Raw genomic sequence first — 144,179 nt, 5'->3', positions numbered from 1 at the left:
TTACACCAGATTTTACAGTTGCCCTTTGGAGGATTCATCCTGAGAATCATATCCTGCTCTAATTATAATTATCTGCGCTCACTATGTGCTCATTATGAGCTTATGAAGCCTCATGAGCGGCACAGGTACATCAGTCTGACAGAGTGTATTACCGTCATTAGCATTACATTGCTAGTAAGGGATGTTTAGAAATAAAGCTGACACTCTTACTGTCTTTTCATCATTCCCTCCATCTTCTCCCCTCGTTCTCCCCCCTCCGTCTCTCTTGTGTTCTCAAGCCAACACTGGCATGGACGAGGTGTGTAATTGGTAATTTCAGAGCATCGCTGGCACTCCCCTTAAATGACAACCTCATCTCTCCAGCAGCCGGGCCTGTCTTCAATGATCACCTACATTTGCATTTAGAGTGACTAGCAAAAGGTGGCAAGGGTACATGTACTGGACTGTGTGTGTGTGTGTGTGTGTGTGTGTGTGTGTGTGTGTGTGAGTGCAGGTGACAGCTATCTTGGGTGTAAGTGCACACAGGAAAACTTGACAATAACACACAAACTCCAACTGCTATATTTAAGGCGAGCAGTAGACAGGCAGCAAATTTAGATTTTTCAGATTTCTGCTGAACAGTGATAGTTCTCCCCTCTGGCAGGAAAAACTGGGAGATAACCACTTCTCACCCAGAGAGAAGCTGACAATGTCTGTACACAGGCAGACATCCCCCCCCCCGCCCACACACACACACACACACACACACTTTTGCACAGTTTGCCTTGGTGAAATCTCCTCGAGGGTGCGTCCTGCCAGGTGCCAGGTGCCGCAGGCCCCTGCAGGGAATCGATCAGCATTCCTCTGCTTTACGCCAGACCTGTCTGTCTACCTGTCTGTGGGCCAGGCTGTGAGTCACATGAAGGGCAAAAGAGCCGGAGGGTAAGACACTGCAGGGAACAAGACCTCTACCAGGCGGTTCAGGGCGGTCCCTTTGTGTGCGTGTTCAAATGTAAAGTGGTGGGCAGGAAAAATATTAAGCTCTAAAGCAAAAAGGGGAGCTTGTGTTCATCCTCTCTCCTCTTACCTTCTGATAAAATGGAAGGAAGCGTCTCTACAGTAGACTTTTCCTTGTCTACGGAATGAGATGAATCACAGGGGTGGAGTTGAATTAAGTCGTGAGGTCTGTGGGTCTTACATCACTTCACACTTTTTTTTTTTTTTTTTTTTGACATCAGTCTAGAAATGCTTCACACTTTTTCTCCTTTGGTGCTAGAAACAAACGGTCCAGTTGTCCTGAGTAGGTGACACAAACACCAAAAATGTGTTCCAAAAAGTAGTGTGTTCTTAAAGCTGGAAATGGATCTACTGGTTAGACACCTTAGTCCATGCCCTCCGAGTACAACCTGGTCATGGTAGTTTAGTTTGTACACTTTTTAATACCTTGAGGGATAAAATCTAATTTTATTTGATGAAGAGAGATCATAGATATTTGGAGTCCTGAAGCTATGCACCGCAGTTTGATGGAACCTCCCGCTGTCCAATTGGACAGAATTGGTCAGCTGTTGCTCCTTCTTAGTTATCTAACAGCTGCTTTTCCTTCTCTTCCATTTTTTGGCAAACACCAGGTGACCAACCAATGCGTCATAAACAGGATATGTCTCATGTTTTATCTGCGATTGCATGAAAAGTACATATTGAACTACGGAAAGGGAGTCAAAATCTATATGAGCGAAGGCGTTTCAGGATTGGATACTTAATCACTGTATTTGCAGTTTTACAATGAAATCGGTAAAAAGTAACTAAACACATCTACTGAAGACTGTACTGTCTGAATGCAGAACTTGTAACAGAGTACTGTATTTTATAGACTGGTATTTCTCTGTTTACTAATGTACAGAATGATACAACTACCACCACTGACAACCGGTAGAAGATCATCTGAACTAGGGAGAAAAACAGTACTTAAATGTAATTTCCCAGTACAGGTGCTTGATATATCAGTATCTTAGGATCCTTGTGATAGAACTGCATGAACTATAATACATAAAATATATATATTTTAATTAAGGGAAAAGAAGCGGACATAAGACGCCATACTTTGAGAAGAAAACAGACAGGCAGAGTGTATCATGACAAAAATACAAAGGTTTATTTAGAAAGGAGGAAAAAAAGCTCCCAAATAACACTGTTAATTCCTTAAATACAAGTGTAGTACAAACGTGATTTTGACATCTTTACTCCATTCAGCATCGCTGTGTTTCCCCGGATGTACTAGTTAGGTGGACAGTTTATTTCTAAGTAAGCGTCACACAGATAAGGCAGTAACACATATTAAGCACTAGTGTAAAATATAAAGTGGCAGAAAATGATGATTTATAAATCACCCTTTACTGTTGTGGTTTACTCTGTACTGTTAAATGCTTCGAGGTGTGAAACCCCCGTCTCATCATCCAGACACAAGTGAATAGAGAAATGTTTTTAAAATACAGTCAAACGCATTTTCTCTCTTTCCCCGCACTCTCTCAACAAACACAGACTTCCCACGAGTCAGCTCTTTTCAGACAGACTGCATAGCAAACTTCAACGGCTTGTGTCAGTAAGAAAAATAAAGAAGCACAAAAAAAAAAAGACAAACACAATATATATATATATAAATGTATAAATATATGCTGTTACATGTACCTAATCCAAAACCAAGCGCCAGCCCCAACCTCCTAGAAACCTGGACAAGAGACAACAGGAGAAGTAGTGTGACGCTGGTGTGCTCGTAGTTAAAGTTTATAGCATCGAGGAGGTGATAGAAAAGAAATCAGACCGTATACAGAATAAGGATGAGGAATTCTAATGCCCCGTGACCATGATTATAACCACTCTTACTGATGAATGCACTAAACTGCCCTTCAGAAATGATCAGTTCAGCCCTTTTCAAGACACGAGTTCTGCTACATCGCTGCATTTAGCTCCACATCTGTTAAATATCAAAAGGTCTCCGTGGAGTCATTATTCTGTAACGACTCTATTTAAACACAACAGGACTATTACACAGAGAGCTGCAGTGCTCACACTATGTAGAGCGATTGTTTATCGCTGAGGTGTCATTAATGAGCCACTCGCCTCTCATGACAAGTAAGACTCTAGAAACCAAAATGTAAATTATGGAGCGCATGTCTGAAAAAGGGGGCTTCATAATAAATTAAAAGCATATCAAAGATGGTTTTGTTCTCATTAGTTAAGTCTTAAGGCTGCATTACAACACAATAAGTGAGTTCTTATTATACACTAGACATATGGCAGATTAAATATAAGTGAAGATGTTCCTTTCATTGTAGTGTTGTATGTAAACAGCATCTAGTGAAGAGGCTGAGAGGTCCAATACACTGATAAAATAAAATAAAATAAAAAACAGGGAAGTATATGGAAAATACAGGCTTTGTATAAAAATGAAAGGATAAATATAAAATATTACACAGGAGGTATAAAACCCATTAAAAATACCATAAAGGAGAGTGTACACACACACACACACACACACACACACAAACAAAGGTTACAGACATTAAACTTTGGCACAAACTCACACTCGCGCACACACACTGCTGGTTTGTGTGTGTTTGTCTGGTTAGTGTGGGAGACTGGCCACAGAGGAATGGGAAGGATGTGGCCTCAGAGTCACTGGTCGTACTGGAGTGTTCTTGGGATCTGAGCGTCTTCACATGAAGCCAGAACTGTGAAGAGACAACAAGCGGGAGTTTACAAAAAGAAAATCTATATAACGACACACCCTCACACCATCATCTGTGAGCAACTTAAATGTGCACTTACACTACAAGTGGCGAGCTTTGCACCGTATGCACTAGTTTCCTAGAATCACTAATCAGTGGAAAAGTTTGGATCTAAACCCTCACTGTCTCCAGGTGTGTAAATCTATGGATCTTGACCATGAAACAGCAGCTCTCACTTCTTGCGGTCTTTGTCCTTCTTGCCGTTGGCGGTGAGGCTCTGGGCCTGCAGCAGCTGGGCGGCAGCTCTCCTCTTGCCGAAGGAACTCAGGTCATCGTCCAGGAGTCTCTTCTTCTCCTCCAGAGACGATTTCTCATCTGCGTGGAGGCGCTTCAGCTGCTCAAAGCGGCTTTGCAGCTGAAACGCGGAGAGAAAACAACAGAGTTGAGTCACAGAGACGCCTCATTTATCGATAGTATCGAGAAGAACAAGAAATGACTTTCCTCTGTCGCACTAAAACCAAAGTCGATGTGAAATTGTAAAAAGACTTTTGCTGGAAGACTTTGATTGTATCCAGTAAAAGAAGAAACATCATGAAACATTGATGATATTTGGTTTCCTCGTGATTCATAGGAGCGAAAAACTAAATGGGAAAAGATGTTGCTGTAATCACATTTATTTATTAAAAGAAGTACAGAGTACACAAATAATTAAGACTTACAAAGGAAATAATACGGCCAGTAACCAACAGTTTAGTATCTCAGGTCAGAACTGAACCTGAAAGCCTGTTGATTGTTATAGATGTTTAGAAAAGACTGTTCGCCATTGTGCTTATTTGCTACTATTCTAACACACAGTCTATTCTGCTGCTGATGAAGAGATGTATGTGAATGAGTTGGTGTTGGTGTCTACATACGTCTCTCTCAGCCTCCTTCAGCTCGGACTCCTTCTCCTTCACCCTCTGCACGAACATCTGTCTCATCTCGTCCTCCCTCTTCTGCAGCTCCACCAGGAACTCCTGACGCTTGGCCTCATAAGTCTGCTGCAAGCTGAACACACACACACACACACGCGCACACACACACAGGTCAGTTGTTAGTTATGTCAATTTATGCACCCTTCACTGTGTCCCTGCAGGAGTTCATGAGCTCACCTGACGGGTTTGCACTCGGGGTCGGTGTCTTTGAATCCCATCTCCTCCAGTTTGCAGCGTCTGTACAGCTCATAGTGGCGAGTGTGTGTCTGCTCTCTCAGGTCCTCCATGTTCACACAGATCAGCATCTCCCTCAGCTTCACGAAGTCACAGTGACTCTCGTTCTCCACTGACACACACACAGAGACACATAGAAGGGTTAGGCAACCAGCTGATACTAAATATTGAGAAATGTAGGTCTGATTTAATGGACAGTTGTGTAGAAGAACACAGAAACAAAGACGGATCCGTCTTACCTTGAACGACACCCCAGGGATACTGACGAGCCTTCACCATCTTATTGCCGACGGAGACTTCCTCTGTGCTGCCTACTACAGCGAACGGCAAATGACCCTACAAGAACAGGTTATTTTAAAATACATAAACTACTTGAGAATAGATATGCAAAATGTGTCACAACGCAACATGAGCCATGTACTAGTTCTTCTAGAAAGCGCTCCAGTAACAGGTGATGTAGTGGATGTGTGTTTCCTTACGTTCATAGTCGTGTTGACCTTAGCGACGGTCTCATCGTCCAGGGGGAACTGGTAGATCTGGACGCCGTTGCTCACCAGCTCGCTCATGATTTTGATCTTGAACTTGTGCAGCTCGCTCTTACTGATGGTGTCGGCTTTGGCGATCACTGGGATGATGTTCACCTACAGCGAGACGGGGAAACACGTTCACGTACGAAATAACAGATTCTTCTTCATTATCAAACATACATACTATTATCTGATGACCTCAGAGACAAATTTGACCTTTAATGCGATCTGTAAAAAGATATATATATATATATCTATATATATATAGATATATATATCTATATATATATATATATATATAGGCCTTATCAAAGCAATGAAAAAACATGGAGATACATTCAAATGGCCTCCATTGGTCCTGACTGCAAGTACGACCAAAACTAATTCACCAGTATTTGTTACTTTATCTAAAATACTTTAAAAACTGCTTTTAGATAAGTGTTACATTAACCAGGTCTATTTCTGACCCAGCAGCCCACTCTGCTGTCCAAGTCCTTCCACATTCCACTACTGTCTGTCTGTCTGTCTGTCTGTCTGCCTGCCTGTCTGTCTGCCTGTCTGTCTGTCTGTCTGCCTGTCTGCCTGTCGTACCAAAGAGAGGCTTGGAATGAGTTGCTGTCACTAGACAAGCGTCTGGGCCAGACCACACACACACACACACACACACATACAAGAGAAAACAAAACAATGCTTGGAGAGCTGTTCCAACAGCTGTCTGAGTGACTGACTGTCTGTCTGTGCTGCACATTCAACAAACGGCTCTTTCTGTGTGTGTCCGTACAGTGACACAAAAGGACAACTCGAGTGTGCATGCGTGAGGTGATTACAACATTCCGACGGCCTTTTCTCCTCCATTCACACGCAAATCCAGGGTTACTGACACTCAGAGCGGTGAACTCACACAAGAGCACAAAAAACACAAAGTCACTACACACAGGGAGCATGGGAAAGTTTGTGACCACTTCAAGAGGGAAGGGAGGGGCTTAGTCAGCGGGATAGAGAACCGCTCCCACCAGTCAGACATTAGAGGAAAGTCTAAAAACAACCACGGTACAGTAATTAGTGCGGTATTTCTGACTATCAGTTTGTATCTCCACTGTGATGCTTCTCCTACCTTGCTGTCTAGCTTCTTCATCGTGACCAGGTCCAGGGATTTGAGTGAATGACCCGAGGGGGAGATGAAGTAAAGGCAGGCGTGGACTCGCGAGTCGTGGTAGTTGTGAAGAGAGCGTTTGATTTTGAGCTCTTCCTGTAGATAACTCTCAAACTGCTTGTCGATGTAGTCCACCACTGGCTGATAGCTACAGGAGAGAGACACGTAGGGCTGATCAGAAATGTGGGTTTTTATGACTGCTTAACACACATCGGTTCATAATGGCCGTACGTTTCTTACAGTCTTAAATCACATTCACTCCTCCTCCCACCTCTCCTGTTTGTTCATCTGGTCTCCGAAGCCCACAGTGTTGACCACGGTGAGGCGTAGCCGGACGTTACTCTCCTGCAGGTCGTAGGTTTGAGCCCGCAGCTTCACTTGAGGCTCAAAGTGGGACGACTCGAAGTTCTCAAAGTTGGTGTTGAACAGCGTGTCCATCAGAGTAGACTTGCCAATGCCGGTTTCACCTGGAGACAGAAAAAGATGAGACACAATTTGAGTTATTGAACTTTATGGTTGGGATCCAATTTAGGAGTGGGAGCATCAGCATTAAATGAAGTATTAAATGAAGTATTCCTAAAACTTTAATTAGTTAGGGGAAGCATGACTCAACACCGAGCTTCAAGTCCACACTCCAGCTGCATTAGAGAAAATCAGTGCCTTGCTCAAGGACTCAGTGATGGCAGTTGGTGAGGAACAGGAGATATCACTCATTCACCCAACCACATAATTACCAGCTAGTGGAGCGATACAAACCAGCAGGATCCTTCACATCACAATGTGAAGGACCCCCCCCCCCCCCCCACTGTCTAACAACCTAATACTCATGTAATACTCAGTTAAAGGGAGTATGTGTGCGTGTGTCACAATATACCGATGCAGAGGATATTGAAGCAGAAGCCCTGGCAGATGGACTTGTTGACAAGCTGATCTGGGAGGCTGTCAAAGCCCACATGGCCCGCCAGACCCAGGGGTCGGACTCCTTTATTCTGGGGAGGAAATGGCACAGACAAGACAGATCAGTCTCAAGATGCAGAGGCCACTTTCTCCTCAAATAACAAATATGATGGAAATGTAAAAGTGAACTTTAAGGCATTTCAATTGTGTTATATGGATGCACAGTAATGAAGATTCTGGCAATATTTTTAACCAACCAATTCCAAATGATATATCATATCAACTGAGAAATATCCAATCAATATAAAAGACCTAAAAATATGTTCTAAAAGTTAAGTTTAGACTGACACGAGAAAATATATATTATATCATAAAATAGTATATTTATTTCAATGTGCAAGCTACAAAACAAACCCCTCTCACTTTAAATACAGTCTGTGGTTAATCGATCGTCCTCCTATGACCTGCAGAGGGCTAACACTGTCCTAGTTATGATGTGCTACACTTTTTAAATGCCGCATGATAAGATCTTCACCATTTGATTATTGTTAACCACGTTGTCTATTTGGGAAACACCAGTTTCGAGAACAAGTTCGGCGTTATCTTAGGCGAGATGTCCTGGTTGGAGTAAATAACTAACTACGTGATCACCGAACTTCATCCAAAAAAAATGTAAATTCCGTATTTGTTGGCGCTTCTCCAGCTGTACAGCAAACACAACTTACCAGTAAAACATGAGCTAATACTTGAGCTAGTGGTTCTAGCATAGGGATGTTTAACGGTGCAGCACCACAACTATTTTCAACTGTTGTTTCAACTTTTGCCTGTTGAATGGCTAGCTTAGTGTTAGCCACATAGCGCCCTCCGCAGTGTATTCTGGTGTAACACTGAATCCTTTTTGAGAGGTTTAGTTTAAAAGTCCCGCTAGATGTTCATGACGTACGTCTCCGTGAATGATGTGTTTTGACTATCAGTTACTTTAAACTTCCGTGGTTTCGATAACAGTAAGTAGGTATAGCTAGCGGTAGCTAACTTAATGATAGCCATGGACACTCCCTACTCAACTAGCAAGAACACTGTCACTTGTAAACCAGGAAAGATGAAAAAAATACTAACCGGCTGACGAGCAACATCAGAGGAAGCCATAGTGTTGGCCAGAAGATAACAAGTAAAATAAATTCAGAAATAATACAATAAAACTAACTAAAGACCACTTCTTTTTTTAGAACCTTCGTTAGGACTGCATCTATCGTCGACAACTGGGCAGGCTAGACCACTCAAAAGTAAGATAGGAATAAGGTTAGATCTTTAGTTTGTAAATTAACTTTAAAGCTATAATTATGTAAATGTGCCCAAAATGTGATGGGAAATGTAATCCAGTACTCTCATTTAAGAATCAAATACACGACAACTGTAAGAAAATGTAGCCAAACGATGTCAATTTACTGCAGTAATACACCCACCACCCCTTTGTTGTATAATGGTACAGCGCAACTTAATTTTCCCAGTCGCTTCCATGGCACATTGCGGACTGTCAGAAAAATCGTAAAGTCAATCTCAGCGCAACATCTTCTCCATTGTGATGTTGATGCCTAGTTTCAAATATGAGTTTTTACCAGAAAATCCATAAGAATAGTACATTGGTTAGCTTGATTAGTTAGTATTGAAGACCACGCTGTCATTCATTTGGGTTTTAGAGTAAAAGAGACATTTTTGTTGTCCCGTATGTATAGAGACCTAAAAAGACTACTAACTCTCAGTCAATCAATACAGTTTTGAATTATGTTTCCACTAGTCTCTCACGACATTACAGCTCAGTCAACACTAAAAACAAAACCGCATTCTCAAAAAAAAACGACTGCTTTTCCTTTGCTAGTAATGAGAAGGCTGCGTTTACGAGGATCACATGAACGCAGCATATTTGCAGCGATGAGCCGTTTGCATGGGTTGCTTCAGTTACCGACTTGCGCCCCCTATCGGCCACAGCTCGACACTCCCCCGTGGAGGAGAGGAAAAAAGAAGAGGAAGATGCTGTCACCCGTCGTCACTGACCTAAATGAATGACAGTGGCGTGAACATGGAGTCATTCTGAAACGTGTAACTTTATTCCGCTATCTTTGCGCTCTGTTTTGAGACGTTCAGCGTGACGATGGCGTCTCCGTGCACGGAACAAACCGTGCAGGAGTTCCTGATGGAGAGGGGAGGGAGGGTCCAACAGATGGAGCTGATCGATCATTTCCTATCGGGTTCGGGGGAAAAGGACCAGTCGAAGGAAGGGGTGGATCGCGAGGCGCTGACACGCATCGTGGACAACGTGGGCTTCGTGGAGGTGGAAAACGGCGTGAATTTTGTTTGTTTGAACACTGAAGGCAGCGCGGAGTCGGTGATGCGTGCAGACACAGGCGGCCGCGATCACGCGGAGTGCAATGGTAATATCCAGGAGACACTGGACAACAACAGCTATGTCAACGGCAACACCGGAGACCAAACAGGTGAGTCACACGCACACTGTTGTTGTTTATGATTATCTTTGTCCATGATTTATTTGTTCAAAATATCCTATACTGGAATGCCAAATCCCATATTTACTTCATTTAACCCGTATGTGCTATAATAATAATGCAAAAATGAGAACGCAGTGTTCACACATTTAAATATTTGCTTTAAGTGCATTGGCTCTCTGATTGTCACATTATCAAGTGTCATTGTTTTTGAAGGCCAAGAATACTACAACTACTGCTACTATGCTGACTTAGACTGGAGTTGTCTAAATCAAATGATCTGGACCTTTAGATTTTAGACCTAAATCACAAAAACTCTACAATAACTCAGGATAATGACAACGCAAAGACATAAAAAGTCTAGCTGTGTGCATACCCGTGAGAATATCAATGGAAATGTTATATTGGGACATAGACAACTCCTTCATTCAGTGTCAGAGCTGGATGACTATAACAAAATGCATATACAAATTGTTCCACAGGAGCAACCAGCTCGTTGGCTGCCAGCCTGGACAATGACAAACAGTCAAATGGCAATGGGCAACCTGCAGCCCCCTCCCAGAATAATAAGACCAACATGGATACGCCGACATCTGGTGGAGGTGTGGAGGTGAAGCTGAGGGAGAGGAGAAGGCGGGAGTCTGCGCCTGTGATTGGGGTTGTGGATGTGGACCATGCTCACCCTGCAGGGTCCCACAGCCAGCAGGTGAGAGGGGCCCGCAGGGTGTCCAGGGGTTCCCAGCGGGCCCTGCTGACCAGCTGCCTATCTGAAGACAGTGCCTGGGAAGGGCTGGACTTTGTTGGAGATATCAACACACCCAAGGGAAGCCGCAGGAACTTCATAGAGCTGATGATGAGCAGTTCCCCTCAGGTACGTACACTGTGATTCTCTGGCATGAAAAAGGTTTCGGTCAACTCACGGATAAAATGCTGCTGCACTGCTTTCCATTGTTTCAAACCCTTGGACCACGTTATAAATTTGGCCACAGCTAAAGCAGTAATGTCACATCAGGTGTGTTGTGTTTGTTTGCGCTCCATAAATGAAGTGATCCAGGTTCCCCTGCCTTTGCTGCTGTATAACCTGCAGCTTGATGGAAAACACCATTTGGGGTGTAACCAGAAATGTAATATTCATGAAGTGTGACTCCACAGCAGTAGTTTACTGTCTTATGTAACTGAGAGACACGGTGATGTCATCTTTTGACCTATGACCTCCATTTATTTATCATCATAAGGCAATAACCAACAGACATTGATTATTTAAAAAATGATTTGTTTACTGTCTACGGTGTCTTTGTACAAATAACATCAGTTTGATACTTTATTGTGATAAACAGTGGTGCTCAGTCTAATGGCCTACTTATGCATTTGGTTGTTTAAATGTGGATTTATTTACGGTGCCTGTAAAGTATGAGCCTCATTCATTCCAATACTTTTCCCTTTACAGGTTCGGAGGTCTCTGATCAACCGTGGTTCACGCCTCCGGGACTCGGTGAAGAGCGATGGAGATTCGGCGTCGCTCCTCTCCACAACCGCCGATGAGGACTGTGCGTCGGTGACCCTGGACCCGCTGGAACATGAGTGGATGCTGTGCGCCTCAGACGGACTGTGGGAGAGCCTGCAGCCCCTGCTCGCTGTGGAACCCAGCCTTGTGGCCAAGAGAGACTTTGTCACCGGCTTTACCTGCCTCCACTGGGCGGCCAAGCAGGGCAAAGCAGAGCTGCTCTCCCAGCTGCTGGCCTTCTCCAAGGACAACGCTATACCTGTGAATGTGAACGTGAGATCGAGTGCCGGATACACGCCGCTACACCTGGCAGCTATGCACGGACACACACAGGTGGGTGGTGTAGATGGTGGTGGCAGTGGGAGGGGTTTTGTGTCTACTGTATGCATTTTGTTCCAAAGAAGGAGGGGGGCATCTCCACAGAAACTGGGACATTTGCAGGCTGTGCTCTGGTCGCAGGAAAATATTAGATATGGCCAAAGAGGACATAACTTAAAAGTCTTTTGAACTGAGTGTATTTAATGAGCTGTGATTGACAGGTGGTGCGTGTGTTGCTGTCAGACTGGGAGGCGGACCCGGAGGCCCGAGACTACAGCGGGAGGCGAGCCATCCAGTACCTGTCCCCCCCGCTGGTGGCTGACCTGCAGGAGGAGGGAGTGGTCACCTCGCCGGGGGCCGAGTCAGACCACGAAACCACCACCAGAGGCAGTAGCAGCGGAGGGCGCGGCTGGCGGTTTCCCAGAGTTCTCCAGGGCAATCTGAACCCACTGCGGCTCCTGAACTCACCCGCCGGGCCAGCGGAGGAAGGAGTCGCGACTGGGAGGACCAAAGGGGGGATGCAGAGGAAGTCTTCTCTGAGCCGACTGAACGCCCGGCTGCACCGAGGACGCCATCGAGCCCAGATCATCCACAGCGCCTCCTTCAGGGACACGGGGGAGGTGGGAAGAGGAGAGGAGCTCCCCAGCAGCCCCGTCCGACCCCGACCACTATCCAACCTGTTTGGATAAAGTAATACAACTCTTGAGATAGAAACCGGTTTTAGGACCAGATTAACCAAACGCATCCTCATTGACAGTATGATTTCAAGCTGATTTGAAGGTTTATTATTATAGGACCACAGATTTATATTTCTCTGAAAATCTAACTTATTTTTGTTGCTATTGCTGTTTTTAGCCTTATGTTGATGGCTGAGGGCAGGTCACCGTTTATGTAGCATTTTATTTGCCACGAAATTCATTGAGTTTTTTAATTTTTGTAGGCTCTGTTACACTATTTTTTTAATTTAATATTTTACACTAGAACACACACAAAAGCAACAAGCGGGACTGTATCAGGTGTTCACCTTAGATTGGACTCACAGCGGTGAGGGATTTGAAAATTGCACTTGGGTTTGATACCACAGAGTAATCTAAAATCTAGTTTTTGTTTGCAGAGTAAAGTAATATATTCATAGAACTAATTTTCTATATTTCAACCTCCTTTGATTGGGTGGTGCTGTTTTTTTAAAATACATTTCTGTAACGTGAATTGTAATCACCAGATTTCAGTATTCAAACTGTTGTAACCACAGAATTATTGTATGTCCAAACAAGCATGTTTGCACTTGTCACTTTGAAGACGGTCTGTGATTATGGGAGGAAGCTGCTTAAACTAAACCCATGCCGGCTGTTATTGATCCCGTTTCATACTGATGAGGGGTGATCCAATTGTTACACCCATAGATTTATAATGCACTGTACTGTATCTATATATGAAAGTACAATGTCATTTTCCCCTTATGTATTTCTACCAAAATCGTGTCTTTGGTTATGTCTAAGTACTTTAATCACACAGTGGGACTGTTTCACAGGGTGGGGGCACAGGGGGAACTGGTGTGGTTTTTCTACTGTTAATAATTTACCTGAAGTCATCTGGGTCTGGTTCACTGATCGTTACATTGCTTCTTTATGTGGGAGTTTAAGCAGTGTGGGTCTCTAATAGTAGATTGCAATGTTTTGTGCAAATCTCTATATCGATTTTTACCATATAAATCTGAAAGAATCTTTCTAAACAATAGCACAGATTCTGTGTTTCACGCTATATTGGCTCATGTCAAGATCGAATCTAGTGAAAAGTTATTCAGGTCTTTCTATTGACAAACAGCATAGCACTGCTTACATTTCATATGAACCTTCTCACTCGGGACCAGATTTGATATTTAATGAATCAGCCTCCTGTATTGCTCTAACCTTGCATGTACACAATCATTGTTCATTAATCATCTGTGGATAGTGAAGAGCTTAGACCAGAGTATGCTGGATGTTTAGCGGATGAGCACATCGACTTTTTGACTGTTTTCCCAAATATGTGAACCGTGCTTATATCTGAATATCGGATCAATAACAAATCCTAGATTTCATGAATGTCCCCTTTGTTTTTTGTATCCTTTGTACTGAAATCATAGGGCTTCAAGTGACTTCATGGTTGACTTTCTTGACGTAGAAATGTATTGTACAAACCTATTTTCATGTCACCTTTTTAGATGCATGAATAGGGAAAATGTGAATTCTATCCGCTGTTCATTTTTATGTCTAAAAGTCATTGTTTCTGTCTTCTTTGTGAAACGTTATGTGATGTGAATACACTGTTACTGAGCCACTGTCATCTATGTCTTCCTGTCTTATCATTGACGATGAAATAAAGCAAAAACGGTTTGCATAAAAGTGAAGTCAGTGATTTGTGACAGTATGCTACTGACAAATATGAAGAATAATGTAGGAACACAGAATCAGTAATAAGGACTAAACATGATGGTCAGAGCTGTCATAATGTATGCAATCATGAATGCTAGAGTCAGATTCAACTAGAATGGACCAAAGCTCCAAATTAAGCAGGCTATTTTGTATGCCAGCCCTGCTGACACCCAAGTGATTGTCCCAGTCTGGCGGTGCTGAATAATTGATGATCTGATCACCCCTTGACCCGCCATTTACAGTAAATCCACAGCTTCCTATCCACAAGCTGCCCATGAAAAACTGCACCCAATATATTCACAGCCGGTCCTCATTCTGCACCTGTTTTGTGTGTGTGTGTGTGTGCATGTGTGTGTGTGTGTGTGTGTACTTCTATTGTTACAAAGAAAACATCCTCGCAAGATGAATGACATTTTTATCTGATCTGACCTCGAAGTCTAAACTGGTGTTATTTTATGCCTTTTTTTTAATTAAATACAAATTTATATTTAAAACAAACAACCATTTAAACTTTCTAAGTTTCATCAGTATATTACAGATATTAGAAGGGACAAAGGACAAGTAGTTTTTTTTAAATGTTGTGACTTCTACTTCATGTTTACCAGAGCACATCAGCCATATAAAAGCAGGATTACATGCAAGTCATCACAATGAACTGTGCTGCTTGTTTAAATGTAAATGCTCTGTCGGAGTCTGCTCTTTTGATGTATCTCTGAACTGTGTTATTGACGAGTCAAACAAGATTTACCGAAGTCACTGAAGGGATGAGCTTTTTCCCGGGCCGGTGGTTTCCTGCCTTAGGGCATCTGTTATAGATGACTGCCGATCGGGACAGAGCAGAGAGGCTAGCTGACTGCAGCTACTGACCTACATACAAAGTGAAGGGAGTAATGTCTATTATCTAAATTCCTCTGCCATCTTTTCAGGGAAACTGTGCCAACTTTTTTGCCCGGGGCCTCTGCTGTCGGACTAATCCTTGTTCAATCTATCCCCATCTCTCACTCTCACCACAAACAGTCGCCACACTGATTATGACATCCATAAGCTTAACTTGTGACTAACAGTTGCAAATGGTTATCAATTGAGTAACACATGTGCACTGTCTACCGGATGTTTTGCTGCTGTCTTGTGACATAGCCTACAGTGCCTATAAAATGTACTCATCCTATTTAGAGGTTTTTGTGTTTTTTTGTTTAACTGTACACTGAAGTAGATTTATTTGGGCTTTTTTATGCTAAACTTAAGAAAAGCCCTTTAATGTCAAAGTGAAAACTGATTTATATAAAGGGATCTAAATTAATTATAAATATAATATTTGCATTTTTGGTGAATTTCAAGTCAAGAGTGAAAACACTTTTAATTATTTAGTCCAATAACACAAATGACAAATTTGCCTCGAGGGGCTTTACAAATTGCACAACAGTCCTTCACATAGGGTGTCGTATTATTTGTACTTCAATCTATTGTTGCCCATTGACTACACACAGATGATCTCTATTTAACTTAATAGCATTGTATGACTCTAAAACCAAAAGGATGCACCAGAAAGACATTTGTTTCTGTCCCGTTCCTGTACACATCTACCACACGGTATCGCTGTTCTGAAATAACGCCGCTATGGTGCTGCTGCACGTTGTTTCTTTCTGAGGTCAGAGTTTACTGCATCCGGAAGACGCTCTATGGGTTGTTTTCTCTATGCTTTTTCCCCTGTAGTGTTTGGATCTCTATATATCAGTTACGTTGCAATACGTTTGCTGATTTTTTTTGCCAGGAGGCTAACTGATGCCAGGTAGGTGGCGGTGAAATCTGCTGTGATAACCGACGTTTGTAGCTAACGTTATATATAAATGCTCTCGGACGTTTTGTAAGAGGTAGCTTAGCTAGCTACACGGTTACAAACCACTTCAAGCTAACGTTAACTAGCCCGCAACTAAAACTCAATGTTAATGTTAACCACACAACTGTTGTCTGCTGTTATTAGCCAAAACAGTTTGCTATTAACGTTAGCTCGCTAACTAGCTTGATAGCTAACGCGCTGTTCATTATGGTCTCTGAATTGTTATCATTAGCTAGTGTTAGCTAACGTTAGTCATTTGTTTCACTAATCGGCCCTCAGGTTTGTCTAACGCGAACTAACGTTTATATATATATAGTTATGCGAGAACTGTTGCAGTTGGCTAACAGCGTTTGCACGTTAGCATACAACCAAAGTTTGGTAGCCCACCGTTTTAATTAGCTTGAAAATAGCTAATATAGCGGTGTTAGTAACTAGGTAGCTAACGTCTCGCTAGCTAATTATTTTTAGCTAGCCAGTGGTTTGAAGAGACCACGCGCCAAAGATAATCTCCATCAACACACCGTTTGTTAACCATTTTGTTTGATTGTTGTCCACACAATAGTGTACTTATTCAGTGCTAGTTCAAGAGCAGCCAACATGTGCTGACAGTCTTCATTGTCTCCTCAACCGTCCTGCAGCTTCCCGTCATGTCTGCTACAATGACCACCATTGTCCACGATACTACAGAGGCAGTGTGCTTCTCCTCTGAGTATAACCTCTACCTCAAGCCTATTGCCAAGATGACCATCAGTGTGGCTCTGCCGCAGCTCAAGCTGCCGGGCAAGAGCATCTCAAACTGGGAAGTAATGGAGAGAATCAAGGCCATGGTAGCTCCGGATCAGTTTTCAGCCCTGCGAATCTCCAAGAGCACGATGGACTTCATCCGCTTCGAGGGCGAGGTGGAGAACAAGACGGTGGTCAAGAGCCTGCTGTCTCGTTTGGATGGGAAGAGCATCAAACTCAGTGGATTCACTGATGTACTGAAGGTAAAGCTGACATTGGATGACAAATCCCATGGTGACACGTTGCTGACAGATGTTTCTAATATGTTGCCCAGCTCATTTATATCAATGAGAGTAATGCAATTAAATGGCACTACAACTTACAAAATGACCATTATGTTGAATCAACACCTCTCTAAAACAGTGTCATTAACAACTTTATTTAAATCTTTATATATTGTAGAGCTGTTTACATAACAAACTGGCAACTGAATGTATATACAACCCTTGTCTCCCTCTCCTTCCTTAGGTCCGTGCGATAGAGAACAAAGTGGACTTCCCTACACGTCACGACTGGGACTCCTTCTTCCGCGACGCCAAGGATATGAATGAGACTGTGCCGGGAGAGAGACCCGACACCATCCACCTAGAGGGACTTCCTTGCCGCTGGTTCAGCCAGAAGGACAGCCCGTACCCAGACCGGCCCTCTGAAGAGGTCTTGATTGCGGTCTTTCAGACATTTGGCCAGGTGGGACAAGTTTCCGTTTCTATTTTTAACAGGACAATAACACAGAAATCACATTGCATTACGTGTTAGTTTGAAAAAGGTAAGACATAACTAATACAATGTTGATTTTGTCAATGTGCCACCCTTTTTTGATCGTAGGTGCGGAATGTTGACATCCCCATGCTGGACCCGTACCGGGAGGAGATGCTGGACAAGAACTTCAACACTTTCAGTTTCGGGGGTCACCTGAACTTTGACGCTTATGTCCAGTACCAGGAGTATGGCGGCTTCACCAAGGCAATGGACACTCTGCGCAGCATGAAGCTGATGCTGAAAGGAGACGATGGAAAGGCGGTGGCCTGCAACATCAAGGTACTGCAGGCTCTCACTAGCCTTGTTAATGGCTATGGCAAGAACACATGATATCCCATTTCCAAAAAGTTTCCCGTTTCTGAGCTTCACGACCTGGTGTGTTCATAATTAAGTTGTTTGAATTCCTAAATATGTTCAATCCTAGAGAAATCGATCAGTCCGATCTAACAGGAAAAGTGTTTTTGGAAAACTTGAGTTTATCTCATGACTAAGGTGTATAAAGAGACTTCTTTTCACAATAAGGCCAGTAGTGAACATTGCAAGATAGTGCGTTGCCAATCACAGTAATAGGAGATTAGTTTGTAACATAAACAATGTATTTCTATGTTTTAAAATCATAACTCTAAAGCTCTTTTAACATATTGCTATTTATTTAGCTACGGGCATGTAAGAGATCTGCATACCTTTGTTTTACATTTGAGGCAACAAGTAAATTACAACTGCTGTAGTGACATTGCAATTAGATTATGTTGTTCAGAGAAACATAACAGCTTTAAGACCTTTTAGTGGAATGAGAAATAAATCTGCGTTATCTGCGTCAAGGTGATCACAGTAGGGGAGAGCCAGAGGTCTCGTAATCCACAGAATAAAGCTTCACTTTTAAATCTAAACTAGGGAAGAGGAAGCAAAGGAAAGAAGAAGACAATAAGATACTTAAAGTAGATTATGTCCTTTAGATTACATAAGTAAACAAAGAGAAGCTCCTGCCTGAACATCAAGGGCAACATCTAGCTTGTATATGTCACGTTGTTGAAGTGAACATGTTCTACCATCTGTTCCTCACTTAAAGGAATGACCTGCCGTGCTAGAATAGAGTAAACGCAGTTGTTTGAAATTGTTGGAGAGCTTGCTCCGTCTTACTCAAACTATTTTACTCTCTATTTTGACAAGAATGTTACGTCTTGTGTTACTGGACAGGCTGACATTACCACCACAGCACAAAAGATGAAACTCAAAAAAACATCACAAATGCTGAAGTACTTCTTCCAAGATAATTAAGATGCTGTTGTACTTGGTACCATCATGTATACTATGAAGTATCTTTTTGTAACCCGTGTATCGGTACGTGTGTGTGTTTTCCTTCAGGTGGCCTTTGACATCAGCAAGCACCTGAGTGAGTTGGCTCTGAAGAAGAGGAGCCTGGAGAGGCTGAAGTTACAGGAGCTGGAGAGGCAGAGAGAGGAGCAGAAGCGACGGGAGAAGGAGGAGGAGGAGCGACGGAAGGAGGAGGAGAGGTATGATGGGAGACAAGAGAGAAATGGAAAGCCGTTATCAAGAAGATAGACATTGTTATTTTAATTAGAGTTAAGAAGTTACCAGCAATAACATGATGATCACGTAGAACAATTTCCCCCTTTGTTCAGGAAGCAGAAGGAGCAGGAAGAGGAGGAGAAGGAGAGGAGGAAGGAAGAGAGGATACGAAAGCGAGAGCTGAAGCTGCGGGAGAGAGAGGAGAGGAGGAACCTGAAGAAGGTGAGGCGACAGCAGGAGGAGGATCAGAAGAAGCTGCAGATGAAGATCGCCATGGAGGAGAGGAGGCTGCTGCTGGCTCAGCGCAACCTGGAGTCCATCCGTCTCATTGCTGAGCTCCTGGCCCGCGCCAAGGTACACAAAGATACACAACACACCTCTGACTGGGTATACACGCACATCTGTCTGGAATGGAATTATACTGGCGGTTTTATTTTCTCAATTGTTTTACTTATCTGTACCTCCATTATTTTCCTCCTCCTCTCCAGGACCTGAAGCAGCAGCAGCAAGAGAAACAGAGGGCTGAGCGGGAGGAGCGGGAGAGGCAGGAGCAGGCTCGACAAAAGGAGGAACTGGCTCGTCTTCAGCAGCTGGAGGCCTGTCGACGTAAGCAGGAGGAGGAGCTCCGGAGGGTGGAGGTGGAGAAGGATCGAGCGCTGGAGCTCCAGCGGCGCGAGAAGGAGCTTAGGGAGAAACTGCTTGGCAACCTGGTAAAGAAGAGCAGCGGTAAAGCCACAAGACCTCCAGGCGCACAGGACCAGGCTGGTCCTGTGACGGGGGAGGAGGCCTCTGCTCCTGGTGTTAATGATGTGATGTTGGGGGTCCTGGGCCGGATGTACGGAGTGAAGGCAATTGAGGGCGAAGAGAAGCAGGTGTCCAAATCCAGTGTGCATTCACAAGGGTTGGGCAAAAAACGAACACCGGAGGAGAGGAGAGTGGAGGAGGACACGAAGAAGGACCGGGAGGGAAGGAGGGAGGAGGTGACGAGGAGTAGGCACGGTAGGGATCAAGCGAGGGGCCGCAACCACTCCCACAGAAAGAGGAGCTCCCACAGCCGAGGAAGGAGGCGGCGCTCTCACAGCTACGGCAGGAGGAGGAGGAGCTCCAGCCAACAGAGGAGGAGCTCCAGTCGTCGTAGGAGGAGCCACAGCCGGAGCACAAGCTCCAGCCGGGACAGGAGCCGGAGCAGCAGTGGGAGGAGCTACAGCGGCGAGAGGAGCAGCAGGCACAGTCACCGGAGATACATCAGAGGCAGCTCCAGGACCAGCAACAAGAGTAGAGACGGGAGGAGTCCCAGCCATCACAGGTACAAGAGACAGAGCAACAGTAGAGACAGGAGCCACTCCAGACGATGCTAATCATCAGTTTATTGATTTATGTATTCCCCATCGTTGGGCTTACACCTAAAGTTCAATAAGTTCCAGAAGAAGAATAGATGTTTTGTCCCTTTTAAGTAATTAATGTAACAGTGCACCGAATGGCTTTCTCCACAATAAGGCAGCACAAAACAAGAAATCCCATTTTAAAGCAGAATCAACTCCATAGAATCAGCTGAAGCTATATATGTAAGTGTACCCTGTATGTGAAAGGCATGTACATCACTGATGATTCGAGGGAGTTGCTTTTACCTTCTTTTTTTTTCACATTTCATACTGCTCAGTATCAGCTGCTGACTTCATTTGTCAAATCTTCAATGTGTTTACATTTAACAACTTCATGGCATAACGCACACAATTTACTATTTGTTTTTTGGATATTATACTTTGCCATGCGTGAAAGGCACTTTCATCCACATATGCACTGAAGTACACTAAAACTAACGTGAATAAACCTATTAGCGTATTCAAACGTATATGTTGAAGACATTAACTGTCTGATCATTAAAGGCGAATATGATCGGCTCATTATAATTGTAGATTGACACACCCGCCTGACCCTACTGTGAAGTGAACCCAACAGCCTGTTGATGTAAGCAAGTAGTCTTTGTGCATGATTAACAGTTGGTTTTAATAAGTGGAAAGTACAAATGGTGTTTTATTTTGATGTGGCACCAGCCTCTTCATCCACACTCGTAGCCTGACGACAGGAAATGCAACACAGCGTTGTGTACCGACATGCAAGTTTCACACACTATCAGACCTGATGGCTGCTATAGTCGTGGAAGAAGTTTGGACTGCAGGCTGCTGTTCTTTTACAAATGTGAAATGTCCACAGACCATAAGAAACGCGCCTCTATGTTTAGGCTGACCTGTCCTGCGTTAGCTGCCTGAAATACTTCTTTGTGTTGCTGATGAACAGCTCGTCGACCAAGCGGCACCATTTTTGACGATCACAAAGTTTTAACTTACAGCTCATTTATTTTAAGTTTTATTTGAATTTACAAATGTGAATAAGTTGAGTGAGTGACTTGCGTGAAGACTTGAAAGTAACAAAAGGCGTATTGGCCCGGACTCATCAAGCTGCGTTCTCCCTCTTTCTTTTTTTAATAATGAGCATGTCTTGAATTGAAGTGATGGCTTTGAGACCAGTCCAATTTCTTCAAGTCTTGGTTAAAGTTTAACTATCGTTTTATTGAAGAAAAAAAAAGCTTCTGGGGTTCCAGTCAGTCCAGCACCGTACCAAGTAGAAAGGAGATGTTAGGATTCTTTCATGTTCACAATGTAGCGCTGGATGCATTTCTATAGCTGTACAGACGGTTCTCCTTGTCGTATTTCAGCTTTGAGGAAGTCAATCAGGTCCAATGTTTTTTTTGGACACTGCTAAATTCGACATTTGTTGCTCATCATGGCAGTAACCACTTGTTCTGTGTACCTCATGGTCTCTGTCATGCATACACATTTTAATAAAAAGTCATGCTGAAAACGTTGATGTTCTGTCTCCTTCATTTTCTACTTTAACACCGTTCTCTAAACTCAAATCCTTGTGTGAAAGATCACGGCGACCGTTTGCACAACTCTAGCATTCCGTGTGCTGTTTAATGAACTGTGTGGATGAATAATTAATAGTCTGATTAGTGTCATCTCATAAAGGCTTGTGACACGGTCGTCTGTGTCATTAGGTCTGATGCCACCATTGGTCTCTCGGCATAAGTGCAATCAGGCCATGTGGAGACGAGCATCAATCAATCTGTGGGTTCATGAAAACACACCTGATGTGAGAATGCACTCAGTGAAAGTCTCCAGCAGAGTGTGTGTGTGTGTGTGTGTGTGTGTGTGTGTGTGTGTGTGTGTGTGTGTGTGTGTGTGTGAGTGAGAGTGATTACGAACAAGGCAGCAGTGTATTGCCACAGAGTTGTTTCTTTGTCCGATGCAGACTGAGCCTCTGCTCTAATCTGGGTTATCTGGCCGTAATCAGTTTAGCCCACTGCTTCTCACTTCTGCTGGGTGAGCACTTTCTGCAGCTTTAGCCTGACACACACATGTTGAAGTGCCTGAGGAGCAGAACAAACCATCGGGGAAGTTCACTTTGCATGTAGAAGAGCACGGAGGAGCACAACGTTCACGTTTTTTTTTCGGGGAGTTCTGTCCAAACTGTGGCCATGGCTGAGCGTCAAGAGACGGGTTCATCGGAAGGGACACCTGCTGCGGACGCTTACCCCAGAAAGATACTGGAGTATATGGAAGGATTCCTCATCTCAAAGGTAACGTGCACACTCACCCCCATGGGTCCCATACAGGGACGCAGACAAACATTTACTCAGTTTGAATTTATTGACAAAAGTTTTACGAATTTAATGTTCTAACTGGAGCCACAAACCAGCAGGAAACAAGGTTACAATCACAGGTGCTGTTTATTTAGCCAGGAAGTTATTTGAAGATGATTGCCATAGTTCTACACAAAGAAAGAAAGATTACAACATCTTGCTCATAAAGTCTGCCTTGAAATCATGCAAAAATATTTTCACATTAAAGTAACTTAAATAGGGTCTATAAAATATGATTATTAGCTTAAAATGTACTTCATGTACTAAAAAATGATCTGTTAATCATCTGAAATGCATCATAGTCCCAATAATGGAAATAAATTACAACTTTCTTTGAAAGTAATTAAAAAACACATGGAAAACAGCAACCAACACTAAACCAGGTGAAAGTGTTTGGAGACAAAGGAGGAAGTCCTCAGCTAGACCGCTATCAATAAGGTGGGAGGTTCTACCAGAAGTGTAGTGAACCACCACTCTTGTGGGGAGGACGGCAATAAGCCTGAAGTTTCTAACAAATAGTTTCCCCATCTTAACTTGAGAGTTGATAGCATTCCAACACATTAATGCTACAAAGACAGAGTTTTTAAAAAAAACTAAAACGATTAGGTGATTAAACAATTAGTCAATTATTAATTGTCAACGTTTTTGATACTTTATTCATTCTTACGTTTTTCATGCAAAAACACCAACATCCACCTTCTGAATTGTAGGATTTGCTGCGTAATATTCCTGGGTTTTAGACTGTTAGTTGGAGGATGCCACCGTGGGCTTTATAATATTGCCATTGACATCTTGTAGATCTAGTAATTGAGAAATATCCGAGATCAACTAAAATAGTCATTAATTGCAGCAAGAAAATACACAAGGTGCTAATTTGCTTCTGATATATTTGTGGCCATGTCAATTCATTACACTCTTGATGAACTATTATCTTCACTATACTGGATGATGAAGCTTTAATTGTATTATCCCAATAAACCAATCGTTGCAGGAGCAAATGGTAAAAAGAGACGGACAAGAAAATTAGGCTAGTAAATGAAAAGAATGAAATAATGTGCAGAATATTAGTGAAGACATTACTGATACGTCAATGAAATACTTCAGCTTCTTTCTATAAATCCAGCTATCTTGACAGTTTGATTGGCTCTTTACTGTTTAGTCTTTTTAATCCTTTACTGTGCATGATAGTGACCCACTCAGCTGAGTGTAAGGAAGCATGAAGCACCACACCAAATGACCTTCAATGGACACATTGATACAGCACGTCTTTCTGTTGAAATAACTTTGAAGCACCATAACAGTGCTGTCCGGATTAGTGCAAATAGCCTATATAGTGCTATACGTGACTATCACTTTATTAGAAGAGATTCTTTAATTCTGTGGATTGAGCACTGCAGTCTATTTTACTTTGGTACATGAATGAACTGTACTCTGTTCTACTCTGTCTCCCCTCTCTCTGTGTCTCTGACCCAGACGGTTTTCTCTGCCTGTGAGCTGGGGGTGTTTGATGTGTTGCTGGCTTCAGAGCACCCCCTGTCTGCAGAGGAGATCAGTCAGGCGGTCGGAGCCAGTCTGGATGGCACACAGAGACTGCTGGCTGCCTGCACCGGCCTGCAGCTCCTCAACACACACCAGGAAAATGGAGGAGGTCAGCACACACACACACACCCCTGAAAACTCTCACTCTCTACTTATAGTAATAATGATAATACAAATTTATTTAGAAAAGTGTTGCATCATCATTAAGGATTGAAAAGCACACGAATGTGTGGAACTAGATAGACCAAAATATAATTTAAGAAAAATAACCAATAACACTCGCGTAGAAGAAACATTTCTTTAGTAGTCTTTTTAGTAACTATATGTAATTTTCATACTTGTCCATTTGTCATCAGACATTCTTTACATTACCTGCACACACACCTCCCTCTCATTCTGTCTTCCTCGTTTACATTAAAGTTCAAACGTTGTCTCAACACCTGCAGTGATTCATTCACAGTCACCTCCTCCTCGGTCTGTCGCCCTCCTCCTCTCCCACCACTTGTTTCAGTGTTGTACAGTAACACAGAGCAGGCCAGTGTCTACCTGACCCGCTCCAGTCCTGTGTCCCTCTGCCAGTCCATCCAGTACAGCTCCAGAACCATCTACCTCTGCTGGCACTACCTGACCGACGCTGTCAGGTCAGTACGCTGAGCATGGCCTCGAGCTGGGCTTTTTGTTTTTTTGCCAATAAAAGTTAAATAGTATAGGCTATAAAATGTCAGAAAATCCTATCACATTTTCTCTAAGCACAAAGCTATGTGCAAATAAAAGTGATCAGTGCTTATGTTGATTATAATGATAGCAAATCCTTTAATTTGAGCGGCTGAAACCAACAATTTCTTTGACATGTATTTCTTGTTGCATGATTTAAGCGTTCAATAATTGAAATTATAATTGAAAATATTTTTGTCCTTTTGATTTATTGACTACGGGATTGATTATTCTGTCAGTCTGTGTTGTGATATCAAGGTACTATAATTACCTATACTTTGATATAACTTTAGAACTTTTAGAATTTAAGATTATTCTCTAGAAGAGCATTCGTTAATAGCCAAAATGTAACTTGCAAAATGGCACAAAATGCTGGAGGGGGAGTCAAAACCAAAAGAGAAGCAACAAACATAATGGGGGCCCATCTGCTTTATCAAATGCTAAATACAATGCTATTTCTGCATGCACAAAGAATGGTATTCATCTCAATGAGCAAGCCAAGAAGAGTATAGAATCACACACAGGTGGGCAGTGAGGAGCTGTGAGAAAGCCAGGTTTGATTTATAGCCCGAAGCTGTGGATTCCAGTCCTACTCTTTTGTTTGAACAGTGTCTCAAGATGGATTTCAGTCTCATTGTTATGTCTGAGGGAGGACAGCCAGCCAGCAGCTCTCCAACAGCGTGACTGGATTTACCGTGGCTGACGAGTGAAGTCCATCTGTGAGAAACACTGAGAACAGATAGAAGTAAAGATTACATCTGAAGGATTTATTAATTATTTTTGCGTGGCGGTGTGCAACAGAAATATGTGAATTGACCTAAAATAGACAGAACGTGATGGTGAATTCATGTCAACACATTTCATACTTAAGCAGTCAGACGATCAATACCGAGATCCCACATTGTGTACACTCGCGTAGCAGATATGTCTGTGAAAAATCCTCAAATGATCATATATGAATATTTGTGTCTTTGCCTTGTACCAGAGAGGGAAGAAACCAGTATGAAAAGGCTTTTGGAGTCAGCTCGAACGACCTGTTTCAAGCGCTCTACAGGTAAGAAGCGGTCTTGAGATGAAAACACAAATCCTTGCTAATTTACATTCCACCCCTGTCTCTCCATCTTAAGCCTGTCACTCTCGTCTTTCTTCGACCCTTTAAAAAAAACGAGTCTCTGGATTTATTAGGAGGCAAGAGATGTGTGAGGGAGGGAGGGAGGGGGCAGGGATGTGAGGAAGCCTGGAGCAGACAGATAATATATCTGCCATTGTCCCAAAGGTCTTGTGTGTTTATGGTATGTACTGCCCACAGTTTTAACGCTTCACTGATCTGCTGGTCAGCAGTTTTCAGGGGTCACATGCTCAAAGTTTCACACTTTGTTCGCAAAGAGGTTTCGATCGGGCCTGCATGAGGCACTGTGCTTTAGAATACCAGTCCCAAAGGAACAGAGGCCGTTAAAAACTGAAACACGGTGGGAAAACGCGCTAAAACATCCTCCCTTCTTGTCCTCATCATGGCATGATTTTCACAACCATTGCACTTTGATGGAAGGGGATCTGGTGCGCACAAATGGAAGATGAGACCGATGTTAACATGCTGATTGACATTATTATTTCACATCCGAACCATAAAGTCAAATGTACCAACACCGATGTGCAGATGTATGAATGAGCCACACACGCCAATTCAGCAGAAGTAGAAAGTAAAAACGAGGAAATTTGACATTACTTTGCATGTGAATACATTTTGTTTTCTTTGGATTTTTACACATCACTCAATCGATGTTTTCTATGTTGCTGGTTGCATATGTTGAATTATCTCCGTATTGGCCATTTTTGTTCTTGTATCCTTTTAAAAAGCAGCTCATGATCTCACAAAAGCTGCCAAAAGCCAAAAGCATGCAAAATGAGAATACTCAAATTATGAACCATGCACGCACACATAATGCAATACAACCTTGTGCAGATGAATTTGCAATTCAGCTATAATTGATTGAAAATATCCCGTGAGAAAAATGTCAACACCTGCGCACAATTGATTTAATGGGGAGTAGCAGTTGTTTGTCCCCGCTGATTTCCCCTGTGAATACTGTGGGTAAATTAGCAAGGGGGGAAACAACCACTGAAGACATTCACTGCTTTCTCAGAGCTCTGAAGCAGGAGCAAGATGATTCAAAGCTGGCTGGATGACTCAGACTCCTGTTTACTCATCCCCATTTCACCAGCCGTGGACTGCACCTGAATAATTTACAACCCAGGCCCGTCCAGAGCTTGAATTCCCATATCTGAGAAAGCAGAAAAGATTTGGAGCGAAGAGAACTTAGATTTAGAGAGATTTTAAAAATATAATATACAAGACATTGCAAGGAAGACATTTTACAGATGAGTATTTATTACTTTATCCAAACCAGGTAGATGTGTTACTTCTAGAGCATGAAGTAAACGCGTCACCTTAAAAATGTAGTTCATTGACTGATAAATGGAAGCCACAATTTGAAAATGTCCAGCTTTGGCACCGTCCTGTGGTGGTGTCAAAGGAGAAACGGTGGATGAGACACTGCACCAGTTTTCATTGACATCGTCACATTTTATTCTGCAATCAAAGAGAAACAAACAGATTTATTTTTTTGTTCTCCGAGATGTTCCTGGATGTGTCTCAGCACAATGGGACAATACCATCCTGCAGCAACAGATTAAACTAATTCTTTATTTTGCAATGATCTACATTTTTCTAGAGGTGAAAGCAAAGTCAAAGTGGACCATACTTTAAATAATACCCGTCAGTCTTTTCTTCTATCATTGTTGATGATAATGGGGAGGCTAAAGCATCAAGACAGCTGTAGAACACACAACAGTGATCAGGCAGCCGTGAGCCATAACTCAGTCTGCACAGATATGACAGAGACCTGCAGGGATGTTGAGGAGTACGCAACATATCTGTGCAGAGAGCAGACGGATCACAAACTACGACGATGTTATAACAATGTGCATAAGGACAGAGAGAACCAGGCCGAGCATATTTTCCTCAAAATGATTGGAGACAGCACGAGATTGTGGGATTGTAAATGTACTCAATCAGAGACAAAAAGAGCTGCAGATGTTATCGTTGGGGGGCATTCGATAACTTGCGTCCAAAATGTTCCCAAATTCAAGCTGACAGTCTGCTGTTTGGCCTCACAGTCATTTCATCTTTTCACATCCGATGTAGTCTGAGGCTGCAACAATGAGTCACTTTCAAAGTTCCTCTGGAGGTCACTGTGTCATCTGAAGTTGCATCACGTATCGGATGGTTGATAACTATGCTGCAGTGAAGTTTGAGTGAATACAATTCCAGTGTTGCAGAATAGAAGATGATCAGTCTGTGTGTCTGCGTTTGTGTGTGTAGACCCACGGCAGGCCAGAGTACTGGGTGATGAGGTGGACATTCCTCAGAGCAGCAGCAGCAGTCACCACAGGCGCTTCTGTTCTGCTGCACCCTGTCTCACACATATATATTATACACACACACACACACACTGTGTCGCCATGGGGAGAAACATTGTAGATGAGGAGAGGCACTGTGTGTGTGTGTGTGTTTGTTTGACTGTTTATTGTGGACAGAGAGCAAGTAGAACCTTGGGTGTTAGCTTACAGAAAATGCAAAGAAAGTTTGGCCTCGAGACACGGAGACGTAAATGAAAGTGAAACTGCTTCCTCTCTCTGTGTGTGTGTGTGTGTGTGTGTGTGTGTGTGTGTGTGTAGGTCTGATGAGGAGATGTTGAAGTTTATGCAGTTGATGAACTCTATTTGGAACATCTGCGGTAAAGACGTAATCACGGCCTTTGACCTTTCGCCTTTCAACATCATCTGCGACCTTGGAGGTAAGTCTGTGTGAGTGTGTGTGTGTGTGTGTATCTATCCAATAACCATATCTAATTTCCATAAGGTTGCGGGTTCACAGTCATTAACATTTAAAACCGTTGCCGTCATGTGTTAACTAAAAGACAGCTGGCTAAGCCACACGCATATTAATACAGTACATTATGTGTGTGCACAAAAATGCGCAACACGCACAATCAACCGTGACCTTTATTACACCCCCCTCCAGCCTCTCTGAGTTAATGACTCTTTGTAAATTAGTCAACCTTCCCCACACACACAACTCAAAGTCACCTCCACCTGGAGTTTCCCTTATCCTGTCAGAGATGAGTGGATAAACTTACAAACGGTACAAACACAAAGTAAGTGTTCACAGAGAGAGTTGGAAGCAACGGAATAATTTAACCTGTAGAGATCAAGTGAAGTATTCAGCCATGTTTGTCACAACAGACTATTTATTTCAGCCTTCTTCTTACCAGGTAATGGCTGTAACATATGAATTTGTAGTTAATAAATAAGAAGGGAAAACGTATAACTCCAATTTGCTGCAGATTATTGTAGATTCCATCCAAAAAGACTGTTTGAACTGAACAGCTCTGAATAAAATATATGAATGTGAAGTAAGATGTTGCCGCAGAGTCGGTCTTCTATGAATGCATAATAGTAAAGAGGTAGCTTCCTGGACCGATCTCCTCTGTGTTCTTTTTTGTCAAATAAGATTTATTTATAAAGTGCCTTTGAACAGAAGATTTCTTACAAAATGGTTTACACAGAGAGCAAAGGGCACAAGGATGAAAAGGAGAGGATGAGGTAAGACTGAACAAACAGAACATGAGCTCCACAGTGTGAGTTCAAAGAAATGCTAAAAAAAACTAGACAGAGAAGGATCAAAAAGGAAAAAAAACAAGTAAAAATGAATCTTCTGTTCGGTCACAGGACTTTTCATCTCCTGCTGAAAACGTCATGATATGCATGATAGGGGAAAAGCTTTTGTCTGAGAGATATTTCATTTTGAACTGAGAGCTGAACGATGTCTCCATCGGTCAAAAATAGTAGATGATGGATAATAATGTATCAGCAATAGAATAGGAATAATGAGGTTTCTAAGACAAAATGTTAAGTCTGCGGCTCTGTCCATTAGACTATAGCCTATGCGTGATCATCACATTTAAATGATCCAGAACATTACCCATAAAAGCCCAGAACCACCAAGGTGTTAAATCAGATTAGAGGTCGACATACAAGCATTGTGCAGAAACCCAGACTCGATGTATTTTAGTTTTACAAAATTGGAATAAAAGGCCTCATTATTTCTCACGAAAAAGAAAGCCACGCTGTATAAGCAATGTTTTTCATGCACAAGTGAGTCTCCATTTTCTCTATTGTAATTATTACCAAACTGCAACATTTGGACTCAGTGAGGCAAAGAAATGGCAGGGGACTCACTACCGACACTATTTGTCACCCGCGGTTAGCCACCTCCTGTGTGTGTGACACCTCAGCTGACCACACAGGGGCGCTGTGAAGCCACTAAAAGCATACAGCCGTACACGTGCATGTAGACACAGACACACATCCAGGGCAGTCCTCCTTGTCTTTTCTTTCCTCTCCTTTGAGACTTCCTCAGCGTGAGGTTTGTGTGTTCATGTTTATGCATCGAGGTGCAGCACCAAAGAGGAGTGTGCATGTGGACAGCGGGAGTGTGAAGGGAGTGACTGCAGTGTCCCATTAAGACTTTGTCTCTCACACAGCATCTGTTGTGTCGGCACACACCTGCTGCTCAGGTGCTCTGCCGGTCTGCCTCTCTGTCCATCTGTACTACTTTCTGCCAACTTGCTGACTTTCATCCAAATCAGAGGCCACAGTCGACGTTTTTCTCATTTATATGATGAAGGGGGTTTGTCTTACACTGGCTGTCTTCACACAGCCCCATTTTAATGTGACATTTGACATGCATTTCAACGGTATGTTTGCCCTAAAAATGAATAATCAACTTAAAGGTTACTGCAACTCTAAGGAAATGATATATTCATGGTTTCGAAGTGTAGTGGCTTTTTTTAATAATGTAAACAGAAATCCAGTTGCAGATGGAGAGTCGACATAACCAGTATTATAAGAGATTCATCCAACCAAAAACACTTGTATGTAAGTACAACTACTCTCAGAAATATACTGGTGCAATGCACCAGCTTTGATTGTTTGTTTTAATGAAAAGAGAGAAAAATACAACAATAACATACAACAAATATTACAGACTAACAATCACAAATGCCCATCAAAGGATTCCATTAACAAACCGAGGCAGTCAGGTTAGCTCGGGGTCTTGTACAGCGTGTTGTTTGGTTTTGCTCCTCCTCGGTGCTCTTTGATTTTTCTTCTCTGCTAACCCCTGTTTGATGTGAGAGCATCTCTCTCTCTCTCTCTCGCTCTCTCTCTATATGTGTGTGTGTGTGTGTGTGTGTGTGTGTGTGTGTGTGTGTGTGTGTGTGTGTGTGTGTGTGTGTGTGTGTGAGTGTGTGAGAGTATATATGAGAAATAAAAAGACAAAGTCTTGTAAAAATACAGACTACAAGAGTAGCAGCAGGGCATGTTAGGAGAACGGTAGCACCGGGCAGACAGTTTGCTGCCTGTAAACACACACACACACACACACACACACACACACACACACACACACACACACACACACACACACACACACACACACACACACACACACACACACACACACACTGTGGTTGGCTTTGTAGGTTTGGCAAAGTGAGATCCTTTGATCCTGTATTCCACCACTGACTTTCCATCACTCTATCCCCTTCATACATTCTTCATGTACATCTCTATCAGTCTCATACACTTCCTCACCCTCTGTTTTAGAGTTTGCATGTGAATCACAGATGCTGATTATTATGCTGCCAAAGCATCAAAGTCATCAGGTCTTACCTCTGCCCTACAAAGAGTTACTGCTCTCTCTGTTAGGAGGACAGTAAGCGGAACAAGACCAAGAATCCATGGTCATGCTAGAAGGCCTGCGAGCCTGAGCTAAATGCTAGTGTCAGCATGCTAACGTATAATGTTTACCATGTTCACTACTTTAGTTTAAGAATCTAAATGTAACATAAAGTACAGCTGATGGGATGTTTGGAGTTATTTGGTTATAAACATATTAATCAAGTATTATACAAAGTACAAATTTGAACAGATGATGGTGCTAGATGAAAAGTTGGAAGATCCCCAAAGTAATACAATTTATCCTCTGTGGACCATAAATGTCTGTACCAAATTCCTCTGCAATCAAACCAATGAGTTTTTAAGACATTTTGATAAAAAACAAAAGTCTCATGGTGGCACTGACAGAAGTCAGGGGACCACCAATGTTAGGAGGATTAATTCCCTGGGGACCATGAACGTGCTTACCAAATTCCATTGCAGTCCTTCCAATAGTTGTCCAGATATTTCAGTCTGGACCAAAGTGGTGGAACAGACCAACATTGCCATCATGCAGCTGTCATGGGTAGCTAGAATTACAGCCTCATGGTTGTATGCCACCTTCAACCAAACACGTTTCAGTTTGCCTTTTTTAAAAATGTCATAATTTCATACTCTTCATTTCTGTGAATCTGTCATAATTAGCATATGAACCAAAACGTGTTTTGTGAGGTCACAGCAAAACTTACTCTTGACAACCAAATTTGGATCAGTTCATCCTTCAGTGGACGTTTGTGCTAAATTTAAAGAAATTCCTTCAAGGCGTTCCTGACATACCACGTTCACGAAAATGTTAGACAGACGAAAACATAATGGCCGCGGCCTTCGCCATTGTGGAAGCAGAGCAACAAGGAATTTAAAATGCATTAAAATGTAAAGCTTATATACATAAGCATGTGAAATCAGGTTAAACCAGAGCAGAACAAAAAAATGGGATGTCTGTTTACTTTTCCCTAGATTAGATTCCTGAGTAAGATTCATAGACCGCAAGCTCTGCCCCGTTTTCTGTATAAAGCATCTGGCTCTCAGTCACTCTATATACAGTTCTATTCAGTCTGCTTTATTGGCATGAATGTTAGATGAACCATATTACCTCGGTCGCCACATACATCTGAATACAAATCATGCAAATAAATATTAGGTACATACCTGAAAGCATCTGTTCCGCTCGTGTGTGTGTGTGTGTGAGTGAGTGATGCACTAGCTTGTTAATGAAGGTTGTGTGTATTCATTCAACTAAATTTTACTTTCTCTCTCTCTCTCCAGGCTGCAGTGGAGCATTAGCCAAGCAGTGCACGTCAGCCTACCCAGGATGCACTGTGACGATCTTTGACCTCCCCAAGGTGGTGCATACGTCGAGGGAACACTTTGTCACTGGGGCTGACCAGAGGATCAGCTTCCACGAAGGTAACGCCGTTGCAAATGGACGGACTCCCTTGACATTTATAATCTTATACAGACGGTTCAAGTGCGATGCTTTTTACACACACGCACGCACGCAATGCAGTGGTGAGCTGGTGAGTCTATTCTTTACCTGCTGGGGATACACTCTGCAGAAGTAAAGATCATCATGTTAGTTTCGATGTCCCCGGCCTTCAGGATGACAGATACAAACAAAGACAAAGTGCTACTTGGCACGACTTCACTTTAACTGTAGGAGGAATTGCAGATAAACTAATTGCACAATAGCAATTCCAACGTAATCATTCAGCTATGGGTGAAGGGTCTCTTTAATAAAGGTGCCATTGGATATATCTTAAGACTTAAGAAGATCTTAAGAGCTTGCTTTAAGAAGAATAAGTGCAGATCTAAGGAGTGACTAAGGAATTCCAGCTGAATTCCACCAGCTAATACTTTGCGATGTGGTTTTGGCATGGTTACAGTCTGCCTGCTGCCATCAGTCCTTCTGAAAGCACAGAGAAAAAACCTCTTTTGAAAATAGTTCTTTTCAATCACGATGTAATGACAGTGAAGTTAAGTTGGTGTTTCTTGAAATTTCACACTGCGACAGTGTGAGAAAATACTTTCAGCATTTCAGATCCATGTGTGCGCAGCATTCAGTTCACATACGATCAAGTACGACTGTGTTCTGTAGACAAAAGCAGATAAAGACACTGTTGATACTGTCACCTGTGTGCTTCCATGCTGCCGCTAAACTCTTGCTATTGGACCGAAAATGTTGTGTCAATTTATACCTGCACGCTTTATGTTGGCTCTCCAACAAAGCAGCTGATTTCAAATAACAAAGTTCACAGAAGCCTGTGATCTTGAAAACCCAGAGCCAAAATCAATCCTGCCTCTCCTGCTGTTCTCATAGCCACGATGGTGTTGAACACAACGGGAGCTGTAACATGGACAACACGAAAAACTGAAACTGAAAACAGATTTTTGAGCTCAGACTTCCGCGCTTCATGTTAACTTAGGATATTGCAATTACACAATTATAATGGGCAGCGAGGACATGTAATTGAATGAGGGACAAGCACACATACTCTGTTTGTATAGGGTAAAAAAATGTAGCTATAGCTGCAAATATGTTGTACGGTTATATGCTTCTGAGATAATGCGATTAGAACAGACATTACCCATTTGTATGTAACCATTAATTGAATCATTGTCTTGTTACGGGAAGGCGTGTCAACAGAATTAATAGTTAACAGGGTCTTAGGAATTCAGTGCATTTAAATTGTGTGTGTGTGTGTGTGTGTGTGTGTGTGTGTGTGTGTGTGTGTGTGTGTGTGTGTGTGTGTGTGTGTGTGTGTGTGTGTGTGTGTGTGTGTGTGTGTGTGTGTGTGTGTGTGTGTGTGTGTGTGTGTGTGTGTGTTTGTGTTTAGGGGACTTCTTTAAAGACACCCTACCAGAGGCTGACCTCTACATCCTCGCCAGAATCCTCCACGACTGGACAGACGAACGCTGCATAGAGCTACTCAGTAGAATCTACAAAGCCTGCAAACCAGGTGTGTGTTTGTGTCTTTGAGAGGGATGAGCACTTTTTTTTCCCTCTTGAAATGAGATGGCAGATTGTATCCCACAATGCAGCTGATCCCAGAAAAATCTGTCCTTGTGACTTTGATCAAAAGCAGCAGGCGTTATCAGGAGGCAGGAAACCCTCTCATGTGTTTTCATAATAATAATAAGCATCTGTGTGGGTGCATACATGAGGGGAGGGAAGAAAAACAAAGAAATAAACTAAGTAGGGATGCGTACACTGGACAGAGTACAACCTGTCGTATGAGAGTTTCTCAGATAGTAGACATTTTGAACTGCAGTCAAGTTTTGACTGAATTGCACGGGTGTTACTAATAACATCGCAATGCAGCAATTAACAGTAGTTTTAGTTACAACTGTGCTCAACAAGTCAAGATGTCTGCTTTATCAATCCTGCCGAACAGTAATGCTGTAGATAAGGTTTGTCAGGTACCTGCGTCAAATCAGTCAGCGAGAAGAGGAAAAAAAACAAACTACGGGGAAGGAACCGAGATACAAACGGCGCTGTTCTTTTGGTCCGTCCCGCAGGAGGCGCTGTGTTGCTGGTGGAGGCGCTGCTCCACGAGGACGGCTCTGGCCCGGTGACAGTGCAGCTCTACTCCCTGAACATGCTGGTACAGACGGAGGGCAGAGAGAGGACAGCTGCTCAGTACGCTGCCCTGCTGGCCGCCGTCGGCTTCACCGGCGTCCAGCACCGCCTCACCGGGAAGATCTACGATGCTGTGCTGGGACACAAAGAGACTTGAGGCCGACAGATACGGCTGCTCGTGTGCCAGGACTGAAAACTAACACCACCTGGAAAACATATATTTTTTTTCTTACTAGGATTTCTTCTTAAATGTCACCTTAAGTTTCTTCAAATAAAAAAAGTTTCTCACACTGTTTGACAATACCATATTCTGGATCAGCTTTTTCACTGAATCCGTTAGATCTCTGAAATATTCAAACCAAGGCCCATTTTTATGGCTGTGTACTGTGTATTCTGGACAATTGTGCATCATTTTAATTATCTTTCCTGCAAATTAGCATCCCATAAAAGCAAAGCTAACTCTGAAACGTTTACCTCTGTAAATCTGCAGTGAAACAGTGTAGAGCACAACATTATATCAATCAAATTATTGAACTTGAACTTTACACTAAACCCACTTGTTTGAGCCGAATCCAAGCTGACATTGGGCGAATGCCGGCTGAACCCTGGACGGGTCACCAGGCTATCATAGGGCTGACACAGAAACGGACAACCATTCATGCTCACAGTCATACCTACGGGCAATTTAGAGTCAATTAACCTAAACTGCACTACTTGGGACTTTGAGAGGAAACTCTAACCTAGGGAGAACATGCAGCACCATACAGAAGGTCTGGCCAGTGTTCATTTGCTCTTTAAATCAACACCCTGTATGGACCTACTGGCATGTTGCTAACAATAAAACCCTGAAACCCGCATATATTAGCCATTAATTAGTACCCAAGTCTGTTCCAACTCTAGTCATTCAAGTAAGAGACTAATCCCAGTGCAGCCTGATTCTCCTGTAAATGATTAGCCGCGCACTGCAAAGGTCGACCTCTATCAGACGGTGTGCAGCGTGAGCTTTTCAGCCTCGTCGCTTCTTTACATATCTGTTCTCATCAATCAATCCTAAGCCCTGTGTCTGAACCGCTCGCCTCTTGCTGTTCTTAACAGCCTAGTAAAGCTGTCTCTGTGAATCGGTAAATCTTCCTCACAATGACCCAGCCCGTCTTTTATTTCACCCGTCTCCTCTTCTGCAGAAATCAGCCTTTTGTTAAATTCAGCCCGTCATTGTGCTCCACCTCTGACGTCTGAGCAGATCAACACAATGTTGTCAGTGAGAGACTCCACCACCACCAAGTATGACTGAATATCATACATATTCAGTTGCGTTAATACTAACTGTCATTTATTAGGCATAACATAGGCATGCTAAAAGATAATTGCACAAAATATCAGTTGTCTGACTCCTCAGCTGAAATCATAATCAGCCTTCAGACACCAATATTGTCTGCTCTACATTCAGAAGACTACCGACCCTGTTAATTTCTCCGTCTCTTTTCTACACGCCCACTCGTTCTCAATGACCTCTCTATCCTCGTCTTTCCTTTTTCTCCCAGTAATTGTGAATTAATCAGACTTCAATGTGCAACAAATTAGAATTGATGTCAAATCCTTGTGGACAGCTTTACAGAGAGGCGGCCTAATGAAGGGAAATTAAATGCTGAGGCTGGAGATGGCTTGACCTGTGCGGAGTGATAGTGCCCGGAGACATGGAGCAGTATCACCAATGTCATGGTGGTAAACTAGTGCTGTGTACCACTTGGTGGTGGGCATTGGGGCTTTTGAGAAATATATCTTTTCTTGAGGATAAAACACTATTTCAGCCAAGGTTGGTTGAATTTAAATTAATCCAGATCTTCAATCCTCCTTATAACCTAATTTAACTTTCCTCTAATTACTAATCTTCTCCTCACACTAAAACCAGATTAGATAAGGATTAGTTTTTTTTTAAGTCTTCTTAAGTCTTTGATAGAAAAGTTAAAAAAGTGAACTATCTCTGGATGAAAGTTTCTGACTGCTTTGTATTTGTAAGTAAAATGAACCAGTGGAAATCATTATTCATCTGGGGAAAGTCAGCTCAGGGTAATTTATGTGAAAATCTATGTGAAGGATTGCAGCAGGGAGTGTTATTTAAAACTATTCAGTGAGGATGCGAAACAACGCTTTGGTTTCATTTAATCAAACTTCACTCAGCTTTTTTTTTTTTTCACAAAATCTGCTGTAATTCTGAGAGAGTATCTCGTCAAGTGCTTTCCCCCTCGCCTTTCTTCAATGATTTAGACTCTGGTCAATGTTTTCCACTTCAGCAGAGAAAGGTGCGTACATTTCTCCTCTCTGCTTTTCAGTTCCACTTACTGCTACATCTCATGAGACTATTATTGTGCCAGCCTCAGGTTCAACCTCAGTGGGTTTTATGGATGGTTCTAAAAAGTTAGAGCTATAAATATAAAAAATAGGCGACTGAGATGGAGAAGAGGATAGGAAGGTGAGCTGATGACGTCCAGGCACTTCTCCCTACGCTAGACATGCGCCTCAAGTCTGACCAGATAACAGCACAGAATCCCTAAATAATGCGAAGACGGGAAGTGTCCTTGTTGCCCAGTGGTTTACGGTGCATGTCATGTGTTCACAATGTACCTGCTTCCAGCCAGCAACTATGCTTCTTATCAAATGAAGGCAAAATAGAGCAGCATAATAAAACAGCATTGGTTATGCGTGCATGTGTGTGTGTGTGTGGGATGTGATTCCTCATACATTTATCATCTCTTATGGAAGCATATTCCCCTCCAGGAAATAGATGAAAAGTTAGCAGTGATAAAAAACAAGAACTCTCCTGAGTATCTCTTAATTATGTCACAGTAAGTGAAAATGATGACTTACGGCCATGTGTGTCGGTGTGTGTCAGTGTGTGTTTTACGATGTGTGAGTGTTGATGCTAATGTCTGTACCGACGTGTGTGTGAATTGTTGTGTTGATAGGAAATCATGTGTGTACACCTCCGTGTGTGTGTGTGTGTGTGTGTGTGTGTGTGTGTGTGTGTGTGTGTGTGTGTGTGTGTGTGTGTGTGCGCTCTGCACTACACTCTTTGGGGACACTCTAAATCTGCTCCACAAGTCACGCACACTTCCACCCTCAAGCTCCAGGATGCCACTTTAAGATAACAACTTCAGGGCATTTCAGGCAACACACTCAGTTTATGCCCAGAGACTGTGTTTTTGTGTGAGTGTGTGTGCGTGTGTGTGTGTGTGTGTGTGTTTGTGTGTGTATTGTGATGTAGTTCTGTTTTCATTCCAAAGTTTTTACAGGAAACTGAAAGACCTGTTTTCATTTTTGGAGCAGCAGTTGAGTTTAACACTAGTGTTTTCAAAACAGGAAAATCTCAACATGATCTGGAGAGTCACTGAATTACACAACAGGAAAGAGCATTTCTTTTCATTTGTGTGCTTTTTAAATGTATATCTTACCTGGTTTCCCTTATCATTGCATATCTAAACCAAATGTCCTTTTTCTTGAATCCTCTAAAAGTCCTAAATTAACTTGAAATAACTGTTTTTCTTAATGAATAAAATTTGCTGTATTTTATGTGACCAAATAATTACAGATCTATTAAAGTTAGTTACAGCACTTGGTTTGGCTTTGGCGACATGACTTACACATAGGAAAGGGTCTGATGTTAAGTTAATTCATTTCCCAAATAATTCATTCTTTAGTTTGTGAACCAATGAATGCTTAACCCAGAACTTCACCAAACATGTTCCTGACTAACGGCAACACTGGCAATTTATATTTAGCATTTGTGTCATTAAATTCCTTAATGATGGAGAAATATAATCTTCACATCATTTGTTTCTGCATCAGGTTACCAGTTTCTTCTCATCCACATGTGTTGCTATAGTAACCTGATGTGGCTAAGTTTAGCTGAAAGAAACATCCCCTTAAAAACTGACAGTTTACCTTTTGTGATAATATGACCTATTTATTTAGTATTTCAGTCGCATGGTCTTGAACAAGCAACAGGACCCAGATATGCACTGAACAGAAATGTTTAAAACCAGTTTGCTTCCATTTCAGAGGGAATGAACTGGGCTGTGAATACACTGTGAATAAACTGGGCTGCGATGTACAGTAGCTCGGATAGAGACAATGTCACGGGGACAACTGTGCCCTGCTGCTCGCTGTCAGCGAGGAGACCTCATTCAAACAGCTGTTTGTTTTGTCGTGGCGCAGCTCCACGTTCAGGTAGAAACAGGAGAGGTTGTGATGGCGGTGTGAGAGACGAAGGGGAAAAGTGGGGATGAGAAGAAAGACGGGTGATCTGTCTTTTCCTCACAACCATGAGCAACACAACACACTCACACACTCATTGCACACACACCACACACATCACATCTCACAACTCAATAAAAAGGCCTCTTGGCTGTAAGCCGTGCTTTGTAACTTCCAAACACTTCCATAATTCATGGACTGCTGACAGCCGTATTGAACTGATGACGAAGACGTCTTCCCTGTAGGCTACACACACACACACACACACGCGCGCACACACACACAGACACACACAAAGGTGGTCGTAGATTTTCATGAGCTACTTATACAGAGAAACAGAGAATGTATGTTAGTGGAGACCTTTGGAGAAGTGAGTGTTTATGTTTCACTTCTCCACTTTGATGACTAATCCCTCCATGTTTGCCCTTCCTCCTCTCTGTCACTTACTGTTGCTTCTGTTTTTCATATCTTTGTCCTGCCCCTTAGCATGACTAAATACAGTCCATCTCTCTCAAACACAAACACACACAAACACAAACACACACACACACACACACTCTGGTAGACATATTTCAGCCACAAGGTTGTCACTTCCGCTCCTGGCAACATGTCACCCACCCACATGCCCCCTCCCAAGTAAAAGGACCGGGGACAGAAATACACCCACGTCCCGGTGTTGACGTCATTTGATCCTCCTGGCCAAAACTGAAGAACACACACGCAGAGTCCAATGTTTGTCTTAATCAAGTGATTCTTCACAGCGCTGACGCTTATCTTGTCTCGAGTGGAGAGCGAAGTCAAAGCGGACGGCATGATAAGTGTCATCGCCGCATTTTTACCAGTGACACGGAAGGTGGCCTTTTAATTTGTTGACAAAAAGCCTTGAAATGATTTCTGAACAGGAAAACATACTCGAAGCATACTGAACTCACTGAATTCAAATGGAAGAAGGTTGATCATACGCTGTAATCTACATGCTTATTGTCAAACTGTAGTGGGTGCAAATGTCAACTGTGCAGTACGTGGTTGCAATTGGGTTCGAGGGAGTCTTTGAAGTGGAAGCAGGTGATTTCCATCAAAGTGAGGAAAACAATGGCAAACAACCCGCAAACAGTTTGAGTTCATCACAGGTTTGAGCGTTATTATCTTCCCACACACAACACAGACAATTATTCCATCATAAATTAACAGCAAGTTAACTGTTTTATTCCTGTGCTTATCAGTAAACAAAGTTGTACTTTTCGCAACAACGACCCGTTTAACCTCAGAGGATTATGTGCCACTGAAGCCACTCCCTCAAATTCTTCATCCTCAAATACAATGGACAGATAAATGTGTACACTCTGTAATGAGAGCGGATGTGAATCGACTGGGTTCAGTGGACGCCAGGAAGATCCCCGTGGGGAAGTCCATTACAGTCTAATGATCATCATTCCTCCATACATGTAGAAGTAATGTGCACAGATGTATTCGTTTGTTGAGAATTAGTATATTTTAATTCTCTTGATTTTCTTCATTTGTGCTAACATGCAAAAACAATATTCACCGTTTGATTAATGTTCTTTCTTCAACAAAACATAGAGTGGGAAGTGTTATAGTGTGTTTTACATAATTGACTTGATTGCACACACATATTCTCATTTATATGAGCCTGACATCCACGTTGCATGCATTCCTGCCATAGAGTGCATGTACCTGGCTATGTATTCTCCGATGATTCATCATATTAGGTCTGTACCAGTTTGAGTAATTCCTTCCCTCGCAGCCATTTTCAGCCGAGTTCCAGCAGCCATACTGGACGCACTGCTCCGTGGAAGAGTTCAGCTCATTTCATCATTGGTTCTGGTTTTATAACTGATGATTTTCAGCATTTTTCACTGTCAAACAGAGTCAGAGACTTGGTAATGATGTCCTCACAAGCTTTGTGACTACTGATACATTCCCCCCTTTGGTTGTTACCTGCAAATGTCAGCCCAGCTGATTAGTAATGCTGTTTTGGAGACACAAATGGATAATCTCAACTCTGTGACCCAAGTGTATGAAGAACATCACATGCACGGGTCAAATACTGAGCCATAATGGTTAAATGGATTCAGTTGCCATCGGTGATTACTCACAGAAGCATCTGGCCTTTCTGAAAGAGCACAGTTTGTTTCAGCCAACCACAGCCGGGCAGATTAACATATTTCCCATGATTGTTTTCATTAGTGTGTAAATGCCAGGTTCGCCCTAGTCCTCATCCCTCAGGGAATCAGAACAGGCAAAGCACACTGCCTGTTTGACGGGCAGGAAGGTGGGGGCCTCAGGAGAAACTCAGTAATATTCGTAAGGCATAGGTACATCTGTAAGCCTAACACTGCATGCAAAAACATGCACCTATACTCTTCTACATGATATCTCACTAGTGCCACTAATCTGTATTATACTGTCAAGTTAGAACATCCACAAGAGGAAATGACTCCCATTCATTTAATTCCATGGATTATTAGCCGCCTCCACTCATGTTGATTCAGTGGGTCGGTGTGAGCAGCAGGGATATGGGGTTATAGGCTCGGCTCTGCGGCGGAACTCTTTCAACTCCATCTCTTTTCATACACTTTCCACGGAGGCAAGGAATGGTTCAGGTGGTTGCAAAACACCGAGCCAGTTGAAACCCGGTAACAACCGAGCTTTCAACGGCTGTGGGAGCGCGGAGAGATAGCAGCAAGCTGAATGTCTGACAATGACACAGCAGGGGTACTGACGTTGTGGGCTTTTTCCAACTGCGCATCTGAGAGGGTGAAAACCTGTTTTGCATGCAATCCCACAAGCGCCTGTCAAACATGCTATGCTGAAAATGTATTCATAGAGCTGGCTCTGATGTAAGCCTAAATAAAACTCTGAATGTTGCTTCCTACAGCAGCCTGTTGGTCTCCCTCCAAATGATAGCTAACATTTTTTTTATTCCATTTGGATGTGTATTTCTCTGCCACATATTTTACCCCCTGCAGCAGCATCATATTTTACAAACAACATGGGTCAGAGAGAAGAGAGTTAGGGTTATGACGATGCCATTTCTCAGTATGCCGGAGTTGATCATAAATGGAAAAAGATAAATCTAAAAGTGCATTTTGGTTACAGTCCTCAGCAGTCCTCACCAACCCAATATCACGAACAGAAAAAAATACCCTTTGCTAAAGTCTGCCATCCTTAGTTCTTGCTATTAGGCTTTCCAGTCTAGCACGACACGTGTAGGATTTACCGTCCAAATTTATAATAGGCTAGTTTTTATTTTTAGTACGCTATCTTTGGCTAATTTGTTTTAAAACCAGAAATACCCATGTATTTTTGCTTGTCATTGTCAATACCAGACAAACCAATTCAGCCCATTATACAGGACATCACAGCTAATATAGGACAGTTGGCAACCCCGGACACTAGTGTTAGTAGTCAGCCGGAAATGCCAACACTTATAGACAATATCTATTCCTTACACTTTCACTCTTTTGCTTTTTGTTTTTTTGGAAAAATACACCACCTTCTAAACTCTTTGCTAAATCACTTTTAGCTTTCACTATCACTTCACTTTTTTTGGTATGTGGAGACATTTTGAAACCATGATCTCTGACAGTGGAAGGCGAACGATCAGCGCGGGGTTACAAGGACGCAGTTTTTCAAAATGCAAATATCGACGCTGTCATTGACACTGGGGTAATTTGAAGGGATGACCATCATGGGAAACCAATGGAAGCAGCACGCTTTGGTCCAAATTAAAGGTAGAGTTTTATATGGGCGGCAGGCATGCACACACGGTGTGTCTTCATCAGGATGCAGACATAGGTCGCAGGAAATTCTGTTTCTCTCACCCTCTGTCTTTTCTCTGCTTTCACATTGCCGCTCCTATCATCCATCTATCTGCCTTCCTGCAGTTATCCAGAGCAGCAGTTGTGCATATAGCTGCATCATCCCCTCCCCCGTCTCTAATACTAAAATGACCTTCACTAGCTCAACACGGCGGAAGACGGGAAAGACAGAAGCCGAGTGTTATTGAGGGAAAAAAGGAGAAGAAGGGGAGGGAGGAGATGTGGTAAATGAAGAAAACGGTAAAAGAAGGCGAAGATGATGGAGGTACATGGGGAGTAGGAGATGCAGGGAAGATGGCAGGAGGATGGAGAAGAAAAAGACATATTTTCCCATGAAGAATGGGAAAAAAAGATAAGTGGAATGATAGCACACTTACGAAAATAAATCCTCGTTCTGCACATCTGCTTTCTGGCTTTGCATCACCCCCATAAAGCATTTTAAGGTAAAACCTTACTGTCCACATGCCAGTGGATATTAACCAGTGATGCAGAAGATACAGTATACTCTACTATCAAAGATAATTGTGTCTCTCTTGGAGGAGCACTGTCTCATGTGGCTGGAATGACAGGAGGAAGATTAACTGTGTCCATGTGTGTCTGACCTTCCCTTTGATCTTGTTTTGCCCTGTTTCACTGCACTGGAGATGAACACACGATGAAGAGAGAGAGAGTGTTGTAGAAAAAAGTAAGAAGAGCGTTCTCATAGTGCTGCAGGCTTTACCGCCTAAACTCTGACTTTCTCTTTATCTCCTTCTCTCTCTGACTCATCTCAAAGTCATGAAATACTAAAGCCGTTAAAGAGAGATTATTTAAAAATCTTATACGTTCAGAAGGAAACCGTGACTCTCAGCTCCGGCAAAAGACCCGACGAGATACGGAGAATCGCTTCCCTCTGTCTCACTGTCTCCATCTCACTCTTTCTCTATCTTGCTTTTCCGCTCTGTGTATAATCGTCATTAGCATTTCAAAAATCATATCTTTATGAGTCATGCATCGCAGGCGCTCTGGTGAGCTTGTCATTAGTTGGTTATGAAACCGGGGAAAATCTGCCTCCCCATGCAAGACCCAGTTCAGGGTTGTCGGAAGATATTTCGCATTCCTACAAACTCACAAAACACTCTCTGTCTCTCGACTGTCACAGACGTGCAGAGGACTGAATGTAAGGGACACCAAAGATTAGATGAAAATGTACTGAACTCTGTGGAGAAATTCGGTCATTGCATATGTCAAGTAGCAACAGGTAGGAATTAAGATGAGTATGTAGAATAACAGTAGCTGAGACGTGCATTATATTTCATATATCATATATTTATGATGAGAAACACTTAACCTTGTAAACTGAAAGATTACAAAACAAAAACAAAACTACTTTTATAGGATTAGGCAGCAAAAGTATTTGGTTCACGGGAAACAAACAGCATTCTCTCTCCCCCACTACACAGAGTTCTGTGGACTCGTTTGAGTGATAAAAAGCTAAAGTAATCTATGACAAAATATGTTTCCCTCAAAACGTAACAATGCAATTTATAGTTGTATGGGAATGTCATTGTTAGGAAACAGGGCTGAACATTTCACACAGATCTCTAATAGGATAAAACGATGAAGCGATTTAATATCTAAAAGGTTAAAGGTCAACTTCACTGTGTCACTTCTCTGGCCATCATTCAACGCCTTGACAAAAAAAACAGAAGGGGACACTGTGACCATATCTTATATGTGGTCGGATACTGAATTGATGACACCAAACTTGTGTGCCCACCTTGAAACTGTGGTGATTGTATAGATCTTTTGTGCTGCAGAGTTGAAGATTCCCCAGCTTCACAGGATACATTTGATATTACAAACCCACATACACACACACAGAAACAGCAACGTGGTGTCATTGAGGTTTAAACTGCTCTACAACCACTTGCATTAATGATCTGATTAACTGGCGACATTCAGGTGATTAAATTCCCAGTATGTAGCCACTCGAAAACACACCACTTAACACTTGTCTCAATCATAGCAAAACCAACAGCACGTCGTACACACATCCATGCTCAATGACAATGAGAGGGTGCACCGCATATAAATACACTAAAGAGGGTGAAGGTGAAAAAGAGTTTGTTTCTATGAAAGAAGTGACGTTTGTTTTTCTCCCACATCCGTCTTTTCATCCCTGACATCTGAAAAGAACATGGAGGAAGGCAGCGCGACTCATCAAGAAAACACAGAGAAGGGATCTGTTGTTGCTGTTTACCATGAGAGGAGGAGAGGAAACAATAAGACAGATAGCAGACTGCATCAGCAGAGTGAAAGCAGCTTTCTGGTTGTTTTTTTTTGCAATAATGCAGTGAGGAGTGGCCTTTGTGAAAAGGACATTTACTTGTTGAGCACGCTTTAGTTTGTCAGGAATGATTATGAATAATCAGAGTAATGTGAGACACAACGTGACACACTTTAGGAGGCAAAAAACAATATTTTGGATGCTGCTTCTTTGCATTTTCCACGAATTCTTATTTGTCTGCCGGTGTATTCCTCCTAATCAATCACAATTAGAGGATGTGAGGTGACGTTAATGCATTTCCAGCGCAGTTTATGTGGAGATTGATTGCAGGAAACTGATCTGTTGACATCAAAATGTGACATCGGTGTCCCATTTCTTACTGTGCAGAGGTTACTTTGAATGTTGCCGTGATTACGTCTGTGAAGCCGCATTACTGCTGTACTATTCTGAGCACAGGTGTCAGCTAATGAAAGACGTGTCGATTAAGTGTTTGATAATTACAACTTGCATTAATACCATGTTTGTGGCAAGATGATGGGACAGAAATGTCAAAGCAAAGCTACATATTCATCAGTAGAAGTTTGTATTTTCAGGAAAGCGTTGCAGAAAATCCTTTAAAATTGCAGTGGAAAAGATACGTTTGCCAACAATATTGGACTCTATTTTGAAGCCTGTGTATTATGTGACAGGGACAACAAAGAGCAGCAAGGCAGAAAAAAAGGTTTAATCTAGTGCAGGATGTATAAAGGTTAACCAACATCACAACGTGCTCCCATGTGCCAAGCATGTCCCAGGAAACCGATGCTTCAGTCCAACCCTTTGTTCCTGTGCTCATCAACAAATGTAGTACATCATCAGAGAGGCCAAATACACTGTGACAAATGTGTAGTTTAATTAGTGAGTGCAACTGAATCAGAACATTTCAGAAGCTGTTGTGGAGGACCTGGCACAGTTGCAAATGCAACATTAGGACTGTTATCCTCCATCTGTGCCCGACAGAATAGTCCATAAGTCCGTAAACCGCATTCAAACACAAGATCATGACAGCGTCATTGTTTACTTTAGGGAAGCACAAAGCACTCCAAACAGGGTGATCATAGCGTGGCGCTCTGTACTTCATTTGGAACTTCAAATCAAACCTGAGTAAGAATAAAGCACGCTGGATTGGCGATGACTTTTACCTGAGATTTACGAGATAATTACCTACTCTATATTTAGTGTGGAAAATCATAATGGTGATGCCTGGCTAACTGACAGAAATGTGTTTAAATGGCCGACATTGAAGTAACATTATTCTTATATTTTCTTGTTGTTTTTTAATAGCCTTACACCTACCTTTTGCGTACCCTGTAAGCTCACTAACGAACACATATTCATCACTTTTTATTTATTAAATCCTTACACAAACAGAAACATAAAAGTAACAAGTTACAGGGGGAGTATAGAGCTATAACTAGTCTTGGCGAACAACACTGAGGTTGTTTTCTTCCCTGTTGAAGAACAATACCGGAGGACAGAGCCATTATTATTCGAATTTATTAAAATGTCTATGAAATTGAAGGATTTGCAGTCTTTGAATGATGTGACGCCGTCTTTCAAATAATGATCAGAATATGAGAAATGTAATATTCTTGCTGTAAATTACAGATTCCAACAAGAACTCAGTCCTCTTTGTATGGTCTGAACATGTCCTCCTCCACAACACCTCAATGATGTTTCTTGGTATAAAATTACAAGGTAACCCAATGGAGCAGCGTATCCCCCTCCTCCTCATGTACACTTAGAGCTGCAATCACGACGTTTGCCTTGAGGCTTCATCTCAAACGACGAAAAAGAAGCAATCGCCTTTGAACTTGTTTCTTAAACCTGCAGTATCTCTCAGGTGAAGCGCAAATTGCATACACCAAATTGACTTTCGAATGCTTGAAGAGATAATGTCCTTTTATATGTGTCTCCTTGTAAATTACCGTGACATGTATTTGATGTTTGTAAGCCTTGAGCTATTGAGTTCAATTATAAATGTATTTATGTATTTCTACATATAAGATGATGGAGGGAGCAGCAGGGCGGCAGGTAAAACTTTCTTTTTCTTTCTTTTTAGATGAGTATATGTACACAAAAGTGTACAAAACTTAAATAAACTTTTTTTATAAAAAGTCAAACAACTTGAATATATTTTCAGTCTGCACGATTGCCCAAACCCTGCTGGTAAGCTTTAACTCTGTAGAGTAAAGGATTAATCTGTCACTTTTTCTCCATTTTACTGTTGCTTTCATCGTATTCCGAGCTAAATGTGACATCTTTCTGGGATATGAGGGAATAATTCATAGGAATCACTCCTTATGTCTGTTATTTTGTAATGTTCGGTGTGGCAGCTTCAATCTCCTTTGCAATAAGTATTTGTATCCTGTTAAATAACTTTTAATGTTTTGTGCAGGGAGGTGTTTTTCAATTTCTGATAGAGAGCATGTCCTCCATGATCAAGACCATTTTTATTATTTTTCTATATCTATACTTTATTTTAAAGCCCCTTGAGGCAAATTTGTAATTTGTGATATTGGGTTGTATAAATAAAATTGGCTTGACTGTCCTCCATAATGTGTTGTCATTGTAAATACTGACGATAAAACATACACATATACACTGTATATAGCATTTTTTATCTTTTTTATCTCTGTAATGCACTAGCTCTGGTGAATTAAGTCCTTAGAGGATATTTTTTGTCTTTCATGTTCCCTGTGTTAAAGTAATGTATCTTCTTCTTGTGCGTAAATAAACGAAGGTCAATGACGCATGTTAAGGTAAAACACAAAATAAGTGAAGCTGGTATTACCTGAGGGAAGCTGCTTTTTAAACCATGTCTCCGACAGTGTTGGATATTAATAGAAGGAAAACACATTTTGGCTTATTAAAACTGACAATCACACATGACTTATTAATGTAAAGTGGCCTATTGAGTGTAGAAGGGAAGCATAATGAACTCCTCCTGAAAATACTGCATCGCTTCTTCCTTCAGCGCAACAGTTGCAACAGCTGTCAGCCGTAATCATATTCTGCTTACATTATTGAATTCACTCAGTGGAATATTATTGGATGGCATCACTCAGGCGTTATATTCTTCTACTCAAAATATATCTTGGTGGCATTCTCCCTGCAGGGTTCTCATCGTTGAAGAGAAATGTGTTTGTGAATTTGAGGGTAAACAAAGGTAAAGCCTTGAGATTTGTCGAAAATGAACGAAGGGCCTTGAAAGTGTTTGCCTTCATTGAAATCAATAAACCTCAGCATTCTCCCTTCATCTGAGGATCAACGCTTCACATTCTGAGGAGAAACACCTGAAATGCAGATTAGTTTTGCTACAGCAGCAGTTTGAAATGATCTTTGTCAGATTTCAACTTGACAAGATGATGTGTGAAAATGACGAATTCAAAAATGTCATGAAACAAAATGTCCTTGACTGTGTGCGGGTGGGAGCGTACAGTGCCTACCTCTCGTCATTATTTTCTGAGTAAACTACATCTTTCAACGCCTACACTCTGTCACTGTCAGAAGAATGCAATCAGATCCATTATTCCTGGAGGAAGGAGTTGGTGATGGTGTGCTTACTGTCATTTATTTATTGTGTGAGAATGAAGTCAAACAGATGGAACAAGGACGGCGATACACATTAAAGCTCCCACAACCTTTGTGGACAGAGACAAAGGGCCAGTTTATATTTGTCACAAAAACTGTGACAAAAAACATTTGTTGATAATAACAATGAGACTAATTACGTGAAAGACGGATAAATTAAACTTAGTACTTTAATGCAAAGTCTTATTTGCATGCATCTGTGGCACCACATATTGTAGCCCCTAACTATTCATCTTGCGTTCAATAACGTTAGGCCTCTGCCAGTATAATGTCAGAGGAATAAAGGAGTATTTCCAGTCCCAGGCTTTTGGTTTTTATAATAAAAGATGTATTAAATTGTCCTCATTTTGGACCTTAACCTTACTCTTATACGTGTTCAATATCAGTGGATTTTTTCGCTTCATGCTCTCTAATCATGCAACCAGGTGGAATAAAATGTAACACATTTAAATACGTCGTAACAACATCAATATAGCTTTCAGTTGTTTATCTTTCAAATCACTGGCTGTATAATAAATGTTTCAGTGGTCAGCAGGCAGTAAACAAGTGAGTGAATCCAGGTTGTGAATGATAGCAGAGAGCAGAGTGACATGAGCACTATGATCTACGGCAGGGGTCCCCAAACTTTTTCCTGTGAGGGCCACATCACTGAACATATCGTTTGACCTAGGGCCCGATCATGGGGGGGGGGGGGGGGTGCTACTCGCAGGTGAGCGACTGTTGCGTCGTGCGCGGGGGGGGGGGGGGGGGGGTGCTACTCGCGTGCCACTCGCAGGTGAGCGACCGTTGCATCATGCACGCGGATCGGGGCGGAACACCGCCGTGCGCGATACAAGCTCCCGTCTCTTCTACTTCTTCTACTCTTCTACTTCTACAGGGTGCGCGCATGACAGCTCTCATCTCGTTCGCTCCCTGGTGGTTGGCTGATTCAAATTCGATTAATTGTGCAGACTGAAAAAAAATCATAATGCGTCTCTGGTATTGTTCAGGGGGCCGGACCAAATGTGGAGGCGGGCTGCATCCGGCCCGCGGGCCGTAGTTTGGGGACCCCTGATCTACGGTGCCGTTTCCAATAGCTTCACGATCAACACAAAATGACACCGCATGGTAACACGACAAAGACGGCAACAGCTGTAGCAACATGTTAGAAGACATCAAACAAAATATATACATATAGCAAAAGATTTGACCAATATTGCAAATGTAATAACTAGAGTAGAATGTGTTTAGGTTTTGTTGAGATTTTGATGAGAAAAAGACTAAAACTGAATCAGTTTACAAAGCACAGGGTATATTCATTGACAGTCATTGATACTTACTAGTCACTTGTGTGCCTATTTATAGCCCACTGTCTTTTGTCATGTTGGCCAGCTGCCTGATGAAGACCAGGTAGGGTCAAACATTGCCTTTTTTCTCTCCAATCAGGTTTTTGAAGCTTTAAGCCAGTGTGGTACACTCCATGCTTCCTTCATTGAATCCCCTTTTCCTGCATCCTGCCTAAATATAGGACAGGATGTTCACGCCACAACCTCTCTGCCAGCTCCCTGAGCGGACCTGCACTTCAATGTCATCCCTCAGCATTTCCAACACATTTGATGAAACACATTATATGATGCCGTGAGGAATCCGGGCAACTCATGAATCCATCCAGGAGGCTGAGGAGATGACACAGGAGGAAGATGGAGCAATGACCTTGGAAACAGGACTGTCATCACATGTCTCTCTTGTGTCCAATTCCTGTCACCGACACCGTAACCACGATTTATGTCGAAAGTGTTCAAAGGAATGTGTTTTTGATGAGCAGAGCCGAGTAGTTTGCTCTGAATTTCTCCCCATAAAGGTTTAATTCAGACACCGAATGTGAGAAAACTCAATTCTGCACATGGAGAAACTCTCCCTTTTGACTCCAGCTGCTGTCTCTCTCTTTTTTTCCAACAAACACACACGTGTGGACAATGAACAGACACACACCCACACACACACACACACAGTGATGTGTGTGAAATATGAAAAGCTTATTCCAGGGAAACCCATCTGATATCTGTTTCAGTCATTACCATAATAATTGGCACTCCACTGCACAGAGTAAGAGCCTGGCGGACTTGGATTGAATAATAACTAGAGAAGAGGAAGGTGGGTGCACACTGCAAAAAATATCAATCATAATAAGACTTGTACTCAGTCTGACGGGCATATTTCCCCATAAAACTAGAGAACATTTATGCCCAGTGTGCCGCAGTAATTCCTCTTGATTTCAATACATTTTGTTGCGTCTCAGGATTTGTCAAATATAAGTGTCATTATTTCTAAATGAGGCATAAGAAAGGCATAAACTAGGACCTTCCTATCATCTAACCCTAACCCTAACCCTTATCCTGTGCTTGGCCACGCCCCCAGCTTAAATTAGACAAATTGTCTCATGAATGAGATTTTGAAGGGCTTTAATTTTGTAATCCTACATCAGAATGTCCTGGTTATTTCAGAGTGAGACCTTGAGGTTGTCTGCTATTAGCCTGTTGTGAAATTATGTTTCAAATTCAAATTGAGATTAAAATCTCATTTGAAATTAGACTAATTGTCTCATGAATGAGATTCACCTCTTCCCAAGTTCCTAGACTGATACCACACGACTCCCAATGATCACTTTAGTGGGGGTAGAGCCCACTCCCAAGGCTATAAAGTATTCCTCTTAAAAGAAAACTTTTGCAACAATCAAATGAGACAATTTCTTTCTCTTATTGAAATAAAAGTAATAAGCATTCACAGCTCAAAAGTGATTTGTTAATTAAGCTCTATGTTTTTTGCAGCGTGAAAGGGAAATGAGCAGGTAATAGCCTACCAATGAGCATCTGTTGTGCACAGCCACTGATGCTCAGCGTCACGCACATGACTATCGCCTCCTCTGACATTTAGACGCCATGTCTTATAAAACATTTTAATGCAGTTGCTACGCCATGTGAAGTTCTTTAAGTTTCCTTCTCAATGAATTTAGGTAATAAGGCAGTAATAATCTGTTAACTCCAAAATAAAGCGTGGCCCTCGGTCTTTTTAACTAAAAGCTAAGAAAACACAATGCTGAACTCAACTGGCCGTTGCAAATTATGCCACATTTATACATTTTGCCAATACTTTTTACTTTACATAGTTCGACTAAATTGTGTGAAAGTGAAAGTGAAGTGGCAACCTCCTGTCAGAGTGGAACAGCCTGTTAAAAGGGTTTAGAATGTCTGCTAATACAGTGCAGGTTGAGCTGCAAATAATTTCATCATTTCCGAAGAATACCATGGAATTGCAGCAAGCAGAGACATTGAGAAGACTTTAAGACGACTATAAGATCATTTAAGATCAACTGCACTTAGTAGAGCAGCTGGAGGTTCAACACCACAGTACTTTAAGACTCCTCCTCCCAAAGAGAAATTAAAGAGGAAAAACACCAAAGATGGGCTGGCTGCTGGCTTCGCTCATACCGGTCTGTTTCCTCCAAGGTCAGGGATGAGTATGAGTCATAGAATTAGTTCATAAATCATTCAATGGATGAAGAGATAAAATGCCAACACCTCGAAACCGGTTTGTGACTGTCCAAATGCTGCAGGAGTATCTTCAAATACATTTGCACACAAAAAATGTGCTTTGAGAAGAAATTTAAATGCTGGCTAAAAAAAATTTAAAAATAAATACCCATAGTCAGTTGTATGTGTCCCAAGTGAAACTTAAACTCAACATTGACTTATTTATCTTACAAAACTTTCGTCACATACATAATGTTAACCAGGTGTTGAGTTCTATGGGACCGCCTTGCGCATTGAAAAAGAGACATTACAGTAACACCGTGCGATAACATTAATCATGATACCAGGAAAACACATGATATATGTTCAATATGAACTTTTCTTCACTAGGAGCCTCCAGGTGGCATCACATTTCTTACAAAACCTAAACTTGCTAAAACTAAATAATTGTGAGCATCATTTTAAGAGACAGGGAAGGCCAGAAGGGCTGGAAAACAGCCAGCACACCTTTGATTAACACATTAAAATGAGTCTGACATCTGCGTCATGATTTCAGTCTTCAGATTCACGTAACACGATAATAATTTACTCCTCACATCTCCTCCTATGTGCTCTCTCCACCATTGTCTCTTTTCTCCTCCTCTACACGATGATCTTTGCCTGATAATGTAAAGCAGGTTTATTCTGATCTTCATCAGAGGCCCACGGTGGCACAAGTCACACCTTCCCTTCTTCCTCAATCCCTCAATTTAGTGTGACCTTCCCAAAGCTGTGTCTAGCCAATATGTCTCATTATTGCACCGTGGGGGCTCACCCACTCACACACACACATACACACACACACACACACATGCACACACACACACACACTCTGGTAGACGCTCACACAGATCACTGATCATTAAAGAAAAGCACAAGAATACTGACAGGCACACACACACACAAATCAAATGCACGAAGACATGATACACATACCTCTGCCACTTCAACAACACACACACACACCCACACACACACACACACACACACACAAACACAGAGACACATGCACTCTGCAGAGCATCAGTGACTGACAGAAGAAATAGGTCTAAGAAGTGAGACAGCACAGAGGCTTGACAGATTTATGCAAATACACACACATACAGAACAGGAAACCTTAGATTATCTGAAATAGGTTTTATTTATTTTAGGAGAGGAAGGTGTTCATGTGTGAGAGGCCATGAACCTCCTCAACGTCTTTGCCATCTACTTGTGCAATGGTCAGGAGGCGACATCACAACCGAAGCTCTTTTTCAGCTCAGGCTCATATTTGCCGTTAAGTCGCTGCTGAAGTAATCTGGGCTTTTCCTGCCGCTGCTGCAGGTTTGACAAACTTTCCACGGAGACCTGATCTTCTCCAGCATAACTGTGAAACAATCTAAAGATAAACTTTGATCTATTATTACAGTTTATTCCTAACTGACATATTTTAGAAAATTACACCCAACTGGGACCTTCAGTCACCAATTTTCCACAACAACAATCTACAGTGGGTTTATAGGGCGACGGATTCTTATTCCCCAAATGGAGTAATAATAGAGTATAGGCAGTCTGACATTTGTGGGCTTGAGGGCCTCCACTCATTCGAAGACATCCAAAGACATTTTAATTTATATGCCACCTTTTTCTTTTTGTCTTCTCTGCAGATCTTCTTTCTTTCTTTCTAGTGAGCTAGTCAGCAACTGGCTGAGACATCACCAAGGTAGATAACTCCTTTTACCGTGCAGTCCTACCGCATACTAGCAGTCCCACGACGTGTGCATCACAAGATCTGATCTCGGTTTCCCGTTGTATGACTCGACACGGGTATCGCAGCCATTAATCTGCTATCTGGGACCAGCTGTGCGTATACTTTAGCCAGCTATGCTCAAATATTTGACTTTAAATGCTATAAAATATTTAGGTTCCACAGTCCAACTTCTAACATCAGAAGACTGAAGTTCATCTTGTTCCATCATGTCATAGTCCAGAACACTTTTTATATACACAGCTCGGGTGTCTTTGACACGGGGACGATATGAAAGCGCAGAGACAGCTAATCGAATGTTATCCTTATCAGAGACATACAGAGCAGAAGATGAGAAATGGCAGAATGCAGAATGAAAGCATATGCTTTGATGTGAGCGTATTGGGAACTGAAGCCCTGAGGGTTAGTGTGTGTGTGTGTGTGTGTGTGTGTCTGTCAGAGGTAGAGATCGCATGATGACAAATGTCTCTCTAGCAGACTGCGTGTCACTCATTTGTCTCCTGTTCACTTCTCTCTCTCTCTCTCTCTCTCTCTCTCTCTCTCACACACACACACACACACACACACACTGTCATGTGTCTGGACAGTGTGTAGATGTGTGTGTGTGTGTGTGTGTCACTATAATATAATGGCTTTATTGACCTGAGGCCCAAGGACACTACAGCACTCCCCATCTATGGTCGCTTAATGGACGGCTCTTGTCCTCCTCGTTTCATCCAGTTTTCATCTCTCTCTCCTTCTCCAATGATCTCCTCCCATCCCATCGACTCCTTCTCCTCCTGATCTTCCCTGCTGCTCCTAATCCAGTCAATCTCTCTATAATCTCCAGCTCTTCTCAGAGTCCTACATAAGTGAACGGGGGAAGAGGAGAGGCATGAATGTCGAGGAACGGTGATGCGTTTTAACTCCCCAAAGCACACACTCCTACACACACACACACTTCACACACTCCATTTAAAGTGAAATCGAGTGTCTGGTGAAAGCCGCCCCCTTCATTTATCTGTCAGATAAAATAAGGAGAAGTCTGGATTTGCATGTGTGAATCCCACAGTGTATGAGAGCTGTGCTATGGGCAATTACATGCGAATGCATGAACATATTTGAACTTATTTGCATACGTGTGCATGTCTATTCATTTCTTTGATGTAACCGAAAATACATTTGTTATATTTTTTATGATGGGCTTGCAAAAATATCCCCAAATATACGCTACAGCTCTGTGACACATGTGGGCACATGGGCACTGATGCATACAAGCTCAGGGTTGGCTGAACGCCCTGGGCCCAACAGTCATGTTTCAAGTTTCAGTTTTATTTGTGAAGAAAGAACGGGTCAGCTCAGCAATAAAAGCACGAGTTGCATATAATAGCAATAGCCATATAAAAGATCAAATAAGATTTTAAAAAATAAAAATAATAAGATAGAAAGACAATAATAAGGACGATAAAATCTGCGTTTTGTGTAACTTTTAGAAACTGACAATCTAACAAGCGAGCACACTTTATGCAGCTATTGGTCAAGTGGGATCCGGTTAGAGGTGAGAACGTTCAGTAGACAGAACTTGATCTTCTCTCTCAGTGAATCACAACAAATGGCTTTTTTCAAGATGTTGTCCAGAAGTGGCCAATTTGGAACCGCAAGTAACACTTCTGCCCTCAGACATCGTTGGACAACACCTCATTCTAACAAGTGTGTTTCAAGCATTATGACACTTTAAGGGTCTGGTTATGCTCTATCTGAACTGGTTTTTTAGATGTTCGTTCTCCAACCATAATGGAAATCAAGTGTTTCTAGTTGTTCCAAAACGGCTACACTGGGCAGCAACTGCCATAGAGGGGAGTGATCCAATATTGTTTAAATATGGGGATATGGGGCCCACGTTTTCAGACAATCTCTCCTGGGAGATATTAGTGTCGCACTCGGTTGTTCACATGAAAAGTGACGGATGTAGCTGTGTCAAGAAAGGAGCTAGTCTGTATGAAATTTCGTGGCGATCCAATAATAGATATTCCCATCTGGACCAAAAAATATCACAGCTTTAAAAAGATTGAGGCAGATAGATCTCCGGTCACTTTCAGGAAATCTCTGAGGTCCTCTCAGCGTCTACATATTGTACCACTAGGGGTAGATAGTCATCTGCTGTCTTCAAAACGTGTTAATTAATTTCAGGATGGGGTCTAATCACTGTCAGTCTCCTGTGTAAATTCTATTTTGTCATTTCAGTCAGACAATAAAAACTTTTAAAAAGTGACACCTGGTGGGAGTGTAAAATCTCAGAGGTGAGTTGTTTCTCTCGAGGCGTGACATTTCTGCAGCTTGATAGTCTCAAAGACCACAACACAGAAGTTTATTTTCTCTGCTGCATTCACTGTATGCTGCTCAAAAAGCATCAGGACACGCAGACCAATGAGCTGTGAATTCTTTATCGTGATTTTTGTGACGTGGGCCCTATGGTGATATACAAGGCAACAGTTCAAAAACTATTTTGACTTGAAATATGTTCTGATCAATAACTTTCAGGCATTAACTTGCAAGAAAGCTACAACATTGTTCTATCAAAAATCCATCACGGACGAGCAGGAGCGTAATTGTTTTTAACGGATTTCGATTTAGCAGGCGCCTTCATGAGCTGACTTTATATCAAGCAAGAACAACAACTTGAATGGCTGAGGTTCCTAAACATTGATTTGTGTCTAGCAGTTGTCAAACCCCCACACTAGAGCAGCAAGTCACCCTCTACTCTTGTTAATTAACGGTGACGGGACTCAAACAAACACGGCTGCATTGACAGTCCAGACAGACGACAGTTATGGAATACAGAGGTGACTGCGTTAAACTTGAGTGTTGAAATCAATGAGCTAAACTTAGCTGTTTGTCAGTCAGCTAAGGTTTGGCTCGTCTATATTTTCGTCTGTTTTCTCCTGAATCTATCTGCAGCTCTCCTTGAGATTTAATCACAGAGCCGTTGAATTACTGTGAAAGAAACAGTTTAAAGGTGGACCTGATACAGAGTCTACAACTGGCAACAGGCCAAATTACATTCTGTCTAAATCAACATTAGCTGATGGGATAAAATACTTTATATACCTGTTAGTGCCACTTTGAAGATGACCTGTGCTCTTTGCACGGTTGATACAGGAGTTACAAAGTGCATACAGGCCTTTTCCTGCATATCGTATATATGTGTCTTTTCTTTTCACATCCTGCTGCCTTTTGTATTCAATTATGAATCTAAATGACATTACAAATTACAATTTCATACCACCACCCTCTGTACATGAGCAGTGAGACCGTTATTTGCGTGTCGCCCGGGAAAACAAAGATTCATTGCCATCAGATTTGTGATCTGGCCAACAGACGCTGCGTGTAAACTAAAGTGTCAGGAGTCACATCTGGATGTTATTGGGACTCAAGACGCTTGAAATGGCACAAGTAGAGTGTTTTTTTGCTTTTATTTGGTAACCTGTGCCAGCACCATACTGTCACCAGTCTTAAACACTGGACCTAATAAAGGTTTAATCCGACTGTGGGATTGACGTCAAACAAGCGTATTTGTCCTGAATGTTACACCGGTGCTTTGACAGCAGCTGTCACATTAAGATTCCTGACAATGTCGATGCTCATTAACCAATCAAAAACAGTTTGGAGGCTGCAAGGAAACAAATTCAGTCTCAGAGTTGTCACCATTAACAAGGCCATAACCTGATACCCATTCTTTCTTTTGGCCACGGATTACTGTAAATTGGGCGGACGTTTGCCGTATGCAATTCATATTTCACGCTGAGTATTGATTCCACTGTAACAGTTTATTGACAGTGATGACGCATGGTATCGGCTCGGCATACAAGCTGCAGGAGCTCATATTGTCTCAGGAGAGATGGATTGCCAGGTGTGAAATCCCCCTGCGCGGTAAGCCCTGGTGCATCACGAATTTCAAGGACGTTGCGGGGCGAGAAAGGCAAAGTGTTTTCTTTCCCAGAAAAGGAAAGGAAAAGGAAGGTGGGATAAGCCAGCCACCTGAGAATGGAGAGATTGTCATTCAGCGGGTGTCTGATGGCTGTCAGGCAGTTCTTCTCCACTGCAGATGTGACGCGAACATACTCTCCTCTTTCTTTTCACTCCGCTGTGTCATCCTCCCCCCCCCCCCCCCATCCTCTCCACTTTCCTTTCCTTCATCTTCTTGGTTCCTTTCTTTAGCAGGCCTGCTGTTTCTCTCTCCACTTTTTCCATCTTGTTTTTTTGCTCTTTATTTTTTATAATAGCTCTCTGCCCTCCCACCTCTTTATTTCCCCCCGTTTTCTCGTCTTCTCTCAATCCTCTCAGCGGAGATGAGTGGGTGGAGTGAAGCATTGTGCCCTGGAGATTGTTGTGCAATCCGCTTTTCAGACGGGCTCTGCTGTGTCCGTGTGTGTGTGTGTGTGTGTGTGTGTGTGTGTGTACTTGCAGATCCAATAACACAACAAGACGAATTGATATTCTAGTCTGGCTTGAATTAATGATCTGAGTTATTGGTTCATCGTTGTTGTCCTACAAATATATATTTCTTACTTAGAAAATGACAGCTTATTTCCTGTTTCTCCGGCTTTTCCTACATTTCCTGATTTTGCGTTCAGACATTTCTCTCAGTTTTCTTTCATTCTTCTGTCTGGTTGTCTTGCTTTTCCCTTTCTCATTTCTTTTCCCTCATGACTTGTCCTCTTCTCCTCTTATTCCTTTCCGTGTCAGCTCAGAGAGAATTATTTCCCCCTCCTCTCTCGCTACAGTTCCACATATCTTCGTACTTACCCCGCCTTCGTCTCCTCCTCTTCCTCCTCCTCTTCTTTGGCCATTTTTAGAAAGAAAATTCCCTCCTCTCCCACAGTATATCTGTGAGTGTTTGCGTGTGTATGGAAGTCTGTGTGTGTGTGTGTGTGTTTAAAAGATACTAAGGGATACACACACACACACACACACACACACGAAAGCTTAACCACTCACCGTTTCAACGCTCATAAATTCTTCAGCAGACTTTGGATACGATACTTTCCCCAACAGCCCACTGTAAACCACTGAATGCTATTTTCTATCATATAATCCCATTTGCATTGGTGACAAGGGAGAGGGAAGGCAGTGATACCAATTCTCCACCAGAGAATTATCGGTTGTACACCGTGTTCGGCTAGAATGAAAAAAGCAATGCGTCATTGGACAAATCAAGGCAGTAACTGAATAATTACTGAACATCAGTACTCATTTCTAGCTTTTTTAAAATGTTCTACCTCAATTTGTGCTGCTATTCAGGTCATTGGGTTTGTGGTTGAGACGGAAGGTGGTTGTGTTTTCTTTTCTTTCTTCTTCTCTCTGCAAGTTGAGCAGCTGTGTTTGGAATACACTGTGTGGGTTACTGAAGGCCAATACCATTATGTTTCCTTCTGAAAATAAAAATAATCTTCTTGTCCTTTTTCTGGGTTTTTATGTTGAAGCCTTCAGGTAGTCCGTTTACTCCATTTGTTTGTCTTGCGAAGGGGAATAACCTTCTTGAATATTTGAACATTGGGTCACTGGGAGAAAATAAATAACTGAATAGGACATAATAATAATAACAATAAATAATAAAAACTCACCTCTATATGGCTGTGGTCAGGAAGTAACTTTTACTTACATCACCAGTAAAACAGATGCCTGGAGCTCGCTGTCCGGGGCGCTGAATTAAACACTAAAATGGATCAAGACGATGAGATGAAACATATTTTATTACATTTTTTGCAGGTTTTGCTGATTGATAAAATACAACTGAGACCCCACGGATGTATGATTGGCATCACTATTACCTGAAACAAGTTTGGGTGTGTTGAGCGTAAAGAAATGCTACATGATCGTTTTGAATGCACAGTGACAACATGCTAATAGATATAGATTTAATGTTGAACAATTAAGGTTTTTCAGAAAACTCATAAACACTACACATATGCCCACATTTCTACACAGAACAGAATTACCTGGATGAACTACTACAGAGTGGAGCCCAGCAGGTAAGAGTCATGTCATATATGAGTAATTACATTCCGAAAATACTGCATGATTGTCAGCTCAAAGTACTGCTAATTTCATGGGACAATATATAAATATATATATATATATATATATATATATATATATATATATATATATATATATATATATATATATATATATATATATGTATATGACAGGATTTTCTAATTTGAGCTCACCAGATGTAATCCATGGCCTCAATTTTTTATTGAAACGTTCCCAAGTTCTGTTCAATACGTGTGAAAAAATGAAATCGTTTGATCATTTAATCATTTTGGCAGTGCACAAGGCCGAGTTGGTTGTAGATAGCTATGCGTAGAGACTCTTTAATTAAGCTTTACTTAAGCTTAGAGATGAGTTATCAAGACATGTTGACACGGGATTATTGTTCGTAAAAGGCAATTACCAAGGGCATTGAGAGCTGCCTGAATTATATCGTCAGCGATATGCTGAATCAAAGAATGCTATCGACTTTACAGTTAGCCAATTGAAAGTCCCTGGAAAACTCGATGGTTAGAGGCGGGTGTGTGTTGAAGCAGTTGCACAGCAGTTCGTGCTTCGCAGAGAAAGGTCGGTCTGTTGTGAGTAGAAATCTCCATCTGTATTTCTCCTGGCCTCACGCCAATTGCTGCCTTCCATACAAACCAGAGCCCCGACCGAATCAATCTGGCCACACAATTAGAGAGCACATGTGGTCTGGAATTATAAGTAGATTAACAGAGATGCATAACAAACAAACAAGGACCTCGCAGAGTGCAAAACTGGGTAATGATAGCTCTCTGATAAGTATGTTTTTTTCATCGGCGCAGGTTGTGGAACAGAAACCCGTTACCGATTCTGAGTTTGACCTCTGTGTTGGGAACAAGCAGCAGGTGACATGAAGTTGTTTGCCACTGGAGTTGTTGCACGGAAAAGTTTATTAGAGGAACCCTCACTCTCTCCAAATGTTTGTTGTTTTATTTCTTTGTATATTATTCCGAACAGCATGATAAGCAGTTTCAGGGTTCTCATGATGTAAGAAAAAATTAATTTTACATAAATCCCTGTTGTAACAAGACTGAGATGAAGTAACATCAAAAGCCCAACTGTGTCAGCAGTAATCTTAGTGCTGACATGCACCGACTTTCACCTCTCCTTCCTTATTAGCCAGGTGAGGTGTGCGTGCGTGTGAGCGTGTGTGTGTGTGTGTGTCCACCCATCCATCCCTCCATCAGGAGTCTTGACAAGGTACATGTATCACTTAGCCCTGGGCTGTCCGGCCTTTCCTATAAGCCACTGCTGCCTGGAAGATTAATGACCGTCTTAATCTCACGCTTAAAGACTGTTAATAGGTGGACCTGCAGACAGACGGACCTCTCTCATATACTCTGCTGCAGGAAAAGAGACCCTCATTTTGTTTTGAATGTTTTGCCATTTATTCACCTACAGCATCACTGTTTTACCATCACACAGGTTTAGTTTGTTTATTCATAGGATAAGAGATGATCATAGTAAGAGATAAAAGACTAATCTCTCTAAATGTAACAAAGCATATTTGTCTATAGTCCAGATCCTCTAGGATTCCTGTTATACGGAGGTCAAAGAAAAGGCCATTCTGTTTTTCTTTGCAGTCATTGAGAAAACTCATCAGTGCATCTATATTAGACATCTGTTGGGCACATCTGTTCAGCAGATTGACCTCAGATGATGATGAAGAACGAATTAAACTATGGTTAATAAATTATGAGCCAAACTCGGGAAAATGTTTGAGCTTGTAATTAAAAGGTCACTGGTTTGATTCCTTGGTAATTTACTAGGAAATGAGTGACTGAGCTGTAAGTGACATAGTAACATAGAAAAATAATGTGGGTAACAAATAACAATTACAATTTCTAAAGTTTAAAAGTGATTAAAAAAGAAATGAAATTTACAAACCAAAGAAAAAGTGCATTTGCTCTTGTTATCGCCTCTTAGATAGTGGTTGATCTCCCTCACCCTTTATTGTAATAGACAGCAAAGAGATGACAGGAAAGGAGAGGAGAAAGAGATAATGAATGAACAAAATGTTCAGAAACTTGCAGGGTTCCCCACCCTATTGTAACTCTTACTAGTACAAAGAGTTTGGTGACATCCCTTACTCCCTAGCATTGCTCCACTCGATGGACCAAGAGATCTAATCAGCCAGCATAATTAAAAACACCTGTGCGGGTGTGCAGAGCATTTCCTTTGCAAAGTAACCACAGCTGTCCAAATAAATATATTGAAGTAAATGTAAAAATTGCATTACATGTAAAAAAAAATGGTAAAGAAAAGCAGATTCTTCATTTGAAACATGCTGTTTAGTCTTTCTGATAATTTACAGAGGCATTTATCAATTGTTCAGATGTTGATAGAGAAGTAAGGAGATGTACTGAGGATTTAAGTGTTGCTTTTTTGGCACAACAGTAACATAATAATATTACTTTTGAGCTGAGAAGCAAATGGATTATCGAGATGTGTACGAGACCATGTTGCAGGTAAAAAAAAAAAGGTGAGGGACTGTGTATAACCAGTTCTTGAATATATGAATAACAATGTCCTCACAGTCATTTGGCAGTAATTAGATAAATTAATGCTTATTAGCCACTTCCTACTTTATGAGTGTGCATGCAATGACTTCATTAAATCTCCCATGAGGAATTCATGGAGGGAGAACTGCCATTTAATGGTTGACTAAGGACCCGAGTGTGTTTATAATGCTCACACTCATTGTCATAAACCACCAGTCTGGCCCAAGTATATGAGCATCAATTACCAAAACGTGAACGAGGGTGATCGTTTTGTCATTTCAGGTTGCTCTTTCTTTCCCTCTCTCTGTTTTCTGCCCGAGTGAGCTGAGACGACAGTCAATTAAGTGCAGACATGCTGTATTGTGTGTGTCCTCATGTTACAAAGAGCTGAAGCGACAGCGCCTCATTCTCCTCATTGTGTCAGATATTCATTCTAACAAGTTGGCATATACATGATGTACCTCTGCTCTCGCCTGCCATTCAAATGCGCATTGATGATTTTCTGCTATGGTTCTTTGCAGTGATATTGGCTCAGCCGCCTAATCAGTCGTGTCTCAGACATGAAATGCTGCTTCATATGGAAACTCCATTCTCACACATGCAGGCGGAGAGACGTCTAATTCATTTGTTTCACTTTGTCTGGGCCCAAATTTGTGAATATATTTAGTGGGGAGCAAAAGAGAAGGATTCTGTTTTGCCTCTCAGAGTTGTGTTTTCCTTTCTGAAATAAAATCCTCAGGTAAAGTCTCTGCCGTTATACTAACCCTTCGAAGTACCGTATGCAAGAAAACATATACTTATTAAAGAAATGTGATATAATAAATTGTGAGTATTTAGTGTTATCTGGTCATATCACATCTTATGTATTTATGAAATGTTTCCTATGTTAACATTACTCTGAGCTCTATTTGTCACCATTTTATAAGGGAATAAACTATATATATATAAACATGTTATATGTACATAAAAAAACATATACATGCTTGTGTGGATTAAAAAGATCATCAAGTAGAGGTCTTTACACAGAAAACCAAAGAAGTGCTGATAAATGTGGGCAGCTGTCATTAACTGTATAGGACTATCACATGTTCTGAAAGCCAATGTATTCTAATAGTAATTTAATAATTTATCTACTGACCGGATTGGTACTGACTGGACCAAGTCTGATACGAGGACAAACAGCATTGTGACCTGATAGTAAATGTTTGTGTGCGTCTTGAGTTTCACTGGTGGATCCGAGAATATCTCCAAAGTTCAGCCTGTGCTCGAGGTTCGCTGTCTCATGCTGCGCGTCGTCAGTCTGACAGTTTCTCACTCACACACACACTGAGAAAAGGACGGAGAGCAAGACTGGCACAATGATATGTTTATTGAGAGGCTTTGGATAATAGAAAAGGTGGTGGCTGCTGCTGGAACATCACAACCATTGACAAAAAAAACATGGACATGAACTCCCTTATCTAGACACACACACACACACACACACACTCACTCTTCACCTCCACTCCCGTCACTCCACAGAGAGAAAAATCTTACGGCAATGCACAGGACGAGACGGTAATCACAGTTTCTACAAGCTCATTTCTACATGAAAAAATTCACAGTTACACATACATGAGGGAGCTTTTCTTCTTAGGCACGGCAAAAGCAATAAGATGCATATCTCAACAACAACAAAATAATGATAAAAATAAAACATTTTGCACGTTTTGATAAATCCTCAGGGGCCCAGATGGACTGAATATTTACGCGGGATTTAAAGTGGGAACATGCTCTTTTTTGCAGCCCGCAGGGACTCGAGTGAAAAGGTCGCACTCGCACCAAAGGAGAACATGGGTATAGGGGGAAATGGCAATAAAGGTGACGGGACAAATAAATGTCTGCATGTGTTTGCTCTCAACCGGAATGCTCCCAGAATAAGGACTCAGTTCATCTGGTTACCTGTATACATCTTTATATTATCTCTCTTCCTATACATATACACATTTATAATTTGCAGAACTTGGGACTGAAACATTTAATATAAATGTAATCCCAGGTCAGACGGAAGAATGGCTATTAGAACATCATCAGTCTACATACAGCTCCACTGTCCAGCGGCGACAACGCTTCGAAACGACCATATACGAGTAATTCAAATACAGACAATATCACAGACAGTTAATTGAGCCGGGTTTTTTGTTTGTTGTTGCTCTATTTCTAATTTCGCAATTCAAGATCAGAAAGTTCACCGTGTTGTCCTGTCTGTGCAGAAGCGCTTCAGGAGAGTACGGTAAATATATAACAAGGTAATCATTGATCATTTAGCGGCCCCTCTTCCGCGCGCTGACACGACAGGAACACCAAGGCAGACCCTCACACTCCTCGCCTCGTCTTTGGGAAACCTTGTGCTCAGATAGGAGAGACAATCAGCGACGCTCTCCCCCCCCCCCCCCCCCCCCCCTCTCTGGTTCTAATACAGCTGCTGTAGCAGCTGGACTGTGAAACATTTTAGCTCTTTGACAGGTTGCAGCACACACCGTAGCCTTGTACTTTTTTTTAAATGAGAGCCGCTAGACTAAGCTGGTGTTTTTATTTTGTGTGAAGGGAGGCGAGCGCATTTGTTTAAAGCAGACCTAGGTTTAGTTGTTTGTTATGCTGTTATTGAGTCCGTACAGTTGTCTCAGGGAACCACACAGTCAAACAAGGAAGCACTGAGGCGATAAAAGGTTTGTTTCCGAGCAGGTTGACAACACCGAGCAGAAGAAAAGATACTCAAGTACTGAGGTGGCATTAAGTCAATTTACACACAAGTACTACATCAGGAAAAAATGTAAAAAAAATGTATCAAACCTAAAAGATGTTTGCTTTAAAATTAGAATTTCAAACATGAATTGAACTTCCATTTAAAATACACTTAAGTTCTGGATTGTAACGTTTTGCAAAATAATCGCAAAACTGAAGTGAATTTGTTTAATTGGCTCACAGGATTGAGCTTCTCTCACTGAAATGAGATAAAGCCAAATTAGGTTCCAACTTGTTAAAGTTGGACGGAGTCTTTCAGTAATTATGAACTCATTTTCTCCCTACCATTTCATCTATTCACCAAAGTCTGTCATTCAAAGTTAATTAAACCCAAATGTAATGGATAGAGCGGAATAGTGTCATTTGAAACAAGACGACCAACCATCTTGAGTTGTCAGGTGATGTGTAAGTGTGGGAGTCTTCTGCATCTCTACCATCCATCCCATATGACATGAATGCAGAATTTGTCTAAAGACCCTCCAGATGCTTTATTTCATCACAATGAGCCGACAAGGCCTGTCCCATTTCAAAGGCTCCTCTACAAAAGGCCAAGAAACACTGCTTTAACCCACGATGTGCTGATCGACTGCTCAATGGGAGCGTTCGGGCAATCTTTGTCAACTCGTGAATTCACGTGATCATGATGACCTGCCAGGTATACGGGTAATCATACCACATGGACTAGACCGACTATAGGGAGTAAATAATGGAAGCCATGGCATGAGCTCCACTATTTGCAGCATGGACATGTTAATCACAGGGCATTACAAATAAATGGAAGTAACATGGATATATTTACCACTAACCCGGTGCACTGTTTACCTGGTGTTCATTGTGAGCGGACGTTACACATCGCAACACACACTGCAACCTTTGTTGGCTGTTTGATGGTAAAACCCCCCCCCAAAATAATCTATAATTGAGGTGACAAGGAGAGCCTGAACGCACCATGAGCTTTTATCTCTGCGAGTCTAGAGCGTCGTCTCATGCATCCTTCAGGACGCTCAGCTCCTGATAAATCATCAAACCGCTTGAAAAACAATACTCAAAACAATGCACATTAACACGGTCTTCATTAAGCGCTTTCCTACATCTAGACAGAGACATTTTGAATTCCTGATGGTAAATTGAAGCTGGTATATTTATCTTTTTTTTTTTTACTTTCACACTCTTGGGTTCTTTTCCTATTTCTCAATGTCTGGCTCCGTGTTAATGGCTGAATTAGCTACCACAGTGACACTATTGCTTCACATACGGCAGGTAATGACAAACGCTGGATGCTCAGTGGCAGTATTCAGAACATACACACACGGCAATGGGATGGCATGTGGGGCAGGATTCTTAGCCAAAAGTTATTCATTTAAGATAAAACTTTTCATCTTCACAGCTAAAATGGTTTATCACAGTGGAGATGGCATTATGGCGCAGTATGTGTGTGTGTGTATGTGTGTGTGAGAGTGAGTGTTTTCCTGCATGAATAACAGACGTGTTTGTTTGCTGTGTGCTTGTTTAGATAAGCCTGCGCCCTGGATGTACGGCTTCCAATGTTTCTGAGTGAGTGTGTGTGTGTGTGTGTGTCAGCTCAGCAGATGGAGTTTGATTCTCATGGCACAGGGAAATCTCAATCCCACAATGCACTGGGAGCGGCGCCAAATGGGGAAGCAGCAGCAGCAGCAATGAGGAACCAATCACAGCTTGAATTCTGGAGAGAAAAAATAGTGCTTCGGCTCTCTCTTCCTCCCATCGGTGTTCCGCCAGGAATCGCCATTGTTGTGCTATCCATCAACATGAATTGGGTCTAGAGAGCATGAGTTCATTCTCAACTCGTGTGCATGAAACACACACACACACACGTATCACAAGACACAGTAAAACCGATTAACACAGATCACAAAGGAAAATGGGGACAGAAGTGGCGGTTGGTTCCCCATCGTTTCTGAGCAGACAAAAGCAAACAGGAATGTCTGTAAATCCTGGCTTCATATAATGTCAACAGCAAGGAAATTCCCCAGAACAAAACTAAATGTCTCATCCCTCTTGGGTCTATAGGGGGAATTATTCCAAAATTAGGCCTACTTTTACATGGGATCTCTTCCTTTTTTCATCCCAAATCCCCCGACAAGAATAGTCTTTTGTTGGATTGCTGAGCCATGGCGAGAGAGAGAGAGAGGAGTTGATCATATTTTCATGAGAACAGCAGAACATTAAAAAATAGCTTATAATACACCTACCGGCAGTCAACACAAGGATTCAGTAATAACCAGTAGAAGCACATGAATGTACCAAAAACAACAAAGTGCTCCCAGTCAAACGGTTGGGATGGCAGGAAGATCGGTAAAATCATTGTGATGTGTCAAAGCAAACTGATGACATCACATTCCCCTGCCACGAAAAGGCAGGTTCAGATTTGAAAAAACAGGACATTATCATGGTGCATGAATGTGTGTGTGTGTGTGTGTGTGTGTGTGTGTGTATGCTAGGGCTTGATCACCATGTGATTTTGAAGTCAGCATGCCAAAATTGAAAAAGTATGATTTTTTCCCAAAAAAAGCATCTTAATGTTTGCTGGGATTTATACTAAGCCTCTGAAACAGCAGTTAGCTCACTGAGGGACAATGAACGTCTTCACTGAAAGGCCGGACTAATGACATTAAGGCAGAGTGAGGCAGGTGCCATTGCATGTTTTAGAACATGACACTGTGGAACGATGATTTCTCTGGCCAGACATCAGCTTAGTTATGATCAGGGAACTGATATCTGTTAATAACTTAGCAGCTGCCCAGAATCTTTGACAGCAAAATCATATATTGATACAACCCTATTTGTGTGTTTGTGTTTATTTGCTCATCGCGAAAAAAGAAGAAAAAAAGAAACGTTCTTTGGCGGCTCTGGAACAAATGGAGGTCTTCACTCCCCTAATAACCAATCACAGTCCAGCAGCGGATTGTCAGATTGTCAACATAAATCTCGATGAACACCTCGGTGTGAGGTGTGGACGGAAATCAATTCAGAGAGAAAGGGGGTTGGAGGAGAAGGTGGCTGGTAAGAGATAAGGGTCTTTATCAAGGTTTCCTCCGGTTAGTCGTCCCTTCCTCCCGTGCTACTGCAGGCCCAGCAACTGGACGCTGGTTTCCCATAGGCTTAGCCGCAGCTGGGGGTCAAATGTCGGTTGTGATGTCATCTCTCTGCGCCCGTTGGCCCAGTAGCCCCCCCCACACTCCCCCTCCAAAGCCGGTGACAGAGCAGCGTACAACACCGTGGCAGCGCCCTCTGCAGGAGTCTGTGGAAGACGTGCACGCACACACACACACACACACACACAAAGAATTGGAGTGACTGCAGGAAGTTCAACAACAAGTTATACCTGCAAAAAAAAAATAACGTGTCTCAGTTTGTGTGTATGTGTGTGTGTTTGTTTGTGAGTGAATGCCAATGGAGGGCTGGTGTCGCTGTTTGTTAGCATCAGTGAAAAGATGGCTCAGTGTGTTGGCCTGTGTGTGTGTGTGTGTGTGTGTGTGTGTGCATAAGTGAGCGTGTGTGTTAGTGTTGATGCATTTTAACAATGATCTCAGTGTCAGCTGTGAGACCAGGAGCAGGTTTCAGAGCAGAGCGGGGATCACATCCTGCGAGCATCAACAATACACTTGCAAACTTTGTGTGTGAACCACTGTGTGTGTGTGTGTGTGTGTGTGTGTGTGTGTGTGTGTGTATATGTGTTGTTGTTGTACTCCACAATATTTCCAAACATGAATTTTAATTGTTTCTCTGAATTAATTATTACTTCGCTTGCAGGGCTACATTTTTCAGTACAAGCGACGATACTAGCAAACACAACTTGCGCGACATTATTCATGTTGCTGCGTTACACATGAAGCGGTTTAAGCGCGACAAACGAACGCTTATTGTGAGACGAAAATACATTTAAAAAACAGGCCACAAGAAAACAACGGTCTATTAATTTCATTGCTTATTACGCTTCAAAAGTAACTTGTCAGACTTTGGCTGTTCTTGATTAAAACATAAGTCTGTTCACGCTAAAAGAGCTATTAATCTTAATCAATTTATTCATAGACCAGTTTCTGTTAAATATAAAAATCGTACAGACAGTTGATAAAAACAGAGAGACAGTAAGCGTCAAAAGGAACCTTTCCAAACTCATGTCATAAACATTTTTCTGTTGCATAAATATAAGATCAAAGTGGGAAAGAGACCTAGGAGTATCTCTCACCACAGAGCATAGAAAAAAACATATAAGCATAGAAAACATGTGTCCAATTGTGTTAAGTATAAAGTTATTCAGCAAGGTAATTGGAACAACAAGGCTGATGATTAACCGGTCTAGCTGTAGCATGTCTCTCAGTAGAGAGGACCACACTTACTCATTGGAAACTGAAAAATTGTTTTTACAGACACTTGGACTCTAATCAGGTCATCTTTGAAAATGTTTCACATCAGCTAAATGGTTTTTTTTCAGTAGAATGTGCCGATTTGTTCTGATATAACGGGTAACACTTTCTGACCCTTAAGGGAGCCAGGCTGCAGGCTGCAGGCACAGCTAACCCGTCCCATTTGAGCCAGAGGTGTCTCCACATCGACAACCCTCGCTGCCCAAATCCCCGTGCCGTGACGGTCTATTTTTCTGTGTACGTTTCTTACATGTCCGTATGCCCCAAGCATTGTTTTTGTCTTGAATAATTATAAAAGAAAAAGTTGTTTAATGCTTTACTTGCAAAGGATACCGAACAATACTCACTAATTACGATGGCTACTTCCTCCAAATATATATTGCAGCATGCTGCCTAAAGCGGCTGCTGGTAAGAGCATCACAATTCTCAATGCCTTGCTACTTGTCTTTATTTATATTGTGTGTGTGTGTGTATATATATATATTGTATCTACTTCGTTGATTGTCCTTTTGTTGTCTGCTTTGTGATTTAGGGTTAATAAAGTACTCTCTCTCTCTCTCTGTCTTTTTAATTCTCTCCGTTCATCGTCTCGCCTTTGGCTCTGAATGAACCTAAATGTTACGGCTCTACATAAAAAAAGGTGTCGCAACAGGAGAGACACAGTTTTGTGTGTTTCTGTGTGTGCCTGTTAATGATAACATGCATGAGTTTGTGTGATTAATGTGTTTTGCACATGTGGGGCAGAACCATCCCGAGGGTTGTGCTCGGAGGCAAATGCCTGTGACAATTGCCTTTTTTGGGCTCAAACGCACACGCACGTCTCCTTCCATTAAATCCCAGGGACATTAACAGCAGCCTGCGGCCAGCGCTTCAAGCTAGGCAAGAAATGTTTTATAAATATAACACACAGTGAACAGCCTGCCTTGATTTTTAGTAGCACTTCCATTTTCGGTGATGTGGATAGACTGTGTATGCGTGTGTGCATGACTGATTGTCTGTGTTTCATCTTGTAAAAATGAAACCCTGAACAATCTCTGCACACCGAGTGTTGTTGTCTCGGGTCGCTGTCGGACACCTTGAACAAAGTCAAACTGTGTAGCAGCAGTTCGTGTTTGTTTTGTTAAAGAACTACAAAGCGCCGCGGTTTACATTTCTAACTGGCGCCACGCGTCCGTCATCATAATGAAGCAGACACAGGTGTGTGTGACAGGAGGACGCTAAAAGCTTGTGATACAGTATGTGCTTCATCACTGCAAAAGATTCTGAGATTCAGATCTGGGTTTTTTCAGAGGCAAACAAAACATTTAGTTTGCAAATCTTTCGCAGTCCTTGAGAAAGCACACTTAGATTCAACATTTTACCTTCAAGACATTTACACTCTAGTCATTCAGAAACCAGCAGCATTAAGTGTAGCTTGAGGGATCAATGATTTAAAGTGAAATAGATTAAAGCCTCAGAGTCTTGTAACGATAAAGTAATTGAATCAAAATAAAGGGTTACGGACTGTGAGTTGAGAGGGAAAGTGGTGAGTCATTGGTTTATGTTAGCACTTATCATAAGTGTATTAGAAGTGTACTTTATTATTCATATCATAGCTGCTTTGCTGACTTGTGTGTGAGTGAAGCAGATGAAAGTATAGCTCGGTGTTTTACCCTGAAAAGCAGGCGAGCGATGGCGCTCTGCACCAGGCTTAGCGGCGTCCAGAGATGGCGATAGAGAGCAGTATCCACCATGCCGGGGTCCACAGCACATGAACTCAGTGGGAAACCTCCACGCTGCAGCTCCTGGTGGAGGTGGGAACTAAATAACAGCTGGGCCAGCTTACTTTGACAGTAAGCAGCGTGGGCTGAATAACACTGGCTGAGGAGAGAGAAACCAATACATACTGTAAGACTGTTACATTAAAACCATGTTTAAATACAACAAGGATAAAAGAGCAGTTAAACTGTTGTTTTTCTCAGTTTATTCTACTAAACTGTTGCCACAATAGGTTGTATTTTTCCTGTTGAATAAGGCCAAGCTCTTCTTACAGTGGAAAATGAACGAGACCTCTCTGGATCCTCAGGCTCAACAGGCGAACAAGGACGCACAGTGTCGTTGATGTGAAGCATCTGAAACCAGACAACCTCATTCGACTGCCGAGCCGCAGCTCCAGCAACTTACAAAGATCTACAACTGGGGAGATCTAGTCCAACAACAAAAGTAACAGCAACAGCATTTGCAGGTGTAAACGCGCTGAAGTGCTACAGGAAAGGAAAGTATCTGCAGTTTTCACACCTGCCAGGCAGTCGGCGCTACACTGCAGTTTTTTTTTTTTGTTTTTATCATCTGCCGTTTGTGTAGGCGTGTGTCTGTAGAAGTCATTTTAATATCACTTTGCTGTCATCGGATTGATTTACACATCTGTTGATCATTGTTTAAATCGTTGATACACTGTTTGAGTATCTCATATGCCCTTGAGGAAGTTCCAGTTTGTCATTTTGTTAATTTTATTTCCTTTACAGTTGGTGAGTTGGTCAAATTAGCAACAAAGACAGTTAAATTAGGGACCTCACCCTTAAAACTCTTTGGTTTCATATTACTGTAAATTCAAATCTGGTCACGGTTATACCTTGGAGCAGTGCTGGTGGGAAACACAGTTCCAGTCGTCTTCCAAGCACCCTTGAGGGCATCACTAAAGCCTTGCACGTCATTAATAACTGAAAGAATCTTGAATTAAATTAGTATTAACATATTGTGAGAGGCTAGGCACACCGGTATGAGCCTTTGTCCACCACTAGGGTAATGTAACACAATGAAGATATTCAGGCTGCTAATGCTTCAGGACAGCTAACTGGAATGATACTGAGCCAACTGGCGCCAACAGTTGTCCACTCACGCCAACAAGAACATTAGACACTGGCGTTGGTGATGGGATTTGAAATGTTCTAACAACAAAACAAAACAAGACAGAAAAGAACAGTTAATTCTGGTTTCATACAACTATGGTATCATTTTTGTGGTTTTGTTCATTGCAGTTTGTTTACATCCTGTCTAACCATCCGACCGATTTCCCTGTGATCCCAGATCTCATCAATTAACTTGGTCAAATGTTATTATCACTGAAAAAAGTCCCAAACAAGATCCCGGTTACAATAAACTGGAATTATCCTTTACATACTGATTAAATGTTCTTTATACACCACTCATTTTTTAAAAAGCCAGCTTTGTAATATATAATTTGATATGGTTGTGATTGCTAACGTGTGTGTGTGTGTGTGTGTGTGTATGTGTATGTAAGCCTACCAGCTATTTAAATCATTTAGTCCGATCTCGCCAACGCGGTGGGCTGACGAGGAGACGTTGACAACGCGCGAGAAGTAACCACATTTCCCAGAATCCTTCAGTGTGTCCAGGAGCAGCCAGGTCAACAGGAAGTGGCCAAGGTAGTTCACACCAAAGTGCTGCTCAAAGCCATCTTCAGTGCGGCCCTCAGGAACCAGCATGACACCCGCTTGACACACACACACACACACATAAGCATTTAAAGCAAAATTTCAATGTTGGATGTTGAATGTATTCTTAACAAATGTAAAAAGAGCCCCTGCCGTTCAAACAGCCATAAATTGGTTAATGCTATTCTAATAATATAATAGAGGGGTCTCTAATGTGTCTGCAGAACTCATTATGTGTGATCACACCTGTGATCTGTCTTTAGTGACTCATCAGTGGATGACTCACCAACAAGGGGACACCTGTGGCCTCAACACTACGTGCTTAGATTGAGAGCGCTTTGACTTTGACAGAATTTCACCAAAGAGAATAAATCCAGTCTGAACATCGACAATTTCAGGATTTCTATGTCAAATCAAACACATTTGGAGGACGACGGGTTGCGTCGAACTTGAAATATACTGAATGTAAAAGTGTGTGGCTTTAATGCTTTAAATCCGTTTACATTCAGTCAGATAACAGCATCTAAATGAATCTCATTGATGACTTCTACTCTTCTCACTGAATACTAGATGCACTATCTTCATCACTCACCATTGTTGACTAGAATGTTCAGCGGGAGGCCCCGCTCCTTGAAGCTCTGGACAAATTGACGGACAGACTGCAAAGAGGCGAGGTCCAGTTTGGTGAACTCCACTGGAATGGACGGACACACACAGACACACACACACACAGACACACACACACACACACACACACACACACACACAGACACACACACACGTCAGAGCCATTGTAAATGGATTATTTCTGCTCGCCGTCTTGGCTGTAAGACATCAAAGAGTGTATTAATCATCTCTTACAGTAGGCTCGGCGGGTTCTTAAACTACGATGCTGGCAGCGCTCTGCATCAGTTGCTCCAGCACATTATTTCAAACCTAATACTTCTTCCTGAGCCCCATCAGAGCTCAACACACCATTATATCAGGTCTAATGTTTGATCAGACACAGGTATGGACAGCAATGCCCAGGAGCGGGTATCATCAGAGTGTGAAAGTGACTCTGTGTGCTTAAGAGTAAGTGTGTAAGTGTGTGTTTGTGTACTGTATGCAGTGAAATTACTTTGAGGATGCTGGACACTGCGATACTTCAAAACCTTGACAGACACACACTTCTTGTGGGGACATCTATAGACTTAGCACCGTATGAAGAGTGCTAATGTTCAAGCAGCACTAGTATTGTTATACCTCCAGAAGAATAAGACAGCGATGAAATGAGACCTAACTAGCCAATAAACGACATGGGATTACTGTAAATTGTCCGGTGTCTGTCCCTCACGTCACTGCTCCAACCCTGGGAGAACGTGTGTCATATTCAGTTATCACACAACACCGAGTTTGAGTTGTCACAGTTTGTCCACTCCAGCACCATGTTTGTGTGCGTCTAAAGAAGTAAAGTCATCTTATTCATACTGTCAAATTTGTTAGATTGAGTTTTGCAAATTCAATTCTGATTTAGCGTTTACTCTTTATCTTTTCTTTGTCAGTTCCTCAAACCTCACCATCATCTCTTTCTGCCTTCCTCATACTGTTGAGATAGATAAAAGTGAAGGTGTTCATCCCTCTTTCCCCAACATGCTCCCTGTTGGTGGAATGACCTTCACAATCCACAGGACTGCGGAGTCACTCCTAAATTTAGTAAATTTAAATCTCCTTTCATCAAGACAGGCTTAACATTTCCATCCTTCCTCCTCTACAGGCTTTCATTTCAGAGCTCCTCTCTGCTCGAAAAACAAATGATCAGTATGTAAATACTGCATGTCTATTTTTGTGACTTTTGTTTTTTTTGTATATGAAATTGATAATTGTCTTACCAATCAAATCTAAGAGCAATATAAATGCAGCGCAGGAATACAAACACATCTGAGCATAGAAAAAATCTTACTGAAGGATGTTCCCTTGTGCCATATTTCAGGCTCGCTAAAGTGTGCAACGTTTGCAACTTCAACAGGTTGAGGTTTTTCATTTGATGTTTGTCCTCCGGGAGGGGAAACCATAAGAGTTATTATAATATTCAGCGGTGACATGGTTTTCCACTTCAACTCTCGATGGGAGAGGTGACAGCGGTAATATTCTATTCCAGCAGTGAGTCTGGGATCAACGATGACAATGTGTAGTGAGGATGTCAACATATCGACATGAACCCCACCCAAATATGTAAATATCATCGTTTCTCGTTGTGCTCTGAATGACTTTATTGGTATTTGATAAATCCTGTTTGGGTAAAAAGTACTAAAAGATGAGCGGACTGCCATGACACAGAGAGAAGGCCGGGCCTTTCAAACATCAGGAAAATGACATATTGTTCCTGCCTATATAACGCCAGTAAGCCTGGAGAGGGTCAAATATAAACGGACAAAGACAGGAAGAGGACTGAGGAGGGAGAGCTGATGGAGCTGATAGAGGAAAAAAAGCCGCTGTGACAGATGAGAGCGCAGCCATTCCCGATGAAGGTCTGATAGCAGCCTTATCTCCAAGCCATGCCAATCCACTCATGCTGACTGTGTGTGTGTGTGTGTGTGTGTGTGTGTGTGTGTGTGTGTGTGTGTGTGTGTGTGTGTGTGTGTGTGTGTGTGTGTGTGTGTGTGTTTGTTTGCAAGAGAGAGAGAAAGACAGAGAGACCGAGAGGAAGGAAAACGAAAAGACAGAAGCAGCGAAAACAAGTGTGTGCATTTGAATGACATTAACCACAACTATATCTCAGTGTGTCTGTGTGTATTTGGCTTGTATAACAGCAAGTAAATGTGTGTGTGTGTGTGTGTGTGTGTGTGTGTGTCCTGCCCGTCAGTCCTCTCCTCTCCTCTCGAGTGGGCTCCCTTGGGGCCGGGCCCTTTCCGACAGCCCAGTGATGTCTAGAAAGCCCAGCGGGGGGGATATGCCATCGACCTGGCAAGGGCCCGCTGCTGCCGGCCCTCAATTAAGACCCCAGGATCCTCTATGAAGCTCAGCTTCCTTCACTCAAACACACAGACTGTGTCTTTATTACAGGGGAATTATTTAAAACCAATGGCAGGAGCTGACATTAGAGACACACACACACATGCTGTTTAAGACCCACCCACCGGATCCATTCACAGTCTCCATTTCATCATTATCATCATTTCAGCTGCTTGTTAACTTCAATTAAAACCGTGAACTGCAAATTAAACAGCTAGTTAATTATTTCAAATGAATTTTGAAAGCGGGTGTGAGTCTCTAACTGAAAGTGTTAAAGTGGTTTAATAAAAGAAATGTATAAATAATGCAGAAATGTCTATGGCATGGCAGAGTGTAAAGCCATGTCAACAACCATAAATAATATGTTAATACAAATAAATATGATATATTTGAGTGTGCAGTACATAGCCGACGTGTCGGTCGTGTTAATGTAATTTAAAGTTTGACGTAAACCTAGAGGAGGTTTGTAAATCGTCAGTTTCTTCTGGACTGGATATTTATAATGCCTTGCCACTTTTCCACTATTTCATACGGTCTTAAAACCTATTTCAGTACTTTCTTTGACAGCTGAAAAAACACTTGGCTCGGGTTTGGCAAAATTTATAGTGCCATGATTTTAAAACATCTTTTTCCTTTTCGTTCTCAACAACCAGTGTCACAAACTGCCACAGAAAGGTCTTAAAAGAATTGAGGTTTGATAAAATGCATTAAATCCCACTTCCAATCTGAACAGTTAATTAATTCCATCAGTTCAGTAAAGGGCCAGTGAATAGCACTTTGGAGATCAAAAATAATATTCATAACTTTGTTTTCATTAGAGTATAATCACCTCAGTGAAACTAAGAAGTGTTCTGTTTTCCTTAGCTTAGCATGAGACCTTAGTATCTATAGGGAGCGGGTCTTCTTCAGAGTCCACCGTGTTGCACCGCCATGTTTCTACAGTAGCCCAGAATGGACAAACCAAACATTTCACATTATTACATTACGTAAAGGCTCCCGTAGTTGCTCCTAAAGTAGTGTTATTACGGTAAGGACAGCCTCAGCGAGACGAACAGCCTTACCATAGCTTTGCGGATCACGTTACTGCAGCCTTTGAAAGGGAGGAGTATGTGGAAGGGTATTAAGTTGGTTGAAATCCACACAGCTAGATGCCACCAAATCCCACACACTGTCCCTCTAATCGTTTTATTACAGACGTATGGTTTGTCATGTCAAAGTAGGAAAAGTACAGATAAAAAAAATATAAAAAATATATCATGTCTGAATTCCATCTAGCTGCTTCAGTTTCAGGGTCCTGGTGTTGTTCATGCTGCTTCGCTGTCATGGCTCATCACGATACTTGAATAGAACAGAGCACATCGTTAATGTGTTCAGTAACACCTGTGCTTTTCAGTCAAAATGTCTGCAGTGAAAACAACGTTACTGTTGCCTACAGTACAACAGATTTTCGCCACAGTGTGCTTCTTGGCATTACTTCCAAACAAAGACACTTGAATGCACCGTGTCACATTTGTGACTTGTGAAGTCTTGAAGGGGGCGAAAGTCAAAGGACGGTTTCATGGAAGAGTAGCGATTTCTAACTCTGCTTCAGAGCTTGTCGACCAACACCGCCCTCTTCCCCTTTTCCCCGTTTCCTCTGCCACACAAACGGCTCCGTGTTTGCGTCTCAACCGGTTGCTCTTTGCGGACGGGAAAGCAGACACAAGAGTGTTATCCAATTGCGTCTGTAATTCTGAACCCTAAACGTGATTAGAAATGGTTCCTGCCACATCAGTGCACAATCAGAGCCACTGCAGTCAACAAGATAAATAACTAAAAGCTTGTTCCAACGGAGAATCCCTCAACGGGTTATACCGAAAACATGCCGATAACTACAGAGGAGGGAGCAAGTAAAAATGGTCTAACGAATAACACGAATGAAAATAAACATGTTTATTAGTTATACGAAGAAAATAAGTTTATATAATAAGAAGCATGCATTCATGTTTTAGCCTCAAAACAATACAGTGTTGAATCTATTTGAACTAAACCTTCCTACAGCAGACTTTAACATGCGTTGTGTGACTCGATTGTGAATACAGTAGACTTGATGAAGCTAAATTACAACTAAATTAAATATTAGAATACTTCGCTGGACTGTTAACACCTTGACGTGCGATCTATGTTTGGCATATTCTTTGCTGTCAGAGATCAAACGACAGTTTGGACTGGAAAACACAAGGTCCTAATGCGGTCACATGAGGCTGATCATCTTCAGACGTGTTTTCGAGATCAGTTTTATCCATTTTTGCTGTAAACACAACTCTGTGAAAGATGACCGTCAAGTCATAAACTCACCGCGATCTGAAGCCAGTTATAATTTCCTTGCGTCACACCTTGCTACCTCTCTACTGTCTAAAATAAGATTAAAAAAAACATGAAGCTGGATGAATGAACTGCCCCCCCCCCCCATAAAACCACCTCTTATGGGGTGAGAAGGGAGTAAATAGTTTAAATTTGAACTGCCTGATAAAAAAACACAGTGATATCTAAGAATATTAAGTCTGGGCATGGAGCCAGTGATAGCTCCTCCACAGACATTTTTCATTCAGCTGACGCGGGAGAGAGGAGTCTGGCTGGAGGCCCAGTCAACTCCAGCTCGTAGTGTTAAAGGAATGATAAAGTCGAGACAGCCGTAAATCTCTCACTGCGTATATTGTAAGGCTGTACACAAAAAATATAGCACTACTACAAATAAACACGCACGTATACATACGTTGTATACACACACAATAATACACACGAACGTACACCACGTCATGGTCGTAATGTGCACAAAAACATATCTGTTGGTGTAGAAACACACTAACAAGGTCAGTCTTTTATAAACTTTCAACTTAGTTCAATTACTTTTATGCGTTAACTAAACAAAGGCGACAAACATGATGTTGATTGGAGTGGAAGAGCTTAGGTAAAATGGTAATAGTTTTTGTAGGAGGGGAGCAGCTGGCTTACCTAGGCGAGAGAAAACGTAATGTGTGTTAAGCAGGCAAACACACACACACACACACAAACACACAGACACACACACACACACACACACACACACACACTCAGGTTGCCTTGCTTCCCGCTGTAATCTAGGTCCATGGTTTGAGGCACAAAGTGTTACTTTCAAGTGCACCGTGACTAAAGTTAGTGGACAGACAGCGCTGCCTTGGGCGAAAATACCAAAATAACCTGTGTGTTAGTGTGTGGGTTTATAATTTAAAGTAAAATGCTTTAAGCCTCATTGACTAAAGCCCACTTGCAGTCTGAAGGCATTAGCATATTTCCACAGGATTGTACTCGGGGGTTTTCTAGGGACAGTACCTTTGTTACACAAGGCGATACACGACAAGATACCAAATGTGGACAAAACACCTTTACATGTACAAAGATATACTTACATACAAACAGGTGCCAAGGAATACATATTAGTGTTGCTGCAGCTAGTATAGTATTTTTAGGTGTAGGGTGGATATAGGGTGGACCTATGGAGCAGGGCTGCATGCGCAGATTATGTGTGACTAACGGAAAATGGATAATGCACTCACTCGCTCCCTCACTCTCTCTCTCTCTCCCTCCCTTGCTCACTGTAGCCTACATAAAACGATCACAACATGAAATATGAATCCCCTCTTCCTCTCACAAACTTTGAAGCTTTCTCACAGCCCGACAGCTAACTACCTCGCTTGCCCTACCACATCTACCGGCATCCAAACAGGCAGGCGGCGGTAAAGTAGTAAAGCCCGCCTCTCGCTTGATTGGATTGTCTGCCCGGCGTGACATTGACGAGCGGTGCGACTCCGCGCCTGCCGCTGAAAAGTTGAGAATATTATGTGACTCCAATGAAAACATTCCACAAAATACGTCAAAAAGCTTCTAGTGAAATGAAAGTCTTTGTCATTGGTGACACATTGAAGTTCCCAGTTTAAGAACCACCTCTGCAGCCGATGTCTATAATGAGCCGTCTCCCCATTTCTCATAACAGACAAATGTGCAAAACACTAGGAAGGATGCCAAAGGGCGTTTGGACAGAGATGTTTAAAGCTCCTGCCTCACATACTAATGAGAATCCATTACAGTCTAATTCAAACACACACACACACACACACACCAACACATTCTCATTCAGCGCACAGGCATCTGGCTACCGACACCCCCTTGTCCCTTATGCCTCAGTGCTTGCCAATTACAAAAGAAGTAATCAATTCCACCATAGCCCAGTCCAGGGAAATCGACTTCAATGACACCAGCTACATGGCTGCTGTCTCTGTACCTGACAGCACTTACACACAAGCAGGGACCCGAGCAGCCGGCGTTCTGCTGCTCCCCACTGGAAACTCCTATATAGCCTATATGAAACTTTATACTTTAAACTATATGAAGCTCGGTTGCTAAGAGCTGCATGTGGGGTAATTAGGGGTCATGAGCATAATGAGCTAATACATCGCGAAAAACTGGAAATGGCTTTAATTTGTCTTATAGTTGACTAGAAAGGTGGTCTAAGTCCATTAATTAATCTATTACCATGGTGCAGGACTACAACATTGTCTCATTAGCATAAATAATGTCAACATTAGGTGAAAGGACCATATCGTGGCTACAAGTGGCCAAGATGAGCTTCCTTCGTAGGGTGGCTGTGCTCAGCCTAAGAGGTGAGGTGAGGTGCTCAGACAGCTGAGGTGGTTCTGGCATCTGATCAGGATGTCTCCTCCCTTCAGAGGTTTTCTGGGCAAGTTCGACTGGTAAGAAGCCCGTGGTTAGAGCCAGAACACGCTGGAGGGATTATACACCTCGTCTGGCCTGGGAACACCTCCGGGTCCCAGGAGAAGAGCTAGAAAATGAGGGACGTCTGGAATACTCTGCCCGGCCCCCGGATGAGCCGAGGATAACGGATGGATGAATGGGTGCCGAAAAAGATACACCGGTGTATCCTTGCTTACAACTCCTGCGGCAAGTGTCCTTGCTCCCCGAGACACATTTTCTGAATCTTAACATCCTTCACGTTGGGAGCGCTGAGATTGATTTCCGGGTCACGAGCAGAAGGATCGAAGAGACGAAGGGGCGCAAAATCCAGAAATGAGAATAGCCCCGAGGTGTCTCCAGGACCACACTTTGCCATGATGGCGCACACACGGACTCGACAAGGTGAAAACAATACAAGCTATATGCTATCGCGGCGGGTAATAATAAACAATTAGTACAAATCTTTAAAAGTCCTCCGAGGTAAACACAGACTGACTCGAGGCCGTTTGGTACGGGAAAAAATACGACGAGTCTCCTTAGTCTTGAGACGATGGTGGAATTTATGGTGCTGTGAAGGTCAGCCGAATCAATTCCTCAACATGGGAGTTACAGAGAACACTGTAAGCGTTAGTCAATGGAGAAATAAATCTCGTTTGTCTCCTCTGCACCTCAATTTTCCCTCCACCTCGTCTTTCTTTTCCCTCTTATAGTTTCCTATATTTGCCCATTTATCATGTCCCCCCCCCCCCCTTCCATGTCCACTCTTTACCCCTCCTCTCTAACATTTCGCTTGACTTATCTCCCCTCGTCGTCTGTTCAGAGGCTTTTGCCTCGTATTTTCCCCTTCCTCACTGTGCATCAACAACACTCCTGACATTGTACGGCCAGCATGGAAGCGCTGTGTGTCTCTGTATGGGCGTACACCTGCAGGTGTGCAATTATGTGTGTGTGTGTCTAGTAAAAACTGTAGAAACAAGCCTGAGGGACACACTGCCGCAGCTTTGCCCTTTATCTTCAAACAGCGGCAAACGAGAAAAAGTAAACACACGCACAAGCATGCGTGTGTGTGTGTGTGTGAGTGTTCTCAGACATGTTTGCAATGTTACCTTTGGCTTCTTTGTACTCTTCACAGATCCTTCTGACGGCCACCAGACCCTCCTGCTCATCCCTCCCACCTGGAAGAGAAGGAGACAACACAGATTAATACAATGTCTGACAAGTCCTTAGAGGCTTTTAATACAACAACACTGCATTTCCTTTTTTTTCCTCAGTCCTGCTTTCTTTCATCTTGTCAAAACGTGTTTCCAAAAAGAGTTCTTCATACAACTGTTTAGCCCTAGAGGAAGAACTCTGACTTCAGAGACTATAACAGTACTTTACATACAATTAATTATACCATCAAATAAAAAGTATGCCTCGTGGCAAATGACACTTTGGGATCTGAACTGGCATCGAGAGACAAACTAGTTGTGAAGAAAAACATGATCCTGGTTGTAAATATTTTTGACTCAAAAGGGAGGCGACCGTAACATTTATGCAGAACTGCAGAAACTGAGCGCTGCTGTCTAATTTACTGACCCTTGTTTTCAAGAGAACTGCTCCAAGTTATTCGCACAAGGGCACCGACAAAACACGCACAAACAACTTCATAAACTGACCTCCTACAAAGTAGTGCGGACAATTAGGCTCGTCAATTAAGTCATAAATCAACTGAAAAAACACTGATTGACAAAACATTAGTCAAACATTAGCTGGTTCCCACTTCTCAAATGTGAAGCTTGGCCGCATATCGCATACACACTGTATGAACACACACACACACACACACACACACACACACACACACACACACACAAACTCTCTTTTTACCCAAAATCATACACACAAAAAGCCTAAATGCACCCTCTAATTTTGTCTCTGCACGCACACACACACACACACACACACACACACATTAATCTTGGATTATCACACAGGCCTTTTCAAGGGCACAGCATCATTTAGCCTGATGCACTGTGGTTAGCGCTGGGCTGAAGGATGCGTTGCAAAGGTCACACAAACAGTACAGAAACACGGTGATCCCACGCAAATAAATAACTTCTGACAAACAGTTGTTCAACAGGAGTCTATGCTGATGGACTAGCAGTAACTGAGAGCGCTGCATATCATTAAATACACATTTCTGCACGAATGCTTTCGGTCAAAACTCTCCATTGAAATAGCCTCCGATTAAAACAAAAACATTCATGACTAAATGAAATGCAGGACGTTGGCACTGATTAGGAGACAGGAGACGATCTGTAGATAATGATATCATTAAGATATTTGAATTGTAAAGTGCCTTTACTGAGAATTAAAATAGTATGTCCATCTTTAGGTTAGTAACTGTTTTTAACCAGGACAAAGCTGATGCATCGTTTCCTTCTTACATCGTTGTAAAATAAACAGCGCTTATTTTATTCAATTACTCGAGAAGAAAGGCATTCAAACTGCACATTTGCTATTTGTGTCAAGTTTGAACTTCCACATTTCCTTCATTCATGCATTTTCATTATTTTTCTTGTAAAGGATCTACCGGTGCTGCAATGCACAACTTGCATGCATGCTGTAATTCACATGTTTCTAGTCTATTCACTTCACTCCATTCATGTTTTGCAGCTGCAAAGACTACATTTTCCAAATCCTATTATCTTATATTAAAAACACTCCAAAAAGGCACCATTTTAATTCAAAATCGACTCAAAACCCCTTCAAGCCCAATTGCATCCTGGTTAATATCCAACTGGTATTTGACAGCGCTGAGGCTCGACGCATACTCTCATCACACAAGTACTATGCAAGCACTCCACCTGAAATATGTATCCACTTCTTCTCAAGAGAGGAGTCCACTTTACCATAAATATTCTCACTTTATGAATTATCTGAAGAGGTGGGGCTATTTGAAATGGAGATGCACACACACACAGTCCCGTACGATCCAACGGACACCTCACTTAAAAAACGTCTCCATGTATTGACTTAGTGTGTTAATCACACGTAGGGCTCAAGTCTCATTTATGTTCAGCTTAAACCGTCTCCGAGGATACTCTGACATTGTCTTTGCGGTGCACACACTGAATGAATAAAGACTTTTCTTCAAAGTTTTGAAGCTTGTGACGTGAACTGAATGGAAAAACACAGTCTCACCCTGGAAGCCGAGAGAGAGCGTGGAGACATATTGCTGTTCTGTGCACGGCGTCTTGGAGGTAGTTCCATCCTGCTGTGGAAGAGGGGCTTTACGAAAAATACTTTTAAAATAAAACAATATGTCCCTGTCAGTAAAGCTGACGTTAACGGTTAATCAGTTATCAAAATAGTTGGGAATTATTTTTCTGTTGACTCCATCTTTGTGCAGACAGAAATCCACAGCCATTACTATAGTTCTGATTTTATTCAGATTATTTGCTGTGCAGTGGCGTTGTACTAAAATGCTAAAAGATACCTATCTCCACCTGTAGGCCACCGTAGCTCTCCGACACGCTTGGAGAGGGAGAGGCTGAGCTGAGGGGTATTTAAGTTGGTTGTAACCTGCCACAAACCACAAGATGTCGCTAAAATGTACACACTGTCCCTTTAAAGACCTGTGAATGATATGTACTGTAGGAAGAAATACAGACCACAAGCACACGAGGTAAATTAAGTTTCTCTACTTATTCCCTGCTGCACCTCCCAGTAAAGGTATTGCATGAATTTGCTTCATAACTTATAGCCGTTTATTCTTCTTCTGTGTTGACAATTTATTCACAAACCCACTTCTGTCTTTATCTTTTGGTGAAAAAAATTTAATAAATTGAAGAAAAGCATTAATAAAAGCCATTATTTCAGTCCCCCAATAAATGTAAAAGATAATGTTCGTTTGACGAATTAGGAGTTGCAATAATTGTAAATATAGAATATGTTTTTGGGCACCTTATACAACCGTTCTGTCATTTCTGTAAATGATGTCAAGCATTTTAAGGGGAGATTTCTACAGAATATGAAATGTAAAATCCCTGTTTACTTGTGAAACACTCTGCAGGACGACAAGCCTTAGAGTCGTCTGTGGTTTATTCTGATGACCTGATGAGTGACTTAAGTTGAAACCAAACCAAGCAACTGTGGACTACCATCAGAGAAGAAAGAGGAACACTTGATCCTGTTAGTTGAATGGGAGCAGCAGAGATGACATCAAGCCCCACGGGGACTACAGTACATTTGAGGAGATGCCAATGGCAGCTTGCTCAGCTGCTCACCAGTGTTGCTGGGAGACATCTTAAGATGGAAATGAAGACGCACTTCCTCAAAATATAATTCCCCAAAAACCCTCCAGACAAAAAGAACAACGCACAACAATACGAACAATCAAACAGACGCATCGCACCACTGTTGTGGTTCTACCACAGAGAAAACTACGGATGTAACTGATCAGGGTATAAACAGCTTCAGATGCCGCTGGGCAGATTATGATTAGAACTGTCACTGCAACACATCAGTTGAATGGTTGATGTGCAGTTGTTTGCCAAGTTTTGCTTAACAAATCCCTGTTGTTTTTCCCCCCCCACAGGGTTGTTACTCTAATAATATTTTCATATTTACATTTATGCAAAAACAAAGTCCCCGGGTTGGGACCTTTGCTGCATGCATTGTGCGACTTTGCTCATCCGGACATTACGTATGTATAGCTCAACTAAAAGAAAACATGTTGTATGCTCATTCACTGATGAGGTTCTTCCTCATCAGATTCATCAATGTGCACCAAACAATTCACTTCAGAGCCTCGACTCAGAGGGCTCAACAAAACGCTGAGGTGTGTGAACAGGAGCTGAACCGCTGATCACAGACGGAGCCTTGAACTGCATTGCATTAAGGAGAAAGACAGGGGAGACATCAGAGGTGCAGTGATCGACACATTTTAGCGAGTGGCTCGGGGGGGGGGGGGGGGGGGGGTGTACAAGATGAGTGAGTGATAGTGCATCGCATCACCTTGATAAGTAGGTACTCAATGGCACTTCAAGGAAGGAAGACAAATATATAGACATAGTGGTAACGGGAAAGCATTGAGCTGAATCTATATTCAGTGCACGTACATGGTCTTGTTTTTCGTGTCAGACTTTCAGTGGGAGCAGCTATGAATTCAGACCTGCTGATATTATTTTAACAGTTTACACAGATCATTTGAAAGGGTCATTAATCTCCTCCGTTTGGTTATTGGTTCCTTTCTTTTATGAATATGAAATAAACGCTCTTGGCTTTTCCTAAACACATCTTTACCAAGTTTAAAAATTCATACTTAAGACTTTGTATGTAGATCATTTAGTGTTTCTGTGTCAGCGCACAGTACAATTTTGGGAGTTTCACTTAGATGCTTTATGGTACCTTGTTTTATGCAAAAAAAACAAAAAGCCTCTCTTAATCCTAAATTTGCATTTAACACTCGGTTTGATAACAGCCTTTTAATCCCAGCAGAGCTCAAACAGTCTTGGCATCATCTCACGGTGGAACTTCACATATTCTCTTTTGATGAAAACAAACAGTTCTGATGTTATTCCAAACCTTGAGCGGATCAACGAGTTCTCAAGAGGCGTCTGAATGCGCTGTTGACCGTCTCGTACTAATTAAGGATCTCTGACAGCGACGGGCTTCTTTTTAAAACAGGCACACAGAGGATGCCTTTAATATGACTGACACTTTATTATAAAAGGAGAAGAATCTGTAGCCTGGAAGCTGAGTAACCCAAACAACATGGATCCCACGCCATTCAGCTAAAAGATGTACTGCTTGTTCCCATTCAACCCACTTGGAACACAGCCAGGAGGATACTGTAATAACAAAAAGAGTGTCCTGTGTAATCGGGACCACTCTCTGGATGTTATTTTGAAAAAGTACTGAATTAAGAATTTCTCGTTGCTCTCTTTAAAGTTATCATAACCTTACCTAACTTGTCTCTCATCAAGAAAAGACATCCCGTTATTAATCATCTCCCTTTCGTGTTACTTTCTAAAAGTCATACCATCACTTAGCTGTCCTCGACTCAGCCTTTTTCCCCCTCGTCCCCGTATTAGCGCCGAACAACCGGGCGAAACTAATCTCAGCCGGTTTAGCAGTGATTGAGGCGTCATTATCTGTGACGAGACAAGGCTCAATTCTTCCAATCCGTGCTTTGACAGATTGCTCCGTCATGTTCGCTGCTATGCACAGGTGACTCTGACCCGGGACGCAATTTGCACTCTATGGTGATAATTTCCCTTTTTTTTTTTTTCATGCGATACAAATTCAAAATAATCACTTCATTTATCAAAGTGCCCTCTGCCTGCTGTGTTAAAACTGCACTTTGTAATTTTGAAAGGCACTACAAATATAAAGACTATTATAATTATTAATAATGTGTTTGTGGTTGTAACTGAGTGTAAACAGGTGGAACCCAATCTCTTTCAATCACACATATGTGTGTGTGTTTGTGCCTGTTCTTGGTCCTGTTTGCATGTCGGCGGTGAGGTGCTCGATACTGTACCTATGATAACATGCGCCCCCAGCTTGGCCATGTGGCGGACCGCCTCATAGCCGATTCCCCTGCCTCCTCCTGTCACTATGGCCACCTTGCCATCTTGTCTGGGCATCACTGGCGGAGGCAGAAGAGGACACGCAGATATCAGGGAGGATGTCATTTTGATAAGGAAGCTGCTCCTTGTCCTTGCAGTAAGACCTGTAGATGGTCTGATGAACTCAGATTGTGTTTTTCCTGCAGCTTGATTCCACTTTTTTCTTTGGGTTCATCGAGGTGATTTTGTCTCATTTGTTTTAGTACATGTATCATGATGATAGATTTTTGCAAATGCTGTTCAAGTTTGCATTATGTTAAACCATGATTAGTGCCAATTTAACACACAATAATGTGTAATGCGTGTCTGACTGCTGACCTAGTGTTAATTGAATCACATCCAACATATTCCAATATAATTCATGTATGGAACAGTATCTGTTCAATGCACAATTCTGAGTCGCTGCACTTATATACTGTGTTTCATGTGTATTCATTGAACTGTAGCCGATATATAAATGATGTTACCGTTTACCAAACTGCGTTATAAAAAGTGGAAATTGAACCCCAATTAATCGGCGACAAACGTAAACGCCTTCCAAGAAGATACTTTGAGAAGAGGAAGAGACGTTAAGCTCTTCCGGATAATTCGGCAATGGTAATAAACAACACGACTCTTTATTTCTCCCCGTGTTTACTTCTTTCTAACTAGCTTTAGCTAACGTAGCTAGCATTCACGTCGTACTGCCCCGCGGTGACAGCCGACACTAACTTAGTCAACGAAAGTGCACCAGAACAAACGTCTCGTTAGTTGCACCAACCTGGCAACCCGAAGGGTCTGCTGAACAGCTGCACCAACAGAACCTTGAAACCTTGCAGATACAGTCTGATAATTGGCAGAAGACAAGACCGAACCGCAGATAACATCTTTGCCTCGCGCTGTCACGCAGTGGGCAGAGGAGGAGCGGTGGTGCAGAGGAGGAACAGCTCCGGGTAAACGGTGCAGTTCCGTTTACGGGATACGTTCCAATAAGAAGTCGTCCATCCTCGCTTTCTCGCCTTGTCAGATCTTTCAAAACATATTTGCAACAGACAGAACAGTGGAGAGAGTTAGCCTATTTTGAAACGTATTCACAATTACTTTTTTTTTCTTTCTTTGGATTGACTTATCGTTCTGACAGCTCACTGACTAGTTGGCCTTGAAAATACGGATCTTTTGCAGCTATCCATCTCGTGTAGAGGTGCGATTAGTGTCTGATGGAGGCCGGGGACTCGTCTGCTTGGCTGCCTGATGTGCCGTATGACCCTTCTCTGTAGATCCATCTAGCATACTGCTCCCTTCAGCAAAACTGACTATCTCATTAACTGCTGCCAGAGAGGTCACTCACGAGAAGCAACGGAGGCATGACACACTAGTTTCATCCATAATTTCCCAGGATAGGCTTTTAGGACATGTTTCTGGAGCAGTGCAGCTTATGTCTGCAGCTCATGTCTGCAGCTCTCCAGCTGCACTTTGCCTGACTGGTGGATGTTAGGTTTTGTCTCTCCTGGGATGACTTGAGTCCATCACACAAGTCTAATTAGAGGCTATACTAATGTGGTAATTAGTCAGATAGGTCTTAAGCTGTGGAAATCACGACTTTGTCCTGCCACTGATCACTATGATTCAATCAGCACAAAGTTTTACCCAACGAAATGTAGAAAATAATGACCTAATTTGGGATTTCCAATATGCTACATGATGAAATTAGTATTTCCCAAATGTGTTTTTATTTGGTAAATATAATATCAAATAAAAGTGTGGCACGTATCTAAAGAGTGTTTATTAAAGCTTCAGTAACCGAGTCAAATAATTTTCCAATTACAGAGATAAGCTACTGACACTTAATGTCCCACACTATGACTTCCAATCACTGCCAATACACATGTGTATTGAACATCTTGGACCTTTCACTGAGCGTGCATAATTAAATGTCAAGGTGGCATTTCTAATGGTTTAAAGATTTGATTTTTTAAGGTTTACCACATTATCTGCAGCTTTGTCACTTTCACCTCAGCCTCCTGATGCTTTGGCTAACAGGTATTCTCTGCTGTTTTCAGTGTTGGAGTGATCCCATTTTGCCAAGATGGTAAAAAACTTGTCAAATTAACTATTTATCTAATTAAGTGTATATGAAAGGAAAATGTTTAATTATATAAGCAGCTATCAAATTCAAAGAGTAGCCAATTAAAGCCACATATGAGAACATCCTTGTAAATATATGCGTAATGGTAGTAATGGTTGATGTTTTTTTATAAATTCATGAAATTCATTCATCCACGTCTTGTTGAGGAGGCATATACTATTAAAAAAGCTCAGCTGAAAGTAGTTTCATGAATGCCCCAGTGTGTGTAATTGATGACTGTAAAGCAACCAGAGATTGATTAATAAAAGAGAAAAGTTGTCATTTAACCTTTTCAAATTGAATGCATATTTATTTCGATCTCTTGGAAATAACATGAAAGGACCCCTGCTGCACTGAGTCACCTTCCCATAGCACAATGTTAAAATGCTAAGGGTCATCATTAAGTCAATTCAAGTGGTGAGACCTGTGTGGGAGTGAAAATAGATTAAGGGTAATCAATGAATTTACACCAGGGGTCTCCAACAAGTAGCTAAGCCATTTCCAAATGACTTGCTAAAGGTTCAAAGAATATGTACAACAGTTATATAAGAATAGAGGAAATCACCAGTCATTGGTAAAATAAATTGGAAGCTTAGCATCAATATATGTGCAGATTTAAATAGAAACAGGTTCCTGGTTAAGTTCCAGGTGCACAATAATGCACATAACAAGCATCATTAATGCTGATAATACTTCTGTATTTTCACTTAACATGGTACTTTTATTGTAGTAAGGGATCTGAAAAAAATAAGAATAATATAGCTATGTTCTAGTTTAAACAACACAGATCTGAACAGACAGCCTACTGCTGTGATGGATTGTGTTTGGCTAGCAGGGCAGGAATCAGCCGAATTATCACTTGCACTCAAAGTAAGCCAACCAAACTCTCCATGTCTTCCTTTTCAACTAAATTACACTCATGTCAGCTAAAGACAGGTCTGTGGCATTCACAGTGACATCCCTTTTTCTTTTGGCAGGGAAATCATTAGTATTGGTTTGTGTCTTGCCCACTATCCGATAGTTAAGGTCAGGATAAAAGAGCAGCACTGACAAGCAGTTGGCCCCAGTTATTAAAGTACGCTTAGAAGGCAGTTAAATGAGCAGCAACATAAAGAGACTGACTCATCGCCACTGCCCTGACGGAGGCAGAGGGTAGGAGGCCGTGTGTGTATTTGAATTGTGCATGTGTTGCTGTTAATGCCAGCTGAGAGGACGTGTGTGTGTCTGCGTGCACATGTGAGCGTTTGCTATGCCGCAGCCTGAGAGGTTGGGGGTCAGCGAGGCGAGCTGGCCTGCTATTGTTTAAAGGAAATCGCATCTCACGCATGGCGATGGGATGATTATTTGGGATGATGGGACGTCAGGGAGACAGCCCTTCACACACGTAGACACACACAAATAAAGATGTGCGTACACACACGAGAGACATGCTGCGAACAGGACATGACAGGAGGGTGTGTGATGTAAATACCATGCGAACAGCATCAAAATAGCTCCAACCAACAGTCACCTAGTCTTATATGACAGCCACTGGCTGGCTGCAAAGCCCAACCTGTCTTATTTTGTAAATCCAGGCTGACAATAGCTCTATGGGATCTCGGGAGCCAGTTAAAATCTACTCTTTATTTCATGTTTCACATAGATTTATACCTGGTGTGAAGGGAAGGTAGGGAAACTTGGATATTTCTACCAGAAAATGCCACTGACATTTTTAAAATAGGACAAGCTGTTCCCTAATACTTTACCCCATGTTTGTTTTTTTGTTACTAATCAACTGCCACCCCGAGGAGATGGCAGGTTAAGTGTCATATTGTGAAGAAAGGGGATTTTCCGGGTGTGTCATGGCCAATTTTGGCTCCAAAATGCAACAGCTTGAGTGAATTGATGCTGTCTTTTTCTCACAGTTGGAGCTGCTTCTTTGAGAGCTTTCCCTGAGAAGTCTCTTCCGTCTGAGAGGCAGACAATCAAGGATGGACCCAAAGCTCAGAGACTGAGCCAGAGCTGCAGGACTCACAGTGTCCACCCTCTAATGAGACAGCAAGTATCATGTAAGACAAACCCATGGGGAATGCCTTATTTTGCAGCCTGAAGCACTAGGGTCTCTCTCTCTCTTTGTGTGTGTGTGTGTATAAATAGCAGCAGGTTTTTATCTGTGCATATGAAGAAGATGAAGACATGCTTAAAGAAGCAAAATGGCAGATTTTTTTGTCTCCCCCTGCTTTTAGCCTTCATAGTAAGCTAAGCTAATCACCTGCTGGCTCCATTTACCATACACACACAAGAGTAGTATTGATTTTCTTAAATTTGATTTATATTGTCACATACATACATTACATACATGTAATTCAACCTCTGCATTTAGCCCCATCCTAAGCATTAGGAGCAGTGGTATAAAACAATTTGGGGTCTGTTGTCTCGCTCAAGGACACTTTGACATATGGAGGCAGCCAGCCAACCTTGTGATTAAGGGACAACCCGCTCTGCCTTCTGAGCCACAGCCAAAGATGATAACACGATGAGTACTTTTACTTCCTATTTACAGGAAGTCAAGATGATCTGTATACTGTTCACCAGCATCACACACAGTGTCTCAAAGGGCTTTATAGACCCAAACTGCACTCAAAAAACGAACGTGAACACTTAGATCGTAAGTAAGAACAAAAATAGAAGAAACCTCAGGAGAAGCAATTCACAAGGCATTCCCCCTCCACAGATGACTGGATGTGTACCACTGGAGGATTCGGGGGTCGGAAAAGGCAGTGGACTGTACGTGGACAGATTTGGTAATTGTTGTGTCGGCTCAGCTGCAGCCGCCACCGGCTTTCCATGGGGAGACAAGCCAAAGGCCAGCTTGTAAACATGAAAGTGAAACCTGAGATTTCTGCATGTGTTTGCAGTGGGCGACTGCACACAGACAGCATCCTGGATTCACATCCGGTCTGGGACTCATCACCCTCTCTTTTTACTTGCAGGCATTTGAAACAGAAAATAAATCCCACTTTTATTTTTGGTGCTGAGTAAAAATAACTCACAGAGTAAGCATCCAAGAGTCATACTGTTGTAGAGGTAATTGTGTTCAGATTTCTTGTCGATCCATTATAAATAGATTTGCATGTTTTAAATGGGCTTTGATAAAGAACAGTTGTACTCTTTAAAAATACAGTGAGGGTTTCTTTTACCTGCTGTAATGTTACCGTGAGCTTCTCACAACTCATCAATATCAACTTTGAACTGCAATTATCTCCGCCAGGAAGATCATGCGATGGGTAACGTTTGCATGCGCACATGAGTGAGTGTGTGATTGAGTGTGCAACTCTGTGTCTGTCCACAACTAATCTCGCATTCTGCTGCAGCAAACTGCACAGTATTTTGAGTGTCCAGTTATGACTGCATGCTTAAGAACCTCTTGAGGTTGCGATGAATCCGACTTTCTCAAAAACACCTTTTATTGCTTTTTTTATACTGCCTGCGGACTGACACCGATCCCCAGCCACTACTCTGCACCCACAGTGGAGGATAACAGTTTGCTGTGTGTTTGGCCAAGAGCTAACGGAACTACCAGCACTCACACTGCTGCGTACCTCTCGCCGCTGCTCTGTGGCTCACTTTTGTGGTTTTGGATGATGTGTTTGGCTAACCGCTAGCAGCTAACTGAACTATCAGTACACACACTGCTGAACCTCTCCGCAACTCAGCTGCTGCCAATTCATTGGGTTGGAACGAAGTGGGTTTTACGATGACTTACAGCCCAGTAGTGTCTCGACAATTGTGGGTTGTGCTCATTCAATCACACAATACAGCTGTGGTCCTTTGAAGACACACCTGGCAGAGATGCGCACTCTACTGAGCGCACCCTTTCATACGTGGTCTTTGCTTTTCAATTTTCGAATCTCAAATACCTCAGTAAAATTTGAAGGAAGAAACGAACCATGCGGATGCAGAGTCATGCTTCCTTTCATTTATGTAGAACATAAAAACCATAACAAAGGCAACGGCATTAAATATATATTATGGATAGTTCCAGCATTAATACGGCAAGGATGAACTGATTCTTAGTTTAAAATCTCTATCTGGCTTTAGATGAATTCTTGTGCAGTAACTTCAGCATTATGCATGCAAGTTGTGTGCGCTATTTGTTCATTATGTGGGGACACAAATCTGTGCGTACATGTGTGTGAATCCATAAACTATAACGTTAATATAGGAAAAGTTTAATTAGCATCCATTCTATATACTGCAACTTCCAGGTTACATTTCCCAATTTTTACTGTAAATCAATAATGTTTTCCATTTGGCATGTATATGATATTTTTTAAATTGTTATTAGCTAGATATATGTTCTTGTTATGGGCCAAGTATTGATGGAGGTCTCAAGCATTTGTCGCTACATTAATCTGAGCTTGAAGGATTGAAAATAGAAATACAGAGAAGTACGAGTTATAATTGTTGCATTGCAGCTTCTGCTCTGACGATAAACTCCATATCTCAGCAACCCAAACAGTGCATGGGTGTGTGCATATGGGGGGGGGGGGGGGGGGGGGGGCGTGCGTGCGTGTGTGTGTGTGCACGCTCATGTTCATCAAATACATCCCAACACTATTTCCCCTTACTGTCTTCAGGGAGTGGATGGCTTTCCATTAGTAGATGTGGAATGAGGAGCAGTGGGGGGGATATTTGCTTGCACCAATTAAGTCTGTCATTAACTCTGTGCAACACACACACAAACATAGACACACGGTATTTAACACATTCAATTTAACAGCGTGTGAGTCAGTGTGTGGGCCTCTGCTTCCGTCTGAGACCTGTTGTCTGCACTGAGAGGAGACTCTTCCGTCTCTTGCTCTCTCACCTTCTATCTCCCCCTGCTTTTTGTCTCTTACTCCAGGGCTGTGTGCACACAGCGAGACTTTAAAGTGGTGTGTAGGTGTGTGTGTGTGTGTTTTGCTTTGTTGGCTTCAAGCCCGTCACCTACCTTTCTTTTTAACCTGACAACACCGATGCCTCAACTCAGTCATGCGGTCGCATAAACACACATTTTGGTTTGGGAGTGTTATTGTGTCAAAGAAAATGAAATCAGATATCACCCATCTGAATGTGATGAAGCCCCTGATTATTTATGGCACGACAGAAAGATCATTACAGCAAGTCTCCACTCATATCGCTTTCGCCCACTTTAAGCCACAACAGATGAGTGCTGGACCTGTGTGAGTTATTGGGTGGCAAAAAACACTTTGGGCTAAATTTAGATATTTAAATGTGATCCTTTTCAAACTAGAGCCTTCCCTATTGTTCAAAAACACTCTGTAGTGTTTCTCCATGAATTCCATTCAAGTGAGGATGGAAAAGCCCAGGTTAATAACAGGGGGGGGGACAACATATTTGCATGAAAGATGATTAAAACGTCTCAATATAATGAATACAAGTTAGGGTTTACCCATAGGAAACCAGTGCAGGTGATGAATATATAATCAAACACTGCATCACATCTGTTTGATGATAGGTGGTTGATATAGACAGCACCAGATCTGATGTCAATTAAAGACAACAGCGAGCTAATGCATCAGTCTAGCGCTATAGATTCAAGTCCTGGTTTGCTCATGTTTACCCGTATTGATTGAACTGTCCACCCGGCCAGAGGGATGGCTGATGTAATTCATGTCTAACGTGGTGTTTCCCTCCCAGTCTGCACTGAATGCTAATAATGAACGCTCTTTGGGCTGGAGGGAGTGCGTTACGCTGACTGTATCACATCTTTGTCCATCGGGGGGACACACACTGGGGAATGTCGGCTTAGAGGAGGAAAAAGGAAGGAAGAGTGAGAGGGCGAGAGGCTTGCACGCATATGGCGAAATGAAAGTGTGCGTGTGTTTGTGTGAAAGTGTGCGAGTGCGTTTTGAAACTTGGACACAGCAGACGCATGTCACCTCAGCTCCAGTGCCGTCAACCTAAACTGACATAAACAGCCCCAGGCGGCCCTATCAGAGATGGACTTTACATAACAGCTGAGTCACTCACAATCTATTTTTATGGCTTTGAGGTGCGTGTGTGTGTGTGTGTGTGTGTGTGTTTTGCTTCTATCTTTTTGAGAGCCAATTTGAGTTTTAGACCTTCACAATGAGGGCATTAGTGTGACGTGACGTTGGGTCATCTTGACCAGAATTCAATCCTTAAAGGCGCCGTTTGAGGACTCAGTTTTGTGATGTAGAGCTTATTTAAGTGTTTTGGGGAATTGTTTGCCTTTATGAGAGTACACTAGAGAGCTGATAGGAAAGGAAAGGAGAGGAGAGAGACAAGGGGGCGTAAGTGCAACAGGACGCCCCAGGCATGTAGCCCTGATGGAAGTGAATAAATTAGAGTGAGGAGATCCAAAAAACACAACAAGTGCTAAATTGAGACGATTAATCGTTGGGACTCAAGTAAGTAGCGAGCACTGAGGAGTGAAAGGCTGGACAATCTAAATGTGTTATGTTAATGAGAGAAAATGTTAAGAAATTTCAATCTGCTTCTGGATATGCATTAGAATACAAACAGTGATACAACAACTGAGATACTTGCCCCAGTGCAGTAGTTCATGTGAACATTTTCTGTCATGATGTTAAAGAGAGCCTTGTTATAATTCCTGGACCTGGATCTGTTCCGAATACTACTTAGTTTTCGGCCCGTGGCCGTTACACTCAGGACATGTCTTTGAGTTATCCTGTTCACTAACAGACAAATAAAACAGACATAACCTCAAGGTAATAATGTTACTTAACAGAGTATACCATTTTTAATTGTTGATTTAATTAATTAAATCAATTTCAAGGATCACACAGCTAGGTTAGGATTAGGGTTCAGGAGAATGAATTTAGTCACATGAGGGTCTTCGAAACAGAGAAATATACACAAAAACTGAACACAGCAATGACAATATCGATAATGTGGCCATCTTTAATTTATAGTCCTACTTCACTTTATGCAAAATATCTAAACAATTTTTAAACATATTTAAAACATTTAAAATACTATATATAAGATAATTACTGCTCATTAACATGTATTTTAACTGTCTAAAACAGGTCATTTAAATGGATAAAATAACCATTACATTATCCATTATGGTTACTAAATTCCAATGTCAAATCTTGATTAGTGTGAGTGTTACCTTGTGAAAAGCAGAATATCCTTCAAGGAAATGCAGCCTACCGGAAGTCCAATGAATATTTCAACATCGTTTCACTATTATTCAACACTGTTTGAATAGCACATGTTACATTCAGCTAAGAGACCATTACTCAGCGAGCCATGTTCAAGTCCCTTTGCCATGAAGTGTCCACTCCTACTGAAGTGTCCTTGAGCAAAACCCTGACCCTCCAGCTCCAGTACTATTCTGTACATGTCCCTGACCTCCGACCTCCAACCAAGAAAAGTGTTTAATGTGGGAAACATAAAGCTTTGCCACTTTCAGGTTAAATTTACATGTACATGATATTTTCATTAATTTAGTATCTAGACGTATTGAATAGCTCGATATTTGTTCTTGTTGTGGACCAATAATGAACATTTGTAGTCTAAATTAAGTTTGTAGCTGTTTAATACTTGAAGGTCATATATTGAAAATAGAAATATTACAAAGCTATGAGTTATTCAGAGTGAATGCCAAAGAAAAGCATGACTGCATTGTAGCTTCTGCTCAGACCATAAACACCTCTCAGCAACCCGAGTGAAAATCCTGTCCATTATAGTCACATTTATAGTTTGATGATGTGAAACTTCTTTCATATCTATATTTATGAAGGCGGTATTGTATGGGACTGTAGAATGAATCAGCATGAGGGTCTAGTTTATCACACCATCACAAATTATTTGCGATAATGAATGGCTGATGGAAACACACACATTCATATACACTAACCTTGTCATATGCAGTTTATGAACATTGTGAGGAGAGAATATGATAACAAATCCCCTCTCCACAGCCTCAGGCTTCAATAATTTACTTTTGCGCCTACATATTTCATGACTTCAATCTCAATTGAATTTGGATCTATCAAGGTGTATTAACATTCAAGCATTCTGAAAGGACGGCGCCTGCCTGCCTCCCACATAGCATCATGTTTTTGTGGTACAAATGTATTGTATTTGTAAAAAAGAATACACGTTCTTACAGCAGTAAAAGTTGGGTCGTTAATGTGTGCATGATTATTAGTGTTTTACTTTTTAGGTTACTCACTGTACATAAACCATTACTTCTTCCAATACACGGCTAGTACAAAGCAATATTACAGCGTATACATGTATATAATGAAGGAAAACATTTTCAATAAACTTGAGTGAATTTCACTCATGCTCATGTATGCATGCAGAGGCACGCACACACGCACACACACACGCACACAGACACACACCTGTCTCCCCTGCTGACTCCCTCTGAGCCTTCCCTGCTCCACTTTTTTTTTTTTCATCTGTCATTCTGGAGCATGTCAGTGTTTAACCCCCTCCCACGCTGGCACGCACACACACACACACACACACACACGCACACCGCCTTTCTTCTTCAACAAACTGCACAAACATACACAGTCGCTCAAACACAGCTTTTTCCCCTTCTTTCCATCTTAACACACACACTTGCACACACACAGAGACAATCCAGGGCGCCGGTTTAAACAGACAGAGACACAGTTGAGACAGTTATCATATACCTTTTTGCTCTCTTTCTCTCACGCTCTATGTCATTACTGGGGGCTGGTAGAGTCGGGACTGTCATTTACAGTCTATATGCGTGTGTGTCTGTGTGGCGGGGGTGTTTTTAAGGGGCGATACAGGCTGCTTGTGTACTCATGCTGACAGCAATCATTTTGTAGTCCGGTCAAAGAGGGCATCTGCCATCCCACCAGACTCTCTCCTCTTCTCCGTGGGAGAAACACACAACAGTTTAGGAGGCAGCGGGGGTTCCTTCCTTATGGCTGCATCCAGGCTACTTACGGATTTTTTAATATTATGGTGCCCATAGCTCAAAATAAGAAGGTTTAAAAAAAAAATGTAAGCCTAAATTTGCACTTTTTCTGTGCGTGAGGGGAGATGCTCGGCTCTTTAAATCCTCTGGGGTGTTTGAGGAGGGAAGATAGGGACGTGGTGCTCCATAAAAATGTGGCTAAACTACAGTGTGAGCTGCAGTCAGCGAATATCATTCAACAGTCTGCAATATTTTATAAGGGATCGAGTCACGCTTCTTCCATGTAAAAAGGCCATCCTCGTGTTACATCAAGATGTGTAACATAAATGTAATTCATAAAGATTCACATGAACCTAAAAATAAACTCTTTTGTGCAAATTAAGACATACAAAAGCGGGGTGTCGTTATGCATCCGCCTGCTTAAATGTCACAAAAAAAAACATTTATAAAGCAACATGTCCTTGGTTTGTCCTTCACATTATCCACTTTAGACTGTGCCAAATGTGTTCCCTGGTTCTGTGTTGCTGGGGATGAAAACGAAATGCTTTGAGACCCTGATGAACAATGGCACCTTATCATATCTCACATGTTTAATAGCTCTGTGGACCATGTGACAGCATGTAGGCATTGGGGGCCAACGTGCCTGCAATATTGAGAAGTCCTTCATTAAGCGTGGCCAATGCTGCGTGTGCCTGCGTGTGTGTGTGTGTGAGAGAGAGAGAGAGAGAGAGAGAGTAGCCTACATGTCAGAGCATCTTCTAAACTAAGATTGGACAAAGCATTCTAACCAAGCTCACTGATGTCATGGGGAATCTAAATGCACCATGCATAAAAGCATTGACGCCGTATTCATGATAAGGAGCCAAAAGCATGGCACAAAACCGATTAGAAATAAGACGCACAGGAGCCAATATAGATAATCCCGTTATCTCGTTGGATGTAAAATGCCAATGTGGGAGCATCCTTAGAGACTAAGATGAACTGAACGTGAACTAATGCTGCAGATATACCGAAGGCGGCAGAGAGTGAGCGGCGGGGGGGGGAGAACAAAACAATATTGGCAACCTGATGTAAACACGGTATGGTCTTGACCTTAAGGGACACACACGCTGTTTACCGCAATGTCACCGGCGATCTTCCTACTTGATTAATTGAGAGCACACACACGCGTGCCCGCACCGTCTCCTGTTTCGAGACCAGTTGGATATCCTCTTGATGACATTGTATCACCTTTGAGAATTCCCTGTCAGTTGCGACAGTGGGACTGTAACACATAAACTGGTGGGCTATTGATAGATGATCGCTGTCAAGTTAAAGAAATTTGGGGCTCTGCTCATTCATGGTTTGGGATACCGGGTGCCAGTGAGACGCACTTCGGTCATCACCTGCCTTCTAACCAGAGCGCATTTAACATTACGCACGACAGGAAAGCGCGCGTGTACACACACACACACACACACACACACACACAAACACGCATGCATTCACAGACAACCTAAACAGACATGCACATCAAGAAAAACAAGACAAAGGGAAGACAGCAGACTTACGGGATGACCCTGGGCTCTGCGGGCTCCTCTGCGCGCCCCATTGTGAAATTCCCGTTATTCCCGTTTGGAATCCTCAAATGCCGTGGTCGCAGTCCACGTCCCTGCAAATGTACCAAAGGATCACATAGAGGATGAGGAGTATGGCGAAGATGAAGAGCGCTACTAGGATGGCCTTGGTCACCGGAGAGATGAACGACTGCATGTCAGGAGCAGAGCCGGGCAGAGCGGCGTGGGGCTCCGCGTCCGTCCGTCCGTCCTCAGTCTGCTATCTCTCTCGCTCTCCACCTCTCCTCTCCGCCGCTCCGGTAGCAACTGTTGAAGACGGAGCCAGGGGTTTTGTCGTGCGCGAACACACACATCTAGAGCCTGACGCACATGCACACGCACTCCGCGACGCAAATTTCTACCGGCGATCCAGGCGCGCAACGCGTGGGGGCTTCCCTTGCTAGAAGCGGTGCAGGCGTGGGCTGTCTGTCCCCAGATCCACTCACTCCGGGTGCATGTTGCACGTCAGAAGAGACAGAGACAGAGACAGAGACAGAGACAGGGGGAGACCGGAGTGATAACTGTCGTGGTCTGTTCAAAGAACGTTGCAAAAACAATACTATTCAGCAGGTGGAGGTTTGTTGGATTAAATCCAGCAGAGACATTTCTAGACACAGAATTGAGAAGTTGTGCGCACAGCAACTGCACTTGACGGTGAACAGGTTGATTAGTATTCCTCACGGCGAAGTGTGGGTGTGTGTGTGTGTGTGTGTGTGTGTGTGTGTGTGTGTGTGGGTGTGTGTGGCTGTGTGCGTGTGTGTGTGTGTGTGTGGCTTGGCATGACAGGCTATCATTTTATCACAACCCTCAACATCCCCTTTTTATGTGAAAGTCGAAGGATAAATAGATGAATCCAGGTGGTTATTGTATTGAACACGGTTGCACTTGATTAACTGCTAATTTGCATAAAATAATCCTTATAAGGTTGCTACTTATGTATTGTTGCCTTAACGTCACCTTTCAAAAATAACTAATCCCATGATAATCACATAAATAAAGGACAGATGGACTGGAAATTACAGAAAGTCATAGTATTAAATCAGCTGCAATGCAGCAGATAAACTATTTAATGTGACATGGTCATATTTGAAAAGGCTGTTGGATGTTGTTTTTTTTGTAAGGGACAGCTGCTTTATAGAATATGCCCAACCTACAATGGCACTTTTGTGAGTTAGGCCTACATGATCACTATCAGTCAGCAAAATTTGAAAATTAGCTTTGCTTTCGTAGTTTAATTCAGGCAAGAAAATATGCCAAATGAGTAAACTATTGTAACCATCCGGAAATAGACCAACACCCCATCATCACATGTAGGCCAGACATGTCTGCATGAAAGGAATTTTTCATGTAGCCTCTGACTCAATAATAGCCGTGCTTAATGTCCGCATGGATTCTATCAGATGACCACATGTCATAGCCACGATAAGCTATTGATATAATTCATTATCACTGCTTAACCATACGTTATTTTTTTGAGTGAGTGCCCTATTTCAAAGAAGCAAAACAACATGATAAAAAAGACAAAAAAATGCATTAAGACATTATTATTGAAGATCATTTTTAGCCGATAGAAGTAGGTCGCCAAACTAAAGCGTAAGGGAACATGATCAGCAGCAGCGACCAGAAGCGCACTGTTCCTCACCAACCGATGTTCACCACTAGATGGCGACAAATGTAAAAAGAAAAAAAGAAGAAAAAAAAAAGAATCCAAGCCCTCGTGAAATGTGATGGTGTATTTGACTATTCCGCACACCATCGTTACACTGTTAGTCTTGCATATCAATCATGACATCTAAACGGCTTTAAGACGCACAGCAGGTAAGAAGAAACAATGCAGCTTTAATAGTTGACACATCACTTGTGCACCATTCAGACGTATGTTCTTGTTTGTCTTCGTAGCGGGCTAGCTAGTTAGCGAACGTTAGCTTCACTAGCCGTCAATAACATTGCGGCCTATTGAACTGAGTGGCTGAGGAAGCTTGAGGCGCTAGCGCCAAAACCGAATTAGCCCCCGCTGACAAGTTTGGCGAAACGTGCAAACGAAAGTTGTGTTTTGTGCCATGTGTGTCGTTTGATGAGAGCTAGAGTGTATTATTGATTGCTGCACGTGTAATGTTATGCGGGTGCGGTGTCAACTGTACACAACAAAAACATAGACGGAACAATGTGTGCAGCAAGTTGCTAGCTAACTAGCTGCAAATAGGCCGTAGACGTTTGTCAAGCGGATGCACATAAATGGAACTTCCTGTCATGGCCTTCAGAGTAAAGCATTTAGTGATGCGCTTATTTTCATGTTTTACCATACAAGGCAAGTGTGACAACGAATTTGATTTGCAGAATTGGCCTGAATTGTAAAAAAAAGCATAACTCCGTAATGGTTGTAAATTGACCTTCTCTTCATCGAAAATATTGCCAATGTGAGCGGTTTGTAATTAAGGCTCTTAATTGATTTTGTTGATTGTGTACATCGCACAATTATAGCGGCAGTATGCACATGTTTCTATGAACAACTTGTATTATTATGTAGATTTTAAAGTGTATTCGGTTTGTCCGCAGTGCGTTCAGAGTGAAGTGGTGAACGAGCTTTATTTTTGAAGGCACTTCCGCTTCTCTTCCTTGGTTTCTTCAGCACTTTTACTAACTACTTTACTAAATCTGATGTAGCAGTATTGACAAGCGCGGCTAGCTAGCTGGCTAGCAACCGACTTAACCCACTTAACCTAAGTGACACAGTGAGTGTGTTTACATATGGGACTCAGTGGTGGTGGTGTGTGTGTAAGACAGATACTTATTTATTATAATCTTCTGTGGAAGGTCTATATATCAGCTACGTGTTATCAAAAGGTCCACAAGTGCTACGTTAGCTAACGTTAGCGTTGCCGTTTTAAGATCAAGTGATTGCCAGTTAACTAATTAGGTTCTTGCTGAAGTGTAACACCAAGTAAGGGCAGCACCAGTGTAATGTTGCAGCTAACAAATGTACAGCTGGTTTTCTAACTAACGACAGTCTTTCGGTTCTGACAATATCAGGTTGCCAACGTTGAAATTTGAAAGAAATATATATATATTTTTAAATCTACCTGGGTCCTAAGTAAAGTACATAAACGTTAAGCTTTACAAACTTAGAAAACCATTATTTCAATTCATTTTCAACCCGTTTGAGCTGTTCCATGGTGCTTGCTATCACTTTACACTGTATAGTACATCTTGTAACGTTGAGATGAGATTACAGAAACAACAGCTGACCCAGGTACAAAAGTTGACACATGACTGAGAAGAATCATACTTTGTGCAATAGAGGTGGATCAAAAGTCTTAATGTTCTGTAAAACAGAAAGTCACACAGCCCTATATGTGGTATTAAGTGTAATACATAGTTGCATGAAACCTACTGAGACTAGAATATACATATTTACAGCAACAGTATCTTAAAACCCACCTTCACAGGGTTGAGGAAACTCATCCTAACCAAGGATAATAAGTAGCCTCTGCACATTAGAAGAATAACCATTGCACATTAGAATAGTAACCATTGCACATTAGAATAATAAGTAACCATTTCACATTAGAATAATAAGTAACCATTGCACATTAGAATAATAAGTAACCATTGCACATGAGAATACTAAGTAGCCTCTGCACATTAGAAGAATAACCATTGCACATTAGAAGAATAAGTAACCACTGCACATTAGAAGAATAAGTAACCACTGCACATTAGAAGAATAAGTAACCATTGCACATGAGAATAATAAGTAACCATTGCACATGAGAATAATAAGTAACCATTGCACATGAGAACAATAAGTAACCATTGCACATGAGAATAATAAGTAACCATTGCACATGAGAATAATAAGTAACCATTGCACATTAGAATAATACGTAACCATTGCATATGAGAATAATAAGTAACCATTGCACATTAGAATAATACGTAACCATTGTACATTAGAATAATACGTAACCATTGTACATTACAATAATACGTAACCATCCCTATTTTAACTAAGGAAGTCACAAGCCTATTGGTAACTTGGAAGTGTAAGCTTACCGCCCTAGTTAGTCACTTTGCTATCTTCACATCAAGAGTCACGATGGAAATATATTTTGGACTCAAGTTGTTTTTGTTGCTTCACTTGTGTGTGATTTCACATCCTCCTTCCTCATGACGTCCAGTAAACAAAACAAACTTGCAGTGAGTATGTTTGGTGTTTAGCTTGCCACCGTTGTCCAGTCAACCGTCTATTTCTTTTTGTTTTACAGACCTAAGAACTACTCTATGTAAGATGAACACTGAGGACAAGTTGGAGGGGATGCTGCTGAAATGCAGCAGTGGAGGAATAGACGGAGGAGGGAGAGTTGGGCTCGGCATTGGAGGAGGAGGACTGGTGGTGATGACACTGGGGGAACGGTCACTGGCAAACCACCCTCTGTTGGCCGAGGATGATGATGATGATGATGATGATGATGATGACGACGATGACGACGAAGACGAGGACTTGACCGGGAACTCCCTGGTCACACATGACCTGGTCCCTCCAGAGCAGCTGATGATGCAGGAGGAGATGACAAAGAATGGTAGAGGAGGAGGAGGAGAAGAGGAGGAGGGAGGAGGCGAGGTGGGAGTGCAATTCCCCCTAAAACTCACCAATAAGTTGCCCTGCTTGCTTCATATGCCAGTGAGTTCATACCAGTTAAGAAGTAGATCTCTAATAAGATTATTTGTGTGGATACTGTACTTACGGTGTCCATGTCATTAGAGTGAGACTTATTCATGTCATCCCATGCAATGTTTCCCTCAACACTACCGGCATATACGCAACATATGTACTGCTGTACGCTCATGAGCTGGTTTAGAGATGCTTTGCAAAAGAAACATGTTAAGGACAGTGGTATAAAGTGTATAACACAAATGTTAGAAGTGGAAAGCTTGCCCCCCCCCCCTCCCACACAGTACATCACTGAAAATATCCTCCTTAAACATGAAGGATAATATGTTGATGAGAGGGATCACCTCTCTCCCTTTGTGTACCTGGTTTGCACTGACAAAAGTCAGGGGCCTTCACAGAGATAAAGGCATTAGCTGAAATGTTTGCGCTTTTTAAATATTTTGCATTACAAAAGAATAAAGAGACAGTACATGTGAATTACTGCGAGTGTAAACATCGGGGAAAAACCGATCCACAGAGTCCGGCTTAGGGCGGCGTAATTCCTGTTTATTACAACTTTTACGTTATTTACATAGTTTTGGCCATTCTCTCTGTCAGTAAGAAACAATCTTGGAACACGGCAACATCATCGGTCACCCTCAGAGGATGCTAGAACCACATCGGCTGTTCTCTAAAAGGTGCTAAATTGGCTATTTAGAGCGTTAATATAGCAGCAAACCACTATTAACTATGTAAACACATGAGCAGAGAATAAAGTCGCTGCTTCTCCTTGCGTCTTTGACATAGCTGGGCCAGCCGCATGTGCTTTTAGTTTGTTAGTGCACGTGAGCGCGCTCCACTGGTTAAGCTCACGACCGTCGCTCTGTGCTCATACGGTGGCTACAGCTGACAGCGCCATGGGAAGTATAGCACCCACCCTCCTGTTCCCCTTCAGGAAAACACTGTTGGCTCCGTCAGCGCTGTTGCTGCAGCGTTAGCTGCGAGCACCCTTGCTCAACCGGCGCCATGTTGAGAGCCATTTAGAGGCAACAGAAATGCTCCCAATCTTGTATATATCACCTTTTAGATTGTAGAGGAGAAGAGGTCCCCTCACATTGCTTGATTTTCCTCTACTTACCCTACTGCACCTGCCTGACTCTGATACGTTCCGGATGAGTGAGTGGGCTCTAGAGTGGGCCATGTGCCGTATTAAATGTCTTTCCTATCTTTTACAGTTGAGCATCAAGCAAGAACTGAAGCCGTCTGAGACCTCGGTCCAGATAAAGAAGGACAAGAAAGCAGGGAAGGACCTGATGGTTTGTCCCAAGAAGAAAAAGAGGAAGCAGCGTTCACCAGCAAAGGTGCAGATTCATTTTGATCTCAGAAAGCATGTTCTGATCTGCATCTGTGTGACAGTTAGTGACAACTGTAAGAATGAATCAAATACCAATATGTCTCCGTTCCCTTTGCTGGTGCAGATTCTCAACATCAATGACGACGACTCATTGGGCTTACAGAACCCCAAGTGTCACGTCTGTGTTCACTGCAATGCTGCCTTCAGAACCAACTACCATCTACAGAGGCATGTCTTCATTCACACCGGTATGAATTACCTACTCATGTTTTAAAATGCCGTCGTATTCATTTCCTGCTTTGGAATTAGATATCATGTCTCGACAGTGGATGAAAAGAAGGGCAATGCTAAATGTAAATAGTATCATATGAAATACAGTATCTATATTGTCATTTATATACTGATGTTTATTACTCACTCTCTAGGTGAGAAACCATTCCAGTGCAGCCAGTGTGATATGCGCTTCATTCAGAAATATCTCCTCCAGAGACATGAGAAGATCCACACTGGTGAGTGGAGAATAAATGCAAATTGGTACGCACTTTTATTTTGTTTCATTTTTACTCTCAAGTGAGTCTTTTCCTCTCTTCCTTTTTATTGTTCAGGTGAGAAGCCTTTTCGCTGTGATGAGTGTGGGATGAGGTTCATCCAGAAGTACCACATGGAGAGACACAAGAGGACTCACAGTGGAGAGAAGCCGTACCAATGTGACTACTGTCACCAGGTACGCGTGGAATACGGTGGTGGATCAGATATTAGGCTACAATCTGAATTGGCGCTCATGTGTTTTGTCTTCTGTCCACAGTACTTCTCCAGAACAGACCGGGTTTTAAAGCACAGGCGAATGTGTCACGAGAACAGAGAGAGAAAGACCAACAAGGCAGCGGGTAAAGTTGGGCCTTTGCGTGAAGCCGATTCTTTGGGCCTCCCGTTTCTTGCCAAAGAGTGTTCACTGCCCAAGAAAAAGCGGCAGAAGTGTGCAGACAAGAGTTCAGGAGCTTCTGACGGGCACACTGTTGTCACCGTCCTGGAGACGGAGGAGAAGGAGGAGGAGCAGCAGGGACAGAATAAACTTGAAGGTCTACCTCTCTACGCCGTGTCCTCCAAAGTCAAACACGAGTACGTGATCACAGAGTACTCCGGGGAACTTCCTGAAGAAACGGCGACTCAACACCAGGAGGGCGACGTGTCGTCAGAAGACACGACTCCTCCCAAGCTAGTCCTGAAGAAGGTCCCCAAGAGGAGTCTCAAGCAGTCCAGTGAACAAACTCTTCCCTGCCTGTCCACTCTGTCTTCCTATGAAGAAACTACAAAGGTCACGCAGTACACCTTTGAAATCGTGGACAAGCAGGGCCTTTTAGAAGTGGAGAGCACCGCTGACCTCGAGTCAGTCGAAACTCTTCAAGGAGGACCGACGAAGCCGGCAGCTAGCAGCACAAACTACGACGACGCCATGCAGTTTCTCAAAAAGAAGCGGTACCTTCAGGCCGCGATGGCCAACAACAGTCGGGATTACGGCCTGAACGCGAGCAGCATTTCTTCTCAGCCGCCTGTCGCGCAAACCGCGGTGTCGGCGGTCATCGACGAGACCGTCCCCGCCACCATTCTGGAGCCGCAGCCCGTCAGCGCGGAGATTAAAGCGACGCACGACAAGAGTGTGTTGCCGGACGAGGTTCTCCAGACGCTGTTGGATCACTACTCCAACAAAGCCAACGGGCAGTCGGACATTTCTTTCAGCGTGGCCGACACCGAGGTGACGTCGAGCATATCCATAAACTCCTCCGACGTGTCGGACAGCAGCCCCGTGGAGAGTCTCGGAGCCTCCAGCGCCCAGGCTCAGCCGGCTACCGAGAAGGTCAGCCTCTTGCAAGAGTACTCCAAGTTCCTCCAGCAGGCGTTGGAGAGGACCAGCCAGAACGACAGCTACCTGACCAGCCAGAGCCTCAGCCTGGTCTCCGAAAACCCCACCTTGGCCGGACAACCTCTGTTCTCCACCGAGAAGCAGTTTCCTTCCCCCAGCAGGTTCAAATCAGGGATGAGCTCTCCGCTGAGGTCCACTCTAGAGAAACCCAACTTTGGACTGCTGGTCGGGGACTCCCAGCACTCGTTTTCGTTTTCAGGCGACGAGACCACGCCTCCCTCCGCCGTGTCCCCGGCCGAGGAGGACTTCCTGGAGCAGGTCTCGCCCTCCAAAAAGACAGACTCTTCACAAGGCATCCTGCAGACGTTTCAAATAAGCTCCTTCGATCAGAACTTCAAATCTCATTTCCAGACGTCGAGATCTGGATCCTCCTCGCTGTTTACCGTTGCCAACGGACAATTGAGTCTCCGAGGACACAGCACGGACTTCTCGGAGTTCCCCACAGTCAGAGTCACTGAGACCAGGTCTCAACTGAACTCCTCCCCGGATGTTTCATCCAGTGAAACCTTTGGCTGAAGGGGAGCGGGCGAGGAATTCATTTCTGTTCATAATTTCAGCGGCACTTTATCTCATGTTTCCTGTTTTGCCAAAAAAACAAGTCCCATTGCAACTATGTGCTCTTTCTCAAAGCATTTCGTGTGATTTCATTTTTTTTTTTCTTTTTTTTTCTTAAGCGCAACCTCATGAAATGGAAATACTGAACATATATATCATCATAATTAGCATTCCCCCTAAAAAAAAAAAACACTTGTAGCTGTGCATGGATATATTTCTTGCCCCAGAATGTTCACGTTGAGAGATTAAGCGACCAAAGTTTAATGCAAGACGTGACGTATTCTCTCGTAGCGTTGCCACACAATTTAATGTTTTCTCAATCAGTTTGCCTTGCACAAAAATTATCAAGTCACTCTTGCTGCTTAATGCAATATTTCCACTTATTGAAACACAGGCCCTATTTATTTATATACATATATATATATATATATACATATATATGTGTGTGTATATATATATATATATATATATATATATGCCTTTTTGCTCTTACTGTAGCTACCTCCCCTGGCCGTTTATCTGGTTATATTTAAGTCCACTCCTCTTATTCCAGCGTTGTCACTCCTGTTAAATTGTCTGCCATGATTAGATCATAACGGATTCTTCACTTTAAGTCACTTTACGGTCACCTGAGATCAGCGTGTCCTCATGCTATCTGTAGGGAATGATTGTATTCCTCTCACATGGAATCTACTTTATTTTCCATGTACAGATTGGGCCTAATTTGGTTTGTGTGATGGCCAAAAAAATTATGTAATACTTCTCCAAAATTCTAAATGAATTAATTTAATGTATTCCCTTTTGTTGATGAATTTGCTGGCCCGTACTTTAGTGACTCTAGTGCAGCATAGGCAGAAAATAAGAATTAGGATTTAGGTATCAAATAGCTGCATTCATGTAATGGTTGCCGAGTCATTATCATTTGTTCTTTCAGCAGTATAAGTGAGTTGTAATGAAATTACCTACGAGGATTGTGCTTAATTTTTTGCACAATTTGCACAACCTTTCACTACGGGGACTGTAGTGTGTACTCTCAGATTTGGGTTGTTTGAAGATTGCAGACGTCACTTATGATGTCACTTTTGATTGTTCTTCCTTGAAGGTGTTTGGGGGAAACAACGATGTGATTAGACCCACTTGTATTGATTGAAACTCAAAGTTTTACTAAGGCTCTATTATGAAAGACTTGGTTTTTCCACTTTAATTAGTTTTGCAAATGTGCCTTTCTTTCTTTCTTTTCTTTTTTTATTCCAGGCTTTCCTTTACTCATTCCTGTTTATGTATTTCAGTTTCTTCTTAGTCAGTGCTCCAAGGCTACTAATTCCACTTGCACAATAACAACAAACACATAAGCTATCGATCGGTTCAGTCTGTAATATGTTTGAAGTCTCGGAGCGTTATTTAATTTTCCCTCATCGTATTTTATTATAGCAGAAATAGCACAGAATTTAATATCTCAAACTATTATCTGTGGTTGGAAGGAAGACGCGTTTTTCGTTGTCCGTGCAGTGTGTGAGCACAGAATCATGTTCCAGACGTTTTGATCACCATAGATTTAGCCACATCTGTCCAGGCTCAAGTAAGGTCTCATCTGGGCTTCATCACGCTGTGGACTGTGTTCCGTGTGCACATGTATGCGTCATGTTTTAGGTGCTATCGTGTTAAACACTGTTTTTATACGCACCGTTCAAAATTGGGTTGGATAATCGATGTTAAACTCCCTCTTGTTACACTTCTCCGGACAATCAGGGACAGACAGCACCCCCGCGTTAATCATCAAATGCTTTATTTTTTCCCCCCCTCATCGAACATTCCCACTAGAATGTACAGAAGATATCCTGCTGTAAATACGTTAAATATTTTTATGTTCCGAGGAGGACTCTTGGGTCTCTGTGTGGACAGAGAGACCAGGCTTGTGCGAGAGACAGTGGAAGGCACATGAATTAGTTTCCCAGCATTTATTACTCAATGAATCCAGTTCACTCTCTGAGGTTTGTGTGTGTATATATATCACCTCTGTTATCAGAAGACAATTTACACTTTTACATTTTCAATGACGTGAATATCGGTTATTTTTTTGTAAGTTAAATGCAGTTGATTGTGCATTATGATTGGATTTACTGTATATAACCCCCCCACCCCCAAAAAAAGGTTTTAAAGTAATACTCAACCTGAAATCAGTCTTTTTTTAGTTAACCTCAACAGCTGTGGTCGGCTTGAATTCATGTCTTTTGGGTGAAGTATAACACAAAATAAGTGTTGTGGTTGAGATATTTTACTATTTGAAAGCACAGTGCGGATGAGATCTGCTCGGGTAAATTGTATCCCATGAATTGTTCATTGAGACGTTTTAAATTGAATTAAGTAATTTTCAAAAGCAGTACTGACGGGAGGTTCATGAGTTGTCTCAGCAGTACTGTGGTCTTCTTTCCTTTTTTTTTTTTAATTAACTATTGTCAGTAACCTGGCCATAAGTGTCCTTGTATAAGCTCGAGAAAAATGTTTTGTGTAAAAAGATCTGAATTATTGAATTTTTTGATAAAAACTATTTTTGAAACATGTCATTTAAGGCACTGATATGTACAGTATATATATATATCATATGCAGTCACTATTGCTACCCTCATTTATCGCTGTAAAAGTCGTTTGTGTCAAGATCTTTCAACTGCCGACGGGAATCTCCTCCTTTTGGCATTTTCATACTTTTAAAGAACGTGACGAGGAAGCCGTTCTGCTTCACTGTACGGTTGAGCTTAAGGTTTATTTGCATGGTCTCTAACTTGTCGGGTCGAGTGAACTTGTTTTATGAATAATGTGCAGCTTTAATCGTAGCTGATTATTTTCAGTCAAGTAACCCATATGATTAGATTTTTTGCAATATATTATGATTTGTAAACAATCTTATTAAATTGTTGTTTTGATTGTTGTGTGTCATGTTCTTATAAATAAAATAATTCACAGTATTTCACCTTGAATTGTTTTTTCATATGCAGCTGCTGGTGCCATTCAGGAAGCAATTTACGGTACATTGCATCCTTACTTGGTCTGGGGCAACAGTTGAGATACAAAAGTCCACATTTTACGCGATACTCAGCAGTTAATATTAAATATTTTAGATGTGACAGAGAAAAAGCAGCAAATCCTCACATAGAAGGTGGAACTAGAGACTGGATTATAAAGTCAAATCCCCAGGTATGCTAGAACAAAAACATTTCTATCACTCAGCTACACTTTTTAGACACATTTTATATCGTTTTTAATCCACAAATATACGTTCAGGATTTGTTGTCTGTTATTCGTGATTGTAGAATAGCAGGGATAGTCAGAAAACATCCTAGGCCTACAAACAGCCTTATGGCCCAAAATACAACCTTCTTTCCCAAAAGCTGGAGTCCCATCAAGTTTTTGGGAAATAATTCCACAAATAAAAAGATAAGAGTGGTACGTGCATTTCTCAGCTTTAATGATTAGTCATGATACCGAAGGGCTTGCCAAAGCTAACACGGGATTCTGGAGCAAAGCAGCAACACACCCTGGATGGTTGTGTGCTACCTGCGGACGTTTTCGCAACACATGCTGTCAACAGCGGGAGGAACCGGGAGTGTTGTTCATGCTGACTGGAGTCATTTTGAGGCATAATGATCTGATTTGTTCTTTTCATTGCTGACTATTCATCTTTATTTATTTTAATTCTCAACATGGAATGACACGGGACTCTGTGAAAGGTAGGTTTAACGTTCGCTTACTGTTGAGTTTAGCCTGCTCGGCACCTTTTTTTGCCAATTTGTTTTGTTGATTCAGGAATAAAAAAAAATAATACAATACTAATTTAATTAAGGTGCCGTTTTGCTTATTGCCTCATTTAAGAGTGGATGTCATTAAGTCAGAGGTGTTACTGGAGCATATTTACTTTTGCCACCTGGAAACATCAAATTGAAAAGTTTGTTAATTAGGTTTGGCAAACTAGTTTCCAACAGGAGAGTGACGAAAGAGTTGATTTATAGCTAAATAATTATGTAAAACAATTGTAAAAATCGGTATAATGTTGTTTGATGCTAATTAGTGTATGCTGCCTGCCTCGACTGATTTATTGTTAGCGTCAGTAACCCGGCTCATTATGACGTCGGTGCAGCCGCAGCGTTAGGAGCGCACCCTGCTGCATCCGGGTGTCCTCGTGCTGCACCTGTTGCTGTTTATTAACCGGGATAGGCGGAACCAAAACTGTCAGTATCAACACAAACTCATCTAATCCTACCTGAAATGTGGCCACTTGCTGATGATTTTCAAATGCTAAACTGAATTTCTTCATGTTGCTTTTTACATTCAATCTATGATCAACTCTGAGCAAATAGGCCCACCTGTGGAAGTGTAACACTACTGTTTACATTTGTAGGTTGGAATGGAAACTTTGCCAATTGGTTGGACTGTGCACACCTGTGACCAAAAGGGAGACGTGGCAGCACTGTTGAAGGGGAGAGTTGCTGACACCGACACGACCACACGTGTCCATGATTTGTTTCATGAAGATGCACAGGTACGCTGTTTGCTCCTCAAAATGAAGGTGTGATGATGACTTGTACCAGCCAGTACTTTAAACTGTTGTGTGTCTTTTGATCAGGGCTTCCCGCAGTCTCGCCAGCCCTGGTGGAGGATCAAACTGTTTGTGTGGGAGCCGGTGCTCTTTGGTACCTGGGATGGAGTTTTCACCACCTGCATGATCAACATCTTTGGTGTGGTGCTATTCTTACGCACCGGCTACCTGGTGGTCAGTATGCACTGTGTTGCTTTCTCTTTCACATCAGTGACACTGACGGAAAGACTGCAGGTTTACTATGTTTGCATTTGTCTTAATGTGCATTAATATAGAAGAAAAACAAAAGAAGAAATATATTTTTGAATGAGAAAAAATAACAGACCTTAAAGATTTAAACCAATCTAAATCTTAATCAAAACCTTATACAACAAAACACCTATTTGTGTCAACGCATGCTGAAGGTTATTGTTCCTAGAGCTTTATCTAGTGATGGAGATCGTCTTGGTCAGCTAAATGCTGTAAAAATCTTTGGCCTGAGGTTTCACTTACTTTGTTTGGAGCAACCACAGCTCCTCCGATTTCCTCCTTTACTTCACGCTTTTGTTATATTGTCTTCCCAAAGTGATTGCCCGCGCTAACAGAGATTTATTTTTGCATTTCCTAATCAGAATTTACAATGTTTGGGTGTTGGATGTTCCCATCGGCACACAACCCACAGTCTATGCACACAACCCACACTCTATGCACACAAACCACAGTCTATGCACACAACCCACCGACTCACCAATAAAGCAAACTCTCTATCATTGAGACTCGGTTGTCATTATAAAGCGGACCATGTATGAGCCGACATGGCCTATATCATTTGTGATACACCGTTTGCAAACTGGTGCTTTATATATGGATGATGTAAAACATGCATGACTGGTTCTATGACTTTGCAAATTAATGACACAGAAATTACTTTATATTATGTTTATTTTCCCTTTTTATAGCCACATGTCTGGTCATGGCTGGTGTGCTTCACGCAACACAATCTCTTTCAAGTTCTGTTGAAGCTTTTCATTTTTATCTGCAACCATCACTAAGCATGTGTCACCCTGTCAGTTGCTCCCAAACAATTTAATGGGCATGTGTCATCACAGGACACGGCTACAAAGACCCTGTGATCTTAATTGCTAAATTCGTTTGGGTATAACTTGACAGCTAAAACATAGTTTGCCATGTGGGAGACGGGGTTTCTTGAGTGAAAGTGAGAAGCATCTTTCTTCCTTATCACTTGTTTAAAACGGTGTATGTTTTCTCTGGTTTAATGGGCCTGATTTCACCAAATAGAATATAATTATGGGGCTTCGAAGCAAGTAAAAAACCTTTAAACACATTAGCCAATGGTTTGAACACAGGAGTGTATAGTTAAACCAAAAGGTGGACTATTTCTTTAAGGTATGAGACAAGAAAAACATGCAGACATATAACAGAATAAATATTGGAGAACAATATATAAGCATGCATACAGGATGTAAAACGTATGCAGTGAAATACATACTAAGCATATAAGCGGACAGTATAGTACAAGCTGTACATCATAATAAAATATGCAATTTACAGCTTCAGATGAGTTACATGCTGCCGATGTTCACACAGTTGCATAGGAGATTAAGTATTTTGTGTCATCTCGTCTCCCGTCATCATCCAGGGGAACACAGGCGTGCTGCTCGGGATGTTCCTCGTCTCCTTGGTTGTGCTGGTTGCTTTAGTGACGGTGATGTCGGGGATTGGAGTGTGTGATCACTGCGGTGTGGGGAGTGGAGGAATCTACTCCATGATCTCCATCGTCCTGGGTGGCAGGGTCGGGGGCACAGTGGGCCTGCTTTATGTGTTCGGACAGGTGAGCAACAAATCCAGACTCTCAGTTAGACTTCAGTGGACGATCCACGCGTTGCGTTTACATTTTCTTCTGTTGTCTCCCCTCTCATGCTGCCTCCCACCTTCCAGTGCGTAGCTGGAGCCATGTACATCACAGGTTTCTCAGAGTCGGTGGCGGGGCTGCTCGGCCTGCAGAGCCAGTGGGCGGTGCGCGGCATGTCTGCAGCGGTGCTGCTGGCACTGCTTGGAATCAACCTGGCCGGTGTAAAGTGGATTGTCCGACTCCAGCTGCTGCTGCTGGCTGTGCTGGCTGTCTCCACGCTGGACTTTGTCATTGGCACCTTCACGCACCTCGATCCAGGTAGGGCTTTTGGTCATGAATGTACTATTTATGAAGGGTTGGGACTGCCTTGGAGAGACCGATTGATACTGCAGATCCACCGCCAGGAGTTGGAAGAAGTTGCAGAGAACGGTTCACTGCTGCCTCCATAAGATGGACAAACTATATTGAGAGGATACGTTTTTGGGTTGAGAGCTGACATAAAATATAAGCACTGGCCGCATAGTCAGTCATTTCTGCTGCTTTGTGTGGAAACCGGGTAAACTACAAATAATAAAAATGGGAACTCTCTGGAAACGTTGCAACAATCCGGTTCAGACATTCTGTGAATGTTGGTAAAACAACGTCCCGCGAATTTCTCATGAATGACAGGATAAACAACGTCCCACGAAAATTCTTAAAACAACGCCTGGCGATCCAATAAGCACTCTGTAAACATTAATAAAACAACTTTCCTCAAACATTCTGTGAACGTTAGAAAAACAACGTCCTGTAAAATTTCTGCTGTCTGAAACCAGGTGAACTACAAAGTGTAAAGATGTGAACTCTCCGGAAATAATTCGTTTCACAGACGTTCTGTAAACGCTTCGCACTGGTCCCCTCGACAAAAAGCCATCGGGATTTTTACATTGTATTTTGGAATCTGTGGCAAACACAAGTTTATGATGCCTACATGTATTGTTCTGCAACATAATCTTCACAAATGAACACCACTTTGAGGTTTTTGAAGCGTGACTACACTAGCCAGAATTTTGGAGTATGACAGTCAACTTCGACACAACCCACAATTTGACTTGTCGAACACAGGTGTAACCAATAAATTGCTGCAATGCATTGCAGTAAATGCTGGACTGCAGCCCTCGTTAACATTATTAGTTCCACCTGTGCTTTTCCTGCCATAACCAAATGTAAAAAGGGTAACTAACAAAGTGGATTGTTTTTTTAGGAAACGATTAATGAACAACAGTGCTCCAATACCATAATACCAAAGGCTATGAACATTCAGGTTAGCAAGATTTATTCAGAAAATCTAAATGAGATGAATACCACAAGATGACCAGAATGTTGAAGAAAAGAAAAGCAGCATACTCATCATTAAAATCCATCACATGAAAATGCATATCTGAGTGAAGCGTTACACTTGCTAAACCTGCGTGTACCTGAGCTTCTTTTGTTCGTAGATTCCACACCATTGTTACTGCTTGATTAAAAATGAAGGGGAGGGGTGTGTGAAATTTTAGTCTGACCTCCAAAGTGGACTGAGACGGTTTGGTAACTACAGACTTGAGTGGTGAATATCTGTGACCTGATCAGGCCAGTAGATGTAGCTGTAGTACTACTTATTATTGTCAGCATTGCTCTCGCATTCTACTCGGGCTCGATCTCCACCTCTCCACGATGAGGCTGGTGTCGGACTAACAACTTTTTTGATACAAATTTTACCAATTTTTGTTAGTTTCTTTTTTCTTTGCCCTCATGGTCGAGTAAGGTTAGTTATAAACTTCTGTAAAATGCTGTTTTCTCGTGGCTTAAGCCAAGTCTGAGGCTGGCCGTGTGTTTACTGAGAAGATTTTTTCTATTTTTTTTAATTTTGTGGTGAGGAATTGTTGCAGTTTTTGAGTAGATTGTATTCTTTTGCTGGCAGTCAGGAAGTCCTTCCCCACATTTCCTGTTCTCACTGATTGTCGACGTCCTGTCCAGTGGGAGGTGAAAAGTGTTCCAGTCTTTATGTGAACAGGACATAAAAGGGACAAAATACCTTACATCTTGCATAAACAGAAAAAAAAACCATTTAACATGTACACTATAAGAAATGCATATTCAGTAGATCACATCATGTCCTATTTTTTGCTTTTTTTCCCCCCAGCAAACCAGCAGGAACTCATAGTGCCTGTGTCCAGCTGTGGCTAGTTTTTTGCAAGATTAAGCTTTAAAACTTCTCCCGCCTCACTTTCAAAAAAAACAAACCGACTCCAATTGCACCTTACCCTAACCTGTACTTGTCCACCACTCCCAACCTTCTTCATATTACAGTTGGCAGAGGCCACTTTGCAGGTCTGAAGAATTGTTGGAGAACCACCCATAATGGCTACTCCAGGTTTTTTCAATTAAGAGCTTCTGTGTGTGTTGTGGTGGTGACCTCATGGTTGGCGGAGAACCAGCAGGTCCACTAGCTTGTTGAAACAGCCCAGATTAGCCTGCACTGAGTGAACGGCGAGGCACATCCTGAAGGAAAGGCGCCACCGGCAAAAAAACGTGGACATGGTTTGATATGACATCCCCTATGTACACTTTCGGAAACTACCATAGGTAATTAAGTCAGGTCAGCCAAGTGACATAGCCTACTATATGGAAGCTATAATGGGATATTGGCTTTCTGTCGGTTTGCTTGGTGTTTAATACAAAACAGGACATTGAACTGTTAGTATTCATGATCTGAAATGGCAACATTTTGAGTTAATGATTTGTCAATTAATATATTAATGGTTTCAAGTATTTTTCACGCCAAAAGGCGATACATTATTTTGTTCCATCTTCTTTAACTTGAGCACTTGTCTCTGTTTTATATATATTCATTGTAAACTGAAATTCTTTCGGTGTTTTTTATTACAAACTACACAAAAATTAAGAAAACTATCGTTAGTTGTCCTAGTCTAATTCATTTTCTATTTATTGCAAGGATGAATATGCAACAATCAGTATGTGTTTTATTAATAATTATTATTATTATTTGTTTTATTGTGCTAGGTTTCAGTGATTAGATTCTCCTGACTATGATGTAGTTTCAGTGGCGTTTGAACCTCAACAACAAAGATATTTGAAGGGTAAGACTGAATTACTGGGGTTTTTGGTTCAAATCAAACAGTAAAGTTTATTGTAAAGCGCATCTACAGTTAAAATCCAAAAGGTTTTGGAATTTGTGATCTATTTATCTAGTTGACCTCTGCCTTATTCTGTCAAAACACACTCTCAGCCACTATCTTAATGTTTACATTGCGCTGCTGACGACTCTGTGTTAGCATTAAGAGTAGAAGCATTTAGGTTGTTTTTAAATCTGTAGATGAACTCTCACCTGTAGAAGCACGTAGCTTCCTCATTTCCCCAGCCTTAAGGATCTGTTAAGTGACTGATTGTGACATGTCCTTCCTGCATTACTGTGAAACGTATCATTTCAAATCTGCATAGCTGCAACATGTAAGATAGCTCAGAATGGTGCTTTATCTTCCCTGATGGGAGGACTTCATGTCTTTGTGTAGTAAATGATTTAGTTTGGTCAGTAACACTGCCAGCATATTATCTCTTCAACCAAACAATTCAACCGCAAAACCTTCTGGTTGTGGTGCACAGATAAAAAACAATCTGACACTCCTACACAATCCCTTTTTTAATACAAGCCTATTCCCCACAGAACAGGACGCCATAATGTGCAGCTTGGGTCTGGGGTTTAGGGTGTTAACCAGACTCACCCACATTTTTGGAAAATGACAAAGAGGGAAGGCCGGAACTGAGATCTGAGGCCTGCTGCTCCAGAGACCGCTACATCATCTCTTCCTGTGATCCACACTCTTAACATATAGTTCTCAATCATCCCAGTGGGACCTTCCCCACCTCTGTAACATCACAGCCTGCCCTGCCCTGCAGTTCATACTGGTTAGTGTGGGAGAGTAAGAGGTCAGTCAGACTAGGGGAGAGGCCTCAGACCCTCATGTAATCTGACTACACATTCCAGTCTGCATCAGAGGAATGCTGAGTTCAGAAAGGAACCCCACTCTGCCGATACACTTGTTCTTCAGACAATACAACACTGGAATACCACATCTTTATCTAAAATATGATTTGCTCTGTAGGTCTCCATAAAGCAGAGGGATTTTGTTTTACATATTAAGGTCTACCCACTTCACTTTAAGAATCATTAAGAATCATCCATCGTATAACTAACCACTGTAGCTTGATGATGGTTTTTACTCGAGACTGAGTTTACAACCATGCTTGCATCAGTCAGGCTGCACAGCAGTGCTTTGAGCTCCATGTTAACATCTGCATGCTAACGTGCCCACAATTACACTTTTAACATGCCGCTGTTCAGCAGGTATAATGTTTGTATTGTAACTTGCATACAAATAAAACTGTTTCTGGCTCGCTGTCCAAAATACAGTCCGCTGTGTGCACTTGTACTTGAAAGACAATTGGGCTTAACAGCAAATTTTTGCCTCGGGGCTCCCAATCAATTCCACCAGAGTATGGAAAACTTGCACAAAAGTGTTCACAGATCAAATACTCAGGCAGTGTATCCAAGTAGTGTTCATAGAAAAAGTTTTCAGTTGAGCACAGAGAGTGAGGCATGGTTGGATGCTGGAGGGTATGTTTTAATATGGCTGGGGAGCCCATGGTGCCGACATGGACACTGACTGTCCTGGTTCTGTTATAGTCTGATTGTTTGGACAGAGGGCGGTCTCGCAGCGTCACAGAGTGAACGAAAGTTTGGGCACCTAATCCAATTTGATGTCAGTTTTGATGTTCAGCCTCCCTAAGTTCCCATCCTGGAGAACGTACTTTGGAGTAACTTGTCAATCCAGCCTTCGTGGTTTAGGCTTTTGTCAAAAGCAGAAGAAGAAAAAAAATCGTATCCTCACTCACTCTCTCGCTTGTCTCTCACACTGTCTCCCTCTCTCGCTCACTCTCATTCCTTGCTCAAACTTGGAGGCTGCCGAGCTTCTGAAAAGGGTGGTGACTTCCTTTTGGATAAACATGTCATTAATCTGAGAGAACACATTCTTTCCCATCGCAAGATAACCAAGGGGGGGGGGGGGGGTGAAATGTCCGGTGTTATAGCATAGGCCTGTCCTTCAGACTGTGTTGTTTAAAAGGCCCTTCACCAATGCAGAACAATCTCTCCCCCTGCACGTTCAACAAACGGACCTAGACTGAACTGGCTATCATGACGTTAGACTGCAGTCTCCTACTTTTATTTAGGTCATTTTGGCCACCAGCATCCTTTAGCCATTAGTATTGTTACTTTTTTTTTTTAAGAATGAAAACCTCTATAACTGATGCAATGTTTTAAGCCTATATAGGTGTCTGGTACTGGAGGTATTTCCAAGGAAAAAAGTCCTCTGGTGCAGACTTGATGTGTTTACATATCCAGTCAGTCTCAACATCTCCAGGAAATGTGGTACAAAAACTCAGCAAACAGCCTGCAGTCGAGCATTATAGCCTTTGGAGTAGAACTTGATTTTATAACTTTTTCCTGAAGCAAAACTGATTTACTCATTGAAAAAATGCTGGTAATCCTGGCATAAGGTTCAGAATGAATGTGTTTTTGTGTTGTTGTTGTCTCCTCTCTCAGAAAATGGTTTCATTGGTTATTCAGCCGGGCTGCTCAGCAGCAACACGATGCCAGATTACACCCCGGGAGAAACCTTCTTCACGGTCTTTGGGGTCTTCTTCCCTGCTGCTACAGGTGAGGTGGCCCCCATCGTCTCTTTTTGGATCTAATGTTGTCTGGAAAAAACACATCTAACACTCTTAGTTTGCAGGGCACATGTGCAGTACGAATTAAGAGCATCTTATCTGCCCTTTTTGAGGTTAACCGTCAACACTCCAGCCCTCCTTTTCTTTTCTTGCAGCTACATATGTAGTGTAAAACTAAATGTTGTATTGTACAGCATGTTGTGTACATTTTTCGTGTGTGTGTGTGTGTGTGTGTGTGTGTGTGTGTGTGTGTGTGTGTGTGTGTGTGTGTGTGTGTGTGTGTGTGTGTGTGTGTGTGTGTGTGTGTGTGTGTGTGTGTGTGTGTGTGTGTGTGTGTGTGTGTAGGGGTTATGGCAGGCTTCAACATGAGCTCAGACCTTCAGCGGCCTGAACACAACATCCCTGTGGGAACGCTGGCAGCTGTCTTCACTTCGTATGACGATAACCCAGCAAACACACACACACACACACTCAACAATATTGTAAAATGAGAAAACACCACATGGTAACACTACACAATACAGTACACATGGCGACAACTACAGTATAAGTACAATAAAGACAGCACACACGGAAACTATAAGATCATACAGACTGAGCACACTTGTAAAATTAGGTTGTTGTACCAACATGTCAAAAATGTAATTATTATCTTACAAAGTCCTATCTAACTACATGTCATGCTACAAAGATAGTTTTCAAATATAATTATTTGGGGTCTCTCCCTCAAGGTATGAATCATCCAAAATAGTACTTTCCAAATGTTTTGATTTGACTTTTGTGGTTCCCTCAGATCATTTTGTGGTATCGTCTATCAGAAGCGCAACCTTTTCCACCTTCATTGCAGAAAAGAAACATTACCTGCATGGCCCCATCAGACACTCACTTGTGGAACTATGGTGACACATTCCCCTATTAATAGTGATAAAGCAGCAGTTGGTAATAATCCTGTGTGGTGTGCTGTTGGTGACCCACAGGTGGTTCCTGTATCTGGTCTTTGTCTTCCTTCTGGGGGCCATCTGCACCAGAGAAGCTCTGCACTATGACTTCTTGATAGCAGAAAAGGTAAACTCCCGTCTCTGTTTCCATCCTGCCCTGTTAGAGCGGCCCTCTCAACAGAAAGGGTTGATTTGAGGGGATTCCCCATCATGGCTCACTTTGTTGACGTGGTGTGGTTAGTTCAGGTTCTGACTGCCTGTCGGTTCTCAGTCTTGAGATGTAGGAACCATTGCTGATTTTTTTTTTTTTTAATGCAACTAGAAATATTCCTAAATTATATCATTCTCAGGTTTAAGTATATGAAAACTACTGTCTGTTCAGAGACACGTGTGTCCCATGTCAGAAAAATACTAACTCACAGTCCACTTAATTCATTTGATGTGTACTTTTCCATAATACTGCTTCAAAGCGTTATTCAAAACCAAGTGTATCCCACAATTGATATTTGTGTACAGCTCCACAGCACTCAGTGGTCAACGGTCAGACCTGTACTGTATATGACATTGTGTACTAGAGTGTACAAATACTGTCGTATTACTGCCAAACTCGCGCTCATATTAATATATTTGAGTTTGCTTTAACCAATCATCGACTCTTTTCAAAAGATTCCTTGACTTCCATCAGTGGTTAGTTCCCATTGTTTTTATAAGGTGCTGGCTGCAGCGGAACTGAACTGGGTGTAGCTGTTGTGTGCGCTCAACCACACCCCATCCTCTTCCACCCTGTGTTTGTTTTCCCTCTTCCTCCAGGTCTCCTTGGTGGGCTTCCTCTTTCTGCTGGGCCTCTACATCTCCTCCCTGGCTTCCTGCATGGGCGGCCTGTACGGAGCACCCAGGATCCTCCAGTGCATCGCCCAGGAGAGGGTCATCCCCGCGCTGGCCTTCCTGGGAAGAGGGGTGGGTGCACGGAGCCATGAAGGGAGGGATGTCTGCACATTGTGAATCTAGCTCATATTTTTCAGTATACTGTTAATAGAGTATGTGGTGAGGGTGTGTGTTTATGCACCAGAATGCAGAATGGTCATTTGCTCTCAACCCAAATGAAATAATACCTTCCTATGATGGTAAACATTAGAAGCTCTTCATGTGATGGCAGTAAAGACACGATCCAAATAAGTAGGACCTAGAAGCATGCTGTGAAACTTATGAAAGATTTATTCCTGCATGTTTTTTTTTTAAACGATATAAAAGTTATTCAGTTTATGAATATTCATTTGGCCAAACAATCGCTATCGGTGCACTTACTGGCTTTTTGTAGTGTTTTCAACTGTATTTTGCTGAACTTGGATGCTCAACTTTTAATCCATCATGGATGAGAAGTTCTTTAAAGTACTTTGGATTATATCATAAATGGCTTCTGAGCTGTCGACAACTCGGTCTCCATGACAACTGAGCAACATCTACTTCTGTTGATCGAGACTGTCGAACTATTGTGAACCCGTCAAAAGCTCAGTGAAACGCTAGTACTTTGAGTTAGTTAAAATTATAACACCAAGTCTTACACATTAGTAAATGCTGACTGCATTTACATAAATGTACTTTTTTTTTTACATGTATGTACTTTTATACATAAAAACGGCAGCCACGAAATGATTTGAGTAAGAAGAAAAACAATACAATTGGCCAGCAACTAAACAACTGTTAGGTAAATATTGACATAAGTCATGTGAAGTTTGTAATAGTAATATTGTCTCTGATTACCTGCAGTGATTTATATTCTGACCTAATATTTAGTGGTGGAATGTACATTTACTCAAGTACTCTACATGGGTACAAATTTGACATACTTGACAGTACTTGAGTATTTTATTCTCATGCCACTTACTACCTCTACTCTACTACAATTCTGATGGAAATATTGTACTTTTGACTCTACTACAATTATTTGACAGTTTTAGCTACTTTAAAAAATAGGAATTCTTTACACACAAAACATATACAAATGTCTATTTTAATAATCATTGAATACTTTTTCACACAAAAACACCACAGCATTTGATGGTTCCAGCTTGTCAGGATTTTTTTTATTTGTAACAATTTTGAATCAATGAAGTGATGAAGAAAATAACCAGCAGGTTAATCTATAATGGAAATACTCATTAGTACTGTAGAAAGTAGTCCAAAATTAGCTTCACCTCAACCAAATGTAAATCAGAATCAAAAAACATGATTTTACATTAATGCATGAGTAATAGTATTTTATCTGCAGCAATTACTTTTAATACATGAATTACATCTGATTGCACTTACATACTCCTACATTTTCAATGCAGGACTTTTGCTTGTACTGGAGTATTTTAACAGTGCAGTATTAGTACTTGAACTTAAGTAATGGATCTGGCTGCTAATAAGTGTGTGTAGTCTGGATGCACATGGCGGTGCGGTGGGTGGACTCAACAGGAAACAGTGACACGACTGCCTAACTATAGAGCGCGGACTTCACTTCACAGAAGTGACTTGACTGACTGCGTTACAGCAGAGAGTTACGACTCACTGCTGCTACACAACTGCACACACACGCACACAAACAGTCACGTCGACGTCCTGACCCCGTCCACCCCAGCAGCAGTGTCTGACCTCTCTCAGCGGGCTGGAATGAGGCCCTAGACATCTTGGCCCAAATCAAAGCTTCAGAACAAACGCAGGAAGGGCGACGGGCAGGGCCCAGCTCCGCTGTGTGCTCTGGAGGCCCGCCAGGCACACAGCAGTGCTCCTTAAACTGTGTGACAGGACCTGGGCAGTGAAAGCAAGCTGGTTAGCAAACCACATGTTAACATAATTGCTAACTTTCTCCTGGTTTGGTTTTTATACTGCACGAATATAACTTTAAGTTTAGTTTTATTTCATCTCTCCCCGTCGATAGCTCTGTGTCTCCTTCGTGTCCATACGTGACAGTTTTTATTTGGGTAAAAGGTTGCAAAGCTACAGGACAATGGGACAATCTTCTTTGTCCCAGCCTCACTGTGTTGACTTTATGCATTTTTTATATATAGGTTTCACACAACAGTGGTACTAAGTATCTCCAAAACATCAACTTGTCGTGAGTTAATCAAAAACAGGTCTGATTTCAGCTTTGTGACAATGTATTTTCCCAATGGTTAATTAGTTACGTTTATATCGGATGAAATTAAAAATCACCAGTTTTGGATATTTAGTTTTTTTTACAAGACAGCAATATTGTGACACTATCTCTCCCTCTTTAATAGAGAGGCCCAAACAAGACTCCAGTGGCAGCTATCTTTCTGACCAGCCTTCTTACCATGGCCTTCATCTTCATCGGTCAGGTCAATGTGCTGGCCCCCATCGTCACCATAAACTTCCTGCTCACCTATAGCTTCATCGACTACTCCTTCTTCAGTGTGGCCAAGACCCTCCAGCTGCAGGCTAAAGAGAAGAGGGAGACCCTCGTCCCGGTCAAAAGAAACCAGCGTGGGTCATCCAGGCAGAGCTCTAGGCCTCTGATTGAGGCCAATCCTCCGAGCTATGGCAGTGGAGGCGAGAGCCCGCAGGGTAAAGGCACTCTGTTGGAGTTCACCAAGGACATGGACCAGATCTTTCCCCCTGTGTCAAATGTTGACGCAGGGGCCGAGAAGACCTCCTACATGCAAGAGCTGAGCAGTCAGTACGAGGGCCCGAAGGCCAATGTCACTCCTAAGCAGAAGCTGATGGACAGCTTTGGTTTGGACCTGAACAGCAATATGTTCTCAGGAGAGGAAGCTGAGGTGCAGTGTGGAGGCACGGAGCCCACGGCTGGAGAAGAACCACAAGTCGAATGCTGTTCAAAAATAAACCAGGCTGAGCAGGATTCATCTGCTGACAATCACAGCGCAGGTGATCAGCTCCAACCATCCAACACTAGACGAGAGTAGACCGGACAAGAGATCATAGAAGTTAGTTGGTTTTTTTTTGTAACCTGACCCTTCAATTGGCTCCCTCAGGTGTTGGAGGTAAAGTCGAGCACCAGAGCTTTGAGATCAAACCCATGCAGGATTCATTGCATGCAAAGTTCTGCAACCACTGGGCCGCTCTTATCGGGGTAGGCTACACATTTCATGCTCTACATTACTTTTGTTCTAATTTGATTTCAGATCATATTTACATAATCTAATGATTCTTTTTGTTTCTTTCAGGCATTGAGCTCAATTGTGATTATGTTTGTTATTCAGTGGGCTTATGCCTTAGCAAACATAGTCTTTGCCTTGCTGCTCTTCTTCTACATCGGGAAAACAAGTCCTGGACTACCTATAGGTGATTTTCATCAGTTCATTTCCTGTTCAGACGCACTTAGCTTGGCTCCACGGTGATGTCCTGTCAGGGTGACCAAATGTCTTGACTCCGACAGGAAAGCCCCACATAAAAAGAATTTGCATTACAAATGAAAAATCCAAGTTGATGGAATGCTGTATTAACATAACATGGGACAGAGTGAGGTGTTTCACATGTACCACCTGCACCTCTGCAGCATTTTCCAGTGTGGAATGCCAAAATTGGACATAAAATGCATTTGGACTAAGATTTTTGACACTGTACTGCAGCCGGCACTGAGCTTAGTGCCTATAGCTATTGTGTTTTCATGTTGTTCCTCCATCTGGTCCATTCTCGTGAACGCATAGAGGAGTCTTCTGGAATTTCTAAGGCCTTTTAGTAAGCAGGAAATTGTTGATCACCATTCATGCATTGCATTTTATATTTTATAAATCATATGCTTTTAATGAACATATTTTATTACACATTCTCTGTTTTGATATTTGCTAGACTGGTTTAAAGGAGGAAACATGTTCTTTATGCCTGGTGTTATTTTTGTAGCAGAATTACAAGGTAATTCCATAAACATGTTTTAATTTTAGTCCTTTTATAACGGGAGTGGTCCGCAAGTAATTCCATTTTATGTGAGCTAAATCTTGACTCCTTCCAGCATTTATTTTGTGTTATTAGATCATTTATATCACCCGATTATATCCAACTAAAGACCTCTTGATTTGCAGTTTACCCCTTTTAAGCGCGTAGATTAGGTCACCCCCTGCTCAGATGTTATGTGACCTGGTAATGTTCTCTGGCACATTTGTGGGACTTTCACTTGTGGTCTTTTTGCCTGGCAGCTGTTGTGGCTTAGGAACGCTAGATGGGACACCCAGCACCTGTTCATTAAACTACCCACAGTACAGCGTGCCTCAGCTGTCTGATTTACATTTCAGAGCACAATATCTGCAAGTGTTGAACACTTGTCCCACAGGTGGTTGATGCGATGCTGTGTGTTTCTCCCCGCTCTGTTACTACACTTCTGTGCACTGTTGCCACTTCAAATATCGACGGAGTTTCTTTTAGTTGTGGTGTTCTGCAGCTAATGAATGTCCGTTTTTGATTCTTTTGCAGGTATTGCAGCTCGATTCAGCTTTTTCACATGGCTCAAATCAACATTGAATAGCATTTGCAGGTATTGTGTGGTTGTTATGGTACAAAATGATCAATCAGCAATCAGTTTATAGGAATAAGTGATGGATGAATAATACAATTAAACATTATTCATCATAGATAACTTTTATCTATCTAGATCATTGATATAAAACAGACTGAAACTAAAGTCATTTGTCATACTTGTCATTATCTATTCATTCTAGTATTACATAGAATGTAAGATAAGATTTTCAGTTCCCATGTCACACTGTCCCCTGAAACCCATTTCTCCGTACGATTTCTTCGTCTTTTAGGAGGAACGGATATCCTCGGGATGAGTTTGTAGTCACCCCCTCTCTGTTCAGGGTCGGGCTGAAAACCAAGCAGCTCACGGAGGAAAATGCTGACTTTGCCTCTCGTCACCGCCATCACCAATCCTCATTCATCAGGGTCAACAAGATGGTGCAACCACCACTCCGCTGACTGACTTAAATACTGCCTCTGCATCAAGCTGTCAGCTTGAAACCCCATGTCCTCCCTCAAACCCTGTGGGCCTCATTCTGCACACACATACTGTGGCTCAGATCTTCTTTTTTCTTCAGAAAATTATGATATATCTAAATATACTTTACGGCTTTAACTTTTGAAGTATCGCAATCTTTGTTCAAAAATGTTGTCAGATTACTGTACTGCTGGGTCACTTCCAGGACGTCCAGACATCATGCTGCTCATATGGCTTAAATATCTTGTGTACATGTGGCACAAAGGTTTCATTAAAATGTTAGTTTACCTCTGTGTGTCTACGGATCATTGAAATGAATCCCAGGTTATTAGTTTGCTTTTTGTAGTTGTTAGTCACACATGTCCTTGCAACAATTTAGAAATAACAAAGAATGACGAAATGATCATATACATTGGCGGCATCTAATTCAAAGACAGTGAGAATAACTCAGAAGAAAATGTACACATCACTTAAAACAAAAAGATCTGTAGGTAAAAGATCTGTAGGTAAAATAAGCTGTGTCTTATAAGACAGATGTTATGTTAAAGGTCACTTACTGTAGTTTAGGATGCACCATCAGCCTATAAATTCCCTCTAAGATATATCTATACGATTGACTAGTGGTTTTTATCTTGTATAAAGATATATTAATGGCATCAATTCTATTTAATGTCATTGTATAGCACAATATCTAACAAAAGCAGTTCAGTGTGATTTACATGAGGACAAAAACAAAGCAGCAAAAATGTACAAATAAACAGACCAACAGTCTGAAATGTAAATGTTTGTCTAAATGTTGAAATGCTGGACCACAGTACCAAAGATGCAAAAGGTGCCATATTTAAAGATGCAAGCTTAAATCTGAACTAAAAATATTAATGTTTGAATCCATCATTCAACATTGACATTTTCTCCATGAATGAGAACCACTTGAGTCCCTCCGTTTATTAAAAATCACAGCATCCTGTTGGCACGGGGCTCTTTAGGAATATAATATTTGATTGAGTATGAGGAAGAGCTTCCGATCGGCTCATAGCGCCGTTATAACGGAAGGAAAAACAAGTCATTTGCAGAATAGACTGTGTTATATAAGGCAATTTGATTTGAGTGACGTGTTTGTGTTGCACGGTTTGGAAGAGTCACTGTTCTAGTAGCTCAACAAGCAAAGCTGTGAAAACCACTTCCTCTCAGCATGTTATCAGCTCTGCAACCTGCAAACAGGCATATCTGTAGGCCTAAAGATACTAGTACCTTGTTTCCTCGTCATCAACTGCTCTCTAGATTACTCACTACTCACTTACCATCCAGAGCAGACATTGGCTGAAGAATGGGAACGCGCACAGGGTTAAACTTTAATATATGAGTTTTAGATTAAGGGTGATGGCTGGAAATGTGGAAATACTCTTTAGTGCTAGGCCTAAACAACTACAGTTATTTGTGCTTTTTGTCATGAAGGTAAGAAAGCAACAGCAAACTTCCTGCTGAAAACACTCAACACACGTGTGGTCTGAACATTGCAGGCAACTGGAGTTCACACAAGCTCAATATAGTGGGATTCGTATTCCAGTAATGTAAATGCACTTATTATCGTTACAGGTTTTTGCACTGATTGCATCACTCTATTGTAAAATTGTCAATATTCTCCATTATAACAGACCACTATAATGAAGGGCTGATGTGTTTAGTGGGGTCGAAAGGATAAATCATTAACACTATTTATTATTGATGATACTATTTTGCCTTGAAAGTCTAAAATACTGCAGAATTAAATGTCATCCTGCACTGACCTTGTTGCCTTGTCAAGCCCTTTCCCGCCAGGTAAACAAATAAAGTCAGGAATTGATTTAAAATGCTTACATCTGATTTGAATGGCTCGGAAATTCAAAAGTATGGCGTTAAAATGTATTAATAGGCTTTCAATAATGAGACATGTCATAATGAAGAGGTAGTGTGTCATTCTTATTATTATATGACTTGACCTGAGATTTTGATGATATGATTTTTAATTGTATAATGTTTAATGGCAATGACTGATGAGTTGCTATTATCATCCAGAGCAGAGCAGTGAAGCGCTGTGTTGTTTGATTTGTCTCAAAACTTTAAGTCCCTCGGGGCTGAAGTGGAACATTCCGACAACACCTGAAGGCAGCTAAAGCACCCCTTGGGATGAATTGTCTGTGGGTTAAATAAAAACGTGTGATGTGATGGTGTGTGTGTGTGTGTGCGCGTGTGTGTGCGAGTGTGTGTGTGTGTGTGTGTGTGTGTGTGCAGGAGGAGGAGCCCGCGCTCCTTCGCCGTGATAATAGGCTGCTGCCTCGGCTCTGTTATCTTCCGTTCCCCGCCGTCCGAGCAGCGGATCTCCTCCGGACCTGCTCCAGGATTTAATCTAATTCTTATGAAACTTCGCTACTAGCCGGAGCGCTCCTCCCATGGTGTCCCCGGGAGACTCCCCCGGCCTGTACTCGACTTTACGGAAACTATCGGCGACCGTGTGGGGGTCTTGGAAATCATGGCAACGTGGTTTTTGAATCAGGTCCTCTGTGTGTCTCTGTCGGTCCTCCTGCTGGGTCTGCCGGGGCCCCTCGGGGCAGGTACCCCCACCATCAACAGCACGGATCCGGTAACAGCAGGATTGCATTATTCCACCGCCACAGATGAACTCGGTAACATGGAAAGCAGTGAAACGTCAACTTCACACTCCAGCGAGAGTTTATCCCCATCACAGAGGAACATCCTGCTCACACACACCGCTGAGACACACACTGCTGCTGCTGCTGCTGCTGCAGGACATCTGGGTAAGACCCGTCTCACTGTGGCCTCTAACGACAAGTGCAACTTGACTAAACAGTTCACTTTGCTGAGTTCACCCACTTTATTGCACTCTTGGTCATTTATTTACCCTTCAAAGCAAAGACTCCAAAATGTCTGTTTTCATTGTAACCATAATAACATAAGATTGATTTGGAGAAGTGCCTACAATAGAAATTCCACAGCAAAGCTCATTTATAATAATATGTAATGTATAAACAATTTGTTTTGGATAGTTGTAATATCTTAGTGAAAAAGCCAACGTGCATGTTGCCACACATTGCATGACAACTGATAAGCATCCTAGACACAGTGTCATGAAACAAGTGCATTTTATCTTTTTGTTTGGTTTGCGTCAGTATAGAGCTGAAACTAACAATTATTGTCATTAAATGTTATTTTCTCCATTGATTGAGTTATGTGAGAAATGTCCATCGCAAGTTCCTAAATCCTAAGTTGACGTATTTAAACTGCTTCATTTGTTCGACCAACACTTCAAGAAGCACTCTTTTAATATTGTAGAAGACTGAGAAAAAACACAAAATATTTACAAGTGAGACGCTGGACCCAGAGCGTTATTTCAGCATTTTTGCTTAAATTAATTAATTAAACAATCAATCGCTGAATGCAAATCAATTTTACGTCGCTGATCAATTCCTCGACTAATTGTTTAATTTCTACTTCAATATAAAAAGTGTGTTTTGGGCTCATACTGTACGTTTATATGTGTGGAGCTCACTCATAGACAGTTATAAGATATAAATCCTACCAGCACTTTAAACTGACAGACCTTTCTCATGAACGAAGCCCGGCAGAAGACTTGTAGTTTTATAGAATTATAGTTAACACGTTAACTTGGTCCATAAATGCAGGTTCACCAGTTTATCTTGACTCATTCACTTAATTTGCTGAAGCCAATGAACACTCAGAGACCCTCTCGTGCATATGTAACTCTTATCATGAGCCATCAGATCTGATCAGCGTCTATACTCTTCCTTTGCTAGTTTCCTGTTAGAGCCGAGGTGACATGTCTTCACCGGCTCATACAGGTGTTGATAAGGTGTATGCACCGCTGTATACGTTGCTCAAGAGCATCCTGTCACATGTGACCCCTGAAGAGCTGAATCCAGGTCCCCCATACGGCCTGTAGCTTCAAGAGATCACGTCTCAGAACAGCGATGTAGTTACCGATTTCTAAGATACAGCGATGCAAAATATAAATGAATGAATAATACAAACCCAAGCCAATAGGAAGAAAGAGAGATTTAAGCCCCGAGGCTACGAATTAAGATTTTTTTGTAATAGTTTTCCCGTTCAAATCTGCACAACTACCTCTTTATAACCTTAATATAGCTGCAATGCAACCGCACTCCTCTTATTATTAACATGCTACTATTACTAACTACTACTACTAACACTACTAATGCTACAGTTTGCCAATCGATCACAGTACAGTGTACCATATACTCTACTAATAGTACACATGCAGCACAGCATGTACAGCAGTTTTGTAATGATGCTCCATATCTCTCTCTCTCTCTTGCTCTCTGATGCTATATTTTATTAATTTTAGTGAAATATGAAACTATAAATACTGTGTCAATGAATGGAATAATGACATACTGTGTCATTGGCTTCTGCATTTGAACCCGAAGTATTCTGCATTTATAAACTGATACAACTAAACACGTACATAAAACTGACTGTTGCACTGAGACGTGGTCACAGGCTATACGTCCTACAAGTTAACAGCGATGGCAGCGATAACTTAAGATGGCCATTGTGAAGGGTTTTTGTTTTTGTCCAGTGAGATTCTTGCTCGGTTTCAGTCATGCTCGGTGCGTCCAGGCTGGGAGCTGCCCAGTGCTACTCAGGGAAAATGTGTGGGGGGAATGCAAAGAGTAGTTCCTGCTAAAGAACGATAAAGTGGAAATGATTCACTGATTTCACCCACACTCACCTTTCCTGTTCCGAACAATAATGTCGAATCACTGAATATTACAACATTTCTCAGCAACAAATTACTTATTTGATCTGTAGGCAATGAAAAACCAACCGCTATATATATATATATATATATATTCACAACCTCATTCCGGCGTCCATCCTCATTCATATGATAACACTACTGCATTTGCTGGAATGAATATGCAAGCCACAGAGCTCCTGGTGTAAAGACGACATCACGGCTCTGTTAACAGCTGAGAGCTGAGAGATAAACAGCGGAGAATCTGGGAGTGTCCCTCACTGGTTGCCAACACCACGTTCCTGTCTGAGTTTTGTTGCCCGGACTTTATCCAGAGAGAGAGAGAGAGAGAGAGAGAGAGAAAATGAAATAATGAGAGACACACATAGAAATAGAGTCCAGTGGCCCAGGTTCTCCTCACAGACTCCCAGTGGGACGGGCTGTTCTGCAGTTGAACTCTCCCCTCCATTGGTTTTGGATGGTGGCTGCTGGTGGCTGTGTGTGTGTGTGTGTGTGTGTGTGTGTGTGTGTGTGTGTGTGTTGGCTGTCAGGATGCTGTCCAGTACCGACGCTCAGCCTCAGAGTGCTGTTGTTCCAGTCCGGGGCTGCTGGAGACCGGCCAGGTAACAGGCTGTCAGACAGCATCAGTGGTGGGCAGAGAAACGTACCTTTTTCTCTCACATACACTTGATACTTTAAGACTTCTAGTTGAGCTCACTAGTTATGTAATTGTAAAGCGGCACTCGTCAATATTTATACCTAACATTGAGGGATGAATCCTCAGATAGTAATCCCCTCAGTTCTACGATGCATTTTTAGCGTCTCTCGGCTCATTGTTTTGGTTTTTCTGACGGTCAGTCTCACCGTCTCTCATGGAGATCTTTCCAGCTGCAGCAGGCGGCTGCTTTCAGCCACTCTGCTACTGTACACAACCTGCCCTGCATCAAACAGCTGTGAAACAAAGTTAGCTTGTGGACACAATGGAGCATTCGGCTGGATGGGGAAAAAGGCAACCGTATGCTAACTTGTTCACCATGTCAACATAAAAAAAAAACTATGATAGATCAATGCTGTGATGACCAACCGCTCCTCTGACACTGAGCATGAAAACACGCCCAGATCCACGGTGACAGTTTTCTGCCAGAGCCTTGTGCTCACTCAGCTTTAGGAAGGAAATGGCCAATTCCCAAGGGAGACCGTCAGCGCCATATTTAGGAACCTCAAGCCTTTGTCAAAAGCTTACGAGCCGGTTCTGCCAATTGTTCTCCGCCCCAAAATTCATTGCCTCTGCAGCAAGCAATGTTTCTTCTGACAGCATCTTCCCCCTTTTTTCTGCGGCGGTCTGTTCAGGCCAGACACGGCCTGGTGAGCAGCCTCTGGTGGCCACAGCTGGAAGTGAGCCACTCTATGGACAGATAGCAAAGGAAAGCACAGAAACAGCCAGACCATGAATATTGTTTAGTCGGCATATTGTTTGAAGAATAAAGAATACAAGCAGCCAGGCATTAAGTTACCTGGTTCACATAACAGTGGGTTGCATTGGCCTGTTTTGCCATTGAGATCACAACGGTCTGTGATTTGCATACATTTGCCTACTTTGAAAACACATGAACAGTTCCTCGTGAAATGAAGACTCTTTTATTACAAGTTAAAAGAGTTTATGTCCTGTCAGTAAACATTTTTGCAGATCTTCTTCTCCAATTGATGGATTGTTGTTTGGTCTATAAAGTGTTAGAAAATAGTCAAAAATGCCATGGCCCTGCTTGATGTGTTCAACAAACTGTCCAAAATCCAAAGTTTTCAATGTACAGTGATGTAAAAAAATGGCTGAAACAACTTTAAAGGGATTTTTCTGTCAATCGACTAATTGATTAATCAACTACTTGTTTCCGCAACGATACTGTGCGATAGCTTTGTGCTGGAATTATTTGTATGTATACATATAAACACAATGTACATTTGTTTGCCTTTTGCCATGTGTATGTAGAAATGTATAAAACAGTTGATGACAAAACAATGATACTGTGAAGCAGCATCGCTTAGTAATGTTTTGGTTTTTTTCACAGACACTGAACAGACACAAACCTTCACAGAAACAAGCAGCAGGTCACTAGAGGACATTATTCAGTCTACTGAACCACTCACCTCCACCCGTGTTGTAGCTACGACTGAGACCAGCAGCATCAGCGACAGCATCAGCACCAGCGCCACCAGCAGCACCACCAGCAGTAGCAGCGACAGCACCACCAGCAGCACCACCACCAGCAGCAGCACCAGCAGCAGCAGCAGCAGCAGCAGTAGCAGCGACAGCACCACCAGCAGTAGCAGCAGCAGCAGTAGCAGCAGCAGCAGCAGTAGCAGCAGCAGCAGCAGCAGCAGCAGCAGGGACTGGAAGGACATTACTAAAACAGACCAGGTCTCAGACGCCTCCCCAGCTGTGTCCTGGGAGGCTAGTTCCTGGATGTGGACGGAGGAGGACAGACTCCCACGGGACAGCCCAGACACCACCCTCCGACTAGGAGACGCCTCATCCTTGACGTCCCACGCAGCCGTCCACACCGACAGCACCGACACTTCCACCACCATCAGCCGCGCTGGGGAGAGGACCCTGCTGTCTGTCACCTCCTCTTCCAGCAACAGCACCTCCTCTGCCTCTACGGAGGACTCCAACTCCCATCAGCCCCCCTCCACCTGGGGTATTTCTGCTAGCGCTACAGAGACTGAGGACTACACCCACAGCTCCCCGTCCACCAGGACTGACAGTCGGGACACAACAGACCAACACATGACCCCCTCCTTTAAGGGGCTATATCCAGAGACGGAGAGCGCAGGGGGGTCCAGAGGAACCCAAAGTTTAACCGGACAACCTAATGCCACCCATCATCAATACACCTCAACATCAGAGGAGACCTCCGACTCCACACCACCTCTCAGAGTGACCGAGCCCAGCACTGACCAATCTGAGGCGTCCGTTTCCTCCATACCTACCGTCACCTCACCTGCACAAGGCCCCACTAACATCTCAGGGTCAGAGCAGGGGTCGGGCTCTAGTGTTACAATCTCCACTGAGTCCTCCACCGGAGCTCACAGATCCAGCACTCAGAACCAGGAGGGTACTGAGGGGGTTTCATCGCAGACCAGGGAGGACAGCGGGGGCTTGGATCTGACCACAGCGACGCCTACGGTCATCAGTAGTACATCTCAAGTGTCTCTAACAGACACTCCAGTGCCCGTTACCGAGGTCTTCCTCACCACCACGCCTGTCACTGTAACCGAAAGGTACGTTTTTACTGTAATTAAATAGAAAATAGGATAATGGTTCTAGGAAATGTATTATATTTTTGGATGAAACTGCTAAAGCCTACTCTATGTCGAGAGGTCAGTCCCGATGTTGTGAAGATGAAACTTCTTGCAAATGCTCTTTTCAGTTATTGTCTGTAAGACATTTGGTTTAATTCTTCTCTCTCGAACAGATCACAGATAACAGAGGAAGACACTTTCAAAGCCACTGTGTCCACCACCAACCCCACCACCCTTCCTCTTACACCCGCGACCTCATCCTCCGTGTTTAGTAGCTCCGCTAGCACCTCTACCCCGGGGTCGCCTACCGCGGCCACCATCCCGCCGCGCACCACATCCTCCTCCACATCCTCCACCCCGGCCCTTCTGACCTCTGCAGCGCACCCAACTCACCGCGTGACGCCCACCCAAACTCAGGAGCCCTCAACTTGGACGGCTAACCCCACGGACGCCACCACTCTGCAGGCAGAAACAAGCACAGGCACTCCAGGAATCGCCACGACTCATAGGCAGCGCGTCACCACCACCACCACCACCTACACCCACGGCGCACCAACCAAGAGTACGGAGCCTCTGCAGACCACAGGGCGACAGACAGAACGAGGAACTACAGAGCCCGTGGGGACGACATCACCCACCAAGGCCCCAACACCCCCAGGTTAGTGGTCTACACTCTTCCTTCATTTTAAGTGACTCTTGACATTCCGTTTTCACAGCGACAAAGTGTCCCTCTCTTTTGTAGCTGTATACCAAAAAAGCATTTCACTTCCAGATCAGATGACGAAGCTCACCTATTACAAAAATAGGAAAAAAAACACTGTTTGTGCCAAATAATTACACTGATTTGAACCTTTTTGATGGTTCGATTTTTTTGTTGTTTTATGGTAAAATACCGTATCTCCTCTCTGAACTCCAGGAAACCCTTGCGTGTCAAACCCTTGTATGAACGGAGGGATGTGTGTGAGCTATAAGGGGCATCAATTCATCTGCCACTGTCAGCAGGCATGGACGGGACCGACCTGCAACCAGGGTGAGCGCCAACTCCTCCTCTTCTTCCTGACAGGTCGACAACATCATTGTCAGCATGCATGCTATGTTAACTCTTGTGTTTCAATGTACCCAAGCAAATAGATTTTTTCATACAGTGCTGAGGATTAAGATACGTATCCAGGTATCAGTTGTAAGCGAAGGCCCGTGTAGAAATTGTATTGTTATACCAGCATGTACTTGTGTGTCCAGATGTGGACGAGTGTGAGAGGGACCCCTGCCCCGTCGGGTCCAGGTGTGTCAACACGCGAGGTTCCTTCAGCTGTGAGTGTCCGCTCGGGTTCGACCTGGAGGATGGACGCACATGCACCAGAGGTAAAACCCCTTTAATACATCACAGCAAAACGACAATTCGATCACAGATGACGGAAATACGCAAGCATAAATTAGACATGAACTCTTAAAGTTGTTTCCCCAAAGGCCTTCTCTTGATTCACCGACAGTATATTTCCCCTTCTATAGCAAAGGCGTTTCTGGGAACTTTCAGTGTGAACAGGCTGCCACACGACCCTGTTATCTTCACGAGCGCCACCATGCATGAGATCCAGAGGGAGATCGTCCAGCTGGTGAGAGGCAGTCGCACATCGCTGCATTGACTCTGCTCCTTTCTGAGAAAAACTCAATTGGGCTCATGTGTATTATGTCTCCCACTCACTCTCTTCCTGTCTCCACCTCAGCTCAATGCTTCATTGTCAGTCCTCCGAGGATACAGCCGCTCGACGCTGAGTAAGAAGTAAGTCCTTGCCATCACTAAACCACTCCATTACAGATTGTAAAGCCCTCTGAGGCAAATAAACGTAATTGTTATTGTTCCGTATCTGTTATATTATCAAAATCACAAAAGAACAAAGTGGTTATAGTTATATTTACCCCACCAGCCTTCACATTTTTTAGCTAAATGATGCAACGTGGACGATTTGTCAGTGTGTACCTCCGTACTGACCTCTGATCTCTTCCCCACAGAGGAGAGGACGGGGTCCGTATCTCAGCTGTCAACATGTTTTCCATTACCACCGATGTGACGGGCGCAGAGGTCTACAACAGCATCCAGATGTCTCTCAGCAACTGCAGCTCCTCATTGGCCCACTGCCGGATGGTGCTGCACCACCAGCTCACTTACCACGGTAAAAACTAAAAACTAGCAACCGTAATTATCAGGTTTACTTTTGCTCATTTTAGCCAAATTGAATACAGTTTTTAACTGACCGACTTTAAATGTGATTGAGGGCAGAATGGAGCTGTGAATGTGTTTACAGCCACTAGAGGGCACCATTTAGCCGTAAACAGCTCCCCACAGTTACATCATTACATCGCTGAAAATCTTCAACATCCAGCTGCTATATTTCACAACGGCTACACAGAATCTTACAATAACAGCAGAGCACAAGTGAACAATACTACAACTCACTGAAATAAGATCACTGTGAGCTCACACATACAGCAGAAATGTATGCAAGATGGTTGAAAATCTTGACTTCCTCTTGAGATGAAACCTAATATCCCTGTGCTGTTGTACTCATGAGTTATTGTGTCCACCCCGTGTTCCAGTGGAAAGCCTGTGTGTGGCCCAGAAGACTCAGTGCGATACAGAGCGCTCCACCTGCACAGACAACAGCGGCACAGCCAACTGCCAGTGTCTTCAAGGTTACTACAAACACAACCCTGAAGACCTGTCCTGCTTAGGTGAGCTAAGTGTGTGCATGTGTGTTTTTAAATGACCAAATACAACAATGACAAGCAGATGATAAAAAAAAAGCAAAGTGCATATTATAATATGATTAAAAATGGAATTAACCTGATTAAAATGACAGCAAAGTGTTTCCTTCCTGACAGAAACTAAATTTACATTAATATTTCACATGAAATTCATCGAAACCAAGGCATTTTAGAAAATCGATTGGCTTTGGAACTCCTGGTACCAAACTTCTTTCTGAAATAAAACGTCTTGTTTCAGAATGTGGAGATGGCTACAAGCTGGAAAATGACACCTGTGTCCCGTAAGTACAACTTGATTTCATTTTTCCTGACAGAATTGATCTGCTCACGCTGAGCGATTTTCTCACTGCAGATTCTGTTTCTTGTTTTTCAGCTGCATGTTTGGATTTGGAGGATTCAACTGTGGAAACTGTAAGTCAGGCATTGAACAGGCATAATATAAAACCTTTAGCTTCAACAGAAGATGCTTTTTGTGAACCAAATACAAATTTGCCCTCATGATCTTTACGTGGGTTTTTAAAGTGTAGCGTTTAATATGTTGTTATTTGACGTTGCAGTTTACAAGCTGATCGCAATCGTGGTGTCACCTGCAGGAGGCGCTCTGCTCCTCATCTTCATCATTGCTCTCATTGTCACCTGTTGCAAGTAAGTTCTTGATACTAGTGCAGTAATCTGCCTTGCCCTACCGTATTCGTAAGTTGATGATTACAAAACAAGGGATCGTAGACTACAAGTGCAATTATCTGTTGGCCGAATATTTAGTGACTTAAAGGATCAGTTCGTGCAAAGAACCAAAAAAGCACAGTTCCTTTACCTTCAATGGTTTAATGAATGGTCTGGCGACATTTGGCAGGTTTAACTTTTTAACAATGTTTGATCTCAAAGGAAAGACAAGAATGACATCAACAAGATCATCTTCAAGAGTGGAGACCTGCAGATGTCCCCATACGCAGACTTCCCCAAAAATAACCGCATATCCACGGAGTGGGGCAGGGAGACCATAGAGATGCAAGAGAACGGCAGCACCAAGAACCTGCTGCAGATGACTGACATTTACTACTCTGTAAGGAGACATGCGACACAACTCTCGTTTCATCTCCCACTCTCTCTTCGTTTGTCTTCGTTGTTCAAGTGAAGCACTTGTTTGTGTGTTTAGTTAGATTCGATGAATCTGTTCATTACATCTTAACACATTTTCTCTCTCTCTTTCTGTGCTCTTTTCCTCAGCCTGCGTTGCGTAACGCAGACCTTGAGAGAAACGGCCTGTATCCGTTCACAGGTCTGCCGGGTTCTCGCCACTCGTGCATCTACCCCGCCCAGTGGAACCCCTCCTTCATCAGTGACGATTCACGAAGACGAGACTACTTCTAACTGCTCCACCTTAAAGACACACACACACAGAAACCATCTCTTATACTGTAAATTGTGACGCGATATGATGGTTTTCTGTCACAGTAAGAGACATTTCATCATTTTGCATGTTTTAGCTCATTTACTTTAACTCACACATTACATTGCTGCTGTGTTAACAAAGATGGTTTAATGTGTTATTCGTGCCTCACAGGCAGCTGCTGACTCTCATTTACTTCACCGTATGATGGGAAACAATTTGCAGACGCTTGAAACGTGCTTGAGGTACACGATCATTGACAGTAAACAATCTGTCTTGTTGCTGCCTGGTCACGAAGTTGAAAAGTCTGCACACGGCATTAATGCACAATGATTAATAAAAGCAGATATGGTGTTCACTGTGTTCAGTCACTGTGCTCACAGACAGGAATGTGAATTATTGATCGACAGGAATGTGGAAAAACACAACACGGGTTAAGAAAAAATAAAATAAAAATGGCAGTGATGTGAAGTGTAAGAAATAGACTAGAACATGCAAAATCATTGATCTTGACCTTTAAGTGCTGATATATGAATATGTGTGTGACACTGCTGTGATTTGAAAATATTCAGTTTCTTCTTAGATAATAGTCTAAGAATTAAGTATTGATGGAACAAGACAATAACAAACCACTGAAGGATGCACAAAAGTTCTGTTTAATAGAAACTGATGCCAACATGTATTTATTCCCTCTATGTCCGAGTCCTTGACATGTAGCATAATGGACATCTCATATACTGTACACACTGAAAGACTGAAGAGGGATAAACGTGTGTCTTGTGTGTGTGTGTGTGCGTGTGTGTGTGTGTGAGAGATTGTGTGGGTTTTAAATATTGTTTGTTATGTGTGTGTGTGAGGAGTAATTAACTACCAGAAGGATCATAACTGTCAATGACTGCAAAGAATGTAAATCTGTATCATAATTAGTTTGCTATTTCTGACATGGAGTATTATTTTCATGTGACTCTTTTTGTCTTAATGTTGATGTCATCTGTTGTTTCTGGCGTTTTAGTCAGATGTGCTTATTTAAATAAAAAAGATTCTCACACTCCACTCTTTTGGGTTTTAATTTATATAGGCTAAGATTGTTTAAACAAAGTGTTATTGCAAGTTTACACCATGTTTTAGTCGCACACAGTGCTACAAGATCACAACAAACTATCACATATTTTGTATTTAGAACAGTGGAAACAGTAGTTTGACAAAAATGAGTGAATAATGATTCCGAAACAATGGAACACAATAAAAACAGAAAGATGTCATTGTGACGTTTGCTGTCACACAACATCATTTTAGCATTTTCATTGAATCATTCAATATTTTGGAAAATATGTTTATTTGTTTCTATTTTGGGAGTTGGCCATGAGGCAATTAGCGTAGCTTTAGCATAAAGGCAAGGAAACAAGGAAACAGCTAGCCTAGCTCTCAATAAAGTAAAACATTCCAGTTGGCAGCATGTCTCAACAGAATATATGTAGTTTGTTTAGTCCTTCCACAAACATAAAAAAAAAATCATTTGTGGTTTTAAAGTGTGTATTGTGGATTTCTTGGAGAGCAACAGCCAGACAGTAACTTCTCAGAGCTTTATAATCATTGTGACATTGCCAGGAAAAAAGATGAGTTACTGAGCATAAGTATGATAATGCACTCCAGCCAGTTTACATGAGGTGAAGTAGCTATAACTGTAATGATGAATGTCCAAATGTCAGTGTGATTATTGGGTGAATGATGTGGGCAGTGCCCAGGAGGCAAACTGGAACCTCTCCAGCTACCAGTCCACACACCATGGTCTACTTGGTCCTCCGGTTCCCAAGACAAGTCACCACGGACTGAGCTCCTGCTGCCCCACATGGTGGTGCTGCTTTGGTGCTCATTTGTATACAGTGTAATAGATTCAGAATTCAGTAACTGGAAGTCTGTCAGCTTCTGCTAATATATTCAAATCTATAATAACAAAGCTCATTTGTGCAATTTATTTATTCCTCCCTCCCCGACAGGTTAAGACGTCTATTCCCAGCCTACTCTGTATTTGTAAAAGAGCTCCATAAAGCTATTGCAAAGAGGGAATGTTACTATCACTTACTACACACACACACACACACATACACACATACGTACATATATATTCTATACACATCTATTATCTATTATTTTTTAATCATGTTTTTAATCTCTCTCGCTCTCTCTCTGCCAATGTCACTCAGTGACCACAGTCATGACCATTTTCCTGATGTTGGCCCTTTAACTTCATATGATCCTGTTACTGTTTCACTTTTCAGACACTGTGTAGATTCTCTAACTCTTTTTCTGATTCATGTTATAAAAATGTCAACTTTCTAAACGTAAATCTATGTGCTTGGAAAACAAACTTTGTAAGGAAAATCACAAATAGTCATGTTGAAAAATTATTGTAAACCCACGAAATAAAAGCATGAATTAATGTGTTTATTGATTTTTTAGGCAAATTCACAAGTATATGATTTACAAACATAATTTAATTTGCATTATATTCAAATAACTCGTTGCATTGCATAGAGTTGGAGAGCCTTACTGGCTTTAGTTGTGAGCTCTCTACGAGGGAAGAAGACAACAGAACGGAAACAGCAAAGAGATCAAAGATGGATTTACAAACATATGCCCTCATTAATGGACCTTTGTTTTTTCTTAACATCGTGACTATTGCATTTTACATGTGTTGCATGGTCCGTCCACTTCACGGGGAAAGGATAAAGCAACCTCTGAAGCTTCTCCTGTGGTCTTTGATTTGCTTTACAATAACTTACACGGTGTCAGTTATTGCCTTTGTCTCTTCTCTATATGCCAAAAGCTTCAAGATTGCTCAAATCTTTTATGTGTTGATGGTCTGCAGTGTGTCCAATAGTATGACCTCCTCTGTCTGGCTGAACTTCTTCTACTGCATCCAGATTGTACCTGCACAGAGAGCTCTCTTCATCTGGATTAAGAAGAATGTCAAATCCATCATGTACTGCTTTTGGATTGCTGAGAGAATTTACAGTTTGTTTGATTTTACTTCCATGTATATCCTCACTATTCCTCTGTATGGATTTGCAATCAGCAACCATTCCACAGTGGTTCATGACATGCCTGCAAAAGATTTCTTGGAATATTTCCGTGACAGTATGTTTGTCATTGTGTTTTCCATAATGAAGGTGCACTTTGTTTTCTGTCTGTGTGTTATGGTGATGTCCAGTGGTTCTACTGTATTCTACCTGTGTGGACACATGCGTCGTATGGTAGCAAATGGACAACCTCTGTCCTGTCCACAGTTAAGGAATCAGGTGAGGGTCACCGTCACCGGCATCCTACAGGGAGTTCTGTATGTGTTCTGTGCTTCTTGGACCAT

At 42.2% G+C, this 144,179-nt stretch overlaps 8 protein-coding genes across 9 annotated transcripts; 6 read left to right on the top strand and 2 right to left on the bottom strand.

The window, feature by feature from the left end:
- Nucleotides 1-2,109: 2,109 nt before the first annotated feature.
- septin10 (septin 10) lies at nucleotides 2,110-8,743 on the bottom strand. The gene is made up of 10 exons (XM_079169685.1): nucleotides 8,606-8,743; nucleotides 7,467-7,581; nucleotides 6,864-7,059; nucleotides 6,554-6,740; nucleotides 5,392-5,553; nucleotides 5,152-5,248; nucleotides 4,856-5,024; nucleotides 4,619-4,751; nucleotides 3,941-4,119; nucleotides 2,110-3,707 (listed from the first exon to the last, which is right to left on the bottom strand). The coding sequence occupies exons 1-10, from the start codon at nucleotides 8,633-8,635 to the stop codon at nucleotides 3,692-3,694; spliced, it is 1,284 nt and encodes a 427-aa protein (XP_079025811.1). The 5' UTR covers nucleotides 8,636-8,743; the 3' UTR covers nucleotides 2,110-3,691.
- Nucleotides 8,744-9,638: 895 nt separating this feature from the next.
- On the top strand, nucleotides 9,639-12,501 carry sowahca (sosondowah ankyrin repeat domain family Ca; the record flags this gene model as incomplete). The annotated part of the gene is made up of 4 exons (XM_079169809.1): nucleotides 9,639-9,981; nucleotides 10,473-10,861; nucleotides 11,438-11,827; nucleotides 12,034-12,501. 4 exons carry the CDS (start codon nucleotides 9,639-9,641, stop codon nucleotides 12,499-12,501), a joined length of 1,590 nt encoding a protein of 529 aa, XP_079025935.1.
- A 3,399-nt stretch (nucleotides 12,502-15,900) lies between these two features.
- On the top strand, nucleotides 15,901-21,979 carry akap17a (A kinase (PRKA) anchor protein 17A). Its single transcript, XM_079170057.1, has 7 exons — nucleotides 15,901-16,015; nucleotides 16,702-17,049; nucleotides 17,315-17,533; nucleotides 17,672-17,884; nucleotides 18,971-19,119; nucleotides 19,249-19,489; nucleotides 19,624-21,979. Exons 2-7 carry the CDS (start codon nucleotides 16,711-16,713, stop codon nucleotides 20,491-20,493), a joined length of 2,031 nt encoding a protein of 676 aa, XP_079026183.1. The 5' UTR covers nucleotides 15,901-16,015; nucleotides 16,702-16,710; the 3' UTR covers nucleotides 20,494-21,979.
- Nucleotides 21,980-22,673: 694 nt separating this feature from the next.
- asmt (acetylserotonin O-methyltransferase) lies at nucleotides 22,674-35,665 on the top strand (the record flags this gene model as incomplete). Its single annotated transcript, XM_079170498.1, has 8 exons — nucleotides 22,674-22,775; nucleotides 24,312-24,486; nucleotides 24,889-25,018; nucleotides 26,077-26,145; nucleotides 28,830-28,948; nucleotides 33,198-33,338; nucleotides 34,766-34,888; nucleotides 35,448-35,665. 8 exons carry the CDS (start codon nucleotides 22,674-22,676, stop codon nucleotides 35,663-35,665), a joined length of 1,077 nt encoding a protein of 358 aa, XP_079026624.1.
- A 30,178-nt stretch (nucleotides 35,666-65,843) lies between these two features.
- Nucleotides 65,844-88,430, bottom strand: LOC306704058 (polyprenol dehydrogenase; the record flags this gene model as incomplete). The annotated part of the gene is made up of 6 exons (XM_079170269.1): nucleotides 65,844-69,423; nucleotides 72,202-72,409; nucleotides 73,835-74,042; nucleotides 74,576-74,677; nucleotides 82,854-82,922; nucleotides 88,277-88,430. The coding sequence occupies 6 exons, from the start codon at nucleotides 88,428-88,430 to the stop codon at nucleotides 69,244-69,246; spliced, it is 921 nt and encodes a 306-aa protein (XP_079026395.1). The 3' UTR covers nucleotides 65,844-69,243.
- A 14,277-nt stretch (nucleotides 88,431-102,707) lies between these two features.
- znf148 (zinc finger protein 148) lies at nucleotides 102,708-112,445 on the top strand. 2 transcript variants are annotated; one of them, XM_079170543.1, is made up of 7 exons: nucleotides 102,708-102,819; nucleotides 105,267-105,682; nucleotides 106,888-107,013; nucleotides 107,131-107,254; nucleotides 107,432-107,515; nucleotides 107,612-107,730; nucleotides 107,812-112,445. In XM_079170543.1, the coding sequence occupies exons 2-7, from the start codon at nucleotides 105,290-105,292 to the stop codon at nucleotides 109,441-109,443; spliced, it is 2,478 nt and encodes an 825-aa protein (XP_079026669.1). In that variant the 5' UTR covers nucleotides 102,708-102,819; nucleotides 105,267-105,289; the 3' UTR covers nucleotides 109,444-112,445. The 2 variants fall into 2 exon arrangements, with proteins under 2 accessions (XP_079026669.1, XP_079026670.1); XM_079170544.1 differs by lacking the exon at nucleotides 102,708-102,819 and having other exon boundaries at nucleotides 105,549-105,581.
- A 607-nt stretch (nucleotides 112,446-113,052) lies between these two features.
- On the top strand, nucleotides 113,053-128,873 carry slc12a8 (solute carrier family 12 member 8). The gene is made up of 14 exons (XM_079169850.1): nucleotides 113,053-113,207; nucleotides 113,876-114,016; nucleotides 114,101-114,247; nucleotides 115,713-115,904; nucleotides 116,012-116,243; nucleotides 121,570-121,683; nucleotides 122,040-122,127; nucleotides 122,672-122,759; nucleotides 123,443-123,589; nucleotides 125,899-126,523; nucleotides 126,631-126,728; nucleotides 126,823-126,940; nucleotides 128,066-128,126; nucleotides 128,401-128,873. Exons 2-14 carry the CDS (start codon nucleotides 113,882-113,884, stop codon nucleotides 128,567-128,569), a joined length of 2,214 nt encoding a protein of 737 aa, XP_079025976.1. The 5' UTR covers nucleotides 113,053-113,207; nucleotides 113,876-113,881; the 3' UTR covers nucleotides 128,570-128,873.
- Nucleotides 128,874-130,947: 2,074 nt separating this feature from the next.
- heg1 (heart development protein with EGF-like domains 1) lies at nucleotides 130,948-141,863 on the top strand. Its single transcript, XM_079170344.1, has 14 exons — nucleotides 130,948-131,383; nucleotides 135,429-136,641; nucleotides 136,836-137,320; nucleotides 137,579-137,692; nucleotides 137,902-138,024; nucleotides 138,172-138,275; nucleotides 138,387-138,442; nucleotides 138,673-138,833; nucleotides 139,258-139,392; nucleotides 139,664-139,706; nucleotides 139,799-139,836; nucleotides 139,983-140,070; nucleotides 140,311-140,488; nucleotides 140,653-141,863. Exons 1-14 carry the CDS (start codon nucleotides 131,098-131,100, stop codon nucleotides 140,794-140,796), a joined length of 3,168 nt encoding a protein of 1,055 aa, XP_079026470.1. The 5' UTR covers nucleotides 130,948-131,097; the 3' UTR covers nucleotides 140,797-141,863.
- The last annotated feature ends 2,316 nt before the right edge of the window (nucleotides 141,864-144,179 follow it).

The sequence above is a fragment of the Pholis gunnellus genome (assembly GCF_910591455.1).
Source record: "Pholis gunnellus genome assembly, chromosome: 12".
Classification (NCBI taxonomy): Eukaryota; Metazoa; Chordata; class Actinopteri; order Perciformes; family Pholidae; genus Pholis; species Pholis gunnellus.
Note: the sequence above shows the minus strand (reverse complement) of the source record. Positions and strands in the feature narration are given on the sequence as shown.

Bases quoted from the DNA above. Each gene is read 5' to 3' on its own strand.
- septin10 (XM_079169685.1), bottom strand. From the start codon at position 8,635: ATGGCTTCCTCTGATGTTGCTCGTCAGCCG. The intron at 7,582-8,605 runs GTTAGTATTTTT...TTTCCTCCCCAG, and splicing joins CTGATGTTGCTCGTCAGCCG to AATAAAGGAGTCCGACCCCT. The intron at 4,120-4,618 runs GTATGTAGACAC...TCCGCGTTTCAG, and splicing joins TGAAGGAGGCTGAGAGAGAC to CTGCAAAGCCGCTTTGAGCA.
- akap17a (XM_079170057.1), top strand. From the start codon at position 16,711: ATGTCTGCTACAATGACCACCATTGTCCACGATACTACAGAGGCAGTG. The intron at 17,534-17,671 runs GTGGGACAAGTT...TTTTGATCGTAG, and splicing joins TCTTTCAGACATTTGGCCAG to GTGCGGAATGTTGACATCCC. The intron at 17,885-18,970 runs GTACTGCAGGCT...GTTTTCCTTCAG, and splicing joins CGGTGGCCTGCAACATCAAG to GTGGCCTTTGACATCAGCAA.
- znf148 (XM_079170543.1), top strand. From the start codon at position 105,290: ATGAACACTGAGGACAAGTTGGAGGGGATGCTGCTGAAATGCAGCAGT. The intron at 107,014-107,130 runs GTGCAGATTCAT...TTGCTGGTGCAG, and splicing joins AGCAGCGTTCACCAGCAAAG to ATTCTCAACATCAATGACGA. The intron at 107,731-107,811 runs GTACGCGTGGAA...TTCTGTCCACAG, and splicing joins AATGTGACTACTGTCACCAG to TACTTCTCCAGAACAGACCG.
- slc12a8 (XM_079169850.1), top strand. From the start codon at position 113,882: ATGGAAACTTTGCCAATTGGTTGGACTGTGCACACCTGTGACCAAAAG. The intron at 115,905-116,011 runs GTGAGCAACAAA...CCCACCTTCCAG, and splicing joins TGCTTTATGTGTTCGGACAG to TGCGTAGCTGGAGCCATGTA. The intron at 121,684-122,039 runs GTGAGGTGGCCC...GTGTGTGTGTAG, and splicing joins CTTCTTCCCTGCTGCTACAG to GGGTTATGGCAGGCTTCAAC.
- heg1 (XM_079170344.1), top strand. From the start codon at position 131,098: ATGGCAACGTGGTTTTTGAATCAGGTCCTCTGTGTGTCTCTGTCGGTC. The intron at 138,025-138,171 runs GTAAAACCCCTT...CCCCTTCTATAG, and splicing joins TGGACGCACATGCACCAGAG to CAAAGGCGTTTCTGGGAACT. The intron at 138,276-138,386 runs GTGAGAGGCAGT...TCTCCACCTCAG, and splicing joins AGAGGGAGATCGTCCAGCTG to CTCAATGCTTCATTGTCAGT.